Below are 144,179 nucleotides of genomic sequence, written 5' to 3'. Positions count from 1 at the left end.
CTGGGCAGTCTGAGATTTTTGGAAGTGGAACCCGGTGACGAGTGTACACATTCACAAGTTCCCACTCGCAGTTGTACCCAATATAAACAACCCAATCTCCATTTGCGCCTGCCCAAACCTTAACCTCAAGCGATGGCATCTTAACTTCACACGTATCATTATCAAGCGACATCAACTTGCACAAGGCGAGGCTTCCGTCATCCGCGCGCCAGTCGTCAGCGGGGTCATGGCAAAGAAGATAGGGGAGATCAAACCGCTCCTAGAACCTTGGGTTCCTTGTAATGATGTTATTAGTTGAGTCGAGAATGGTCTTGAACGAACCTGCCATGCTAGCCGAGGTGATGACGTTGCACCGATCAATGAGTTCCTCCACCACATCATCTTTCAGATCGGGGCAAGAATAACGGGGTATGTTTCCGGCCTGTTCCCTCCATGGAGAAGACGATCGAACAATGGCAGAAGGAGGGTGAAGGCAAATGGAGGAGGGAGGAAGAGCGTGCGACAACAGTTCCAAATCTAGAGGAAAGGCGAAGAGGCGGTGGACGGTGCCACGGTACACGAAGGGGCGCCCCGGTCTACATAGACGTCTGTTCTGAAATTGTACAAAAGTACTTGCCATCGTCTCACTAACATGTTGGAACGGGACCACATGTTAATGAAACATGGTGTCTAATTTCTCATGCAAAATGCGATCTGGCCGCGTTGGCCTGAGGTGCCGCATTAGTTCTCGACTTTATTTTTATAATGGTGTGCCGTTCAGTTTTGAAGCACGACTAACTGGTACTGTATGCAGAGAAAATATAAACTACTCTACCACTACTCCACCTCTAGTACTAGTATCAAAAAAGATATATAGGCTGGAGCTTCAGCGCTTTCTTGCTAAGGGTTGCCCACTTGCTTCTCACATTATCACCCTCTCTCCATATCTAAAAAAGACGGCCTCTCTCTCCGTCCTCACCGGTGGTCTCAGATCTGCCGGGGAAGAAAAGGATGTCCAGCGTTGACACAATCGTCATCGGCGAGTGAGGTCATGCACTGACGACAAGGCCGTCCTCCCAGACCTAGCGCCCGCGCGGGATGGCCTCCGTCCCCAAGCTCGATGATGTAGTGTGTGTGTGGAGGACGATGACCACGAGCGAAGCCACTTCCCACCGACCCTCAGGTATGCTACCTCTTTTCAAACCGTACCCTTGTTCTATTGCCCCATCTGGCACGTCGATGCATGTGGATCTTTTTCCACTCCACCATCTTCCCAATTTGCTATCCTCTGCTCTGCTGGTCACGCAGACAAAAACCTTAATTTGCACTATTAAAGGAAACCCTACTTCATGCAGACTAATCCATGTTTGGGTTGAATAAGGTAAGGAAGGAAGAAAGTATTATCCAAGAGACTAGGCATCGAACTCACATCTAGGTTGAAAAGGGGAAAATCAGTAGCTAAGGAACGAGTCTCGTGTCTCTTGGTTGAAAAAGGGTGAAAATGGGTATGAAGGCATGACAATGCAATAGAGAATGACCAGGTCGATCGGTGTTGGGGAAAATATACAAAGGTATACATTTTCCCCTAAGTCGTGCACAGACAAGACAAGAGCAAGGCAGAGATTGAAGAGCCAAGTGACTTGAAGAACCAACATGCAGCTCAGAGAGATCAAGATCAAGCCAAAGGAACGAGATATCGGCAGGAGAAGGGCCTCCCTCACCGGGAAGGCGAGCCCGGCAAGGGGCCAGGCCACCACCAGAAGCAAGCAGCCAAGACTCCCCGGCAGTGCCCACCGGGGCTTGCGGGGCCTAAACCACCCTGCCAACCATGCAAGTACGACCCATGTTGTCAATCAGTGCGTTGCAAGCCGCAAGGTGATTAAGTGGCAGCATCTTCCACATGGCAACCATCTCCTACAAAAGAAACCAACAGGTGACACCCGTCCAGCGATGTGTCAAGAGAAGAGATGCGGAGCTGGCAAGATAAGCCCGGCAGGCCTTGCCGGGCAGCTAATGATGTGACACTGAACAGTGCATTTAATGCACCTTATCAGCCTGTAGAGTTGGGTATGATAGCACTATTTGCTATCATATTAGTGGGTAATGACTGTTTTGCCACTGTGGTGACCCCTTAATCTATAAAAGAAGGCCATGGCATTCGTAGGAGGGGGTTACAGGGTTGGAAACTTGACAAACCTAAGCCACCATACACTTGTGGTCACCGTAGCCCTGAGGCAGGCCTTGCCAGGCAAGTGTACCATGGACCACCATGTTCATTTCCACCATCAATCCACCAAGGCAAGAGTATGGTCTTACGCCTCGCGGCGGCCCGAACCTAGGTAAATTGCTTGTGTGCTCTCTGCCGTGCTGCCGCGCGCTGGTCTGATCTTTGTGCAACGCGACGTCCCCCGTCAAACTAGCAAGGGGCCGCCCGGTCCCATAGGTGGCCGCGGATATCCTGCGACATCTTTGGCTCACAAGGTAGGGGCTCGCTTGTGCGAACCTGAAAGCGTGCGCAGCGCATCATCTTCGTCGCCATCTCCATTTTGACGGCGCCATCAACCGTAGTGCCCGCGGCGATGCGGAAGCTAAACGGGGGGAAGGTCCACTCTAGCACCGCGTTGTTGCTCTCCAGGGTTCGCTATGGCGACGGTTTTGACCAAGGCCACCATCGATGGTGACAGATTAACTCCGGTGGCTCGCATAGCATTATCACCATCCGAGCATCATCCGGAGGAAAGTGGCACAAGGCATGCGGGAACGAGCTCCCACCCTCATATCCCTCCACCTCGTCAGCAGTCGAACTGCTTTAGCCTCGGCATCATCGACGTCGACGATTACCATGCAACGCTCGGTCCAGTATTTCCCCTGTCGTGGGTAATCCTGAGCAAGATGCTGGTATGAGTCCATCGATTGATTCCCCGGCAAGCACACTTCGGCGAGGCTGCCTACATTGGCACAATCCATGCGATGGCAGCCGTCATACTAACTCAAGGGGAGGGAAGCAAAAGAGAAGAGGATGAGGGAAGCTCACCAAAGTGCCCCTATGACCGCCAGTCACAAGGAATGCTTGTCGGCCCTTGCCGGGAGCGAGGAAGCCACCAGATTGCCCTCTACTCCTCCGAGCGTCGCATACGTGTCGAACGCATGCGACCCGGCAGGTGGAAAAGGAGCTCAAAACAAAAGCTAAGTCCATGCTATTGTTTCTTATTGATGCATTTGAGATTTTTATTGTTGTTTATCCCTTGACTCTAGCAAGTGTTTGTATTGTGAAAACCCTCATGTGATGGAACCTCGGTTAGTTTCTTTGGTCGCTCCATCGTCCTGTCCAGAGCCATGCTCGCAGGACGAGAGGCTGCGCCGAGAGCTACCTAAGAAAAACCTGTCGAGATGCAACCACGCCAAAGTGAGTGTTAAGGGCCGGACCCTTACGACAACCGCGGCAATATGATATTGGCATGCATTTGGAACATACATAGGAATTGATCGTACGAACACAAGCACATAGGGTTTAAAGGGATAAACACTCACTTAAAGATCCAGTTAGAAGTATCCACCTTGCACAAACACTAGAGATAAGGCGACTAAACACAAATGTGCATCATGTTCTATTATAGGACCAGAAGGGATAACTTACATGGAGAACCATGTCGGCAACGGGAGCAGCCTTCTCCTCGGCAGCGGCAACGTCGGCACCCGCTGGCGGCTTCTTGAAGCCATCACCAAGGTTGAGCTCTGGGTGGCGATAGGCGATGTTGCTCAGAACCATGAAGAGGGCGTCGCGAGCGAGCCTCCGCGACTCGGTCACAAAATGCGTGGCCCTCCCCTCTTCATGCAACTTCAACTTGTCAGCCAACTCGTCGAAGAAGATCCCCAGTTTTACACTCGGGACCTTATATTCGCTGGCTGAGTAGACTGGGCCATCCATGCCCATCGCCGCAGCTTGGGCCCCAAGGCGTTCGGCAACATCAATCAGGCTCTTAATCCAGAGGTTGCTCATGTCGATCCGATTCTTCAGCTTGTCCTCCGCATCTTGCTGGAGGCGCTTGGCATTTTCCATGTCCTTGGACAGTAGCTGTTGTTGGGCTTCGAGGGATCCATCGACTGCTCCAGCGTGCCGATCCTTGCCCTCATATCAGAGATATTGCTGTTAGCGGCTTCGAGGCTCTGAGTCTTGGAAGAGAGCTGCAACTGCACCTCAGCCAGATGGAGCTCTGCTTGTCACGCCTCTTCTTTGAGTATCTCCACCTCCTTGACGCTCCTTGCAAGGTCTTCGTTCAATTTGGCCACCTGTCAGTCGAGCTTGGCCTTAGCAGAGGATGCAGCATCCAGATCTTTAACAAGCTTCTTCAGCTGGGTGGCGTGGTCAGTAGCAAGGGTGTCCAGGGTAGCTCCATGCTCGTCCTTCAGCTCTTTGGTACATTGTTGCACCAAAGCCTCCAAACTTTCATGCTTGGCATGGAGGGTAGCCTCGAGATTCTCCTCTCGAAGGGAGATTTCTCGCTCCCTGGCATCCAAAGATGCTTTGTGGTCCACCAGGCGCCCCTCCCGAGCAAAGACATCTTCCCTCATCATCTGAAGGATCTCTTGCTGCTTCATGAGCGCCTTGAACTGCTTGTCGTGCCATTCACGCAACGCCAGGGACTTGTCCTTCAGCTTCTGATCCACCTTGTCGGTGGACTCGCGCCGCTCCTTGAGCTCCTGCCACTTTTGGTTGTGTCGGTCCTACATCTCCTTCAAGCTCGCCGTCACGGATTTGATGAAGGACAAATCCATGGCGATAGCGGCGGTATCATCGCCCTCCCCACCTTGCAGATGCAGTGGTGCCAAAAGACGCTGAAAGCTCTTCATCAAGCTCTGCGTTTGTCAAAGACGGGCCGGGGCTCTGATATCAGGCAACAACGACACCATGGCTAGTGTGCTCGAGGAAGATGGCGGGGCGTCCACAACGCCCCCGGTAGAGGGGAGTGGACCCATGGTTTGAAGAGGAATCTTCACCTCGGCGACCACTTCCTCCATCGGGGTGCTCTTGAGAGAGTGCTCTGTCACTGCCCAGGAACCATGCGTTCCCCCGGCAACAAGATCCTGCCCTTCAGCGGCCGCGACCTTTGCGGCCCCACCTGCGGCTGACCTCCCTATGTCCGCCACCACTTCCAACAAGTCTGGTTCCTCGGCCTAGGGGGCTGCGGGTGGAAGGAGCTGGAAAACAAACATAAGAATGGGAGGTTCAAAGCAAATAAAGGAGCCAGTGGAAGCAGCTAGAGTATGGAAGAGAAGAAAGGGGTAATCTAGATACCTGGAGAAGTCTGTCGGGTAGGGGTTTCTATTTCCTTGACAACAGTCGTTGCCGGGTCACGGGCCTTGCCCTCTACCGCAGAGTTGGGTATGATAGCACTGTTTGCTATCATATCAATGGGTAATGACTATTTTGCCACTGTCGTGACCCCTTAATCTATAAAAGGAGGCCCATGGCATTAATAGGAGGGGTTAGAGGGTTGGAAACTTGACAAACCCAAGCCACCATATGCTTGTGGTCACCGTAGCCCTGAGGCAGGCCTTGCTGGGCAAGTGTACCACGGACCACCACGTTCATTCCACATAAATGCACCAAAGCAGGAGTAGGGTCTTACGCCTCGCGGCAGCCCGAACCTGGGTAAATTGCTTGTGTGCTCTCTATCGTGCTGCCGTGCGCTGGCCTGCTCTTTGTGCAACGCGACATCCCCCGCCGAACCAGCAAGGGGCCTCCCGGTCCCATAGGTGGCCACGGATATCCCTCGACAATCGGTTTGTTATCCTCACATAGGAAAAAGGTGGCTAAAGAGAACAAAAATGGGACATAATCCACATATGTTGCCTGGATATTTGTTGCTCTGGGCAACCATCCTCCCTCACCACTCTATGCGTCCGTGGAGGTACATCATACTGGTGCGCCCACTGTCCGAATGGGCCTCCCATGCTATTATTACCACTTTTTTGCTGTTAGTATAACGCCAATGGTAAAGTCAAACAATGATATTGCTAAAGTGATGCCACATTTAACTAATGCCGCACTCAGTCTAATGCCACTGATAAATTTAAGCAATGCCATTTAATTTCACTGGATTATTTCAGGGTTAGCTGTTGATTGTGGATGTATTAAAGATTTTTCAGCTAAGTCATTCTAATGATGTTGCACAGCCAGTATACTACCTTCATATTTTTGTCCTGTTAATGCTTATAGATTACATACCTCACTTTCATGAGATAAGTCAATTTATTTTGTACAGTGTTACCAAAATGCCAAGGCGCTGATGTCACTTTATTTTGGTTAAACCACACAAAAAATTATGAAGAGAAGAGGAAAGGTCAAGAGTGGGCACTTCCTCCTCCGGTTGTTCTCTTGATCCGTTCGATCAATTTTTTATGTTTAATCAATTATCAATATTGGGATAGAAATTTTTAAGTCCACTCGAGTTAGAAATGATATTTACCTTGAAGGTACATGGTTTGCAATTTTTTATACTGTCATTAGTTAATAATGGTAGTTACCTTCAGACTTTTGTATTTGGTTTAATGATCTTGCACAGCTAGTATACCAATGTTGAAACTTGTTACCTTTACATTTTGTATTGTTAATGCTTATAGAAATCTTCCAGTGCTAGCTTATGGTAATAAGTTCAGTAAAACCATTGTATTGTACCCTGTAATAAAACATTACTCTACTGTTGCACTAGCCACTGTATTAGTGTATATTTGTACTATTCGAATGGTGTTGCATTAGCGTATGGACATATATAAAGTGTGGCAAGCTTTCCCAGTTATGTGCCCAAGAAAACTACTACCTGTTTTTCTAAATACTAGAGGTTTGGGTACTTTAAATTGAACTGCGAAAACATCTTATATTAAGTAACAGAGGGTGTAGAGTTCACTCAAATTATCCCAGTAAAGCTAGTCACACCTTTGTTAAAACTAATGTTCATTATGTTATCGGAAGAGGTCTCTATGTTTGTTCTAATGCCTATCGATTACATACCTGACATCATGATGTGATGTTAACTCATTTCTTTCTGTACAATGTCACTGAATTGTCAAGGCAGTGATGGCATTTTATTTTAGTTGAACTACACAAAATATGCTTAAAAGAAGAGGAAAGGTCAGGAATGGTTCAGTTTTTAAGAAAATACTATGTATGCCTTCCTGACATCATCCATTGTTGCCTTATTTATTCCTTCAAACAGGTGGTTCGAAATAGTCTTGCTACATTTTCCCATTAAGAAATTGGAATGCTTATATTTGTGAGTCTATGCTTCAACTAGTGCCACTTTTATAGTAATCACACTTTCAATATCTATGCAAACAGGGATGCTCGATTTTAGTGGAACTGCACAAAAAGTCCAAATGGTTCAACATTAGGAGCATGTTTTCTTCCAAACCTTTATATCCAATTGGTGGCACTATGAGCTGTTCATTACGAAGGTACATGGTTTGCTACTACCTTGCTACTCTTTTTGTCCTGTCATTAGATAGTAATATTAGTGTTTGCATGTGAATTTATTGGCAGGGTGGACCTACATTGGAGGTGCAGGACATGATTCAATGATTGGATGTTCAATTTTGGTCGTATCAATTTCACATCTTCCATCACTGCGAACATGGATATCCTTGGTCTGGTGAAGAATAGGCACTATATTTCTACTCTGAACCAGCAAATCAATTCAGTATGAAATTGCCCAGGGCAAAACATGACAGTATGAAACTATCCAATGCAAAACATGACAGATGCTAAGCGGAAGAGACGTGTTTAAACCGAAAATACAAGGTGGGGTATATGTTTACTAGCTGGTTGATATTTGTGCAGACAGATGTCTGCCCATTGCTATTTGGCAAACAAACAAAGTGACCGCAATTTTGGTTGAATTGCACAAGAGAATAGTATAGTCACTGCATGTAATGCCATTTGAAAATAGACACAGAAAGATTGGATAGTCACTTCATGGACTGCACAAAAGTAGTATTGTACTCACTACAAAAAAATACACTTCTGTGATGATACGGTTTGTCATAGTAGGTCACGTTTTCTGTCATGCATGTACATCCATGACGATTTTACGACAAAATCAAGATAGTCATACCTGTGCTATCGTAGAAGTGTTCCATGACATTACCAAAATTATCATCACGGAAATGTCCACTTCCATGATGATAAATCGCGCGTCATAGAAGTGCTTTCGTCAAGGGTGAACGACACGTGGCATTAAGCTATCGGGTCCGGTTTTGGATCCGATAACCCATTAACAGCCCGGACCAATGGGGATTTTCCACGTGTAAAATTCTCATTGGCCAGAGGAAACATGTGTTGGCTCACCGTTGGGACAGATGTAATCCACTCATTGGACAAGAGGCGCCTATGATACATCGACATGTGGCACGGCCCAACAGAGGCCCATTTAGGTGAAAAGGCCGGCCCGTTTGACTTGGTCAAAAGGTAACGGGCCGGCCCACGGAAAGCCTGTTAACGGCCTACTCGTATATCGCCCAGTTACAGCCCGCTAACTCCCCCCTCCCCCCCGTTACGGCCTATCAGAATTAAGCCCAGTAGCTTCATTTGGGTCGTCCAATATGATTCCAGCCCGTTGTAACTTCCGTCCCATGTATGTCCCATGATGTATTTCGGCCCATATGAGGCCCTTCGTAATTCTTGGCCCATTAATGGCTCGAGATGAAACTTGCCCATAATGAACATTGTATCGCTTTATACCCATTAACGGCCCATTATTCCTTCGGTCATTTCCAACCCGTGTTAACCTTCGGCCTTCTAAGGGCCCATTTATTCTTGGGATCATTTCTAGAATTCGGTTAGTTACGGTCCGTTACTGGTCTGTTCTGTTTGTGGGCCAAATTTAGCCCGTGGTTACATTCAGCCCGTTTGTGGCCTGTTAACCCGTTGGGTTGTTTTCATAGCGTTCTCAAATACGGCCTATTAGCGGCCCTTTATGGTCCATGAATAGTATGGCCCTTGTTTGGCAAAATGATGATACGCCCCATAGAAGGCCCATGGATCCCACAGCCCATAGGAGGCCCATGGATCATACAACCCGTAGAAAGTCCATGGATCCTACGGCCCGTAGAAGGCCCATGGATCCTACGGCCTGTGGAAGGCCCATGGATCCTACGGCCTGTGGAAGGCCCATGGATCCTACGACCCGTAGAAGGCCCATGGTTACAACAGTCCATGAGTTTCCATGATTATTGTGGCCTAGTTACAAAAATAGGTTATTGTGGCCACTAGAAAAACGCGGAAAAAGAACTGCAGTGACTACAAGCAAACAACTAAACAATACAATAAGAAAAATAAATAAGCAAGCAACTAACGCTATCCTATTACAACTATTACACATATTACATCCACTGGGCATCAATGTTTGCCACCAGTGCAAATATAGGGAACAAAGCAGCATATTACATACACTGTCCGTCAAAATTGGCCACCACTGCAAATAAACGTGGCAGCAAAACAAGAGCATAACTCAAACAACTTCAGAAGAGCTTAAGAAATGTTATCTTGGGTATCCACCATGCTGGCAATAAGCTTAGCAAGATTATTAGCTTTGTCCTGTTTGGTGCTAAAATTCTCCAACGCTTGTTGTTGCACCAGAAAGTATGCATCTGAATGCTCATGGGACTTCCGCAGTCCTTCCGCTTCTTCTCATAGCACAGCTGATCGATGTATTTCATCTTGTAGTTGAGACTCAAGAAACTAAAATGATTCAGACAGTAAGTTTGAATAGCTTGTGCAAGCGATAGTGGTCAGTAAATCGAACACTAAACCAAGACAGGACTTTGGGGTTGTCTCACTGTCTTCAAGATAGTATTCCTTAGCTGTTTTATCAGCTTTGTTGGAGACCAACAAGGATGTCTCGCTATCCTGAACCTTATCTGCATTATTTCCTTTACCATTGCTTAATAAGGCACTCTTCCCCACTGTCAGCATTCTAAAAGAAGAAACAAACAGACACATAACATGTTTAGCATGTACTAGTATATGAAACTCATTTCGGTGAACCAGTTCATTAGTAAGGTGGACAGGATTAAACTACCAAGTCTTCTGTTGCCAAGTACTAGTACATAATAAAAGCATCAAACAAACATATATCTATGTCCTATGGTCACTGCATTATCTTGCCAAATCAAAATAGAGACATGGTTCAAATCATATCAGTTCAAGACAAAGCAGCAGTGAAAGAATACAAAGTGTGGGAAACTACATGGCACAACAAGATTTCAGATGGGTACCACGGGTCTACATGTACAAAAACACTATTGGATCTGTTGTGATTCTAGTAATGTGCATGATATGAGAAGGCAACTGTATACACAATTGAAATTGAAATCAACAGAGCTATTGATAAGAGCAAACCTGTTAAAGAAACATGCATGAACATACCTGCTGTCCCATTGGATTTTTGATTGAATCCTTCAATTTAAAAATAAGTTTGTATGAGTAAATACAGTGATACAAGAGCAAAGCAGTATGCATGATAGCAATGGAATCTTAAATTAGAACAGTTGTTCTTCAGGTTTAAGCACTTGTTCTACATGAACAGAGTACAGTAAGACACAAGAATATAGTACTTAAAAATAGAAAATGAGCTCATAGACCTTACCACATTCTTGGTTCGGGACCAGTACAGAACAAGGCGTTCCCAGTCATCGTCCAGTAAATGTGTCTCGGGAGAACGTAAGGGAATTTGATGAGTTTCTTTGCCAGTGAAGTACGTTTTCTTCAGGTAATTCCGATACTACCACCAAGCATTCTGGAAGATAGCAGAGGTATTAGCACAGGTTACCTCATCCTGAATTTCCAAATCGGTCCTTCTCTATAGAGAAAAATGGGAAATTTTGCTATATTATAACCATCATGGAGGTATAATGTATGGGACAAAGCAAAGTAATTGCCAAGAATAACATTACTTACGCATAACTCCTGGACAAACACCTGCAACTTGCATTTTCCTTCATCTTCAATATAATATTTCCAAGATGGGAAGGTACGCACATAGGATTTAACAACATCAAATGTGATAGATGCTAAACTATGACTGGCTGGTTGTGCTTCCTCCACAGGAATAGGTGTACTAACTGGTGGAGTTGGGGTTCGCCGTGGTAGTACTGGCCCTTTGGGCACTGAAGCTGCCTTACTAACTGCTCTTGTTTGGGAGCTCTATGGTGGAGATGGTGTTGTGTCAACAGGAACTGGGTTACTATCTGCTGGGGTTGGGGTTAGATTGGGTGAAGCTGGTTCTCTGTCCATCGCAGTAGGGGTACAATCTGCGAGAGTCTGGGTTATGTGTGGTAGGGCTGGTTCTCGTGCATGTACAACCGGGGTGCTATCTCCACCAAGAGGTAGCACTGTTTTATTTAAAGACCGTGTTTTTACTCCGCTAGATACTGGCATCACCCGCTCCAATTCAAATCGCTGATAAACAGGAAACATAGTTGAATGTACAGACATTGTATGAGAGACAGATGCAACAGATAGTGTGGAAAAAAGAGGGCATGAAATAGTTGACATGTATATTGTTTAACTAAAACGGATAGCATGACATAATTTCACATATATGATGTCTATCTAAACTGGATAGCATAGCATAACATAATTCAAAGATATGATGAATAACTAAATAGGATCGCATGACATAATTCACATACATGTTATGTAAGTAATCAGGATCACATGATTTAATTCACATATGTGATTTATATGCTAAATAGAAGGCATTCGATATGATGTCTGAACTAAGAACATGGTGTTGAATATTGTGTATATGATGTCTAAACTATGCAATGCAAGACACCATATGCATGATATGAGCAGTATAACCGTGCCAAGTTAGAGCATACACCTCGGTGGGGGAATAGGACTGGTCATCTGTCTCTAAATCCATCTCTAATGAGCTATCGGGACCCAACAAGAGATCTGCTTTGACAGGTAGCACTGTCTGCTCTGAAGGCCTTGTTTTCACTCCAGATTTTTCCATCTCCCACCCAAATGGCTGATTCACAGGAAGAGTAGTTTAATGTACAAACATTGTCGACAAATGGAAATGTAATGAAGAAAAGGATGGGAAAGATATCATTCAAATATATGATGCTTGGTTAAACAGGATGGCATTGCACATTTCACATATATTATGGCTGGCTAAAAGACATGAGGCTGCATAATTGCCATATATGATATAGAAACTAAACAGGTGGCATTACAGAACATGTCTAAACTAAGCAGATGACATATATGATGTCAAAAGTAGACACTGCAAGGCAACATATGCATGATATGACTAACATCATCATGCCAAGGTAGAGCAAACACCTTGGGGGGTAAATAAGAGTGGTCAGCTGCGTCCGAATTTGCCTCAGAATAGATATCTTCCTCTGGATTACAATCTAGGGAGAGGAGGAGGGTTTGCCGTTGAACCCACCATGGAGTGATGTCTGCATGACATTGTATTGCCGCGCAGACCTCTTCTCTTTTTCTCTACATGCTCAGCATGACTGTGTACAATATCTGACATGCATACAAAAAATACGATGAGATTATTTAAGGAGATCATGCAAATATAGAGTGATGGTAACAACCAGTGGATGGATCCGAAAATAATGATAGCAAGCTGATGATTGCTTTAATTTAATAAAAAGATAGATGATGATCGCTTTACTATTTTTTTCCCACCCAAGATGAACAACATAGGCATACCCTAGGTGAACTAGATATTAGACAGAGATACTATTCATTGCTGCCTCGATATGTGCCCCACAACTAATTTAGAACTCAAGTTTGAACATTAATTTGGACCTGACATGGAGTCTAAGAGGTGAACAAGACGATAAAGTAGTAGTTAATTTTAAGCAATGCATAACATAAGCAGAAACAAAAGAGTGCGACCTCTCTTGTGGACCCGTGTACTCCTCAGGTTCATCTGCTGAGTCGATGATGGTGATGCCGTTGCGGTGGGTGCCGACGGCAGGGAAGGAGATCGGAGGCGGCGAAAGACGGTCAGGAGTTGTGATGTCTGGTTTGGTGGATGCTTCTATCGATGGAGCAGCTCAGGTGAGGTGGACGACGTCACGACAGGAGCATGACAAACCACACAAAGTTTCCTTCTACACCTACATGTAACTGAAGTAATTCTGTAAGGGTTCATTTGGCTTGCATGATTCTAAAAACGCAGTGATAGGAAAAAGCACCGGAATAGGATAGGAATGCACATGGTAAACAGAGCATTTGTAAAAACAGGATCTCTATCAACTTGGGTGTTTGGTTCACAGGAATTGGAAGATCAGAGGAATGCAAAGAAACATGGTTAAAATAAAGTGAAACCATATGAAAGCATGTACAGTTAGGATATTATTCTGCCACTAATGCACTTGGTCTTGTTTTCATGCATAGGATTTTGAAAATTAGGTCTAGGTGGATGTTTTGCTCCATTCCTTTCAACAAAATGCATGAATAATTGAATAGTAGAGTGCCATAGTAAAATTTCATATTGCTATGTTTTTCCGTTGAACCAAAATAGCCCTAATGGATCGACATGAATGTAGAGTAATAAGTGATGCAACAAGTGTACAACCTCTTTGTCGTAGCCGTGTTGACCTCAACATCATTGGGTTGGTCGCTAAAGAAGTTGAGGCGAGGTGGCTGTCGGAGGTGTGGAGGAAGATCTGAGGAATCTATAGACGGCATCCAGGGCACTGCTCTATTGTGATGGATCGTTTTGTCGTTGGAGCAGCTCCAGTGAGCCATAAGACGTCAAGGCTGAAGCATCACAAGACAGACATCGTTAATCTCAAGTGGGATTCTAATAGCATCTCCAATAGATGATGTAAAATAGATGTAAAATTTACATCACCAAAAACCACCTGACCGCAACATATGAGGTAAAAACTGTTGACTATGAACTTAACTGTTGAAACTGAAATTTACTATGGAATCTGAATGTTACTGTCAAAACTGAACGCAATGGTAGCAGAGAGGCACTTGACATGTAGTTTAGGGAGGGCCCGCAGTTCATCTTCAACCTGCACCCCCCTGAGCCACCACCGGCCGAATCGCCAGCCCCCGTGACGCCTCGCTGCCTCACCGCCCCGAAAAAACTCCCCACCACCAGTCCGCCGCCCCGAAACAACTCCCCACCGCCGCCTCGGCTAGCCCTCTACCCCCCCCCCCCCACGCGCACGCCGAGCTTTTTGTCCGGCGATCCCCACGCCACCACCGCGCCCCCCACCACCGACGACCACCTCCCCCCACCCTGAACCCTAAGATAGATAATGGGGTACCTCTCCGGCGAGCCCCCCTCCCTGCTGCGGGTGGTTCTTCCTTAACGCCGGTGAGCCCCCCTCCCTGAAAATCGACTGACCCAAAAGTCGATTCAGTTGACTGAAGTGTAGCTAAATCGGAGCAGAGCAACAGCATGAGCGCGTGGCAGAGCAGCAGCACCTGCACGAGTAGGAGCCGGAGCAGCAGCAGCAGGGCGAGCGAGTGAGCAAGAGCCGGAGCAATAGCAGCAGCGCGAGCGAACGAGCGAGAGTCGGGCAGCTGTGTGAGTGAGCGAGCGAGAGCCGGAGCAACAGCAGCAGCAGCGTGAGTGAGCGAGCGAGCGAGAGCCAGAGTAGCAGCAGCAGCAGATCCGGCTGGTATGGACACCGCCGCCGAAGGGGCCTCGCGCTGGGGGAGAGCCGCCGTGGAGATGTCACCGTGGTGCCGGCTTTGAGGTAGCCGCTCCATGGGGATGCTCAATGGAGCACCGTCGACGCTGGGAGGTCGAGTTAAGGAAAAGGTGTGATGCGATGAGTGTACAACCTCTTTGGTGGCGCCGAGTAGGCCTCGGCTTCATTCGAGGAGTCGGTGAGGATGCTGCAGTTCTAGTGGAGCAGGTTCAGGCGGCGCTGTGGGGATGGAGCAGCCGCGATAGACGAGGCGATCGTTGGAGCAGCTCCTTGGAGGTGGAGGACGAGGCGGCTGAACCAGCAGGACGACGAGATGGACGATGGATCCTCATCCAGGGAGGTGGATGAGGGACGTCGAGCTGTTGCGGTGGACGACGTCGTCGGGGAAGAGGCTCCAACTGGGCAGCAGTGAGGTGGTGGACGGAGGAGGGTGGGGTTTCCCAGCTGGAGCAGAGAGGTTATGGCGACCTGGGATTTTGGCAAAAATGAGGCGATGGGAGGGGGGAACCATGACTTAGGGACGCGCTTGTCCAAAATGTAGGGTGTGTTACAAAAGTACCCCCGCCGATTTGAACTAGCGGACCTTTCAGCTCAGGGTTAGAAGGGGGATTTCACGTGTTGAGATTTGGCAGCTGGAGGGAGTTTTCCCGCGCGTTGCAATTTCGGGATAGCAAGGCGCGGGTTGCGAAGGCGCTAGTTTTGGGAGCACAATATCTGAATTTTCGGGATTAACAAGGCGCGGGTTGAATTTTAAGGACAATCCTAACGTGTAATATTGTACTTGTACGTACCAAATCAATTAGCACTTCCCTCAACAAAAAAATAAAACTATTCACACCACACAAAGAGAGAGTCTTGTCCCGTTTTACTATACAAATGCTATTCAAAGCTACTCATACCAACATGTTATCTATATTAATTTTTTTTCTTTGGCTATATAATGCATGTAACCTATTCATACCAACATTTTAGTGCATTCCAAATGTCTATACTATGCTGCAATTCGAACTAAATTTGAATCCGTTTCTCTATTTCAATAAGAATCTCCAATCATGATTGTTGCCAACTTCAACCATCATTTGTGTATCTATTTATATATAAAAGGTACTTTACGGGCTAAGCAGAAAAAGAAAATTAGTATAGAACTTGCCACAAAAATTAAAAACATCTAACTATTAATTTAATCGTCAAAAAATATATGGCCATCAGATTATATTTAACTTTAAAATTACCCACCATTGCCATTATATTGTAATGGGAAAAAACTTCCCTCACGTGTACCTTCTTTTCCTTTAAAATATCTTTAACCTATTGAGGCGACCTTACGAACAGGAAGAAGCGATCTAACAAAATCAGAAGAAACCCACGCTGAGGAACCCTAGCTTGCCTTGGCGCAATACCACACAACGATCTAGGCATATGTCCTTCCTCCTCTCAGATCCAGGCTTCCAAGCATACATGCTCCTCCGCTCAGGTCAGCAATCCAGACTTCCAGCCCTATGTCCTTCCTCCTCTTTGAGGTCTTTTTTTTACTCAGGCAAATAGGGCTAGAAGGCACATGCGCTCCTCCAACATGGATCGCACAACAATATGCAACATGAGCAGCAGCACAAGCCATGATAGGTATGTTGATAACTTCTTCCAAACAACCCTGCACTAATCATTTGCATGTATTCTCTTTTATTTTGTTCCTAATACCATATATACTAATCTCACAATCAGTCTTACAGTCCATCACATATTCTTTACACCAATCTCACAATCAATCTCATGATCCCATAAAAAAAACTCATGATAGGTTAGACTTGTACCCATCATAGGCAACCCTTCAAGGTTTTCACTTGTAGTTTTCACAGGTGATGTAGCTATCACTCCAAATTAATATACACCACCCTGATGGCTTTCCCTCAAAGAAGAAAGATAACTCTCAAAAGCAAGTGCCCCAATATCCTTGATTGTGCCATCGGTACATCAAGTGAGCCTCCAGTAAGTACCATATGAATAAATCGTATAGAAATGCCATTTAGTTTAATTTTTTCTCAAAAGCAAGAACAGAAACAACAGTACAACTTACGACTGCAATTCAAAGTATGACAACACAATCAAATAAGCTTTTTATTCATGTCCTAAGTTCCCCTTGTGATTTTTCAGTGGTCATTGTACATCAACTTGGCATCCTTGATTGCAATCTAATCTTATTCTTAGAGTTCAATCTTTTCTCAACAGAACAACAACACAATCCACGTCTTCAATTCAAGGTGCAACAGAACAATCAAATAGCTTTAAGTTCGGATCAAGCTCTAAGTTCCCTGTGCAATTTTTCAGTCGTTTTTATGGACTTGCATGTGATACATCTCCAACGTATCTACTTTTCCAAACACTTTTGCCCTTGTTTTGGACTCTAACTTGCATGGTTTGAATGAAACTAACCCGGACTGACGCTGTTTTCAGCAGAACTGCCATGGTGTTGTTTATTATGCAGAAACAGAAGTTCTGGGAATGACCTGAAAATCCACGGAGATAACTTTTGGAAAATATAAAAAATAATGGCGAAAGAATCAAGGCCAGGGGGCCCACACCTTGTCCACAAGGGTGGGGGGTGCGCCCCCTCCCCTTGGCGCGCGCCCCTGTCTCGTGGGCCCCCTGATGCTCCACCGACCTCAACTCCAACTTTATATATTCCGTTTCACGGAGAAAAAAATCAGAGAGAAAGTCTCATCGCGTTTTATGATATGGAGTCGCCGCCAAGCCCTAATCTCTCTCGGGAGGGCTGATCTAGAGTCCATTCGGGGCTCCGGAGAGGGGGATTCGTCATCGTTGTCATCATCAACCATCCTCCATCACCAATTTCATGATGCTCACTGCCGTGCGTGAGTAATTCTGTCGTAGGCTTGCTGGACGGTGATGGATTGGATGAGATTTACCATGTAATCAAGTTAGTTTTGCTAGGGTTTGATCCCTAGTATCCACTATGTTCTGAGGTTGATGTTGCTATGACTTTGCTATGCTTAGTGCTTGTCACTAGGGCCCGAGTGCCATGATTTCAGATCTGAACCTATTATGTTTTCATGAATATATGCGAGTTCTTGATCCTATCTTGCAAGTCTATAGTCAGCTATTATGTGTTATGATCTGACAACCCTGAAGTGACAATAATCGAGATACTTCTCGGTGATGACCGTAGTTTGAGGAGTTCATGTATTCACTAAGTGCTAATGTTTTGGTTTGGTACTCTATTAAAAGGAGGCCTTAATATCCCCTAGTTTCCATTAAGACCCCGCTGCCATGGGAGGGTAGGACAAACGATGTCATGCAAGTTCTTTTCCATAAGCACGTATGACTATATTCGGAATACATGCCTACATCACATTCATGAACTGGAGCTAGTTCTGTGTTACCCTATGTTATAACTATTACATGAGGAATCGCATCCGACATAATTATCCATCACTGATCCAATGTCTACGAGCTTTTCACAATTGTGCTTTGCTTATTTACTTTTCTGTTGCTACTATTACAATTACTACAAAACTGCTATCGTTACTTTTGCCACTGTTACCATTACTATCATACTACTTTGCTACTAAATACTTTGCTGCAGATACTAAGTTATGCATGTGTGATTGAATTGACAACTCAACTGCTAATACTTGAGAATATTCTTTGGCTCCCCTTGCGTCGAATCAATAAATTTGGGTTGAATACTCTACCCTCGAAAACTATTGCGATCCCCTATACTTGTGGGTTATCAAGACTATTTTCTGGCACCGTTGCCGGGGAGCATAGCTCTATTCTTTGAGTCACTTGGGATGTATATCTACTGATCACTATGAAGAACTTGAAAGACGAAAGAACTAAGATTTTTTCCTCAACTATGAGGGGAGGTAAGGAACTGCCATCTAGCTCTGCACTAGATTCTCCTTTTGTTTTGAGTAAGCTTGCGACACCTAAACCTACTACTGCTATGAATTCTGATATGTCGCATGTTATTGATGATTCCAGCTCTGCTATGCATGATACTTATGATGAAACTACTTCTATGCTTGATACTACTGTGCCATTAGGTGAATATCTTGATGAATAACTTGCTAGGGTTAGAGAGAATGAAATTATAGAAGATGAAATTATTGATGATAGTGATGATGAAGGTTCTCCCCCTAAGTATGAATTGCCTGTTATTCCTGAGGCTTATGTTATGGATGAAGAAACTGCTAGAGATCTTTTTGCTTGCAATGATAGATCTGATCTTAAGAAGTTACTAGCTAAACTTAAACAGAAAACTCTGAATGCTAGAATGAAATATGACCCTGGTTTTGCTACTTCACCAATCTTTGTTATTGATAAGGATTATGAATTCTCTGTTGATCCTGAAATAATTACTTTGGTTGAATCTGATCCTTTTTATGGCAATGAATCTGAAACTGTTGTGGCACATCTTACCAAGTTTAATGATATAGCCACCCTATTTACTAATGATGAGAAGTCTCGCTATTATTATATCCTTAAGATATTTCCATTCTCATTAAAGGGTGATGCTAAAACTTGGTTTAATTCTCTTGATCCAGGTTGTGTGCGTAGTCCCCAGGATATGATTTATTACTTCTCTTCTAAATATATCCCTGCTCATAAGAAACAAGCTGCCTTGCAGGAGATATATAATTTTGTGCAAATTGAAGAAGAGAGTCTCCCACAAGCTTGGGGGAGGCTTCTCTGATTACTTAATGCTTTTCCTGATCATCCTATTAAGAAAAATGAAATACTTGATATCTTTTATAGTGGACTAACCGATGCTTCCAAGGACTACTTGGATATAGTTGTGCTGGTTGTGTTTTCAGGGAAAGAACAGTCGACCAAGATGAATTGTTATTGAATAATATGTTGACTAATGAAAATAATTGGACTCTTCCTGAGCCAATTCCTGAGCCAGTTGATCCAACTCCTGAGCCTATTCCCAAACCCACTCCGAAGAAGAGGGGAGTTCTATTTCTCAGTCCTGAAGATATGCAAGAGGCAAAGAAATCAATGAAAGAAAAAGGAATTAAAGCTGAAGATGTCAAGAATTTACCTCCTATTGAAGAAATACATGGTCTTAATATACCGCCTGTTGAAGGAACACATTGTCTTGATAACCCGACACAGGTAGTAATGATAAATTCTCTCTATAGATATGGTAAAGTTGAAATCCCTTCTACTAAATTTCATAGCCCATGTTTAGATGAATTTTATGACTTTATGGCTAGACAAGAAAGTTTTAATGCTTATGTTGGTAGAGAATTAAGGAATAATGCTTTCATGATTGGACGCTTGAGTGATTATATGGCTAGAGTTAAAGGTGAACTTAAACTCATTAGCAAATATGCTTCTATGGTTACCACTCAAGCTGAGCAAGTACTTGAAGCTCAAAGTGATTTGCTCGATGAATTAAATAATAAACATGATTTTGCTGTTAGAGTGGCTACTAGAATGGGTAAAATGACTCAGGAACCTCTGTATCCTGAAGGCCACCCTAAGAGAATCGAGCAGGATTCTCAGAGAAATAATGTAGATGCACCTAGTCCTTCTAAAAAGAGGAAAAAGAAAAACGATAGGACTTTGCATGCTTCTAGTGAACCTGTTGTAGACACACCTGAGAATCCTAATGATATCTCTATTTCTTATGCTGAAACACAATCAGGTGATGAACATGAACCTAGTGATAATGTTAATGATAATGTTCATGTTGATGCTCAACCTAGCAATAATAATGATGTAGAGATTGAACCTGCTGTTGATCTTGATAACCCACAATCAGAGAATCAACGTTATGATAAGAGAGACTTTGTTGCTAGGAATCATGGTAGAGAAAGAGAACCATGGGTTCAGAAACCCATGCCCTTTCCTCCTAAACCATCCAAGACAAAGGATGATGAGGATTTTGAGCGTTTTGCTGAAATGATTAGACCTATCTTCTTACGTATGCGCTTGACTGGTATGCTTAAAGTAAACCCTTATGCTAAATATGTGAAGGATATCATTACAAATAGAAGAAAGATACTGGAAGCTGAAATTTCCACCATGCTTTCTAATTACACATTTAAGGGTGGAATACCAAAGAAACTTGGAGATCCAGGAGTACCAACTATACCATGCTCCATTAAAAGAAACTATGTTAAAACTACTTTATGTGATCTTGGAGCCGGTGTTAGTCTTATGCCTCTCTCTTTATATCGTAGACTTGAATTGAATAAGTTGACACCTACAGAAATATCTTTGCAAATGGCTGATAAATCAACTGCTATACCTGTCGGTATTTGTGAGGGTGTGCCCGTTGTGGTTGCAAATGTCACTATCTTAACGGACTTTGTTATTCTTGATATTCCCGAGGATGATAGTATGTCGATTATCCTTGGTAGACCCTTTTTGAATACTGCAGGGCTGTTATTGATTGCAACAAAGGCAATGTCACTTTTCATGTTAATGGTAATGAGCATATGGTACACTTTCCGAGGAAACAACCTCAAGTTCACAACATCAATTCTATTGGAAAAATTCCAACTATCATTATTGGAGGTTTTGAATTTCCTCTTCCTACTGTCAAGAAAAAATATGATATTCTTATTATTGGGGATGTTCATATCCCAGTTGAGGTAACGTAGTGTTATTCGAAACTTCTCCGGTTCCATGTTATTCGGAATGAGTTTGTTAACAAGACTTGATCAACCTTGTTAGTGGATTCATTTTGATGATCATGAGATGGATGAAACTAGAAGGCACAACCTTCTGTACCCTCTTTTTACTTTCTGTTATTTAGAATAAATAAAGCAAAAATAGTATTATCTGTCTGTTTTCTAAATTATCCGTGCAATAAAAAATATCCCGAAAATAAAAGTGCTCCAAATGCATTGCAAATTTAGTATGATTTTTATAGAATATTTGAGGATTTTAGGCACTGAGAACACAGCAGGGGGGGCAAGCACCTGGCCACGAGGGTCCAAGGCGCGCCCCCTCCCCTTAGGCATGCCCCCTGCCTCGTGGGCCCATGGTGGCCCCCCTCCACTTATTCCTGCACCCACACACTCCATCTTCCTCCCAAAAAAAATCCCCATCCAACTCAAGCACGAGTTCTAGCTCATTTTGCTGTGATTTTTGATCTCCTTGCTTAAAGCTCCATTCACAAGACTGCTTTGGGAGATTGTTGCTTGGTATGTGACTCCTCCATTGGCCAAATTAGTTTTTTGTTCTAGTGCTTTATTCATTGCAAATTTTTGCTGCCTAGGTGACCCTGTTCTTGAGCTTGCATGTCAGATTTATGAGGTCCCAAGTAATTCTAATGCATGATATAGGCTCTAGGCACTTGTGGGAGTAGTTGCTATCAATCTTGTTTAGTTTGATTCACTTTTATTTTGAAGTTACTAAAAATTTTAGAAATTTTTTAGAGGAAGAAATATGTCCAGGAAAATGTACCAAGGTGGTTCCTCAACAAAGAGAGGACCCAGGCGTGCTATGCGTGAGCAAGACGATGAACCACCAAGGGAAGCTGAGGTGCGGTCTTGTGAATGGCCGTCAGAAGAGTTTATGGTTAATGCAGGCATCAAGGATGAATTTGACGCATATGTGCGTAATGCCGATCTTGAGGACTTCATGCAAGATAAGTGTCCTCAATACTACCAATTGACTGATTCATTTGTGAGAAGATTTAAATATACATCTTCGCGTAATTCTCAGAATGTCCTGTTTGATATTTATGATCAATCCTATACCATGGACTTAGAAGATTTTACAACTGCTTGCAAACTCCCACACTGGGGCAACGTTAATGAACCCCACAAATCTGAATATAAAGACTTTCTTGCTAGTATCACTGTGGGAGAATCTAGGGATATAGCACAAGGTACCATAGGGAGCATTCATTTTCCTGCTATACATTATTTGCTCTCTTCATTGGTAGATGCATTAATGGTAAAGATGAAGCATGCCACATGTGTGTCCCTGATCTTTGTGTCGTCAAGAGTGCTGTATTAGGTAATAAAGATTACAACTTGGGGGCAAGAGTTGCATGTAGGTTGCATAATAATGGTATATCTGGAGATTTATTTGGGGGAATTTATGCAACCCGTGTTGCTAATTATCTTGGCATATCTCCACATGAGGGTGAAATTGAGTTGCCTTCCGCTTATTTAGATTTTGATGCTATGGTCAGGCACCGTTTTCTTTTGAGGAATGAACAATTCCTCCAGTATCGACTAATCTTTGACAGACATCGCGCTGTCCATATTACTCGCCCTGCTCCTTCCCTTTTTGATTACCAGGCAAAAATAAGATATGTTGTAACCAGGGAAGAGGCAGCCGAACATGAGAGGAGAGCGGGGGCAGCTCGCCAACATGCTGCGGCTCAGGAGGCATTGGCTGCTGCATCTCAGTACGACCCCAGTTATAACTTCAGATATCAGCCAGGCTATCCTTGGCATTAGACCAACTTAGGCCAAAAGCCTAAGCTTGGGGGAGTACGTATTTCTCACAGACATTACATTCATGTTCACACACTTATTCTAGTTGTCGGTGCTCATACTCTTTCATTGTACTATCCATGCTAGTTTAATTTTCTTCTTGTGTGTTTGATAAACCTTAAGAAAAAACCAAAAAAATTGGTTAGTTTAATTTCCATGCTTGTAGTAGTAATTCAAATGAAAAACCCAAAAGATTTCTCGTTCTTCTTTTGCTTGTTGGGAGCTTTCCCGTGTAAATAGTTTTATTTTTTTCTTTCCTTTGGGGGTCAAGAGGAGAAGACCATAATGAAAATGTTTACTGGCTCTCATATGCATGATTGTTGATTTAACTTAGAGCCCATATTACTTTGTCTTCTCTCTTGAATTGAATGCTTGCAGATTCTAGCTTAGTCCGATGCACGTGCACTATTATTATTATACACACCGTTCGGTCGTGTGAGTGAAAGGCAATAATGACGATATATGATGGACTAGTTGAGATGAGAGAAGCTGGTATGAACTCGACCTCTCTTGTTTTTGTAAATATGATCAGTTCATCATTCCTGATTCAGCCTATTATGAATAAACATGTTTGCAATGACAATTAAAGATTATAGTTTCTTATGCCATGCTTAATTAGCTAGGAGCTTATAATGGTTTACCTTGCGTTCCAACATGCTATTAAAATGGTTGTGATGTGGTATGATAAGTTGGTATCCTCCTTTGAATGATTCGAGTGACTCGACTTGGCACATGTTCACGCATGTAGTTGAAACAAATCAACATAGCCTTCACGATATTTATATTCATGGTGGATTATATCCTACTCATGCTTGCACTCAGTGTTGATTAATTTTAATGCATGTTCATGACTGTTGTCGCTCTCTCAGTTGGTCGCTTCCCAGTCTTTTGCTAGCCTTCACCTGTACTAAGCGGGAATACTGCTTGTGCATCCAAACTCCATAAACCCCAAAGTTATTCTATATGAGTCTACCATACCTTCCTATATGCGGTATTTCCCTGCCGTTCCAAGTAAATTTGTATGTGCCAAACTCCAAACCTTCAAATGAAATTATGTTTTGTATGCTCGAGCAGCTCCTGTTTCAACTAGGGCTGTCTGTATCTTCCATGCTAGGTGAGTTATTCTCAAGAGGAGTGGACTCCGCTCCTCATTCACGAGAAAATGGCTGGTAACTGGGATGCCTAGTCCCATGATCAAAAAGATCAAAGCAAATCGAAATAATTAAACAAAACTCCCCCATGGTTGTTGCTTAGTTGGAGGCACTCGTTGTTTCGAGCAAGCCATGGACTGATGCTTGTTGGTGGTGGGGGAGTATAAACTTTACCATTCTGTTTGGGAACCGCCTATAATGTACGTAGCATGGAAGATATCGAGATCTCATAGTTGTTGCATTGACAGTGAAAGTATACCGCTCAAAATGTTATTCATCTCTATTTTAAAATCAAGCTCTAGCACCTCTACAAATCCCTGCTTCCCTCTACGAAGGTCCTATCTATTTACTTTTATGTTGAGTCATCACCCTCTTATTAAGAAGCACCCGCTAGAGAGCACGCTGTCATTTCCATGCATTACTATTAGTTTATATTGAGTATGACTTGACTGGATCTCTTTTACCATGAATTACAATGTTTAGTCAGTCCTTGGTCTTTAAAGGTGCTCTGCATTTATGTTTTGCGGTCTCAGAAAGGGCTAGCGAGATACCATCTTGTTATATCATATTGTGATTGTCTTGAGAAAGTGTTGTCATCCGAGATTTATTATTATTGCTCGAGTTGATTATGCCATTGATATGAGTAAACATGAGACCTAAGTGTTATTGTGAATATGGTTAGTTCATAATCTTTCTAAAAACTTGAATGTTGGCTTTACATATTTACAACAACAAGAGCAAACAGAGTTTGTAAAAGTTTTTCTTTATCACTTTCAGTTCATCAACTGAATTGCTTGAGGACAAGCAAAGGTTTAAGCTTGGGGGAGTTGATACGTCTCCAACGTATCTACTTCTTCAAACACTTTTGCCCTTGTTTTGGACTCTAACTTGCATGATTTGAATGAAACTAACCCGGACTGCCGCTATTTTCAGCAGAACTGCCATAGTGTTGTTTATTCTGCAGAAAACAAAAGTTCTTGGAATGACCTGAAAATCCACAGAGATAACTTTTGGAAAATATAAAAAATACTGGTGAAAGAATCAAGGCCAGGGGGCCCACACCCTGTCCACGGGGGTTGGAGGGGCACCTCCTCCCCCTGGGCGCGCCCCCTGTCTCGTGAGCCCCCTGATGCTCCACCGACCTCAACTCCAACTATATATATTCCGTTTCACGAAGAAAAAATCAGAGAGAAAGTTTCATCGCGTTTTACGATACAGAGCCGTCGCCAAGCCCTAATCTCTCTCGGGAGGGCTGATCTGGAGTCCGTTCGGGGCTCCAGAGAGGGGGATTCGTCGCCGTCGTCATCATCAACCATCCTCCATCACCAATTTCATGATGCTCACCGCCGTGCGTGAGTAACTTCATCGTAGGCTTGCTGGACGGTGATGGGTTGGATGAGGTTTACCATGTAATCAAGTTAGTTTTGTTAGGGTTTGGTCCCTAGTATCCACTATGTTCTGAGGTTGATGTTGCTATGACTTTGCTATGCTTAATGCTTGTCACTAGGGCCCGAGTACCTTGATTTCAGATCTGAACCTATTATGTTTTCATGAATATATGTGAGTTCTTGATCCTATGTTGCAAGTCTATAGTCACCTATTATGTGTTATGATCCGACAACCCCGAAGTGACAATAATCAGGATACTTCTCGGTGATGACCGTAGTTTGAGGAGTTCATGTATTCACTAAGTGCTAATGCTTTGGCCCGGTACTCTATTAAAAGGAGGCATTAATATCCCTTAGTTTCCATTAGGACCCCGCTGCCACGGAAGGGTAGGACAAAAGATGTCATGCAAGTTCTTTTCCATAAGCACGTATGACTATATTCGAAATACATGCCTACATTACATTGATGAACTGGAGCTAGTTCTGTGTCACCCTATGTTATAACTATTACATGAGGAATCGCATCCGACATAATTATCCATCACTGGTCCAATGCCTACGAGCTTTTTACATATTGTGCTTTGCTTATGTGACGCCCCCGATTCAATCGTACACTAATCATGCACGCAAACGTGTACGATCAAGATCAGGGACTCACAGGAAGATATCACAACACAACTCTAAAATTAAAACAAGTCATATAAGCATCATATTACAAGCGAGGGGCCTCGAGGGCTCGAATACAAGTGCTCGACATAAACAAATCAGCGGAAGCAACAATATCTGAGTACAGACATAAGTTAAACAAGTTCCATAAGATGGCTAGCAAAAACTGGGATACAGATCGAAAGAGGCGCAGGCCTCCTGCCCGGGATCCCCCTAAACTACTCCTGGTCGTCGTCAGCGGCCTGCACGTAGTAGTAGGCATCTCCAGTGTAGTAGGAGTCATTGTCGATGCTGGCGTCTGGATCCTGGGCTCCAGCATCTGGTTGCGACAACCAGGAAGAAAGGAAAGGGGGAAAATGGGGGAAAAGCAACCGTGAGTACTCATCCAAAGTACTCGCAAGCAAGGATCTACACTACATATGCATGGGTATATGTGTAAAGAGGCAATATCGGTGGACTGAACTGCAGAATGCCAGAATAAGAGGGGGATAGCTAGTCCTATCGAAGACTACGCTTCTGGCAGCCTCCATCTTGCAACATGTAGAAGAGAGTAGACTGAAGTCCTCCAAGTAGCATAGCATAGTATAATCCTACCCGACGATCCTCCCCTCGTCGCCCTGTGGAAAAGCAATCACTGGGTTGTCTGTGGAACTTGTCTGGGTGTGTTTTATTAAGTATCCGGTTCTAGTTGTCATAAGGTCAAGGTACGACTCCGGGTCGACCTTTTACCGAGGGACACGGCTATTCGAATAGATAAACTTCCCTGCAGGGGTGCACCACATAACCCAGCACACTCGAACCCCTTTGGACGGACACACTTTCCTGGGTCATGCCCAGCCTCGGAAGATCAACAGGTGGTAGCCCCACCTAGGCACAACAGAGAGGTCAGCACGCCGGTCTAACTCCTATGCGCGAAGGGGTCTGGGCCCATCGCCCATTGCACACATGCACGTTGCGTACGCGGCCGGAAGCAGACCTAGCCCCCTTAATATAAGAGCAAGCTTACGGTCCAATCCGGCGCACGTCGCTCAGTCGCTGACGTCACGAAGGCTTCGGCTGATACCACGACGTCGAGTGCCCATATCTTTCCCGCGTAGTTGGTTAGTGCGTATAGGCCAGTGGCCAGACTCAGATCAAATTCCAAGATCTTGTTAAGTGTCTTATTTTGAAGTAATCGCGGACGCCGACAAGGGCCAGGCCCACCTCTCGCCTAGGTGGTCTCAACCTGCCCTGTCGCTCCGCCACAAAGTAACAGTCGGGGGCCGTCGGGAACCCAAGCCCACCTCTATCGGGATGGAGCCACCTGTCCTTCCAGAAACCACATCGGAATCACTTGCGGGTACTCACCGAGTCGACCCAACTTTAGTCACCGCCTGAATAGTATGTATGTATAGTATATACCCATGATCACCTCCCGAGTGATCACGGCCCAATAGTATAACATGGTAGACTGACAAGAATGTAGGACCCCTAATGGTAAACTAGCATCCTATACTAAACATTTAGGATTGCAGGTAAGGTATCAACAGATGTAGCAACAATGACAGGCTATGCAACAGAATAGGATTAATCGAAACAGTAACATGCTACACTACTCTAATGCAAGCAGTAGAGGGTAGAATAGGGGATATCTGGTGATCAAGGGGGGGGCTTGCCTGGAAGCTTTGTTGTACAGGAAGAAGGGTCGTCGGTGACGCAGTCGTACTCGGTGGCATCAGCGCCGGTCTTGAGGTCTACCGGGGACGGAGAGGGGGAAGAAACAGTAAATACGGAGAAAACAAAGCATCACACAACATAAGGAGGCAAAACGCGGTGCTAGGTGTGCCCTAACGCGGTAGGAAGTGATACCGACGAAGGGGGAAAACATCCGGGAAAGTATCCCCGGTGTTTCACGTTTTCGGACATATGAACCGGAGGGGAAAAGTTGCGTGTTCTCTATGCTAGGGATGTGTGGCGAACGAACAGGCTACGCATCCGGATTCGTCTAATCGTTCTTAGCAACTTACATGTACAAAGTTTTTTCATCCGAGCTACGGTTTATTTTCTATTAATTTTTAAAGTTTTAAATCATTTTCTAAATTATTATCTATTTAATTCTAAAATTATCCAAAATAGTGTAAGCTGACGTCATGCTGTCAACAGGGCGTTGACTGGGTCAGTCTGACGTGTGGGACCCACCTGTCATACTCTATTTAGTTTAATTAGGATTTAACTAATCTAATTACTGTTTAATTAAGCTAACTAGTTAATTAGATTAACTAAACAAGGTTAATTAGCTTAACTAGTTCACTAATTAATTAATTAATTAATTTTATTAATTCATTTTTATTTTATTTTATTTTTCTTTTTATTATAAAAACGTTCTGGGGCGGGGCCCGTTTGCCATAGGCCCATAGGGCCTTAGCAGGCACTGGGCGTTGCGGGCGCAGGGGCACGGCCACGAGCGCCCGATAGGCAACCCGGGCTGGCCTCCGGCGAGACCAACGGCGCGGTCACTGGCGCCCACGACGCCGTCCAGGGAAGGCGACGAAAGTGCGTGACTAAGGCGAGGGGAGCAGGGCGCGAGGGTCGGATCTCCTGAGTTGGCCGTGGGCATGGCGGCGGCGCCGTTTCAAGGGGGTGCAGGAGCGGGGCGATGCCAGTGGCCAGGGCGGCAGCGATGGCCGGCCGGCGTGGGGGGAGGCGGAGTGAGGAGCCGGTGAAGAGCGGGCCCAGGCGGTAGAGGAGCAGCAGCAGGGGAGCCGGGGCGCGATAGCGCACCAGCGCCAGGGGGCGGATGCGAGCGGCGCGGCAGGGGCTCACGCGCGGCCATGCGTCGCAACGACAGAGCGGGGCGTCAGGCAAGCGGTGACGGCGACAGACGCGCAGAGGGGAGGAGAGGGACGAGGGAGGTGGCGGCTCACAGGGGAGTAGGAGGGGCATGGCAGCGGGCTCGGGGGCGACCCGTGGGGAGGAGGACGGCGACGAGGTCGGTGACGAAGAGGATGGCGAGGCGGCGATCCGGCGGGGTGGCTCCGGCGATGGCGTCGAGCTGCGGGGGCGGAACCGGGCCGAGGCGATGTGCGGCAGCGGCGCCGGGTCGCGAGGGCGATGGGGTCGCTGCCACCCGATCCAGACCGGGGGAAGAGGAGTGGAACGTGGGAGTGAGTGGGGGAGGGTGGTTAGGGTTCGGGGGAGCGGGGATAGGATAAGGGAGTGGGGGGCGCAGACGGTTGGGCCGGCAAGGCGGCCTGGTGGGCCGAAGCCAAGTGGAGGGGGGGTTCCCTTTCCTTTTTGTTTGTTTGTTTTCTTTTCTTTGACGTTTTCTTATTTTTCTTTTCTGTTTTCTTTTAGTTCCTAATTATTTTGGTTTTAATAAAATACCAAAGTGACACCTAAATTGATGTTACAAATTATGTCACAACCACAAAAGGTTTCATCTCAAAATAATATAGTTCAGTATTTTACAAAATATAAAAGGCATTTAATTAATGGTTTTAGCTACTGATTTAATTAGTTTAGTGCATTTAAAGATTTTATAAAGACTTTGTTTCTCCACCAATATATCTTATGAATTATTTGTCACAATAAGAACATTTAGTTTTTGACTTTTGAAAACTTTAATTGTTTGACTTGTTTTTGAATTTGGATTTTTAATCGGCTTTGAACTAACACGAGATTAGCAACAATAACAGAGGTGACGCGACATCATTAGCTGAGGTTCACTGTAGCTTAATTAACCGGGCGTCACAGCTTATTTACTTTTCCGTTGCTACTGTTACAATTACTACAAAACTGCTACCGTTACTTTTGCCACTGTTACCATTACTATCATGCTACTTTGCTACTAAATACTTTGCTGCAGATATTAAGTTATCCAGGTGTGGTTGAATTGATAACTCAACTGCTAATACTTGAGAATATTCTTTGGCTTTCCTTGTCTCGAATCAATAAATTTGGGTTGAATACTCTACCCTCGAAAACTGTTGCAATCCCCTATACTTGTGGGTTATCAGCATGTAACTACAACAATAGGATAAAAGATACTCATAGTATGTATTTTTTCACATGAAGACTGAAATTTAATATCCACTGGTATTGGAAGTTGATCTCCTTTATTTCTACAGTAAAGAAGAAAATTTGTAAGCTAAAAAAATAATCAAATCATAAATTTTCAAAACCTTAAGGAGTACTCCGTGATGATTTTATAATATATCTAATCCTCTTCAATAAAATATGCATTCTATATTATGTAGGAAGAAACAAAGAAAGTTAAAGGTCGGGCACATAGCAAAAATGTGAGAAACCTGCCAAGGTGGTTAAAAGCATCAAATGTACAACCCAACAAGCTTATCCGTTACTAACCGTGAATCTTCAAAAGGTGGTATAGTAACAATCTCACAACTAAAATATATAATGCAACAATTCAAGTTAAGCACATGTGGGTTTGTGATTAAGATTGGACAAAAAAATATTTCAAATTCAAATTATTATCTTACTCATGTGAATCCATTCAATAAACAATGGAAAGAGGTGGGAAAACTACATGCAATATATTGTACAAGTCCATGTTCGCTTTCATATCAACAGGAGGAAAGATAGACACAGAAATAAACAATTTTTGTGGACCTTATGTATTTGTGAATGAACGGCGAAAAAGACCACATAATAGGAACTCTACTACCTGAAGGTAAAGACAAACTACACACAGCGCAGTTATGCACCTATGACCCTACAAATGAGGAAAAAACTGGATTAACACGTCAGCATCGGAAGATACAAGGGAGTCAACAGATCATCACATTGTTGAGGGCCTTAAGAATATGTTGGATAGAGATAATAGACTAGCAAAACAATCAGAATGGCAACCAAAGTTGCAGGCTTCATTGTGAATGATACGATAGGGAATAGAAAAGGATGGAATATCATTGTACAGTACAAAGGCATTACACCAAGAAGAATATCAAAGAACCATTCATAATTCATGCTATGCAGTATCCATTATTATTCCCCTACAGAGAAGAACATATGAAATATGCATTACATATTAAAAGGTGCAAAATGCAAGAGAAAGCATGTAACAATGTTCGAATACTGTGAGAGTCATATATAGCACCATACTAACCAATCGAAACACTTCCTGGTGTGTGAAAATCTTAAATTGCATTTCAATGTGGATGCCCTTGCATGCATTTTGCAGTACAAACTGGACTGGATCGAAAGACACCAAGGAAACCTAAGAACGGAATTATATGCTGGCTTGCAAGAGCCAATAGAAAGAGGAGATACAAGGGATGAGCAAGTATGAATGAGAATACTACTTCCATGTGCCATCCAGCTTCATAGACAGCCCAAGATACAAAGCAAAAAACTACCAAGATGCTATGCCAATATGTCAGTGGCCTGGATACGCAGACCTATTTGTGACATTCATGTTCAACGCAGCTTGGCTGGAGATACACTCTATGCTACAGGAAGTAGGCCAAGCAGCATCAGAAAGACCTGATATTGTTGACCGAGTGTTCCACATAAAGCTCAAGGAGTTCATGAGAGACATAAGAGAAAGGAGGTACTCAAAACACGTGCAAGTTATACCATGCTGACTTGATCACACCTGTTATTTTCTTTTCTATAGCAAATGAACTAACAACGAGGATGATGTGGTCAAGAACATAGTCAACACAAAAATATTCTAAAGTTGGGAACTAAAAAGACACTTACATATGCTACTAGCCTTTTCTAGATAATCATAAGTAGATGGAAAATTAGTACACTACAAACTATCCTCAAAATAAAATTGAATTTTCTATGCTAACATGATATGGCAGAACGGATATGATCAGTACTCCCAAAAGTATTGCAAACATGCATGACCATTTGATGGAAATAGCTCAAAAATACCAATTGTCGACACTATATATTAACTAATAGTTCAAGCTTATTCTATTGTACAAGAGAATGGTGACAACATCCATGGATCGTTACAGTTAATATGTAAAATGCAATAGCACATATTTTCATGTTCACTTATTAAAATTAATTCTATCTTTGGAAAATAGAAAAAGTATAGTTACTTACAAATGAACAAATTAATTTCTTAATTTGTTTGAATATGAATGGCGGAAGTGGGCCTAACACTTCAGATGCCAGTCCCAAGTACGAAAAAAGTGTATGGAGGCATAAATAGATTTACATATTTCACTAACAAGTCGTACCTTAACGTACATTATATTGCTTTAGCCATACACATGCAGGGAAAGGATAAGGAACAAGAAAAAAAATAAGAGTATGAGATAGGCAGGAAAGGAAGAAGGGGGGACCTGCAGGTGAAGAATGAGCCGACAAAGTGAGGCTTCCACTGCCGAGGATGAAGATGACCTGTCGGGGCATGTCGCTCCAGGACGCCGCCACGATGTGATGGAAAACAAGCCGCCAGCATCCTCACAATCAAGGTGGATTCAAGCTGGATGTGGGAGATGAGATCCACGCCCACGTCGCCTCCAAGGACGCAGACAACAGCGGCACTGTCAAAATCGACAAACTCGCCTCCTCCATTGCGCAGCTTCTCATCGAGCCCTGCTAACCCTCCACCGCCGTTGACCGGCCTGGCAGAACGAGGAGGCGTACGGGGAGCCAAATCAGGTGCACGAGATGGCCACCTCGTGGCCGCGATAGTCAGTCGAGCTGCAGAGGTGCGTGTAGGTGTGTACCGGCAAGGTCACGTCAAGGAATCAAGAAAGGAAACTGAGTTGGTGTTCATGGTGGAACGAATTTTGTACAGATGGGATAGAAGGAGATGAAAAGGGGATCAGGCAAGAGAGTCGTGTGCGACTATGAGGGTTCCACCAGAAAAAATGTGTGCACGCTGTCCAGAGTCTACAATTGCAAGATCCTCTTGGGCTTCCACCATAAAGAAAAACGTTTTCTATACAAAAAACACAAATTTCCTATTAATCAATGATTGCGTACAGTATTGTATACATCCCTAAAAATAGGTGGAGTTCACATATGTGTGCTGAGACTACTAAATTATAGTCTAATTTTCTATGCTGCAAAATGTTCAGAACAAATCAAAATATACAATACATGACATAAATAAAACATATTGAACCCATAACAATCATTGATATTTGAAGTATGCATATGGAAGTACTATTTCATGTCAAGTCGGTACAAACTATCAACACCATCCAACGGCCACACCCGGCAAACCCATGGGTTAGGGAGGTGTTTACAAAGAATTCGATGACAAAGTCTTCGCCCAATATTTCCCACAAATGAAAGAGGAATATTCTCATCTAATCATGAAAAATACTAAACATATGCCTCCAGGTAAAATCATGTTTACAACTACCAAGTGACGAACAAATGATAAAAATGACAATTTTTTATAAATGTCATCACACTTGGTTCCACTTTGCTAGTTACCTTAACAACACACCACATGATTACTATAGAGATAGATATGAACTATGTGTACTATATCAACTCGAATTCTATTTTTTGAATACAGTTGATGTTGATTCCAGATAATAGTACATTTGATGTACTAACTATATATTCATAATCTAAATCATGTTCCATACGTACACCGTGTTTATCACACAAAGTATAGTGCCCCGCCCCCTACATTATGATAAGTATTTAGCCCTGAGCTACAAAAGCCACACATTAGCCCAAATTATAATCAATGTTCTACATTATGATATCTTCTTCAAATATCCGTATCCACTTTTTTGCAATGAATTATGATCTTTGTTCGTCTTTTACACCTTCACGATCCTCTTCTGTTTGTAGCTAGCTAGCACTAACTTTCTATCGTGCATGCACACGTCCGTGCCCCTCTCACCCTCCCTCAGCATCCCCTCCATCACGCACGTTCCTTATTTCTCTTTAGGTCGTTCACACGCGGTGTGTGTAGGCCCCCTGGCTCCTTCTTTCCAAGTGTGCCTACCACAAACACATACTTCCCCTCTTCTCTTCTCACCGTCCATGCCCCCCTGTGTCCAATACGGTTCCGCGTAGGTGCACACTCCCGCCCCTTTTTTCATCGATCTCATACTCTCACACTCCTCCCCCTCGACATGGTAGGCCTCTCGCACCACCTCCTAGCCGCACCCCTCTCCCCATGTCTGTCTCTCCAGACCTTATTTGCTTCTAACACATGCATGCATATATACATACTGATCTCCCTACATATAGCCAGGTCGACTATAATTCGTTTTCCCCACGCACCGATAGACTTACCTCACTAGTTATGTCTCTCCCTTTCTCGGATACACGATGGTTGATCTTCCTATGCAGTTATGTATGCTTACCACAACCATATCGTCTCCCCTCATCATCCTTGCATACCTCCTGACCCGTCTGTCACACGCACGGTCATAGACAAATAGACATCCCCCACCCTCTCTTATCGATATTGCACTCATACCCTCCGTTTGTCTAGCAGGCCTCTCCCACCATTTGTGAGACACCACTCCACCACCAACCCTCCGACACTCTACCTTTGCCTTTCTCCCAACCTTATTCCTCTACTACACATATCCATGGATGCCGACCGATCTCCCTCAATACATAGCTAGGTCCCTCTCCTTCCCCACACATATACTAGTCAATCAGTCTCTGTTCCCTCCCCCCCCCCCTCCCACACTCACCGATAGTCGAATGTTGTAGGTAGGTATCCATGCCACAGAGAAAAACTGCACCTTTGCCCTCTAAAATTCCAGTAGACCAGCCGCCCTATATCTTTGACATGGGAAAACACAAATTCCATGGCACTCTTTATCGATCGCGCAGCCACACACTTCATCCCTGTTTTTGATTCTATCAATATCTCACGTCCATGACTTTGTTTCACACACATTGTATATGTTAAGTTTTTTTGTTTGAGATATCATCGACACATTGCCTCTGTTTCACACAAACCATCACTCTCACACCCACCCACGTACGTATATGCACCTAAAGAAGAGGTGCACACAGGACGCACGTACTCACATCTCGTTTCCGGCCACACCGGCGCGGGTACACGGTGGAGTTTGTTTCTGTACAAAAAGGCAGCCACGTGATAATTTGATGCATGTAGCGGTTGTTTACTCGAAGGAGGGTCGGGTACCACGCCTAGACGGAACAAAGTTCGACTTGACGCATTAGTATTAAATAAAGTTATATATTCCTCAATGGCACGTACAGAATATAAAACGATTGCCGTGGGGTAAATGGAAAAATCCGCTCCACTATATAGAACGAAGCCTGCTTGCCGGGGTTTGTCTCTCGTCACACCATCTCACACAAGGCAGCGGTGGCCTCTCTCTCTCACCGTTGGTCAGTAATCCGGCCACATCCCGTCCGTCGGTGGAAAGGGAGGATGTGCATCGTTTCTTCGTTCGACGGTGTTGAGGCAGCACGTCCCGATCTGCGGTACCCGCCGTTCTCTCTGACCAAGCTCCAGCGCTGTAGGGCCTTTGCCACTTGCTCGCTGCCGTAGTATGGGCAGATCTAGGCCACCGGCGCCCTCCTAGTAACATCCCGACGACCCTCAGGTACAGCTTCCTCCGGCCTTGCTCCACTACCCATGTTCCCAAGTTGCTGCATGTGGATCTTCTTTAGTTGTTTGGTTAAAACATATCTCGGCTGGCGTACTTTCCATCTTGCAATCTCGTCCTCAAACCATTTTTGATAAACCACCACGCTGCTATCTTTCCCTTATTACATGGAATATGCTTCTTTTTTGTTGGCGTATGTGTCTTCAACTCGTGTTATTGGGCAGTAATTGTTTCCTTTATACCGCCTTTTGCAAACAGGGCTATCCATTTTCACCTCGTTGCTATTGCGACCTTTTGGTGAACTGCACAAATCACTTTTTTCTTAAGAGTGTTTTGTGCAGTTCCGCCAAAATGTTACACGGGCAACGTTTTTACATTTATGTGTGAAAGTGCAACTATCCCTAGGTGGTTTTGGTAATTCATAACAACATAGAGCTCATTGAGCTAATGCTATTCCAAGACTATTATTTCATGAAAGCTCAATGAATGGCATGGCATGGATGATGAAAATGGATCCCTCAAAATACTAAGGACAAAGGATTGGCTCAAGCTCAAAAGCTCAAGACTCTTCATTTTACATTTTAGTGATCCAAGATCACATTTAGTCTATAGGAAAAGCCAATACTATCAAGGAGGGATGAGGTGTTGCTTAATGAGCCTCTTGCTTCATGTGCTTAGTGATATGATCCAAAACCCTCAACTACTTACTCACATCCACAAATGACCTAAACCCAAAGCCAAAATTGGTCACACCGATTCTTCCTATCCGGCGCCACCGATTCCAAAAGTCATAGCCACTGCCACAAACCCTAAGCAAATTGGTAGGGATCTCGGTCTCACCGAGATGGGATTGTAATCTCTTTGTTTCCCTTCGTAACGTTTCGGTCTAACCGAAGTGAGCGATCGGTCCCACTGAGATTGCAATGTAAACTCTCTATTTCCCTTCTATAACATTTCGGTCTCACCGAAAAGAGCAAATCGGTCCCATCGAGTTTACCTGACCAACTCACTAGAAAGCTTATTACCAAATCGGTCTCACCGAGTTTGTGTAATCGGTCTTACCGAGATTACATTATGCCCTAACCCGAACCGAATCGGTCTCACCGAGATGCATGTCAGTCCCACCGAAAATCACTAATGGTCACTAGGTTTACTAAATCGGTCCGACCAAGTCTGTTGAATCGGTCCCACCGAGTTTGGTAAATTGTGTGTAACGGTTAGATTTTGTGTGGATGCTATATATACCCCTCCACCTCCTCTTCATTCGTGGAGAGAGCCATCAGAACAAACCTACACTTCCAACTTACCATTTCTGAGAGAGAACCACCTACTCATGTGTTGAGGCCAAGATATTCCATTCCTACCATATGAATCTTGATCTCTAGCCTTCCCCAACTTGCTTTCCACTCAAATCTTCTTTCCACCAGATCCAAAACCTATGAGAGAGAGTTGAGTGTTGGGGAGACTATCATTTGAAGCACAAGAGCAAGGAGTTCATCATCAACGCACCATTTGTTACTTCTTGGAGAGTGGTGTCTCCTAGATTGGCTAGGTGTCACTTGGGAGTCTCCGACAAGATTGTGGAGTTGAACCAAGGAGTTTGTAAGGGCAAGGAGATCGCTTACTTCATGAAGATCTACCGCTAGTGAGGCAAGTCCTTCGTGGGCGACAGCCATGGTGGGATAGACAAGGATGCTTCTTCATGGACCCTTCGTGGGTGGAGCCCTCCGTGGACTCGCGCAACCGTTACCCTTCATGGGTTGAAGTCTCCATCAACATGGATGTACGATAGCACCACCTATCGGAACCACGCCAAAAACATCTGTGTCTCCAATTGCGTTTGAATCCTCCAAACCCTTCCCTTTACTTTCTTGCAAGTTGCATGCTTTAATTTCCGCTGCCTATATACTCTTTGCATGCTTGCTTGAATAGTGTGATGATTGCTTGACTTGTCCTAAAGTAGCTAAAATCTGCCAAACTCTAAAATTGGGAAAAGGTTAAGTTTTTAATTGGTCAAGTAGTCTAATCACCCCCCCTCTAGACATACTTCAAGGTCCTACAAGTGGTATCATATCTTTGGTCTCCATTTGCTTTTGTTTCCATAGCTTTTGGTGGTCATAGCCTTGGTTTCACAATCTAGGAGAGTATGGCATCTAGCGAGGGAAATTATCACCGTAGAGATCCTTACTTTGATGGTACTAATTTTGCTAGTTGGAAGCATAAGATGAAAATGCATATTCTTGGACATAACCCCGCCGTTTGGGCAATTATTTGTATTGGCTTGCAAGGTGAATTCTTTGATGGGAGAGAACCAAACCGTGAAGCTAATGTGGAAGAATTAAAGATGCTGCAATACAACGCTCAAGCTTGTGATATCATCTTCAACGGATTGTGCCCCGAAGAATTCAACAAAATCAGATGTCTTGAGAACGCAAAGGAAATTTGGGATACTTTGATTGATATGCATGAAGGTACCGAATCCGTCAAGGAATCCAAGTTGGATGTGCTCCAAAGTTAGCTTGACAAGTTCAAAATGAAGGATGATAAAGGTGTCACTGAAATGTACTCTAGGCTTGCTCTTATCACAAATGAGATTGCCAGCTTTGGGAGTGAAGAGATGACCGACAAATTCATCATCAAGAAAATCCTAAGAGCATTGGATGGAAAGTATGATACCGTGTGCACATTGATCCAAATGATGCCAAACTACAAAGATCTCAAGCCAACGGAAGTCATTGGAAGAATTGTTGCTCAGGAGATGTCACTCAAGGATAAGGAGGAACTTCACAACAAGTCAAGTGGTGCTTACAAAGCCTCAAGTGAAGCCCCCACATCATCAAGTGAGAAACAAACCTTCAATGAAGAATTGAGCTTAATGGTGAAGAACTTCAACAAATTCTACAAGAGTAGAAGCAAAGAAAGAAGCTCCAAGTCAAGGTCTTACAATGACAAAAGATCTTCTAGTCGAGAGCACAATTGCTACAATTGTGGGAGACCCGGACACTACTCCAATGAGTGTACGGCACCCTACAAAAGAAGAGAAGATTCTCCAAGAAGAAGAAGCAAAAGAGAAGAATCACCACCAAGAGAGAGGAGGAGTAGAGATGATCGTTATGAACAAACACCCTCACGGAGAAGCAAGGATTCGGAAAGGAAAGACAAGTCATCAAGGAGCTACACAAAACGAAGACATCAAGCTCATGTTGGTGAATGGGTATCCGGCTCCGACTCCGACAATCACTCCGAGAGAAGCTATCACTCCAACTCCGAATATACTCAAGATGAAGGTGTTGCCGGTCTAGCACTTGTGTCAACCAACTCCTACGACATATTTGATTCACCAAATGAAGGAATTGGAAGATGATTCATGGCCAAAGGTCCAAAGGTAACACATCCTGAGTATGTTGATTTCAATAGTGATGAAGATGACTTGCTTGTGGATGATGATTTACTTGTTGACAACTCTAGTGATGAATACTATGATGAAACGTCAATTAATCATGCTAATCAAGATAAAATGAATGACAATGATAAGGAGAAGATTGAGCTTCTAACTAAAGAACTAAACACTCTTAAGTTAGCTCATGAAACTATCTTCGAAGATCATCGAGAACTTTTAAGGGCTCATGAGAAGTTACGCTTTGAAAAGCTCAATCTTGAGCAAGAGCATGAGTTCTTAAAGGCAATCAATGATGATCTCCGTAAGAAAAGTTCTTCTTACATTGCCAAGCGTTTACTCTTATCTACTTATATGCCTCAAGTCAAGTCTAGTAACAAGTACAAGAAAGATACTTCCTCTAGTAGTAACAATAATAATGTCAAATCCAATATTGTTGCTTCTAGTAGTTCTCTTGATTCCACTAATGATTCTCTTAGCCAAGTTACACTTGAGCAAGAAAATAGCTTATTGAAGGGAATTATAGAGTAAGCAATTCGAGGAAATTGTACGCAAGCAAGGAAGGCACCGGAAGAATCAAGGTGTTGGTTTTGAATCAAGTTCAATGTTAATGGAGTTGAGTGGGAAGAAGATCAATACCCCAAGATGAAGTTTGTTCCTCAACAAGAGAAGTATGATCCTACTTCCTTCAAGGGAACACAAGCTCAAGATGATCTTCCACCACAAGACCACAAGAACAAAGGCAAGGACAAGCTTCAAGAGGAGATTGATGCATTTGAAGAAGCACCTAAAGCCTCATTCAAGTGGGTTCCCAAGACTACGTCAAGTTCTACTTCATCAAGTACAACTACAACTCCAAGGATTCCCATCAATGTGGATCCCGAAGAAGAAGAACTAGAGAGTTCTTGAGGGTGACTCCTCCAACATTCTTCACTCATATCATTATGGCAAGAACAAGTGCAATCAACTTCCACATCTTGCACTAGTTCAAGGAGTCACAAACCCTCATGTTGGTAAGGCAAGGGACAAGGTAACCTAATGATTTCATGGACATCATCTTGTGTGTGCATCACTCTATGTCTATGGATATTCTTGTTTGTTCCTTGTGGGACTAACCCATGTAGGTAAGTTGAAAGTGCAACTAACTCCAAAGGATTGCTCCAAATGATCTACATCAACATTGAGCATCCACATCTTCAACACCTACATGAAGTCATCATCGACAAAACCCAAGGTTAGTTCATCCCTCTAAGGGGGGATCTCAGATCTAGGGGGAGCTTAACTCTAAGAATTGAGTCAAAGCAACTCTAATGGTGTGAACACATCAATGCATTATGTAAAAGTGGTAACCCCACTTGAGCTTAAACGATGAGTATGACCTATGATCAAATGTTCTCATTTGACTCCTAAGTCAATATACTCATATATAGATGACCTAGTCATCGCCAATTGTTTGATAGATGCTAGAATTGGTTGTGCATGCTTTGCCACATATTTCATTTGCCATCTTATTGTGTGAGCATGTTGGTACATATTTTACTCATTCAAGGACATCCACTTGTTGTTTTGATTGTTTGGCTTCTTTTCTTTTTGCCAAGTGGATGGACAAGAATGCCTAAGAACCTTCTCTAGCTATCTATGCTTTCCTCATCTCAAACTCTATTCATGCTACATCACAAAATTTGATCAAGTCAGATTCGAACCACTCTATGTGAGGAGCACTCGGAGTCCCCGATTCGTCATAGACTTAAACTTCCAAAACCTCTTTGTGATTCTCGGTCTGACCGATTCCTCCATTTCAGTCCTACCGAGATCATTAAGTTGATTTGAGTTTTCAATCTCGGTGCAACTGATTTGAACTTTTCGGTCACACCGATTTGCTGTAACTGTACACAGTTATGCATCTCGGTGCCACCGAGTTGTTCCACTCGGTCACACCGACAGGGTCGGGTTATATATAGTCACGGGCAAAATTTTGGAAATTTCTCCAAACCCCTTCGCGTGCGCAATAGCTCGCTCTACCATCGAAGATCTCCGGATCGTCTCCTCGTCCCTAGCCACCTCCAGTACCTGGTCTCCGCCGCCGTCAACGGATTTCGCCCCCGCCGTTGTCGCCGTAGCGAGTTCATCGCCAAGCTAGGGTATGGACTTGATTATTGTGCTATCCTCGTCTGATTCCTAGCACATTGTGTTCTTATTGAATCTTGCCACGATTGAAACAATCCTATCCACTCAATGTAGTCCGTAGATTAGATGAGATTCAAAATTTTAGGGTTAGGTTTCCGCCGAAACCATCTCGGACCCACCGAGTTGAAAAACTCGGTCCCACCGATTTGGCTTATGCCATTGCACTAGTGACTCTCGGTCTGACCAAGAATTACTAATCGGTGCGACAGATTTTAGGATTCTGTGAAACCCTAGCAGTCTCGGTGCCACCGAACTATGACTCGGTCCAACTGAGTTCATCAGTTTAGGTTCCAAAACTGCTTCGGTATCACCGAGTTTGAAAATTGGTTGATCCGAAATGCTTTCTGTGGAAAACTAAAACTGAATTTTTGAATCATTCTTTTGCAAAAAACTCTGCATTTTGTGATGCTCATCCACTCCATCTCATCTATAACTCTTCACAGGGTTAGAAGTTAGCTTTTGCACATGTCAGATCAGAGTGACAGCCAGAACAGGTCAGAAGAGCAGATTGACATGAGCAAGGGCACTAGTCCCTCAAGTTCTACAGATGAAGGGAGCAGAAGCACTCCTAGCAACCTGCCCAAGGCTGCTACCAGGCAAAGGAGGAAGAGAACTTCAGACTCAAAGGATGAGGACTATAAAGCTAAAGAAGATGAGGCTACTTCCAATAAAGTAGTGCTCGAGAAGGAATATGGCTCAGCAAAGAATACAAAGCCAGGCCTCAACAAGAAAGTTCCTGCCAAGAGGACACCAATGCCCAAAGCCAGAAGGTCCACTCAAGTGCCAGAAAAGACTGAACCCAAAGAGGCACCTGAAAAGAAAGTCACTTCTTCCAAACCCAAGAAAGTTCCCACTGGAGAGACTATGAAGTTCACCATAGAATCAGAGGATGAAGGTGCTCAGGACAAGAAAAAGAAGCGAGCAAGAACCACAACTGCCCAGGTTCTTGGAAAGCCCTCTATGAGAAGAGATTCTGAAGAGGAAGAAGAGGTTGCTGCACCAGCACCCAAGGCACCCAAGCTTATGGGTGATGCTATAAAATCAGGGGCTGCAACATCTAAGCCCAAGGAAGCAACCAAAGCTCCCTCCAAGGCCAAGCTTATACCAAAGAGGAATACTAGGAGTATTCCAGCTGCTGAGAAGAACAAGGCCCCAGTGCCAAATGTTGCTGAAGAAGAAGATGAAGAAGGACAGGTCCTAAGGAAGCTCAAGCCCAAGATACCAGACCACAATGATGTCCATCATGTGGCTAAGGACATGAGGATCAGGAAGGACTCAGGGTTGAGGCTATGGAGGATGGAAGATCCATATTCCTCAAGGAGAAGAACTGTTGTTGACTACAGGTTCCATACAAAGGAATAACATGACTTCTACGAGACAATTCTATTGGATAAGAAGCCCATAGTTTGTGACATGAGGTGGGTCGACTGGACCTACATCAAGGACAATGAAGAGCACTATCCTGGAGTGCAAGACAGCTTTGTTGCTTGTGGAGTTGCTGATTTTGTTGGGCAAAAGCTCACCCACTGGAATGATGAGCTTATCATGCAATTCTACTCCACAGCACACTTTTATCCAGATGGAAGAATTGTTTGGATGTCAGAAGGCACTAGATACCAGTCAACTGTTGAAGAATGGGCAAGTCTGATAAATGCCCCAAAGGAAAATGAGGATGACCTGGGTATCTATGCAAAGAAGAAGATGGATCACAATTCCATGGCACACATGTACAAGGAGATCCCAGACAAGGCAGTTGAGACACATAAGTTTGGATCAGTCCACTTTCTGTTGTCAGGGCTACCAACTATCAATTGGATTCTGAGGCACACTCTGTTGCCTAAGTCTGGTGACCATAACATGATCAGAGGGCATGCCATCAACATGTCGCATGTGTTTGATGTGCCACAAAAGTTTAAAGTCATGAGCCTTATGATTGAAACCATTAAGAGGACTGCAGCAGATTAGAAGAGGAGCTGTGGATATGCACCTCAGATTCAGGAGTTGATAAACTCAAAGATGGGCACAGGGAAATATCAATTGGATAAGGAACATTTTCCACTTTATCCAGACTTTGAGGACAATGAGGTTGTTATGAATGAGAATGATCCATCATCAGTTCAAGCTCAAGAGAAGAAGGAGAAGGCAAAGAAGGAGAAGGCTGCCAGGATGCCAACTCAAGAGGAGGCATCTGAGTATTTCTTGAAGAACAAGCAGGAGCAGCTTGGTTACTTAATAGCATCAACACTGAGGATTGAGAAGGGACTAGCCACCCTCACTCAGAATCAGGAGAGCCTGGAGAGAATCATGGAACTCAAATTCCATGACCTTGATGTCAAAGTAACTGAGATTCAGTCAGTGGTAGAGCAGCTGCAGGATGACATGCAGGAGAGGCAGGGCAAGAATACAACTAATGTGTTTGCCAGAGTGCCCAGAGCCCAGAGGTCAGTTGCAGTACCTGTGACAGACACCAGAGCAACATCTTTAGCACCAGCTACTGCCCCTTCAGCTCTAGTGCAACCAGCTCTAGCATCAACTCTAGCACCCTCTACTTCAACTGAAGCCTTCGTCCTTGGAGTTATCCGGACACCACCACCTGAAGATCAAGCCTGAGAGTCAATCTAGCACTATGCATTTTCTATGAACTTTTTGGTAACTTGTTCCCAAAGGGGGAGAAAAATGTATAGATCATAGGCTTCGAGAGAGAGTGTGTTGCTTTTGTTCTCTCTTGCTTTATTTGGTGGTTAAACTTGTTTGCTTTTGATTGCTTGAGATACTATGCTTGTGAGACATTGATGATCATGTGTTTGATCATAAGCTACACTTATGCATGTTTGATGATGTTATCTTATCTATCCTATGTGATCATTCACTTTGCTTGGTGATGAGTGCATGTATTCAATGTTTATTATTTTGAGCGCTCCACCAAGATGTATGTGACATGGAAGAGTAACCCATGAGCCTAATTCATTGTGCATTTGCAGTCCAAAGCAAATCTTAAACTATGCACAAATTTAGGGGGAGCTCTTGCTTATCACATACTTCTCAAAGCGACGATGTTGTTAAATCTTATTATCATTTGTCGAAGCTTTGATCTATATGTTGTCATCAATTACCAAAAAGGGGGAGATTGAAAGTGCAACTATCCCTAGGTGGTTTTGGTAATTCATAACAACATATAGCTCATTGAGCTAATGCTATTCCAAGACTATTATTTCAGGAAAGCTCAATGAATGGCATGGCATGGATGATGAAAGTGGATCCCTCAAAATACTAAGGACAAAGGATTGGCTCAAGCTCAAAAGCTCAAGACTCTTCATTTTACATTTTAGTGATCCAAGATCACATTGAGTCTATAGGAAAAGCCAATACTATCAAGGAGGGATGAGGTGTTGCTTAATGAGCCTCTTGCTTCATGTGCTTAGTGATATGCTCCAAAACCCTCAACTACTTACTCACATCCACAAATGACCTAAACCCAAAGCCAAAATCGGTCACACCGATTCTTCCTATCCGGCGCCACCGATTCCAAAAGTCATAGCCACTGCCACAAACCCTAAGCAAATCGGTCTTACCGATAGGGATCTCGGTCTCACCGAGATGGGATTGTAATCTCTCTGTTTCCCTTCGTAACGTTTCGGTCTAACCGAAGTGAGCGATCGGTCCCACCGAGATTGCAATGTAAACTCTCTGTTTCCCTTTTGTAACATTTCGGTCTCACCGAAAAGAGCAAATCGGTCCCACCGAGTTTACCTGACCAACTCTCTGGAAAGCTTATTACCAAATCGGTCTCACCGAGTTTGTGTAATCGGTCTTACCGAGATTACGTTATGCCCTAACCCTAACCGAATCGGTCTCACCGAGATGCATGTCAGTCCCACCGAAAATCCTAACGGTCACTAGGTTTACTAAATCGGTCCGACCGAGTCTGTTGAATCGGTCCCAGCGAGTTTGGTAAATTGTGTGTAACGGTTAGATTTTGTGTGGAGGCTATATATACCCCTCCACCTCCTCTTCATTCGTGGAGAGAGCCATCAGAACAAACCTACACTTCCAACTTACCATTTCTGAGAGAGAACCACCTACTCATGTGTTGAGGCCAAGATATTCCATTCCTACCATATGAATCTTGATCTCTAGCCTTTCCCAAGTTGCTTTCCACTCAAATCTTCTTTCCACCAGATCCAAAACCTATGAGAGAGAGTTGAGTGTTGGGGAGACTATCATTTGAAGCACAAGAGCAAGGAGTTCATCATCAACGCACCATTTGTTACTTCTTGGAGAGTGGTGTCTCCTAGATTGGCTAGGTGTCACTTGGGAGCCTCCGACAAGATTGTGGAGTTGAACCAAGGAGTTTGTAAGGGCAAGGAGATCGCCTACTTCGTGAAGATCTACCGCTAGTGAGGCAAGTCCTTCGTGGGCGATGGCCATGGTGGGATAGACAAGGTTGCTTCTTCGTGGACCCTTCGTGCGTGGAGCCCTCCGTGGACTCGCGCACCCATTACCCTTCGTGGGTTGAAGTCTCCATCAACGTGGATGTACGATAGCACCACCTATCGGAACCACGCCAAAAACATCCATGTCTCCAATTGTGTTTGAATCCTCCAAACCCTTCCCTTTACTTTCTTGTAAGTTGCATGCTTTAATTTCCGCTGCCTATATACTCTTTGCATGCTTGCTTGAATAGTGTGATGATTGCTTGACTTGTCCTAAAGTAGCTAAAATCTGCCAAACTCTAAAATTGGGAAAAGGTTAAGTTTTTAATTGGTCAAGTAGTCTAATCACCCCCCCTCTAGACATACTTCAAGGTCCTACTATGTGGGACTGCAGAAAGGGAGATTGGTTTTGCTATCCTCCTCATCCAACTCCGTGCCTAATCTTCTCCAACAAGTAGTTAGTCCTAAAGAGAGATCGCAGAGGTGATTGGCTTCTATTTGTGTGTGTTATGTTTCATCTTCCAGTTCCACTATTATTGTAATCACACTGACTGGATATCTTTGCAAACAGGGATGGTCCGCTCGATTTTAGTGGAGCTGCACAAAATGATCGGATTGTGGTGTCCTCCATACACCTCTTTTTTGGCTACAGAGCTGGGTGAAACTAGCTGCCCAGCAATGAACACTGTGCCCAGGAAATGGAGCCATGCCTACGAACAGCATCGATCAATTATATATTTTTCTTTATTTGTACACCTTCTCACAACTTTGTCTTCAGTTGTGATGTGAATATTGGCGCTGATCTGCGAACCATTGAGATGCATTAGCAGCCATGGTAGTTTCATTTGTATTTGATGGAATGTTGTAACGAGATAATCTTGAGGCAAGAGGACACATGAATGCTAGTGGAAACCTTTTTTTCCTGCGGGAACCAAAGTTGAAACCTTCATAGCATCACAGTACAATTTCATTAAAATTATGCATACATATAAACAAATCATGAAGGATTGATAGCAATGCCAGAAACAATTCAACTTCCTTTCGCCGACATGTGGGACATCCTTCATCCGGCTCCACCTGAAATGTGGCAATATTGAGTGCACAACTACAGTGAAAGATTCACCCTGGTCGTTGCACCGCAGTAGTAATGACTAGTAAGCAGTCAAATCACAGAGCCCCACCTTCGCCACAGTAAGTTACTCGGCGAAGCAACCATCATTTCTCTGTTCCTTGAATCCGCTGGTACTCCCATATTCCCAGAGTAATAAGTTGCTCGGGCGAAGCAACCATCACTTCACCTTTCCCACGGTAAGTACTAGTACCTCCCTTTTTTACTCTAGAAACAACCACACACAAATATTGCCAGTAGCAGCACAACAACTGAATCAAAAATCGAAACCAACCAATGAACTACTACTAATGGTGAGCATTTGCTAGTATCATCTACTCCGTCTATCCATGTATACAGGGCTTAATGCGTTTTCCAAGACTAACTTTGGCCCCGTTTGGATCCATGGGTTAGAGTTAGTTTGAGCTAGTTGGGGCTCAAATAGCCTAAAGTATCAAAGCATGAGGGTTAAGGGCTCCTTTGATTCACAGGGTTTAGGAAGCGCGGGAATAGGAAACATACAGGAATAGGATGTACCGTCCGCTGAAATCCTACGTTGGGTAGCAAAACAGAGGATTTTTTTTCAAGAAGTCCAACTCATGATTGTTTTCCTGTAAGAATGAACTAATAAGTTCCTATAGGATTGGTTCCTGAGGAATGCAATCCTAAGAATCAAACAACATGTAAAGGGAAAATTCCAGAGGGTGTCAATCCTGTAAATACCTATCCAAACCCTGTAAATCAAAAGAGGCCTAAATCGGAGCAACTTGCACTGAACCCACCAAAACAATATCCCACCCAAGAGGTGCTAATTGGAGATAGTTCTCATTGGGACCACTGAAAAATCACTTTTCTCTCTCCATCAAGTGCATTTATTGTCAATCTAACCCTATCACCCAAACACATCTTTGGCTACAGTTAGTTCAGGGTTAGTCATGAGTTAGTCTAACCTCTAGCTAAGTTAGAGTATCCAAACAGGAGCAGTATAGGACATGCAAGTTTCTCAAAGCATACAGTCAAATTCGTACGAGAAAGGATCTTTTTTTAACAGAACGTGAGAGGATCTTCGAATGATATAATTTTTAAATTATATAAAATCTTATCAATAGTCAAAGGCATCCTTGAAGAATGCATTAGGCCCTATATAAAATATTATCAATAGTCAAAACCAAGTGTTCTAAACGAGTTCAAAACGAGAAACTGGACCAACTCATGGCACGGCACGCCTGTCTCGTTTGGTTCATCGGTCAAAGCGCTTCCTCTTCTTGGCATAACAATAGAGTACATTATTTTTCTGGAATGCTCTTGGCATGTCGCTAACATGTTATGAGTTAACCGACCTCAATAGACGGCAAAAATGCCAGCCCGCCGCACTTTGAGAGAGACGAGGAGCGAGAAGCGATATGGGCTGCTGGATTAGGTATCGCATGGAGGCCAAGAAATATGGTGATAGTGTGGGTTAGCCATCTAGTATGATGTAACTACACTGGGCTTCCGTGTTTCGTACTCTTCCAGTCCACTGTGGAGATGATTGGTTGATTTTATATCACTGAAATGATATAAAATATTATGAGTGCAGATGCTCCACCATGAGGTTCCTTGCTCCTTCTCGGTCGTCGGGAATCTATGTTCTTCCACTCTTTTTTTTGCATGAGCTATGTTCATCCTTTTGCCAACACGCGGCAACTCGCAGAACGACGAGAAGCTTGCTTACTACGCCTTCTCCCTCGCCAACGTGTGCACGGTGGCTCACAGAACGAGGAGAAACTTTTCCTTACAAGCGGTGGACGTGCAGCAGTTCATAGTGGGAGTGATAACCCACAAGTATAGGGGATCACAATAGTTTTCGAGGGTAGAGTATTCAACCCAAATTTATAGATTTGACACAAGGGGAACCAAAGAATATTTGAAGGTATTAGAAGTTGAGTTGTCAATTTAAGCACACCTGGAGATTAATTATCTGCAGCAAAGTGATCAGTAGCAAAGTAGTTTGATAGTTTTGATAGTAGTGACAGCAGCAACAGTAACAATAACAGTGATAGTAGTAATTTGTAGCAAGTGTAATAGTGATGATAACAGTAGTAACTTAGCAGAAACAATATAGGATAAATTCGTAGGCATTGGATCCGTGACTTGTTGGATGATATTCATCATGTGACAGTTATAACCTAGGGCGATACGGCACTAGCTCCAGTTCATCGATATAATGTATGCATGTATTCCGTAAATAGTCATACGTGCTTTATTAAAAGAACTTGCATGACATATTTTGTCCTACCCTCCCGTGGAAGTGGGGTCCATATTGGAAACTAAGGGATATTAAGGCCTCCTTTTAATAGAGAACCGGAACAAAGCATTAACACATAGTGAATACATGAACTCCTCAAACTATGGTCATCACCGAGAGTGGGCCCGGTTGTTGTCACTCCGGGGTTGTCGGATCATAACCGTAGTAGGTGACTATAACTTGCAAGATCGGATCTAAAACATGGATATAATGATGAATTCATAAACAGTTCAGATCTGAGTCCATGGCACCCGGGCCCCAAGTGACAAGCATTAAGCATAGCAAAGTCATAGAAACATCAATCTAAGAACATAGTGGATACTAGGGATCGAGCCCTAACAAAACTAACTCAATTACATGATGAATCTCATCCAGCTCCTCACCGACCAGCAAGCCTACGGAGGAATTACTCACTCCCGGTGGGGAGCATCATGGAATTAGCGATGGAGAAGGGTTGGTGATGATGAAGAACGAAGATCCCCCTCTCCGGAGCCCCAAACAGACTCCAGATCTGCCCTCCTGAGGAAGAACAGGGCTTCGCGGCGGCTCCATCTCGTGGATCATGATAATTCTTTCTCCTTCATTTTTTCTGGAAATATGTGATTTTATAGTATTAGGGGGGTTGTCAGCGGGGCCACCAGGTGGGTACAACCCACCTGGGCGTGCTAGGAGAGCGGGCGTGCCCTGGTGGGTTGTGCCCACCCAGAGGCCCCTCTCTGGTGGGTCTTGGCTCCAGAAATTCTTATTATTGATATAAAAAATCCTCACAAAGTTTCGTTCCATTACGAGGACTTTTATTTCCGCACAAAATCAACACCATGGTAGTTGTGCTGAAAACAACATCAGTCCGGGGTTAGTTTCATCCAAATCATGCAAATTAGTGTCCAAAACAAGAGGAAAAGCGTGAGAAAAAGTAGATAAGTTGGAGACGTATCAACTCCCCCAAGCTTAAACCTTTGCTCGTCCTCAAGCAATTCTGTTGATAAACTGAAAGTGAGAAAGAAAAACTTTTACAAACTCTTTAGCTCTTTTTTGCATAAACAAGCTTAAACAACACCCAGATTTTCATCCAACATTATAACTAATCATGTCGACAATAACTCTTAAAGATTATAATGACTCATATCAATAACATAATCAGCTAGCGAGCAATAATAAGATATTTCGAATAGCAACACGTTGTCAAAACAATCATGATATAATATGACAATAGTGGTATCTCGCTAACCCTTTCTGAGACCGCAAAACATAAATGCAGAGCACCTCCAAAGTTCAAGCAACGACTAAACATTGTAATTCATGGTAGAAAAGATCCAGTCATGATGCACCCAACATTAGCTACACATAATGCATAAATCATGATAGTTATGCTCTACTCAGTTTCTGGTGCTTGTTTTTAGAAGGTGATGACACAACATAAATGTAAATAGAAAGTCCCCTCACAGAGGGAAGAAGTGATTTGCAGAGGTGCCGGAGCTCAATTTTTAAAACAGAGATAAATGATATTTTGAGACATGCACCCTTCTCATTCACTTCACCACCATCAGTTATCAACATCTTCCATGCTAAGCATGGTACTAGCGGTTCCCAAGCAATAAAAGTAAAGGTTTTGACTCCGTTGGGAGTTTTTGTTTGATTATTTCAGAGATGAACTCTTTTCATGTTTGTAGTTTGGGACGGGGCATCCCTATTACCGCCCATTTCCTTGTGCGATGGTGACGGAATAAACACTCGACCTGAGGATAACCCGTTTAGCACGGAAGATATCGACCACTTCCTATCATTCCATGAACGATCCAGGCACACAAAACGGATAATTTTTTTAGAAGTTTTTAGAGGTGGCACATGCAAATTTACTTAGGACGGTGGGGTAATACCGCATATAGGTAGGTATGGTGGACTCATCTGGAATAACTTTGGTTTGAAGGTTTTTTATGTACAAGCAGAATTCCCACTTAGTACAGGCGAAGGCTAGCAATTTTAGATTGATAAGCGGCCAGCTAGAGAGCAACAACAATCATAACCATGCATTATGCATAAGTAACATTGGACACTAGCATGAGTCGGATATGAGCACCATGAACATAAATATTATAGAGGCTATGTTGGTTTTATTCAGCTACATGCATGAACATGTACCAAGTCAAGCCACCCGAACGTTCAGAGGAGGATACCATATCATCATACTACATCACAATCATTTTAAGGCTATGTTGATATCCAAGATAAATCATTATCAACTCCCAGCTATATTTTCATGGCATGAGAAACTATAATCTCTAATTGTCATTGCAAACATGTTTAATCATAATGGGATGAAGCCTGGATACTTGGTTAAACATATTTACACAAACAGAACAAGTCGAGTTCATACCAGTTTCTCTCTGTCACGGCCAGTTCATCGAATGTCGTCATTATTGCCTTTCACTTGCACGACGGAACGATATGAAAATAAGAATAGTGCAAGAGTGCCGAGGACTAAGATGGAATCTGCAAAACATTTTATTCAACAGGAGAAGATAAGGTAAAATGGGCTCTTTATTAGTTCAACAGTTATTCATATGGGAGCCACTCAACATTTTCATCGTGGTCTTGTCCTTGGTGCAACTCGAATAAAAAGAAAAGAAATTCAGAGAAACACGCTGAAATATTTTTGGAGTTTTTGGTTTTCTAGAACAGACAAATAAAAGGGAGAAGCAAAAACGAGAAAAACTATTTACACGGGAAAGCTCCCAACAAACAAAATAAGAACAAGGAAATCTTTTGGGGTTTTCTTTTTAATACTACTAAGCATGCATAGAAAGTAAATTACTACAACTATTTTTTTTTTGTTTTTCTAAAGTTTTTCAACCACACAAGAAGCAAGAAAATAAATCTAAGCATGGATGATATAATTAAAAAGTGTGAGCACCAACAAATGGAATAAGTGGACATGAATGTAAAGTCGTTGGAAACACGTACTCCCCCAAGCTTAGGCTTTTGGCCTAACTTGGTAATCGATCAGTAGCCTGGAGGGTAGTAGTCGGCGTGGTAGCTTGCGGAGGCTCTCGGTGCGGATGCCTCGGCCTGCCGGGCTGCCACCACTGCTGCGTTGTGAGCTCGGGCCTCGCTCTCAAGAACAAAATATCTCCCCTTGCTGTGACAATCAAAGAGAGCAGGCGTAGGCAAATATGTGTCCACAACATGTGATTGGTTAAACAAAAAACTATAAGTGAAGTTATCAGCCCTTCCCTTGAGAATATTATGTTCCTTTAAGGCATCAAAATCTAAATATCAAGTGGGTAGGATAGGATCAAAGGGAAAAGGTGAAACACCCATTCCTCGTACTAGATGTGTGGCATAAATTCCACCACAGAACTAGCCACTTTTGGCGTTATGCTAAAGTCTACGTGCAACAATCGCTCCATGGTTAAAATTCCTTTCACCAGCGAGAGTGTTGTGAATGAGGCTCAAGTCTGGTGAACAAAGTATGCTACAGTCTTGCTTGCCTACTATGCATTTCCCGTTAAATAATACAAAGTACTGAATTGCGCGAAAGTGAATGCTCTTTATTCTTCCTTGTCTCACTCCTCTATTTTCACCGCAATAAAGGCTAGTCAAGAAAGACTCATACTCAGCCTTTGGTGGCTCATCAAGCGAACCCCAAAATGGAAGTTTGCAATGGTAAGCAAAATTCTCCAGTGGGATAGTAAATGGTTCATCATAAAGCATAAAAGACACCCTAGATTCACGTGGAAAATATTTAAATCCTTTGACAAATGATTCAGTGAGGAGTTGGTGTTGTTCACACTTATCTGAAAGGTAGGGATCGAGACCGGCATTGTGAACATATTGCTCAAATTCCTCCTTGATGCCCACACGCACCATATAGTCATCGCAAGGCCATAAGCATGTTTTGGTGGCGGCATCTCGTGTTGAACTTTCACTTGGTTCAACATAAGACCGGCGAGCAGAACTGTCACTAGAAGATGCCCCCGAGGATCGTCTCCTCGAAGAACTCCTTCCAAATAGATTCATCATGTCCACGTACAATTTTCTGAAAATAAATTTTTTTGGGGTGGCAAAAATTTGTCAACAAAACTTCACAAAATTGATAGCAACTACTCATAGGGATACATAGAGGCCATAGCAAGCATTCAAACTACTTAGAACACTAAGAATTCAACATGCGAGCACATCTACAATAGCACCAAGAGTAACTAATTATTCAAAGTATAAACAACTAAAACAAAAACTAATTGGACAAATGGTGGAGTCACATACCAAGCAACAATCCCCCGAAACAGTTTCGGAAATGGAGCTTCAAGCAAAGAGATCGAAATCCGTCGGTTTGAGCTCAAAAACACGGGAGAGAGAGCCATGGTTTTTTTCTAGAGGTAAGTGATGATGTGGGCTAAAGAGATAAGTGAGGGGGCCCACGTGGGGACCACAACCCACCAGGGTGCGCCTGGGGGTCCTGGCGCGCCTAGGTGGGTTGTGCCCACCTGGTGCACCTCCCTGTGGTATTATTTGCACAAAAAATTCATAAATATTCAGAAAAAGAATAATATAAAATTTTCAGGGCATTCTGAGAACTTTTATTTTTGGGTCATTTTTTTATTGCACGGAAAATTCAGTAAACAGACAAAACATGCCATTTTATTTTATTTAAGTAATAAAAACAGAAAACAAAAAGTAGGGACAGAAGAGGTAGTGCTTACTAAATTCATCAACTTCATACCGTTCAAAAATGATTCATTAATAAGGTTGATCAGGTCTTATTAACAACCACTTTTGATTAGCATGAAACCGAAGAACTTTCGTAAGTCACTAAGTTACCTCAATGGGGATATGCATTTCCCCAACAATAAGCATTTCATATTTATTTTTGACAGTAGGTAGAGGTATTTGAAAACTTCCAATAGTGATTGTCGGAGATTTTTCAATAACATTAATACCATTCACTTGGAATTGTTTCTTCGGAAAGTGTATCATATGCTCATTACCATTGATATGAAAAGTGACCTTGCTTTTATTGCAATCAATAACAGCCCCTGCAGTATTCAAGAAGGGTCTACCAAGGATAATCGACATGTTGTCGTCCTCAGGCATCTCAAGTATAACAAAGTCAGTCAAAATAGTAACATTAGCAACAACAACGGGCACATCCTCACAAATGCCGATAGGTATGGCAGTTGATTTGTTAGCCATTTGCAAAGATATTTTAGTAGGTGTGAGTTTATTCAAGTCAAGTCTTTATATAAAGAGAAAGGCATAATACTAACACCATCTCCTAAATCACACAAAGTAGTTTTCACATAATTCTTTTTGATAGAGCAAGGTATAGTTGGTATTACCGGATCTACAAGTTTTTTAGGTACTCCATCTTTGAAAGTGTAATTAGCAAGTGGAGATTTCAGCTTCCGGTATTTTTATCTTATTTGTGATGATGTTTTTCATATACTTTGCATAAGGAGGCATTTTCAAGATCTCAGTCAAGCGAGTACGCAAAAAGACTGGCCTCGGCATCTCAGCAAAACGTTCAAATTCTTCATCATCTTTCTTTTTAGTTGACTTGGGTGGAAAAGGCATAGGTTTTTGAACCCACGGTTCTCTTTCTTTACCGTGTTTCCTAGCCACAAAGTCTCTTTTATCATATCTTTTATTCTTAGGTTGTGGGTTATCAAGATCAACAGGTGGTTCTATCTCAACATCATTATCTGGTTCTTTTTCATTTGTTTGAGTGTCTTCATGAACCTCATCATTATCTTTTTCATTATCACTAGGTGAGTGTTCATTGCCAGATTGAGTTTCAGCATCAGAGATAGAAGTTTCATTATCATTATCAGGAGGTTTTTCTATTTCAGGTTCACTAGAAGTGTGCAAAGTCCTATCATTTTTCTTTTTTCTTTTTCTTTTTAGAAGGACTAGGTGCACTAGTGTTAGCTCTTTGTGAATCTTTCCCAATTCTTTTTGGTGTCCCTCAGGATAAAGTGGTTCCTGAGTCATTTTACCTCCTCTAGTTGCAACTCTAACACCAAAGTCATGCATATTATGATTCATTTCATCAAGTAATTCTCTTTGTGATTTGGCAACTTGTTCCAATTGAGTTTGAACCATAGAATCATGTTCTCCAACACCTCTAACATCATTTGATATTCTAATAACAAGCCACTCAAGCGAGCAATCATATCAGAATTATATTTCAATTGTTTCGTAACATTTACATTGAAATGATCTTGTTTTCTAATATAGTTTTCAAACTCATAAAGGCATTGACTAGGATGCATATTGTGAGGATTGTCATTATCATTGAACTTCATTAGAGAATTTACCTCTACCACCTTAGGCAGTGGTGGTGTATTAAGCCCATGTATTTCTTCAATAGGAGGTAAATTTTTAACATCCTCAGCTTTAATACCTTTTTCCTTCATAGATTTATTTGCCTCTTGCATATCTTCAGGATTGAGATATAATATTCCCCTCTTCTTTGGAGTGGGTTTAGCCAGTGGTTCGGGAAGAGTCCATTCATCATATTTTTTCAATATGTTATTCAATAATTCTTCAGCTTGTCTAGCAGTTCGTTCCCTGAAACACAACCAGCACAACTATCTAGGAAGTCCCTAGAAGCATCGGTTAGTCCATTATAGAAGATATCAAGTATTTTATTTTTCTTAAGAGGATGATCATGCAAAGCATTAAGTAACTGGCAAAGCCTCCCCCAAGCTTGTGGGAGACTCTCTTCTTTTGTTCGCACAAAGTTAAATATTTCCTGTAAGGCAGCTTGTTTCTTATGAGTAGGAAAATATTTTTTTAGAGAAGTAATAAATCATATCCTGGCGACTACGCACACAACTAGGAGCAAGAGCATTGTACCAAGCTTTAGCATCACTCTTTAATGAGAAAGGAAATAATTTGAGAATAAAGTAATAGCGAGTTTTCTCATCATGAGTAAAAAGGGTGGCTATATCATTCAACTTAGTAAGATGTGCCACAACAGTTTCAGTTTCATAACCATGGAAAGGATCAGATTCAACCAAAGTAATTAACTCTGGGTCGACAGAGAATTCATAATCCTTATCATCAATAAAGATAGGTGAAGTAGCAAACTTAGGATCACATTTCATTCTAGCATTCAGAGATTTTTCTTTATACTTGCATAGTAATTTCTCTAGATCATCTCTATCATTGCAAGCAAGAATATCTCTAGTTGCTTCTTCACTCATAACATAACCTTCTGGTACCTTAGGCAATTCATATCTAGGAAGGCTAGTTCTAGCAGGTGTTTCAGGAGTTTCAATTTCAAGCTTGTCATCAGATTCAACAACATCATGTTGTATAACTCTAGCAATTTGTTCATCAAGAAAACCACCAAGTGGCACATCATCATTATCAAGCAAGGTACTAGCATCATCATAAGCATCATTCATAGTAGAAGTAGCATAATCAATGACTTGAGACATATTAGAATTCATAGCATGTGGTGGTGTTGCAAGTTTACTCATAACAAAAGGTGAATCTAAAGCAGAACTGGATGGCAGTGTAGCGACCAGACCTCAAACAGTCTAGTCTCTATGCATCAGTGTCATCCCTGGATCGGTAATGCTGACACGCATAGTACTTGAGGATTTATAACAGAGTTTCAATCACACACTTATTACATCAAATGTCTCAAAAGAGAACTTATTACAATAATATGGCTTAAGGTCATCTAAATAAGATAAAGCGGAAGGCTTGGAAGATAAAGTGAGTCCATCAACTCCAACGGCATAGCTGAGTGAACGATAACGACCTATGGCACCTTACTCGTCGCTGAAAAGTCTGCAACATGATATGTTGCAGCCCGAAACGGGTCAGCACATGGAATATGCTGGCAATGTAACACAGAGTAATGAACAGGTAAATGCTATCACTACATGCATATATGGCTGGTGGAAAGCTCTATGGTTACAGTTTTGCATAAAGCCAAATTTTCCCTACAACAAAGGAATAAATTTTATTTAACTATCATGGTGGTTGTTAAACATTGAGAAGGTTCCTCCAACTCAATCCCAATTAAGCAACATCAATTAACCCAATCAAATTAATTTTAGGGTGATGAGATCAACATGATAATCCAAGAACCAGATACTCAAGATGTCCATAACCGGGGATACGGCTAACCATGATTAGTTTGTACACTTTGCAGAGGTTTGCACACTTTTCCCCACAAGACTCGATCTCCTCGTTGAATTTCTCGCAGTGCATGATGTTTGAGAAACGGATGACCGAGACACAATCTTTCAGAAGCATTAACTCTTTACTCTGGGCAGATAGTACCACCTACATCCCCTACATCTGCTAGTCTACAACTGAAAGAGGTCACACAACTTATTCAACTATGCCAGAGCCCATATTGGCTTGTGGCTGCACATAGAAGTTTCGAGCATGAATAATCTTATGATCCCTTTGAGCTTGGGTGGTGAACCGTAGGATGATCACACGGGTCCTCCGGGATATCCTAGGACGACACTGGATTCTCGAGGTGCCCCGACAACCACTGGGTACTCCAGGGTGCCTCAGCCAATCCACCCAGATGTGTATTTAAGTAGCCACCTTAAGTTAACCAATAATTAACAATACTCACATCTGTAATGGATACACTCACCCAAACCACGTCTACGAGCATAGCATAGCAATCCTGAGCATAACGTAGAAGTAACTCCCAAAGTTTTGATAATAAAAGGACAATAGGTTCTACCTCATCATCTACTTCCCAAACCCACATGTTAAATCAGATCCTAACCATGCAATATTTGAGGGTTGTATCTAATGCATAAAACTGGGTAATAAAGGGATATGATCAAAGTGTTACTTGCCTTGCTGATGATCTGCAAAACCTAGAGACTCGTAGTAGCACGCTTCACACTCCGGGAATTCTATTGCAAACAAACAAGAACATACATAAGCACTCAACTAGAAGCACGGGTAAAACTCAAATAAGAATATCTAACCACAAAGTTCAACTGAAGAACTCCAGTTTAAAAAAAGAATCAAATCAAACGGAGCAACGAAACTCAAACAACAAAAGAAACAAGATTCGTATACTATTCTGGATTAAAGTCAAATTTTACAGTAACAAAATCTTGTTCAAGTTGGTTAAACAGAAAGAGGGTATCGAGACAAAGATTTAGGCGCTTGTTTTATCTTATTTGGATAAATGAGCGAATAGATAAACTAGATCAAAGACCAGGGCAGAAATCGCGATTGAAAATAATCACAGAAAAACCCTGGAAAATAAACGAGACGAATAGGCTAACAAACGAACGTTTTCTGTCTGCGAGTAACTGACAAACAACGTTCGTTAAAACGAATGTACGGACGAACATCCGCTAAATAATTAAACCGAAAAAATCGAACCGATCTATAAAAAACTAGATCTAGGTTTCTAAAAAACTGATCGGTTTTCTGAGAAAACCCGAGACGGCGGCGGCGGTGGTTTCTACCTCGGCGAGGTCGGCGGCCAGATCGGGTGGTGGCGGCGGCGGCTCTGGTGGGGTCGGGTGGCGGGGCGGCGGCGGTGCGGTGCGGCGGCACGGGGCGGCGGCATTGGCGCGAGGCGGCGGCGGGATCGGGTGGCGGCTTGGGCTGGTGGCGGGGTCGGGCCTCGCCCTTTAAAGGCCGGCCGGGCAGTGTCCGGGTCGGGCACGGCCCGTTAGGTCGGTGCATTTTTTAAAAAAACTGACGTGGAAAACAAATAAAAGAAATACTAAACGAAGTCCAAAAATCCCGAAATAAATTTTCAGAGTCCTCTAATAATATTGCGGACAAAGTGAACATTTATTTGGGCCACTAATACAATTTTGAAAAAACGCATTTTTTTCCTAATTCAAATAAAATAGCAATAAAACTCCAAATAAAATTCTTATTTGATTTTGACATTTTTTCCTCCAATATTTCTTTTATTTTGGAGAAGTCATTTTATCTTCTCTCTTTTATTTTAATATTGAAAATATTCGAAGACAAAAATGATTAAAACCAGAATGATCCCCTTTTCAGTATTTGATAAAATTCAAATATGAAAATAAACGAAATCTCCAACTCTCTCCGTGGGTCCTTGAGTTTCTTAGAATTTCTAGGATCAACCAAAATGCAATAAAATATGATACGCATATGATGACCTAGGTATAACATTCCAAATTGGAAATTTGGGATGTTACAAACCTACCCCCCTTAAGATGAATCTCGCCCTCGAGATTCGGGTTGGCTAGAAAATAGGTGCGGGTGGTCCTTCCGTAGGTCTTCCTCTCATTCCCAGGTGGCTTCATCCTCGGTATGGTGGCTCCACTGAACTTTGCAAAACTTGATAACCTTGCTGCGTGTGACTGGGCTGGCAAACTCGAGAATCTTCACTGGTTTCTCCTCGTAAGTCAAATCGCTATCCAGTTGAATCGCTTCCAGTGGCAATGTATCTCTCAAAGGAATATCGGCCATCTCTGCGTGGCCCTTCTTCAACTGGGAAATGTGAAACACATCATGAACTCCTGACAATCCTTCTGGCAGTTCCAGCTTGTAAGCAACCTCTCCCATACATTCCAAAACTTTGTATGGTCCCACAAAACGTGGAGCTAACTTTCCTTTAACTCCAAAATGCTTAACTCCTCGAAGTGGGGACACATGAAGGTATACTCTATCTCCGACTTCGTAAACTGTCTCCTTGCATTTAGAATCCGCATAACTCTTCTGTATGGACTGGGCTACCTTGAGTCTGTCGTGAATCAGTTTAACTTTGTCTTTAGACTCCTTAATCAAATCTGGTCCAATCAACTGACGCTCTCCAACTTCATCCCATAGCAACGGTGTCCTGAACCTCCTTCCATACAAAGCTTCAAAAGAGGCCATCTTCAAACTGGCTTGATAACTGTTGTTTAAGAGAACTCTACATACGGCAAATTGTCATGTCAACTAGATCCATAGTCTAGCGCACAAGCTCTCAACATGTCCTCCAGAATCTGATTGACTCTCTCGGTCTGTCCATCTGTTTGTGGATGAAAGGCTGTACTGAACTCTAGCCTAGTACCCAAAGTCATGTATATCTTTGCCAACTTTGCACTTGTATAAGTGGTCTTCATTGGGATGAAATGATCTACTTTCGTCAACCAATCGACTACAACCCATATCGAGTCATAGCCTGAGCGGGTCCTGGGCAATCCCGTGATGAAATCCATGCCTAGCTTGTCCCACTTCCATTCGGGTATCGGCAATGGCTATAGCAATGCGGCTGGCTTCTGATGCTCTGCCTTAACTCTTTGACATACATCACATACGACTACATACTCAGTAATATCCTTCTTCATTCCGGTCCACCAGAAACTTTCCTTCAAATCCAGATACATCTTGGTGTTTCCTCGGTGAATCAAATATGGCAAATCGTGGGCCTCCTGCGGAATCAACTTCCTGATCTCGGGGTCATTAGGCACATATACGCGATCCTCAAACCATAAGGTATCATGCTCATCCTCACGAAATCCTTTAGCCTTTCCTTTGCTCATACTTTCCTTTATCTCGGCAATCTCCTTGTCAATCTTCTGTGCTTCTCTGATCTTATCCATCAAAGTAGACTAAATTTCCAATGCTGCTACATAACCTCTCGGAACTATTTCCAAACATAGCTCACGAAGATCCTCTGCTAACTCCTTGGGTAATCCTCCGGTCATGAGCGTATTGACATAACTCTTGCGACTCAATGCATCGTCTACTACATTAGCCTTTCCGGGGTGATAGTGGAACTTCATATCATAATACTTAATGAGCACCAACCATCCCCTCTGCTTGAGGTTCAACTCCTTCTGCGTGAAGATATACTTCAAACTCTTGTGATCCGTGTATACCTCACAATGGTTTTCAATGAGAAAATGTCTCCAAGTCTTCAACGCATGCACTACTGCTACTAACTCCAAGTCATGTGTAGCATAATTTTTCTCATGAGGTTTAAGCTGTCATGAGGCATATGAAACAACTATTCCCTCCTGCATAAGCATTGCTCCATGTCCTCGACGAGAAGCGTCGCAATAAACTTGATAATCCTTACGTTGATCTGGAAGAATCAGCACTGGGGCTGTAACCACATGTTTCTTCAACTGCTGAAAACTGGCCTCACACTCCTCAGTCCATTTGAATTTGGTGTCCTTCTTCAACAACTTTGTCATCCACTTTGCAATCCTGGAGAAATTCTCAATGAACCTCCGGTAATATCCTGCGAGTCCAAGAAAACTCCTGATCTCTCCAACTAACGTGGGTGCTACCCATTTAGTCACAGAAACAACCTTGGTGGGGTCTACTGCTATTCCTTCTCCGGATATAACATGTCCGAGAAATCCAACTTCCTTCAACCAAAACTCAAATTTGCTAAACTTGGCATATAATTGGTGTTCCCTGAGCTTCTTGAGAACCAAACGCAAATGCTCCTTATGCTCCTATTCATTCTTTGAGTAGACCAATATATCATCAATGCACACTACGATGAACTTATCCAAAAACTTCATAAACACTTTGTTCATCATGTTCATGAAATAGGCAGGCGCGTTAGTCAGACCAAATGACATAACGGTATACTCATATAGCACGTACCTTGTGGTAAAAGTTGTCTTATGTATATCCTGCTATCCAATCTTCAGCTGGTGGTATCCTGATCGCAGATTGATCTTGGAAAATACTTTAGCTCCTTGCAACTGGTCAAACAAATCATTGATCATCCGCAGTGGGTACTTGTTCTTGATCGTCACTTCATTCAACGCACGATAATCAACAACCATCCTTAATGATCCATCCTTCTTCTCCACTAGAAGTACTGGGGCTCCCCAAGGTGATGAACTTGGTCGAATGTAACCTTTATCCAGTAACTCCTTAATCTGCTTCTTAATTTCCTCCAAATCCTATGTGGGCATCCGATACGGTATCTTTGATATTGGCCCGGTGCCTGGCAAAAGTTCAATCAAAAACTCAATGTCTCTATCTGGTGGCATGCCTGGCAAATCCTCTGGAAATACATCAGGGAAATCCTTCACCACTGGTACTTCCTCCTGTACAACTCCTGATAAGGAATTCACTTGAGTCCTCTTCAGCACATGTCGGGATACATACTTAATCCTTCTTCCTTCTGGGGTGGTGAGCATAATTGACTTACTGGCGCAGTCAATGTTCCCTCCATACTTTGATAACCAATCCATGCCTAATATTACATCCAGTCCTCGCGACTCCAATATTATTAGGTCTGAGGGGAACACATAGTTACCAACCCTTAATGGTAACTGATCACACCATAGGCTGGTGAGGGAGTCCCGGACTAGGGGGTGTCCGGATAGCCGAACTATCATCTTTGGCCGGACTCCAAGACTATGAAGATACAAGATTGAAGACTCCGTCCCGTGTCCGGATGGGATTTTCCTTGGCGTGGAAGGCAAGCTTGGCGATACGGATATGTAGATCTCCTACCATTGTAACCGACTCTGTGTAACCCTAGCCCTCTCCGGTGTCTATATAAACCGGAGGGTTTTAGTCCGTAGGACGAACAACAATCATACCATAGGCCACCTTCTAGGGTTTAGCCTCTTTGATCTCGTGGTAGATCCACTCTTGTACTACCCATATCATCAATATCAATGAAGCAGGAGTAGGGTTTTACCTCCACCGAGAGGTCCCAAACCTGGGTAAAAACATCGTGTCCCTTGTCTCCTGTTACCATCCGCCTAGACGCACAGTTTGGGACCCCCTACCCGAGATCCGCCAGTTTTGACACCGACATTGGTGCTTTCTTTGAGAGTTCCTCTGTGTCGTCGCCATCAGGAAGGATGCCTCATCCCGTCTTTAAAGACGGCACCATTGCTAAAGGAGTTTTGGCCATCGGCCAAACTATCCGGCTAGGCGGTTTTCTTATGACCGCCTGTTCGGCCGCCGCGCCGACGATGACTTCTCGGGTCATCAAAAGCAATCTTCACGTCAACTCGGAACTCGCCGATCAGCTAGATCCGATGGAGCTCTCCTCCTTAAACGAGCTCTTGGATCGCATCGCCGCCCTGGGAGTCGCTACAGACTACGATCAGATTGGGCCTAAAACCGATCTAAGAGAGATCAAATCTCCCCAGGCTACCCACCACGTTGCTGTGGTGGAGGAACAGCACGGCGACTCTTCTTCTATATTAAGGACTAGCTATGTCCGGATTCCCGATCCCTCCATGCCGGATTCCCGCGGAGGGACGGACGTCGATCAAGTCCTGAACCTAAAGTCAGGCAGCGGGTTGGATTCATTGGACAATATCCAAAAACCCAAGCTTCCAAGTTCGGAAACTTTTTGGCCCTTGAGTCTTAGAGTGGACGGGGTTACAAATTTAATTCCACCCGCCCACCCAAACATAAGCGATCTGTCCTGAATCCAGCAAGAGCTCGCTGAAACAGTACACCATTACTGGGCCAGATTCCTCCTGGTTATGGACAGGATAAAGAACTGCTGCAAGGAAGACGCAATCTCACTTTTTTGCAATAATTGCACGGACATGGGAATCCTAAACGCCATAAGTTGTCGTGAAATTACACGCTTTGCCGACTTGGCGTCCATAGTACGAAAGTACTGTGCGATGGAGAGCGCTTGGAAAACCGAAACCAAATTTTGGGATAATCCGGCTCCAAATACAACCCTAGTCCAAAATAAAAGGGTGCATCATCACCAGACACCTGGATTAAATACCAAAAAGCAAAAAAACCCTAAAGGGCACGGAATCGTACTGGAGGGATGGCTCAATGGACCCTGCAAAATTCATAGTATAGAGGGTGCCACTCCGACTCATAGCCTTCGAGCATGTTGGATACTACGGCAGGTGGCCAAAAGTGGTGAAGAGCTTCTAGCTCCAGAGAACCAGCCCAGCAATACCAGTACGGTATTAATAGTCTTTGAGACTTTCACATCAAATAATATGCGGAAGCGAACACCCCGCAGCCTTGCCGAAGTCTACCAAGTAGCAACAATAAATCCATGGAGTGACATAGCTATTACCTTTAACGCCAGTGACGAACCTAAATTCCGAACAGCCCGAGCACCAGCCGCGTTGGTCCTCAGTCCAATAGTGGACGGCTTTCGCCTTACCAAGGTACTCATGGATGGCGGCAGCGGATTAAACCTCATTTACGAGGAAACCCTTCGAAAAATGGAAATAGACTGGAGCCGCATTGAGCGAAGCAGCACAACCTTTAGAGGAATAATCCCTAGTCGGGAAGCACGCTGCACAGGAAAAATTACACTTGATGTGGTGTTCGGCTCGCCAGACAATTACAGGTCCGAGGAGGTCACGTTCCAAGTGGCCCCGTTCAGCAGCGGATATCACGCTTTATTAGGGCGAGAGGCATTGACAATTTTTCAAGCTATACCCCATTACGGGTATATGAAGCTAAAAATGCCCGGGCCCAACGGAATCATCACTCTTGTCAGTGATCCGGACATAGCACTCCGTGCCGAAAATAAGACAGTCGCACTAGCCCTCGAGGCACTATCTGAAGCCCTAGCGGCCGAGGAACTCACTGCGCTGTGCTCCACGGTGAACAGGGACGATGTGATACTCTATAAGAGATCCAAGTACACCTCTTTTAAGCCAGCAGACGAAATAGTCAAATTCCAAGTCCATCCAACGGACCCTAGAAAGACGGCATCCATTGGGGCACAGTTAAACCCTGACGTAGTCGCCGCACTATGAGAATTCCTACGCGAAAATTGGGACATCTTTGCCTGGCACCCCTCAGACATGCCAGGAATCCCACGCCGGCTGGCCGAGCACAGCCTAAATATCCTAAAAGGATTCAAGCCAGTCAAACAGGCTCTTCGGCGTTTTTCCGAACCCAAGAGACAGGCAATGGGAGAGGAGCTAGCCAAACTTTTGGAAGCCGGATTCATCAGAGATATAAAACATCCGGACTGGCTAGCAAACCTGGTGATGGTACCAAAGAAGGATAAATCCTGGCGCCTATGTGTCGACTTCAAGGACCTTAACAAGGCTTGCCCAAAGGATCCATTCCCCCTCCCCCGCATCGATCAAATCATCGACGCTACCGCAGGGCACGATTCATTGTGCTTCCTCGACGCATACTCCGGCTACCACCAAATCAAGATGGCGGAGCCAGACCAAGCCGCAACGGCATTCATCACTCCATACGGACCATTCTGCTTCAACACAATGCCCTTCGGGCTCAAAAATGCCGGCGCAACATATCAGCGCATGATTCAGACATGTCTGGCAAACCAGATCGGCAAAACAGTGGAGGCATACATAGACGATGTGGTCGTCAAATCCAAGCATGTCGAAACTCTAGTAGACGACTTGAGGCTCACATTCAACAATCTCCGAGCATATGACATTAAGCTCAACCCGGAAAAATGCGTTTTCGGCGTACCAGCCAGAAAGCTCTTGGGATTCATTGTATCCGGTAGAGGAATTGAAGCAAACCCAGCCAAGATCCGAGCTCTGTCACAATTGGATATCCCAAAAGACCTCAAGCAAATACAAAAATTGACTGGATGTGTGGCGGCTCTAAGCCGCTTTATCTCCCGCTTAGGAGAAAAGGCATTACCCCTTTATCGCCTCCTCCGGCGCATCGAACACTTCGAGTGGACGGATGCCGCCACGGCCGGACTCGAAGAAATCAAAGCCATATTGGCAACAAATCCGGTCCTGGCCGCGCCCAACTTGGGCGAACCAATGTTATTATATATCGCGGCAACACATCAAGTTGTAAGCGCGGTGCTCGTCGTCGAACGAGAAACGGACGGACACAAGTTCCCTCTTCAAAAACCAGTTTACTACGTGTCCACTGTCCTAACTCCATGCAAGTCCCGGTATCCACATTATCAAAAGATAGCGTACGCGGTGTTCATGGCATCCCGGAAGCTGCGGCACTACTTCCAAGAGCGTTCGATAACAGTAGCCTCCGAAGTACCTCTTAATGACATTATAAACAACCGCGACGCAACGGGCCGGATTGCCAAATGGGCCATCGAGCTCCTCCCATTCGACATAACCTATAAACCACGGCGAGCTATCAAGTCGCAAGTTTTGGCTGACTTCGTCGCCGAATGGACCGAAGCCGAGCTCCCTAAAGAGTACGTCGCATACTCCAATTGGATTATGCACTTCGACGGCTCCAAAATGTTGACCGGCCTGGGGGCTGGCGTCGTCCTGACATCCCCAACCGGAGACACAGTCCAATACGTACTCCAGATAATGTACACGGACTCCAACAACGCAGCCAAATACGAGGCCCTTCAACATGGCCTCCAGATGGCGGTCTCCATGGGCATTAAACACCTAGAGGTGCGCGGGCATTCGAACCTCATGGTATCCCAAATAAATGGAGACTTTGACGCCAAGGATCCGAAAATGGCAGCTTACCGTAACGCCGTCCTAAAAATGTCAGCTCGGTTTGAAGGGATCGAATTTCACCATATAGCCCGGGATAATAATCAAGCGGCGGACGTATTGGCACGCATCAGCGCAAAGCGCGATGCCGTCCCTCCCAACATATTCTTGGAACGGCTTTTCAAGCCATCCATACTATGGGAAGGGGAGTCCGAAAACAACAATCTGGACCCTACCGCACCGCCTGACACCGAACATTCTGACACAATCGATGGTTCTGCCAATGAAATAACACCTTCAACCCACGAAATAATGGCAGTCATTACCCCGTGGACCGAGCCATTCCTAGCCTACTTAACTAGGCAGGAACTTCTCGAGGACCAAAACGAGGCCCGCTGCATAGTTCGGCGATCTAAAGCCTATAAGGTCCATGAGGGAGAGCTTTATAAGAAAAGCACAACCGGAGTCCTTCAAAGGTGTATCTCCGAAGAGGAAGGGCGAAATCTTTTGGCTGAAATTCACGCTGGACCCGGTGGGCACCACGCCGCAGCTCGGGCCCTTGTAGGCAAGGCCTTCCATACATGATTTTATTGGCCGACGGCCCAGGCAGATGCTCACGACTTAGTCCAACGATGCGTCGGTTGCCAGCTCTTTGCTAATCAAAGCCACATGCCAACCACCGCCCTCAAAACTATACCCATCACCTGGCCGTTCGTGGTCTGGGGGCTTGACATGGTTGGACCGCTTAAAGGAGGAACCCACAAGCAAAAATACCTATTGGTCATGGTGGATAAATTCACCAAATGGATAGAGGCCAAGCCAGTTAAGACGGCCGAATCTGGACCCGTGATAGACTTCATATCAGGGGCAGTACACCGTTACGGCGTCCCCCATAGCATCATCACTGATAACGGCACGAACTTCACGGCCGACGAGGTTAAACTCTGGTGCAAAAACATGGGCATCAAGCTCGACTATGCTTCAGTCTATCACCCTCAAACTAACGTTCAAGTCAAGCGAGCAAATGGTCTAATCATGAGCGGCATCAAAGCCAGACTAGTGCGGTCCCTTAAGGAATCTAACACGCACTGGGTAGAGGAGCTCGACTCCGTACTCTGGGGGATGCGGACCACGCCGAATCGCACTACTGGATTCACACCATTTTTATGGTATACGGCGCAGAGGCAGTTTTTCCCTGCGACATAATTCATGACCCACCTCGCGTGCGCATGTACGAAGAAAGAGAAGCCGAGCTGGATCGGCAGGACAGTTTGGATGCCTTAGAGGAGGAGCGCGACGTGGCAAAAGCTCGTTCTGTATTCTATCAACAGTAGGCTCGAAGATATCAAAGCAAAGAAGTACAGGCCAAAACTTACAATGTTGGCGAACTAGTTCTACGCCTGCCGGACAAGAAAAAGGACAAACTCAAGACCAAATGGGAAGGTCCCTTCATCATCGACCAATTCCTGACCGGTGGAGCATACTGTCTGCGAAATGCATCGGATAACCGACTCGAGCTGAACCCATGGAACGCAGCCCATCTCCGAAGATTCTACACCTAGCGCTGGACTATGAGTTCGTCCCCTTCCTCCGTCCACATTTTATACTTTAGCTGTCTTTTATTTCTCTCCTTCTCCCTCCCTTTTTCTCAAAGCCTTTGGAGGCTCGCCTGCGCATTGTTCGCACACACTTGACGTGCTACTCGCACTCATTATACCTGGGGGCTTCTTTAACAGAAGCTTATTTATACGGGCTTTATGCCCAACACATGTGTCACACTTCTGCATGTACCTTTTATTCACCATTATATGCATCAATATGACTTAAGTTTTGGCCAAGATGGGTTGCCTGGCTCCTGTGCTTACCCCTACGTTCCCGATTGTTCGGCTAGGAGGTAAAGGGAGCACCTCTACGATTGTTACTGCCGGGTCAGCCGGATGTGTACCTCAGACCGAGTGAAGCCGAAAGCTAGCATTCTTTAGGGAATATTCGGTCGGTGAATTAAAAGATGATTTCTTACCTATTTATTTATCTGCCCCAGATGCTTTCCTGCTTTTTTTGCAGTCCGGACATGCACTTTAGGGCATGCCTCCCAGGGAAAGGAACCCCTAACAGAACTATTCTCCTTGGAAGATGTTTCTTACTAGCCATGTAATATAACATAACTAGTTGGGCACTTGTCTGATAAAGCACTAATGACCCCTACGCCTGGTCTCCACGCATGCCCCGGTTTTTATATAACCGCGAGGGTATTCGGACACACTCCGGACTGTCGGGTCCCGAGGTTGAAGCGAAAAGGTCCGCTACGACAAACGATCTACAATCCGGCTAGAAGGCATTTTACATGTCATTTTAAATTACATAGTCAAATTGACTGATTGTATTCCTCTTCAATACCATCTAATAGGCTGTCTAGTTTACAGTCCCGCTGGGAATACTTTGCAGCCAACTCTACTTGGCCGTACACTAAGCTCACAGGGATCTCCTTCCCATCGGGCCCCACGAGTCCGACCTCGGCCATGTGGTTTGGGTCAGCCTTCGCGTACCGCGTCTTCACCATGGCCCAGGCCTCCCTGGCGCCTTGACGGCAGGCCGATATCTTCCATAGCTGGAAGCGCCGCCGTGCTCCCTGAAGCTTCTCCGCAAGCTCTACAAGACCTTCGGGTAGGGACATGGATGGCCACAAGGCCTGGGCGACTCCGCTCATCACCTGCCGAACTCGTTCGTGTAGTTGCAGCAGCTCGGGAAGTAGGTCACCCATTGAACCGGGAATTTCCTCTGCAGGACGACCTGTGAGCATACCTACAGACATATTTATGTTAATCGACTTCCTCGCTGAACTCTTCTTTTCAAAAGTTCGCTCAAGCACTTACTATAAATGCCGCGACGAAGCCGCCGATTCTCCTTAACGGAGTCAGACAGCTGGACACGAACATCTTTTAGTTCCTCGCCCAGCTGGGTGTTGGCATCTTGGAGGTTATTTTTCTCTTGCCTCACCCTTGTAAGCACCTTCTCGCCGGCCTTTAGCTAGCATAGTAGTTGTTGCCTGTCCGGATCTAGTCCGGCTCCATCTGCAATATTATTGTCAGACTTATACACACGCCGTATTTAGCAAATTACTTCTCTTTTGAAGCATATATTACCAGCGGGAGTCTCTGTGGCTTCCCCTGTTGCGGCTAGTGCGGCCTCAAGTTGGGCCTTGCACTCTTGAAGCTCCTGGGATAGTTGGGTATTCTTTTCTGTAAGACCCTGCATAACAAATGATCCTTAAATCAGTTATTCTAACCATTTTAAGTCTCGGGGGCTACTGGCATATATAACTGTCAAAATTCCTCACCCGTATGTCTTTCACATACTGCTTCGTGGCTCTGGCTAGACCATCTTGAGCGGCACGGAGGTGCGCATCTCCCGAGTTAAAGGCATTCAATGCCTCTTGGGAGAAACATGTGTCACGAAGAACTGTCCGGCGGCGCCTGTGATTCATGGCACTCTCCACCTCAGATCTGGTGGCGGACAACCTGTCGGCATCCTCCGTTGGAGGAGCATCCGACGCACGCCTTGTGTTTGCCTCCCCCTCCGGACCTGGCGTTGGAGCCTGGCTGGCGGAGGCGCGATTGGCAACCTCTCTGGACACAGTCCGACGAGCGCTCTTTTTCTTGAAAAGATCACGAGCGTTAGTACGCCTTCCATGGACCTTTCCTTGAAACACGGTGGCATGCCATACCGTTGCGGCGACTTCTTTTCCGCCTGCTAGGCCGAGCTGCCCCTTGTTGGCCAGCCGCCGCGGGCTCGGCTTCCCGCCTCAAAGGCACCTCCTGCGGAACACCATTGGTATGCGGTGATCAGAAATAAGCATGGATGGGTCACGGTATCAGGACTTCTGTCATAGTTACCTGGGAAGCCGGCAAAATCCCGGGGTAGTCGGCCGTAATGGCGACCAAAGCATTGTCGATGCTAAGTTGGTGGAACACCCCATCGATCAGCTCCACCTTTATATCCGGATCCTCTTCGGAGCCCGGATCAAGGGACCGTTCTAGATCCTCGGGTTGTGGAGCTGGGCTGTGTATATCCTCTACGCCCCGGCACAGTTCCTGCATCAAAATCACAAAATGAGATACTTAAACCATGGGAAGGGGGATCGGATAGGCAAAAAGAAATGACCGCTTACCCAGCTTCGAGGATTGTTCATAGAAAATCTGTTCGGTGGACTAACACGGAGAAAATCCTCCTTTTCCCCTTTGTACAGGCCGGACAAGATCTTCACCAGATCAGCGACCGGTCCCGGCCCCTTACGGCCATGACGGGTGGCATCATCCTCCCCGTTGAAATCCCACATGGGGTGGCCCCTATACTGGAGCGGCTTCGCCCCCCGCATAATGCATGTGGACATGACCCCAATCATGGTCAATCTGGAATGAGCCAATAATCTTATTCGGCCCATTAGGTACAGGACGTCCCTGTCATTCTCCCGTTGAGGGCTCCGTGGACGCCAACTTAGGGGTTTCTTCATGGGAGCATTACTGAACTCCGGGAGGCCGGTCCGAATGAGATCCGGTAGCGGGGCGTCTTCTACATAAAACCATTCCGAAGGCCAGTCTTCAGACGCCTTCTTCGGGGTTCCGGATAGATATCCGGTCCCAGCGATGCGCCATAGTTCGGCTCCGCCCACTTGATATATTGACCCCTCATGAGAACGGGGTACGAGGCAGAATAATCTCTTCCATAGCGCAAAATGAGCCTCGATGCCCAAGAATAGCTCGCAAAGGGCCACGAAGCCCGCGATGTGCAGAATGGAGGCAGGCGTAAGGTGGTGCAGCTGGAGGCCATAGAACTCCAGGAGCCCCCGGAGAAACGGATGTATTGGAAATCCAAGTCCTCTTATTAGATAAGAGAAAAAGCATACCCGCTCTCCTTTGGAGGGGTTGGGGACGCTCTCCGCCTGCTTTCCTCCCTTGTAGGTGCCGAGTCCGGCTCGAACCGGAACCATAAAGGCTGGGGGAAGAAATGCCTTAGCTTGGAGCATCACTAACTCACTGTGCGGGACTGAGCATCTCTCCCAATCTCCAGGCTGAGGGATGGGAGCGCGAGAGGAGGAGCCGCATCGACTGTCCATGATGGAATGGATTTTTGTCAGAGGCGCTCCGATGAATACTCGCGGAAGGAGGATGGTGTGATTCGGATCTAGATCCTCGTCTCTTTTTATAGGCAGCTCATTTGTGTAGCTAGGGGGGAAAGTGTAAAAATACCTTGGCTTTTCGCATTCGTTCGACACGTGGAAGACGGCCATTATTGGGCGTGGAAGCCAAGGAGGGTAGCATTTATAAGAAGCCGGACACTATTCGACAAGTATATGGAATTTGGAGAAGAACCCGCCTTGCAATGCCGAAGACAATCAACACGCCGGATTCATCATCATTGAAGCCTGGTTCGGGGGCTACTGAGGGAGTCCCGGACTAGGGGGTGTCCGGATAGCCAAACTATCATCTTTGGCCGGACTCCAAGACTATGAAGATACAAGATTGAAGACTCCGTCCCGTGTCCGGATGGGACTTTCCTTGGCGTGGAAGGCAAGCTTGGCGATACAGATATGTAGATCTCCTACCATTGTAACCGACTCTGTGTAACCCTAGCCCTCTCCGGTGTCTATATAAACCGGAGGGTTTTAGTCCGTAGGACGAACAACAATCATACCATAGGCCAGCTTCTAGGGTTTAGCCTCTCTGATCTCGTGGTAGATCCACTCTTGTACTACCCATATCATCAATATCAATCAAGCAGGAGTAGGGTTTTACCTCCACCGAGAGGGCCCGAACCTGGGTAAAAACATCGTGTCCCTTGTCTCCTGTTACCATCTGCCTAGACGCACAGTTCGGGACCCCCTACCCGAGATCCGCCGGTTTTGACACCGACAGCTGGCCATGTACTATGCTCCTGGCAAGGTTACTAACATGGGTGACCTAAGGGCTTGGGTTGGCAGGTTATACTTATCCACAAATTCCCTTGATATGTATGAATGTGATGCACCAGTATCAAAAAGAATGATTGTAGTAAATGACTTGACCAAAAACTTACCTATAACTGCATTTGGTTGTGCTTCAACCTTCTCCATGCTAACGTGGTTCACTTGTCCCCTGTTGAAAGGGTTGGGCTTCTTCCCAGAGCTTCCATTGCCATTTCCATTCTTTACTTCAAAACACTCGGTGGTGTAGTGTCCATTCTTCCCGCACTTGAAACAAGTATTTTGACTTAGATCCTTCTTGGCGGGCGTTGCAGGGTTGGAACAGTTCTAGCCGTTGCTTCCTCCATTCCCATTCCCATTCTTGGGGCCACTATGGTTATGCAAACTTCCTCCATTGCAATTATGGCCTCCATGGTTATGGTGAATGTGTCCTCCCGAGTTTGGGGTAAAACGAGGTCTCTATTGAGCTCCTGAATTGTACTTCCCTTGTCTGTACTTCCTCTTGCGGCTATCTATCTGCTGCTGCTTCCCTTCAATCATAAGAGCTCTATCTACCAACTCATGGTAGTTGTTGCAGGTTGCCACCATCAACTACATGCTTAGCTCATCATTTAGTCCTTCCAGAAACTTCTCCTACTTAGCGGCATCCGTAGTTACGTTATCAGGGGCATAACATGCTAACTTACTAAAGTCATCCACATACTGGCCCACTATGCGTCCTCCTTGGTGCAGGTTGCGAAACTCACACTTCTTCATGTTCATAGCTCCTGCTGAAACATGGACAATGCGAAAAGCCTGCTAAAACTGGTCCCATGTAATAGTGTCAATGGGGTAAGTGGCTGTGAAATTCTCCCACCATGATGCTCCATCAAGTTGATGTGCAGCAAAAAGCACTCTCTCCGCATCTGTGCATCCTGCAGTGGTCAGCTCCCTTCCAATCTTGCGGAGCCAATCATCTGCAACAATCGGCTCGGTGCTACTAGAGAACACCGGCGGATTCAGTCTTAGAAAACGGGCTAAGTGATCAACAGGTGGTGGTGGTGGGTTGTTGTTGTTGTTCACTTGGTTCTGATTCTGGACTAGTAGCTGCATCAAGGTATTCTACTGCTGGATCAACTGAGTGAGCTCCGGTGGGAAAGCAAATCCGTTGTCATGTCCTGGAGGCATCTGATGGGTTTAGAAAAGGTGAGAAAACATAATAGAATGAGGACTAAAGGGAAAACACTACCCATATGCACATGAGACAAACACAAACATATCACTTCAATCAATTCACACGATGGCTGACAATCGGTCTAACTATCGTTACAAAAGTGCTCGGACTATACTATATACATGGGGGAATACTACTATTGATATGGTGGTCGACTAGAAGTTTTAATCGGTAGAAGACTCCATGATATCCGCTCCAGCTTCATCAACATAGTCATCATCGCTATCATCGGGGCCTGAATCGGTGTCGTCGATGATGATGTAGTCCTCTGAACGAATGTCCTTGGAATCGTCGTCATCTCCTCCTGGTGCGGGGTCTCCCATGAATACTCCTAGCTACCTCGTCAGGTCGTCATTCTTCTCCACTAGTATCGTCATTTCCTCCTCATATCCATCGCGTGTAGACTTGAGTTCCTCTTCTAGCTCCGTAATCCCGGTCATTGCCTTCTTCAGATCTATCATGCCTACACACATCTGGTTCTCTTGGCGACGAATGTGTTGGTTTAACTCCTGGATGAAAGCTGCAATGGACCTGTCCCTCCTAGTGTTGATCATCTCCCATTGCTCATCTCGGCGCCCACATATATATCTGGTAGGTAGTGTCCTTGAGATCCTTGTGGTAAACTTCTCCAATGCGTCCATAGCGATGTGGGCTGCCATGCTCTTTCCTAGACTCCAGGCTGGTGCATCAAAGGAAAACTCTATGGGCTCAGTGACTGGCATGAACGTCCTTCCTGGAGCTTGAACTTGACTCATCCAACGCTCCTCTTCTGGTAACGTGGCAATGTAGGTCCCGGTGAAACTTGGTATTCCAATGTTCAGGTACCTAGTAACTTCCTTCAAGTGTCATCCAAAAGGTGTATCTTCATCCGGTTGCGTAAACTTGCTCCTTGATCTTGCCATCCTATAGAGTAGAAAAGGGAGAGGAGTCAGAAATGAGTAGAGAAGAGTGACCTATGTTTTATCTTAGTAGTCGTGTCCTAAAGTCAGCGTGTGCTCTGATACCATCTAGTAGCGACCAGACCTAAAACAGTCTAGTCTCTGTGCATCAGTGTTATCCCTGGATCGGTAATGCTGACACGCACAGTACTTGAGGATTTATAACAGAGTTTCAATCACACACTTATTACATCGAATGTCTCAAAAGAGAACTTATTACAATAATATGGCTTAAGGCCATCTAAATAAGATAACAGCGGAAGGCTTGGAAGATAAAGTGAGTCCATCAACACCAACGGCATAGCTGAGTGAACGACAATGACCTATGGCACCTTACCCATAGTCTGAAAGTCCGCAACATGATATGTTGCAGTCTGAAACGGGTCAGCACATGGAATATGCTGGCAATGTAACACATAGAGTAATGAATAGGTAAATGCTATCACTACATGCATATATGGCTGGTGGAAAGCTCTATGGTTACAGTTTTGCATAAATCCGAATTTTCCGTACAACAAAGGGATAAATTTTATTTAACTATCATGGTGGTTGTTAAACATTGAGAAGGTTCCTCCAACTCAATACCAATTAAGCAATATCAATTAACCCAATCAAATTAATTTTAGGGTGATGAGATCAACATGATAATCCAAGAACCAAATACTCAAGATGTCCATAACCGAGGACACGGCTAACCATGATTAGTTTGTACACTCTGCAGAGGTTTGCGCACTTTTCCCCACAAGACTGGATCTCCTCCGTTGAATTTCTCGCACTACATGATGTTTGAGAAACGGATGACCGAGACATAGTGTTTTAGAAGCATTAACTCTTTACTCTGGGTAGACAGTACCACCTACATCCCCTACATCTGCTAGTCTACCACTGAAAGAGGTCACACAACTTATTCAACTATGCCAGAGCCCATATTGGCTTGTGGCTGCACACAGAAGTTTCTAGCATGAATAATCTTATGATCCCTTTGAGCCTGGGTGGCGAACCGTAGGATGATCACACTGGTACTCCGGGATATCCTGGGACGACACTGGATTCTCCAGGTGCCCTGACAACCAGGTGCCCTGACAACCAATGGGTATTCCACGGTGCCTCAACCAATCCACCTAGATGTGTATTTAAGTAGCCACCTTAAGTTAACCATTAATTAACAATACTAACATCGTTCATGGATACGCTCACTCAAACCACATCTACGAGCATAGCATGGCAATCCTGAGCATAACCTAGAAGTAACTCCCAAATCTTTGATAATAAAAGGGCAGTAGGTTCTAACACATCATCTACTTCCCAAACCCACATGTTAAATCAGATCCTAACCATGCAATGTTTGAGGGTTGTATCTAATGCATAAAAACTGGATAATAAAGGGATATGATCAAAGTGTTACTTGCCTTGCTGATGATAGGCAAAACCTAGAGACTCGTAGTAGCACGCTTCGCATCCGGGAATTCTATCGCAAACAAGCAATAACATACATAAGCACTCAACTAGAAGCATGGTAAAACTCAAATAAGAAGATCTAACCAGAAAGTTCAACTGAAGAACTCCGGTTTGCAAAAAGAATCAAATCAAACGGAGCAACGAAACTCAAACTACGAAAGAAACAAGATTCATTTACTATTCTGGACTAAAGTCAAATTCTACAGTACCAAAATCTTGTTCAAATTGGTTAAACAGAAAGAGGGATTCGAGACAAAGATTTAGGCGCTTGTTTCATCTGATTTGGATAAATGAGCGAAAAGATAAACTAGATCGAAAATCATGGGAGAAATCGCGATAAAAATAATCGCAGAAAAACCCTGGAAAATAAAACAAGACGAACAGGCTAACGAACGAACATTTGCTGTCTGCGACTAACTGACGAACAACGTTCATTAAACCGAACGTACGAATGAACGTCTGCTAAATAACTAAACAAAAAAAACCAAACAGATCTAAAAAACTAGATCTAGGTTTCTAAAAAATCGATCGGTTTTCTGAGAAAAAACGAGACGGCGGCGGCGGCGGTTTCTACCTCGGCGAGGTCGGCGGCGGCGGTGGCGGGATCTGGTGGCGGCTTCGGCGGCTCCAACGGGGTCGGGTGTCGGGGCGGCGGCTGCGGCGGGGCGGCGGCGTTGGCGCGAGGTGGTGGCGCAGGGTTGCGGCGGGATCAAGTGGCAGCTTGGGCTGGCGGCGGGGTCGGGCCTCGCCCTTTAAAGGCCAGTCGGGCGGTGTCCGGGTCGGGCACGGCCCGTTAGTTCGGTGCACTTTTTTACAAAAACAGTGACGCGGAAAAACAAATAAAAGAAATACTAAACGGAGTCCAAAAATCCTAAAAGAAATTTTCATTGTCCTCTAATAATGTTGCGGATAAAGTGGACATTTATTTGGGCCACTAATGCAATCTTGAGAAAATGCATTTTTTTTCCTAATTCAAATAAAATAGCCATAAAAGTCCAAATAAAATTCTTATTTGATTTTAACATTTTTCCTCCAATATTTCTTTTATTTTCGAGAAGTATCCCCTCTCTTTTATTTTAATATTGGAAATATTCGGAGACAAAAATGATTAAAATCAAAATGGTCCCCTTTTCAATATTTGATAAAATTCAAATATGAAAATAAATGAAATCCCCAACTCTCTCTGTGGGTCCTTGAGTTGATTAGAATTTCTAGGATCAACCAAAGTCCAATAAAATATGATATGCATATGATGACCTATGTGTAACATTCCAAATTGGAAATTTGGGATGTTACACGCAGTTTCTTACCTCCCCTCGTACTTGAGGGAAATTTCTTAGTCTTTGGATCCTTCAGATTCTTCATAGTGATAATATGATAATAATCCCAAGTGACTCAACAAATATAGCTATGCTCCCCAGCAACGGCGCCAGAAAAAGGTCTTGATAACCCACAAGTACAGGGGATCACAACTGTTTTTGAGGGTAGAGTATTCAACCCAAATTTATAGATTCGACACAAGGGGAGCCAAAGAATATTTGAAGGTATTAGTAGCCGAGTTCTCAATTCAACCACACCTGAAGATTAATTATCTGCAGCAAAGTGATCAGTAGCAAAGTAGTTTGATAGTAGTGACAACAGCAACGGTAACAGTAGCAGTGATAGCAGTAATTTGTAGCAAGTGTAACAGTGATGATAACAGTAGTAACTTAGCAGAAACAATATAGGACCAATTTATAGGCATTGGATCGGTGACTTGTTGGATGATATTCATCATGTGACAGTTACAACCTAGGGCGATACGACACTAGCTCCAGTTCATCGATATAATGTAGACATGTATTCCGTAAATAGTCATACGTGCTTTATTAAAAGAACTTGCATGACATCTTTTGTCCTACCCTCCCGTGGCAGCGGGATCCATACTGGAAACTAAGGGATATTAAGGCCTCTTTTTAATAGAGAACCGGAACAAAGCATTAACACATAGTGAATACATGAACTCCTCAAACTACGGTCATCACCGAGAGTGGGCTCGGTTGTTGTCACTCCGGGGTTGTCGGATCATAACCGTAGTAGGTGACTATAACTTGCAAGATCGGATCTAAAACATGGATATAATGATGAATTCATAAATGGTTCAGATCTGAGTTCATGGCACCCAGGCCCAAAGTGACAAGCATTAAGCATAGCAAAGTCATAGCAACATCAATCTAAGAACATAGTGGATACAAGGGATCGGCCCTAACAAAACTAACTCGATTACATGATGAATCTCATCCAACTCCGCACCGACCAGTGAGCCTACGAAGGAATTACTCACTCCCGGTGGGGAGCATCATGGAATTAGCGATGGAGAAGGGTTGGTGATGACAAAGAACGAAGATCCCCCTCTCCGGAGCCCAAACGGACTCCAGATCTGCCCTCCCAAGGAAGAACAGGGCTTGGCAGCGGCTCCGTCTCGTGGATCGTGATAATTCTCTCTCCCTCATTTTTTCTGGAAATATGTGACTTTATAGTATCAGGGGGGTCATCGGCGGGGCCACCAGGTGGGTACAACCCACCTGGGCGTGCCAGGAGAGGGGGGAGCGCCCTGGTGGGTTGTGCCAACCTAGTGGCCCCTCTCTGGTGGGTCTTGGCTCCAGAAATTCTTATTATTGATATAATAAATCCTTGCAAAGTTCCGTTCCATTCTGAGAACTTTTATTTCTACAAAAAAAACAACACCATGGTAGTTCTGCTGAATACAGTGTCAGTCCGGGGTTAGTTTCATCCAAATCATGCAAAATAGAGTCCAAAACAAGAGGAAAAGCGTGAGAAAAAGTAGATACATTGGAGACGTATCAGGGAGTAACATTGGTAAGTAACATAGTGCAGTCCAAGACAAGTTTGTTTATGTCGCATGTATTTAATGAGGAGAGATGTGCTTAGAGTAACATAATATGTTACTGTAACATAGCGCTTTCCAAGAGAGGATGAGTCTACAAGGTAATAAATGAAGCCAACTAGTATGACACTACTACTATGTTACTTTGCATTATGGAGGTAGTAACTTAGACTAGTGTCATATGCATGACACTAGTCTAAGTTACTCTACACTATGACCAGCCTAAGAGCATGGTTAATAGCATACCCAGTTGATGGCTATAAGAAACTGCCATGTCATGTATAGCCATCATTTATAGTCACTCATATAGTAGTGTGGGCTACAAGGTTGGCTATAACATTACTACTAGTACTTTTTTCAACCTTCTCTCTTTCTCTATCTTCACATTTATTCTAATTTGTCTAGGAATCTGCATATAGCTAGGCTCTTGCATGAGAGCCCATTCCCCATAATTTTCCTCATCATCATCTGAGTCCTAGAAGATCTCACCCACATCATCATTAGTTATGCAGCCGCCTTGATAGGCAACGTGCGCAGAAGGAGTAGAGGCGACTGGGGATGCACCACGTCGTGGGAACTCTGTACGTGCTAGTGTGCGTGCAGCGTGCGTGCTTTTCCATCGGTGCTAGCCCTAAGGCCGAGGCTGCGGTCGTCTTCGTCTCCGACTAGTCATTGAGCAACGACGGCAAAGAGGTGCTGCAAGAGATGCGTAGGCGCCGTTGTGTGCGAGCTTCGCCATAGCACGATGAACCAGACGTCGCCGCAGATGGCGCACGCCTCCATGCAGCTGAGTGTGTGCGCATGCTTGTGTTATTCACGTGCATTCTGTGGCCGAGTGTGTGCACATGCATGTGTTGTGTACGTGCGTTGTGTGCTCCATGCTGTGCGTGTATGTGCATGAGTTGGATCGACATGAGTTAGTGCGTTGGTGTGTGTACATGCATGGCTTGTTGCATGGTTATCAATATAAACTATAAAACATCTTTAACTTAGCATCCTGATGTATCGTCTCTAGTGGTTAGCAAAGAGTCCATGTTCTTTTATTTGTTTATAGGTTGGCAGGCAGCAAAAACAGGGGAAAACGTGCAAAGTTCCTTGCAGACGCTCCACCGCGAGGTTCCTTGCTCCTTCTCGATCATCGGGAATCTATGTTCTTCAACTCTCTTTTTTTATGTGAGCTTTGTTCATCCTTTTGCCAACACGCGAGACATCTAGCATCAAGGTGCACGTGTCATGCAAGAAAATGGAGGTAATCAGATAAGCAGTGCGTAAGTGAGTCGTGCACTTCGATGGCACCTACTACGCAATATTTTTTCTCCTCGATGGCACGTGAATAGTGCACGTACACAACGTCGGAGCACGGGATGGGGGGCGGGGGTAGCCATGACATGGTCAACCCTTTTTTGGAGAGAGTACGTACTAAATAACTTTGATGTGTCCCGTCAACTCGCAGAACGACGAGAAGCTTTCTTACTACGCCTTCTCCCTCGCCAGTGCGTGCATGATGGCTCGCGGCACGAGGAGAAACTTTTGCTTACAAGCGGTGGACGTGCAGTAGTTCATTTGGTGTCAGATTGCCAGAAGTATTACTGTAGTACCATCATTATTGTTCGACTTCTGGAAGAGGCAAAGAGCCAAGCGCAAGGTCACCTACTAACCTTAGGTTAGGCATACTGTGAGTAACATAAGTAGGGGTACCTCTTTTTTTTATTCTAGAAACAACCACGTGCGAATATTGGACGGTAGAAGCACAACAACTGAATCAAAAATCAACACCAACCTATGAACTACTACTACTAGTGAGCGTTTGCTAGTATCATGTACTTCGTATGTCCATGTATATAGGGCTTAACGCGTTTTCCGAGACTAACTTTGGCCCTGTTTGGATCCATGGGTTAGAGTTTGTTTGAGCTAGTTGGGGGTCAAATAGCCCTAAAGTATCCAAACATGAGGGTTAAATTGGAGCAAGTTGCCCCAAACCCACCAAAAAAACTATCCCACCCAAGAGTAACATGTGATGAGTTAACCGACCTCAATAGACGGCAAAAACGCCAGCCCGCCGCACTTTGAGAGAGACGAGGAGCGAGAAGCGATACGGGCTGCTGGATTACTAGGGCTAGGTGTAGCATGGAGGCCAAGAAATATGGTAATAGCGTAGGTTAGCCATGTAGTACTACACTGGGCTGTCGTGTTTCATACTCTTCCGGTCTACTGTGGAGATGATTGGTTGATTTTATATCACTGAATAATATAAAATATTCTGAGTGCAAACGCTCCACCACGAGGTTCCTTGCTCCTGGTCATCGGGAATCTATGTTCTTCCACTCTTTTTTCTTACGTGAGCTTTGTTCATCCTTTTGCCAACACGCGGGACATCTAGCATCAAGGTGCACGTGTCTTGCAAGAAAATGGAGATAAGCAGTGCGTAAGTGAGTCATGCACTACGATGGAACCTAGTGCTATGCAATATTTTTCCTCCTCGATGGCACCTGAATAGTGCACGTACTCAATGACCGAGCATGGGATGGTAGCCATGGACATGGTCAGTCCTTTTTGGAGAGAGTACTAAATACTACGTATTAACTTTGATGTGTCCCATCAACTTGCAGAACGACGAGAAGCACACACTAAGACTACCCACAGTGGGAGTAACTGTCACATCCCTAGTTTTGATAATGCCAAGTGCTAGTATCTGGTGTTGCATCATGTTTAAATTCAAGGAATTTGAACTGAGGAAATTAGAAAGCCTCAAAACTTTTTAAAAGAAGGGCAAGAACCCTTTAAATTGCATTTAGTGATTCCAAAATTCCCTAAAAATCATTCTGGTAATTTTGGCAAGAGATATATACCAAACCAAAATTCTAGAACATTTTTATGGAATATTTTGGAACATTGAATTTAAATCATATTGTATTTGGATTTGAAGTTATATTCATAATATATAATGATTATAGTTTCAAAAAGCCTGTGATATTATATGTATATGTGGAGAAGTCCATTATGTGACATAAAAATATCCAAGGGAATTTTGGCACTGTTTTCAAGTTGTTTAAATTTGAATTCAGTGGCAAAAGAAATATTAAAAAAGAAAACAAAACAAAAAAATATAAAACAGAGCAGAAGAACTTACCTGGCGCCACCAACTGGCCCAGCTCCTGTGCGGCCCGTTACTGTGCAGCCCAGCTGCCAGTCATCTTCCTCCCCCTCGCCCCGAAGCAGCTGCATGCTGGACGCACGTGCGTCGACGCCGGCCACCTCCTGCTTCGCGCTGGAGTCCTCCCCTTCAAGCATGTCCGCGCGTGGCGACGCCACGCCACCCCGCAGAACCCCCCCCCCCCTCGACCCCTCACTCTCTGGTCCTCTCTCCCCCTCGCCTCCCTCTCGCCCTCTCCACCATGGCCGAGACGCCGCTAGCTCGCTGCCGCCATAGCCGTGGCCATCGTCCATCCCGTGCCTCCCCGATGGGTCCAGAAGAACCACCATGGCCTTCTGCGTCATCTACACCAACCCATTCGACCGCGGGAGCCCTACATCGCCGCCTCGAGTCGTCTTCCCCGAGCACGGCTGCCGGACTCCATCGACGGATTCGTCGCCTTCCGGCCGTCCCCGAGCCAGCTGAGCCTGTCATCGACCTCCCAGTGAGCTCCACTGCATTTACCCTCTGTTTCCCGCATCTTTACCGTCCTCTAGCCGTCGCGTTCATCGAGACCGAGAACCACCGCCGCCCGAGCTTGTCGCCGGCATCGCTCCGGCGACCATTTGGTCATCCCGTGCTAACAAACATGCCCGCCGCATCGCGTAGTGCCTCGCTAGTGCCTCAGCTTCTGCGTTTGCACGCCGCAGCCCCAACCACGCACATGGCCGAACTCCGGCCGCCGCCTTGGAGCTCGCCATCATTGGCTCCGGCCATGATAGACCCGGCCTCCACCACCACTAGATGCGCGCCTGCTAGAGCTCTCCAACAAGCCCAAGAACGGCCTCGCCCGTGCCCTATAGCGCGTTTCCGATGGCCGCCACCGTCTCGGGCCTCGCCGGCGTCGAGTTGCCGGCAGGTTTGACCCCCTGACCCCGTTTGACCACGGGTGGGCCAGTTTGACCCCCTGGGTCAATGACAGGTGGGGCCCGCCCTACTAACTAACCCAGGATTAGCGCTAACTAAATTTAGTTAGTTTAACTAACTACTGACAGACGGGACCCACTGGTCAGTTTGACCCGGACCGTGCCACGTTGACCTGCTGACGTCATGATGATGTCAGGCTGACGCAGTAATGTTTTTCTGGATTTATTTTTATTCAGAAAATTACAGGAAATATCCAAAACTTCTAAAATTCATATAAAATCAACCATAACTCCAAATGAAATAATTTATATATGAAAAATGATCAGAAAAATCCAATCTATCCATCTGTACCATTTTCATGCATGTTAGAACAACTTATAGCTGCTGTTTAGCACAAATCATATAAATGACATCTGAATTTCTCATATGGAGTTTGGTTTTGAACTTAGGGTTCAAACCAACTTCATTTAACTTTGTTTCTAGCTGCATTAGCTCAAAACACCAGCATGTTGCCATGTCATGATCATGCATCATAATGTTGCATTGCATTGATTGTGTTTCCTCTCTGTTGCCGGTAATTGTCCCCTCCCGGTAGACGATGTTCCGACGTTGTGATCGTTGACACTGATGAAGACTCAATGCTATCTTCAGAAGTGCCAGGCAAGCAAAACCCCCTTGTTCATTCCGATAAAATCCCACTCTCTCACTCCTGCTCTCTTTTACTGCATTAGGACAACAACGATTCATTTGTTACTTGCTGCGATAGCTGAACCCCTTTATCCTCTGCATGACATGTCATTGCCACAATAAATAGATGAAACCCACTAGCATGAGTAGGAGTTATTTGAGCCATGATGTGCCTACTCATTCATGCTTGTTTGTCATGCCTGCTATTGCTTAGAGTTGTGTCAGGTCTGATTCATTGGGGATGAATTGGAATGTGGTGAACATGTCCTACTGTTGAGAGCTAAGTGTGTGAACACGATTTGGTAAAGGTAGCGGTGAGAGGCCATGTAGGAGTACATGGTGGGTTGTCTCATTGCACCCGTCCTCAGGAACTGAGTTCTGTGTTTGTGATCCATGAACAGCTACTACCACACATTGGGATCCTTAATTGACTCTCTCGACTTATTAATCAACATGATCTCTGTCCAGGAGTTGCAACTAGTTTTTGGTGTTTGTAGGTAGTGTTAGTAGTCTACCAAGTGGCACCCGGTACAGGTGGGCTTGGGACAGACTAGGCACAGTGGCCCGGTGTACCAAGTAGCACCCGGATGGTGGGCTTGGGAACCCGGCACACATCGTTTGGGGCCGTGAGCGACACCCCGGTGGATCTCCTTGCGGATGGAACCCGAATAGGTGATAAACCTGGACGAAAGACTTGTGTGGTTAGTCAGGTCGTGGCCGACACCCTCGCTGGGCTTCCGCTTGAAGGTTGCCGAGTACATGTCGTGTAAACGGCGGTAAGTGGTGAGAGCGTGTGTGAAGAAGTACACCCCTGCAGGGTTAATATGATCTATTCGAATAGCCGTGTCCGCGGTAAAGGACTTCTGGGTTGCCTGTACAGTTCATAGACAAGTAAAAGTGGATACTCTAAAATACGCAAGATAAGCGTGAGTGCTATGGATGGCGTTCTCGTAGGGAGACGGGAGCGGATCCATAGTGGTGTATTGATATGGTGAATATGTGGACTCGTGTGCGCCACCTCAAAAGAGTTACTTGCAGTCGTAGTTCAGGTTAGCCACTGAGTCAAAGCTGGCTTGCTGCAGTTAAACCCCACCATCCCCTTATTGATAATGATGCATATGTAGTTAGATCTGATGTAAGTCTTGCTGGGTACATTTGTACTCACGTTGCTTAATTTATGTTTTTGCAGAGAGACTTCAGTCTCGCTAGTAGTTCCACGTGGACTTCGATGTTTAGCTTGTTACCTCAGCTACGATCTTGTGCCCTCGGCAGGATCTGGTAGATAGTCAGGCTTTTCAGCCTTTTTCATTTATAGTTGTCTGTACTCAGACAAGTTAAGCTTCCGCTTGTGCTTTGACTTGTATGCTCTGAGTGTTGGGTCATGAGACCCATGTTTGTAATATCTCGCTCCTCGGAGCCTATGGAATAAAATACTTGGGTTGTAGAGTCATGTTGTGATGCCATGTTGTATTTGCACATATCGAGCATATTGTGTGTATGTTATTGAAATGCTTGGTATGTGTGGGATCTGACTATCTAGTTGTTTATCCTTAGTAGCCTCTCTTACCGGGAAATGTCTCCTAGTGTTTCCACTGAGCCATGGTAGCTTGCTACTGCTCCGAAACACTTAGGCTGGCCGGCATGTGTCCTTCTTCGTTCCTGTGTCTGTCCCCTCGGGGAAATGTCACGCGATGAATTCCGGAGTCCTGCTAGCCCAGTGCTACAGCCTGGATTCACTCGTTGATGACCGACACGTTCGTTGTTGGGTCATGGATGCCTGTCCCTGTAAGTTAGTGCCACTTTGGGTTCACGACTAGCCATGTTAGCTCGGGTTCTTTGTCATATGGATGCTAGCGGCACTATCATATACGTGAGCCAAAAGGCGCAAACGGTCCCGGGCCAGGTAAGGTGACACCCGTAGGAATACCGTGCATGAGGCCGCAAAGTCATATGATGTGTTACATGCTAGATCGGTGTGACTTAGGATCGGGGTCCTGACAGCTTTGGTATCAGAGCTTGACTGCCTGTAGGATTACCAAGCCAAACTGGTCGAAGTTGAGTCTAGAAATTCTTTAGTTATATAAGGGAATTGATTATGGGATGGAATGTAAGGCTCTTTTTACTCCTTTACCTTATGCCCTTCTGATCTGAGTCATCTTATCTTTCCTACGGGGTTAAGGAACTAGGCTTTCTCTTCTTTCTATCAGGATCACGTGTTACTAATTCGTAGACCTATAGGATTGATGGTTCTAAGCTTGAGTTCAGTTCGTACTATCTTCCGTATGTTAACTGTTGATCTCAAAACCTTGATATTGTGCTTCTGAGTGGCGATGCCACCATTTTGTAGCATGTCTAAATCCTTTGGAGCATTTACAGCCGTTATGTTGTCCGAGTCATCCCAGGTTTCTAAATAATCTGATGCAACTACAGAATCCCTCCCTCTGTTTCGATGTCCTTTCTGGCCGGGTTAACCACACTAAACGCTGAGTTGAGGTATTCTATTACCTCGACATATATGTTGGAGTTATTATTATGACCCTAGGTGTCTTAGGGGATCATCTAGTAATCTAGCCATGTTCGTGTTTCCAGTGTGATGATTCTGGCCATCATTCTCGAAAGCATCATGTGATGCCAACTAGTTAGTAGGTATTCTACTTCTGGGTTTTGACCAAGATTCACTCTACTTACCTCGTGTTGTTAGTGTTTGCTAGTTCCTTTAGGATATTAGTAACCTTTGCGTTAGTCCTCGAGGTCCGTGGTATTTCCTTCTTCCAAATACTATGAACCACTTATGGCAGTAGTTTGTTGGATCAAAAGATCACAACAAAAGTGCTCTCGATAAGTTCTTGATTCTATGTTGTGACTCTGCCAGTTCTACCTTTTCTGCATGGGTTATCCGGAAGAAACCTGTTGAACTTGATTCGACATACTAACCTATGCATCCACAACTCACAAAGATATATGTTCCTTTGAGCTGCCCTCTTTAGTTGTCTTCTGATCTTCGTCTATCAATTGATAGTCAAGAGTATGCGTGAATACGCTCATCGATGTCTATTACTCTTGTGGTCCGTCAAGCCATTCTATTCCGGAATGACTAGGAGAAACAAACTCTAGTACCTCATCCACATCCAGGATTGGGTCAAAGTAGTTGTACTCCACAGATCAAAATGCTAATCCAGCTTTTGTACTGGTCTACCCTGAAGTATTACCATCTTTATATTAAGAATATCATGGGAATTGCACACCATCCTATGAACTCTTGATACAGCGATACTTCTTGCCATCATTATTCATTCCTCGGTTCCGTGTTATTGTAACCGGAACACCGGCAAGTGAATCGTGATGTGTGAAATCTATACCCCTAGCAACCGTGTTGCTTGGTAGTTCAAGGGCAATAATTTCATTCTTAGCATGTTGGTTATTGAATCATCATTCTAAGATTGATCGTGCTACCTAGTCCATTCTCCTGGTTCACCCCTCGATCGATGAGTTAGGATTATTTCGAATCCTCGCTCTTTTTATCATATCATCTTGCCCTGAAAAGCAAGACTGCTCTCGAGCTTAATAGCATATCGGTGGTTCGTGATTTTCTGAATATCTTCTCGGAAGTATCACCAGGTTGTCACCTGACCGCTGTGTTGAGTTGTGAGCTAGTTGGTTTTCTGTAACCACCCCTTCTCCAAGAATCTGTGTTGGATACCCTGAGCTAGTTGGTTAAGCTAAACAACAACTTGGAGAGTTGGAAGATAAAGCTTTCCCGACTTAGTTCATTCCAAAGGGATATCCTTGTGCGTCTGTGTTGAAGAAAGATGATATCTTTATTGGTTGATCCTCATGATCAATTGTTGGATCTATTATCTTACCCAAACCTTTGATTTGAGTATGGGCTATCGTCAAATCAAATCAGAACCAACGATATTCATAATGTTGTCTTACTCGTGGTTGTTCCTCGAGCATACACCATTATATCTTTTGGGTCTGACCAATGCTATCACCTTGTTCACATAATTATGGAATTCAATTTATATGGTCATCCCGATGACTTGTTGTTGAGCCCATCAGCAGCATTTTATCTTCTCCATGATCATGTTGAACATCCATCTAGTGTTGGAAACTTCTGTAAACATTACCTTCGTGTTCCATTCATGAGGTATATGTTCGGATGAAAGAAGTGACTTTCTCTAATTCACGTACACTTGGTGTAAGTTGCCGCCGTGGATCTGAGAAAGATTGTTTTTGCTTCCTTTGGAATCATCCCAAGTCAGTCATGCATGTGCGAAGTATACATTTGATTGTGAGATTAGCTACCTCCATTCTATATGTGTCCCTAGCACGCCAAGTCACTGATTGACTTGTTCAAGGAAAAGGAGTTGTTGTGCTAATCCTAGGTCATGCACAAGACTTCGTTACCCTAGAAGATGGATCCTAACCTGAACTCGGTAGTGTTTTATCATAAGACTACTATGTGGTCATGCTTGTCCGGGACAACGTGTTCACATGTTGTAGCAGAACCAGCTCATGTTTTGGAGCTTGCTATCGTAGTTCATTCCCCGAGAATCTCGCAACGTCATCTTGTCGATTGTGTTACAAACTTTCGTTTTTCTTCCTAGACTCGATGAGTCTGGAATATCCTGACACCAACCAGATCTGAATCTCATGTAGATATGATGGTTGGAACATTTCCCAAGAACTATAATATTGGTTCCTCGATAACCGGTAAAGTGGATGTCATGGCCAACACACCCAGCCGGAAGACCTATTATTGTAGTATCTTGTTTGAGGAAGTTGGACACCTCCCCATAAGGATTTTGTAGGATCTACTCCCTAGTTGTTTCTTATGGATTTTTGTGTTCCCGAAGTCCGACCTTTTACTTGATGTTCTAGATATCAAACCATAATTATCTATGGATTACGCTAGCACATCAGGGAGAACATTAGAAGCGGAGTGCTAAATGTCTCTCGGTCGATCATCCAGATTTTATTCCCTTGGCCTCGCTAAGGTGAAATCTGAGAAGGTGTCATCTTCCTTTGCATCTGCATCTTCCACCGGTGTTCATCATGGTAGTACGTTGTGTTGCCAGGATCCTTGACACGGATGTTGGTAAGACCCTGATGAATATGGAAATGCTCAAGTTCTTGAGAGCATGCTCAGTCACTAGGTTATATCCCTGGTATCCATTGGATTGTGCCTTCCATTTGCCGAGTTGTCTTATAACTCTAGTTTCCTTTCCAAACTGAGTATGCCACTCTTTCGAACTCTTCCAAAGGATCATTTGTGATTGCCTTAAGTCGGTATAAAGAGTTTAATGATCTCTGAATCAAAGGTAATTCTTTTTGCCACTTAAGGGGATATATCTACGAGTCACCATCCCTAAGGTGTCTCGATATGGTATTATGGCAACTCAACTCCTCGCTATGTTGACAACCGTTCACCACCTTCTTAAGCGCGAAATTGTTGCCTACCTAGTGAACCCTTGTCATCTGTTCCACTCCATCCTTATAGATGTATGCCTCGTGTCTCAGCTCGGGGGATGCTGCTATGTCTCATCCCATGAGTTGATCCTGAGTTGTTCGGTCTTCGAGAAGATCAATTCTTCTAGAGTTTTCCTTTCCTCTTCTTGTCTTGATAGTTGCAGTTCTCAGAGGAAGACGTCGAGACAATGATGGCGATCGAATCAATGTTCTTATGAAGTGCACCCTGGATTGTGAAGATTATACTAGTTCGCGTTCCCCCTTCATCTTACCCTACGCTTGAATCTCGGGACGAGATTTTTGTTTAGTGGGGGTGAGTTGTCACATCCCTAGTTTTGATAATGCCAAGTGCTAGTATCTGGTGTTGCATCATGTTTAAATTCAAGGAATTTGAACTGAGGAAATTAGAAAGCCTCAAAACTTTTTAAAAGAAGGGCAAGAACCCTTTAAATTGCATTCAGTGATTCCAAAATTCCCTAAAAATTATTCTGGTAATTTTGGCAAGATATATATACCAAACCAAAATTCTGGAACATTTTTATGGAATATTTTGGAACATTGAATTTAAATCATATTGTACTTGGATTTGAAGTTATATTCATAATATATAATGATTATAGTTTCAAAAAGCATGTGATATTTTATGTATATGTGGAGAAGTCCATTATGTGACATAAAAATATCCAAGGGAATTTTGGCACTGTTTTCAAGTTGTTTAAATTTGAATTCAGTGGCAAAAGAAATATTAAAAAAGAAAATAAAACAAAAAATATAAAACAGAGCAGAAGAACTTACCTGGCGCCACCAACCGGCCCAGCTCCTGCGCGGCCCCTTACTGTGCAGCCCAGCTGCCAGTCATCTTCCTCCCCCTCGCCCCGAAGCAGCTGCGTGCTGGACGCACGCGCGTCGACGCCGGCCACCTCCTGCTTCGCGCTGGAGGCCTCCCCTTCGAGCCTATCCGCGCGTGGCGACGCCATGCCACCCCGTAGAACCCCCCCTCGACCCCCTCACTCTCTGGTCCTCTCTCCCCCTCGCCTCCCTCTCGCCCTCTCCACCATGGCCGAGACGCCGCGAGCTCGCTGCCGCCATAGCCGCGGCCACCGTCCATCTCGTGCCTCCCCGATGGGTCCAGAAGAACCACCATGGCCTTCTGCGTCATCTACACCAACCCATTCGACCGCGGGAGCCCTACATCACCGCCTCGAGTCGTCTTCCCCGAGCATGGCCGCCGGACTCCATCGACGGATTCGTCGCCTTCCGGCCGTCCCCGAGCCAGCTGAGCCTGTCGTCGACCTCCCAGTGAGCTCCGCTGCATTTCCCCTCTGTTTGCCGCATCTTTCCCGTCCTCTAGCCGTCGCGTTCATTGAGACCGAGAACCACCGCCGCCCGAGCTTGTCGCCGGCGTCGCTCCAGCGACCATTTGGTCATCCCGTGCTAACCAACATGCCCGCCGCATCGCGTAGTGCCTCGCTAGCGCCTCAGCTTCTGCGTTTGCACGCCACAGCCCCAACCCCGCACATGGCCGAACTCCGGCCGCCGCCTTGGAGCTCGCCGTCGTTGGCTCCGGCCACGATAGACCCGGCCTCCACCACCACTAGATGCGCGCCTGCTAGAGCTCTCCAACAAGCCCAAGAACGGCCTCGCCCGTGCCCTGTAGCGCGTTTCCGACGGACGCAACCGTCTCGGGCCTCGCCGGCATTGAGTCGCCGGCGGGTTTGACCCCGCTGACCCCGTTTGACCACGGGTGGGCCAGTTTGACCCCCTGGGTCAATGACAGGTGGGGCCCACCCTACTAACTAACCCAGGATTAGCGCTAACTAAATTTAGTTAGTTTAACTAACTACTGACAGACGGGACCCACTGGTCAGTTTGACCCGGACTGTGCCACGTTGACCTGCTGACGTCATGATGATGTCAGGCTGACGCAGTAATGTTTTTCTGGATTTATTTTTATTCAGAAAATTCCAGGAAATATCCAAAACTTCTAAAATTCATATAAAATCAACCGTAACTCCAAATGAAATAATTTATATATGAAAAATGATCAGAAAAATCCAATCTATCCATCTGTACCATTTTCATGCATGTTAGAACAACTTATAGCTGCTATTTAGCACAAATCATATAAATGACATCTGAATTTCACATATGGAGTTTGGTTTTGAACTTAGGGTTCAAACCAACTTCATTTAACTTTGTTTCTAGCTGCATTAGCTCAAAACACCAGCATGTTGCCATGTCATGATCATGCATCATAATGTCGCATTGCATTGATTGTGTTTCCTCTCTGTTGCCGGTAATTGTCCCCTCTCGGTAGACGATGTTCCGACATTGTGATCGTTGACACTGATGAAGACTCAATGCTATCTTCAAAAGTGCCAGGCAAGCAAAACCCCCTTATTCATTCCGATAAAATCCCACTCTCTCGCTCCTGCTCTCTTTTACTGCATTAGGACAACAACGATTCATCTGTTACTTGCTGTGGTAGCTGAACCCCTTTATCCTCTGCATGACCTGTCATTGCCACAGTAAATAGATGAAACCCACTAGCATGAGTAGGAGTTGTTTGAGCCCTGATGTGCCTACTCATTCATGCTTGTTTGTCATGCCTGCTATTGCGTAGAGTTGTGTCAGGTCTGATTCATCGGGGATGAATTGGAATGTGGTGAACATGTCCTACTGTTGAGAGCTAAGTGTGTGAACACGATTTGGTAAAGGTAGCGGTGAGAGGCCATGTAGGAGTACATGGTGGGTTGTCTCATTGCACCCGTCCTCAGGAACTGAGTTCTGTGTTTGTGATCCATGAACAGCTACTACCACACATTGGGATCCTTAATTGACTCTCTCGACTTATTAATCAACATGATCTCTGTCCAGGGGTTGCAACTAGTTTCTGGTGTTTGTAGGTAGTGTTAGTAGTCTACCAAGTGGCACCCGGTACAGGTGGGCTTGGGACAGACTAGGCACAGTGGCCCGGTGTACCAAGTAGCACCCGGATGGTGGGCTTGGGAACCCTGCACACATCGTTTGGGGCCGTGAGCGACACCCCGGCCGGATCTCCTTGCGGATGGAACCCGAATAGGCGATAAACCTGGACGAGAGACTTGTGTGGTTAGTCAGGTCGTGGCCGACACCCTCGCTGGGCTTCCGCTTGAAGGTTGCCGAGTACATGTCGTGTAAACGGCGGTAAGTGGTGAGAGCGTGTGTGAAGAAGTACACCCCTGCAGGGTTAATATGATCTATTCGAATAGCCGTGTCCGCGGTAAAGGACTTCTGGGTTGCCTGTACAGTTCATAGACAAGTGAAAGTGGATACTCTAAAATACGCAAGATAAGCGTGAGTGCTATGGATGGCGTTCTCGTAGGGAGACGGGAGCGGATCCATAGTGGTGTATTGATATGGTGAATATGTGGACTCGTGTGCGCCACCTCAAAAGAGTTACTTGCAGTCGTAGTTCAGGTTAGCCACTGAGTCAAAGCTGGCTTGCTGCAGTTAAACCCCACCATCCCCTTATTGATAATGATGCATATGTAGTTAGATCTGATGTAAGTCTTGCTGGGTACATTTGTACTCACGTTGCTTAATTTATGTTTTTGCAGAGAGACTTCAGTCTCGCTAGTAGTTCCACGTGGACTTCGACGTTTAGCTTGTTACCTCAGCTACGATCTTGTGCCCTCGGCAGGATCTGGTAGATAGTCAGGCTTTTCAGCCTTTTTCATTTATAGTTGTCTGTACTCAGACAAGTTAAGCTTCCGCTTGTGCTTTGACTTGTATGCTTTGAGTGTTGGGTCATGAGACCCATGTTTGTAATATCTCGCTCCTCGGAGCCTATGGAATAAAATACTTGAGTTGTAGAGTCATGTTGTGATGCCATGTTGTATTTGCACATATCGAGCATATTGTGTGTATGTTATTGAAATGCTTGGTATGTGTGGGATCTGACTATCTAGTTGTTTATCCTTAGTAGCCTCTCTTACCGGGAAATGTCTCCTAGTGTTTCCACTGAGCAATGGTAGCTTGCTACTGCTCCGGAACACTTAGGCTGGCCGGGATGTGTCCTTCTTCGTTCCTGTGTCTGTCCCCTCGCGGAAATGTCACGCGATGAATTCTGGAGTCCTGCTAGCCCAGTGCTACAGCCAGGATTCACTCGTTGATGACCGACACGTTCGTTGTTGGGTCATGGATGCCTGTCCCTGTAAGTTAGTGCCACTTTGGGTTCACGACTAGCCATGTCAGCCCGGGTTCTTTGTCATATGGATGCTAGCAGCACTATCATATACGTGAGCCAAAAGGCGCAAACGGTCCCGGGCCAGGTAAGGTGGCACCCATAGGAATACCGTGCGTGAGGCCGCAAAGTGATATGATGTGTTACATGCTAGATCGGTGTGACTTAGGATCGGGGTCCTGACAGTAACATAGATAGTAACATCACGCATGTCTATATAAAGTAGATGATGTGGCAAGCAATAAATGAAGAAAGAGAGGAAAGTAGTAACATCACACATATCAAGGCAAGATGTGTCTATATCCTAATAAATGAAGTGTTGCATGTTACCACACATATGTTACTATAGAGGTAGTAACATAGACTAGTAACATGAGCATGTTACTAGTCTATGTTACTACCCATTGTGGCTAGTCTGACGGGGGTGTCTCCAACAGTGTTCCTCAGCTCGCACCTCTTGCATCACGGTGGTCGAGCTTGGAGTCATTCATCGGGTACACGTGGAATCTCAGATCTGGACACAAGGTGACATACACCATCAAGGTCCACGGTCAAGGGGGTCACGGCGGACGCGACCTCTCACTGTGTCTGCCATTTGAAGCGGCGCGCCGGCCCTGGGAGCCGCCCACTGCACTCCCAGCTGTATCTACCTCCTCGCCGCATTCAAAAACCTACATTTAAAACCGCGTGGAATGCGAGAAACCAAGTCCAGCCACACACGTCCATTCAGGAGCAGGCCGCCAATCAAGCTCCTCCTTCCACCATTTTGTCCACTCTTTCAGCAGTTCTCTGGCATAAAAGCCGTCTGGGTGGCCCGCCGAGCCTGGTAGTTAAGAGCGAGGCAGCTCGCTTCTCCACCTACCTCACCTAGCCCATCGGAGGCAGTTGCCGCACTAAACCAGTGTGTGGTTCCACAACTGGCCTATCCAAATACAACTCGAGGAAGAGTGCCGACTTGCTCCACGCTGGCTTGTCGGGGAGCACGGCGGCATGGGCATCATCACTGCCCTCGACGCCGCCGCGTCGTACATCACCTCCAATGTCTGCGACTGTGCCATCCGCCATCGACGCGCTCGTAGCCGCAACATGCAGGCAGAGAAAGAAGCTATCGTGGATGTCAACAAGGTGATGCGGCCACGCGGATGTCGACGAGGTGATGGGCAGCACGTCCTCGCCTGCCGCCTTCATCGAGGAGAAGTAGAACATGGGAGGCCGCCGCCGATTGTATCCTATGAAGGCCACCGCTGAGGCGACGCCGGCGAATACAGCCGGTGTCTTGCATGATTCTTCTTCTGCCGGATGCTAGAGGAGGACAAAGAGATCGGGCAGCAACCTTTTAGATTAGGTATTTTAATTCTACCGGGCTGGTTGTAATGGGAGTATTATAAGTAGTATCATGCATACCAACTAGTAGTAGGCAAATTTGATGAGGTGGCGTAGAATTAAATGAAGAAAGAGAGAGTTGTTCGTCATCGAGCAATTCTATGACTACAAGATGACTAATGAGCGCTCTGTTGTTCAGTAGACTCATGAGATACAATCACTCGCTAAGGAACTTGAGTACTTTAAGTGTGTGTTGCCAGAGAAATTTATTGCTGGGGCCATCACTGCCAAGCTTCCACCTTCGCGAAACGGTTTTGCTACTTCTCTGAAAAATGAGACATGAGTTTTCCGTTTCGGATATCATTAGCACTCTTCATTTTGAATAGAAGGCGAGAGCAAAAGACACACGTGCTCGGGTCGCTGAGGCAGCTTCTAGTGCCCAGATGGTACACGAGAAGAACTTCCAGCGCAACTAGCCCCAAAATAACAAGAACAAATCTCAGGGGAAAGGAAAGTTTGATGCAAAGAACAAGCCGTCACATTCTAGCAACTTCAAGAAGAATTCTCACAATGGGAAGGGATACAAACCTCAATTTTGGTAGCACCGCACAAAATTTATATGGCTGCATCTACCTGCTGTCAGCTAACCTCATGGTGCTCCAGGTATTCCTACATTCGCAACTAGGTACAATGACCACGACAAGATGAAATAAGCTTATTCGTAAGTTGACTTGCTGATTGCAGTGTGGAACGATCCTGTCATGTGTGGAGGAGCAAACAAGCAGTGCAGCCGAAGGTGGAAATCAACCAAGGACTTATGAAATTATATATAATCTTCCTCACGCAGGTCAGTATCCCCTTCGTCCAGATGATCGTGTTTTGTCATGTCGAGCTATTGATATATGCTACTGTTTTCCAACACCGTTCAAGTATAGCTATTGTTTTCCTATCTTTTCAGATTCAGGACAATGAAGATGATTTCAGGGGAACTGCACAATATGGACTCATGTTGAGCAATCTCTATTGCCTCACGTGTTTGCTGCAAATGTGTCAGCATCAATTGGAAGATGAGGCAGCTAGCTAGCTGTGGAGTTACCAACATATGCTCAAACTGCCCGCAACATTGAGAAGAAACAAGCATGCCTAGGAAATTAATGTGTGCGCAGGGAGGCCCTTTGCTCAGAGAAGCATCGACCGATTTTCTTTATTTCCACACCTTCTCACAACTTTGTATTTGTTATAGTATGGTGAATCATTGAGATGCATAAACATGCTAAACTTTTGTTCTTCTGAATGTTAGTATGCATACCGTATCTTCTGAAGCTTAGTTTAATGTTAATGTTGACTAGCCTGTGAACCTTCACAATCTAGTAAGTATATTGTAGGCATGTTATTTGACACCTCACTTTGCCGCACTACGCGGCCAGTGTGAGTGTCTGCATCCAGTACCGCATCCTCTAATTTTGTGGATGCCAAGTTGAAAAAGGTTACCGATGAGTAGCCATAAGCTGGAGACGTCTCTTTTTTTTCTTTCGAATGGGCAATAAGCTGGAGAGTGTCTCGGGCTACCTCTAGCACAAGGACCTCCAGTACAAAACATGGGCAGTCGACTGGCCGATACAAAAGCCTATCCATCTTAAAGCCCATTTGTTTTTGTTTTTTGCAAGGAGAATCCCATATTTCTTGAAGAGGGGGTGATCCCAGAAAAACCCTCCTTCCTCCTTGCTTCCACTTATACTGCAGTCCCGCTTTCGTCTCCCCCCAATTCCCCTCAATCCCCATCTTCCTCACTCATCCAGAAAACCCCCGCTCACCTTCTTCCTCACTCGTACAGGAAACACCTCCTCCTCTTCTTCCACTCCTACAGAAAACCCCAGCCCTCCTTCTTCCCCACTTGCACTGCCACTAGGCTCGTCTCTGGCTACTCTCCTCAAACTCATGAGCTCGGCGCGACGCCAACAAGGAAAATGGAGTCGGCTGGCCCCAGCGCCAAGAAGATGAGGCTCCATCCAGCAGCGACGCCGGTTGTAGATCCCGCACCCAACAGCACAGGGAGAAGCGGCGAGCCCCCCCCCCACCAGGATCTGAGGAACCGATAGAATCTCCGGTGGACCGCATTAGCGATCTCCCGGACGTCATCCTTGAGGAGATCATCTCGCTTCTCCCCACCAGGGATTGCTGCCGCACACAAGTCCTCTCAACTCGATGGCGCCCTCTATGGCGCACCGCGCCCCTCAATCTCGACTGTTGTCAGATATCTACCCTTCCTAAATTTGATCTCCTCAGAGCCATCATCTCCTCTCACCAGTAGGGCCCCGTTCAACGCCTCTGCATCCCGACACGCTATCTGCTGTCCATACCCGGCATGGTGGATGCTTGGCTGACATACCCTGAGTTCGGAAAACTCTAGCAGTTTGAGTTCTACCATTACCATGAAAGTTTCATACCACAAACACACCAAGTATTCGTTCACACACTACCATTGTCCATATCGCAGTTTTCCTCCTCTCTCCACACCGCCACCTTCGCCTGGTGCCATCTACCAGACGATCTGGTACAAATGATTCGACACCCACTGCTAAAAAAACTTTCACTTGTGGTGGTTTATATGTCGGAGGCCTCACTGCACAGCATCATCCACCCTAGTTGCCCTGCCCTGGAGCGCTTGCTGATTGTTTTGGGAATAGAAATCCCTATCCATGAGGCTTAAGTTTTACCGCAAGAGATTTCTCATGGAAGGACATGTTGAACAGAAAAAAAGGAGTTTCAGGTGGACAAATGGGCTTCTAAACGTGTTCGGCTTCCATTTACAACAAGTTGTAGTCATCCTAAAATAATTTTTTTGCACAGGATGTTGATTTTATGGATCAGACTGATCCATTTGTTTGTGGCAGTGAAAAAGAGTGGTTGGGTTAGATGTTACTGCCATGTTCAATCTGGGTTTTCTCTAAAAATTTGATGAACAATTAATCCTTGGGCTTTTTGTACCATTTGTAAGCTTGAGTTGCATGTTGTTGCTCTCGTACTCCCCTCCACCTGCCACTACACTGCCGCATCTTCCACGGCTGCTGCTCATTGTGTCTGCTGCCGTCTGGCGTTGTCAACATGGTTAATAACAAAGAGGAATCAGGAGATGACTGTACATGGAGGGGCTGACAGTAGGGACCCACCAAGGTCATTGCATTACGCAAGCTGGTGCCTCGTTATTACAAGCCAAAAAAATACTTCCTCGTTATTACGCAAGCTGGACCCACGCCATTGTCAATGTAGTCAATAAATGAGAAAATTACACAAGGAGCGGATAACACCAGGGACCCAACGGCTCGCCCAGTTGTTTTTTAGTTTCAGAGAAGGAGCTCAACTACGTGTTGTGCAAGGGTCGTGGCCCGTCTAGCCCACGCTTACACTTTTATTTAAGCACATGACGAGCCCAGTTGATATCTTTTTTCTTTCTGAAAATGGATAGCCAAGTTCTTTTTTTGGAGAATACCAAAACCGAGGCCTACTTTCTTTTCTCAGCCCTGCTGGGCTGCAAATCTTTCAAGACGAGGAGGGATGTAAGTAGTAAGAAATGGGCTTCTCCAGAAAATGGGCTATAAGTTGTAAGAAATGGGCTGTAAATTTTTAAACCAAAGCCAACCGTCAATTATATTAAAATATCATTTTTTTTCCTGGATTTCTCTACTCTCCACTCTTATAAAAACCAAAGGCAACTGGCAATTACATTAAAATATTGTCTTTTCTCCCACAAGATAAACTACTCATACAAATGCATTTTCATGTTCCGTGCAACGCACGGGCATCTTGCTAGTTAAGATTTTAAATTTCATTCATTTTTTTTGCGGAGAATTGTTTTTTGAATTTTTCCATATAATTTTTTAAAAATTATTTTTAACGTGACTCGGAATTTCATGATTAAAAGAGTTCGGACCCCATGGAAATATGCAAAATTTCGTTGAATTTTTTAGTAGTGCCCAGAATATATGGTGTGTAATGCTCATAAAAAGAATATGGGCTTCAAATATCCTTAAGAATTAGCAAATGGGCTGTAAATTATTGAAAATAATGGCAAACGGGCTGTGTGCCGTTTTCCACAAATTTGGAGGCTGACTTCTGGGCCTACTAGGTTGACGATGATGCTGTCCTAATTTTTTTTGACGCGTACGCAAGGCTTTGTCAACTTAGTCAACACAGAGCAGTGACTGTTGGATGTCCATCCAATGGCCGCCGTGCTTCTTCAATCTCTGATCTTCCTGCTATAGCTGCCCAAACCAGCACCGGTGGGACTGCCTGCTCCCTCTTCCCGTGGCTGGCTGTGCTGCCGCCAGGTCATCCCTCTACCCACCTGTGCATCCTGTTATTTTCCGGCGATGTCAGCCTCACCCTGTAGCCGACCAATCAACGCTCGTACTCCCCTTAGCATGGGCATCCGTTGTTGTGGCTTCGCCGACTCCGGGTCATTCCCTTCCTGGGCCTCGCCCTCGTCCATCATGTTTGTGCTCTCGGCGCGGCGAGATCAACATGGTCAACATTCAACAACCATTGAAAGAGGCTGACAGTAGGGCACCACAAAAGGAAATGCCTCCTTATTACACACGAAATAATGATTTTTCCACCTGGCAGCTGGGACCCACCGGAAGGGCCTCTGTATTTTGCAAAAAAACGTTCCTACCGCTGACAGGTCAGACCCACTAGCTATATCTTCGCATGCAAGGAAGTGCCTCCTTATTACGCACAACAAAATGAATACTCCCCCTGCTAGCTGGGACCCACCATAGTTGGAGGCTGACTTGTGGGCCTACTGACGCGGATGGAGGGCTTTGTCAACTTAGTCAATATGAATGATTCTAGCTCTAGTGACCGTACGATGTCCATCCAACGGCCATAGTGCTTCTTCAACCTCTGGTCTTCTTGCTCCAGCCGCACAAACCAGCGCCGGTCATGTCGCCTGCTCCTGCCTCCCATGGCTGGCTATACTGCCGTGGAGGCCTCACCGGCCCCTACTACTCCCACGCTGGCCAGGCCATCTCTCTACTCACCCACACCCCCTGTTATTCTGCGGCGACGGCAGCCTCACACCGCAGTCGAACCAGTCAACCCTTGTACTCCTCTCCGCGTGGGCATCCACTGTCGTGTCTTCCCTGGCTCCGCATCGTCCCCTTTGTAGGCCTCGCCGTCGTCCACCGCCTTGGTGCTCTTGGCATGCCGTGGTCAAGGAACGACTTCCATCGGAAGAGTACTGTACATGGAGAGGCTGGCAGCTGGGTCCACGGCCAGAGCAACGAAGTGCAACCTTATTACGTGTAAAATAATTATTCCTCCACCTGACAGCATGGACCTACCGGATGGGCCATAGTATTTCGCAAAAAAACCTTTCCTCCCTGACTGCTGATACCCACCAGCTACATCTTCACATGAAAGGAAGTGTGTCCATATTACAGGAAAAAAATGATTGTCCCCCTGACAGCTGGGACCCACCAGCTACATCTTCGCATGCAAGGAAGTGTGTCCTTATCCTCCCTGATAGTCGGGACCCACCTAGTTGAAGCGTATGTAGCGTTGTCATTCTGGTCGAGAACGTGTACGTACATACTGGTCAATCTGTTTGTCTGCAGGTTGCAGCGATGAACCTTGGCCGAGTAAGGAAGGGCACGTGTCATAGTAGAGGCGCGTATGTAGCATGTACACGTATGTACAACCAGGGTGCAAGAAAGTAAAAACAGCCACGTACGTACATACGGACAGGGTCTCGAACACCTACTCGCGCATACGTACGGCAAGGGCTCGTGTACATGGAGAGGCAGCGACGCGTCCTGTTCATCGGCAGCCAACCGGTTGGGTCGGAATGGAGGAAACAACATCGTGTTCACCGGGAGCCAAGTGACTGGGTCGGAACGCGTCCTGTTCATTGGGAGGTAACAGACTAGGTCGGAATGGATTGTGTTTAATGGGATCCTACTGGCTTGCATGGAATAGCCGGAACGGGGTTTGGCGTACCGCAAAACGGAGGAAAACGGCCTTGTGTTCGACTGCGTATGGTCGAAACGGGGTCCTATTCATCAGGAAGGGTCTGGCATACCGTAAAACGGAGGAAACGAACTTGCATTCGAGCTCGTACAATCTAAATGGGGTGCTGTTGGTTGGGAGGGGTGTGGCATACTGCAAAATGGAGGAAACGGACTAGTGTGGGAGCACCTACGGTCGAAACGGGGGTCTTGTTCATCGAGAGGGGTGTGGCGTACCGCAAAACAGGACTCCATGGGCTACTGTTCATCCACGGTCTACTGCCTCGCTCCAACCTCCATGGGCTACTGTTCATCCACCGTCGACCTCCTCCAGCCTCTACCTGCGACCGTTCATCCACGACATCTCCCTCCTTCCTCCACCATCTATTGTTCATCCATGGCCTCCTGTTCATCCAACCTCCACTGCTCCTCCACCGGCTACTGTTCAACCATCCCTCTCCACGGGGTCCTGTTCAACCACCCCTCCATGGGCTACTGTTCTTCCAGCCCTCCACCAGCTAATGTTCAACCAGCCCTCCACCGGTGGTTGTTCATCCAGCCCTTCACGGGGTCCTATTCATCCACCCCCAACCGGCTCGATCGATCGGGGTCATGTTCATCCAGCGGCAACAGCCTCTACTACCACGGGGTCATGTTCATCCAACACCCCAACAACGCTCACTGTTCATCAAGAGGCAGCAGGTTTGATCGGCTTCAGTTAGCAGCATTAGCAAAGGAATCGCTTGATCGGGTTCAGTTAACAGCCAAATCAATCGATCGCTCGGGTTAAGTAATGCGTAGCCTGTAGTGCAATCGCTCGGGTTCGGTAGGCGAACGCCTCGCTCGGGTTCAGTTAGAGCCCAACTCCACGCACCCACGCGTGTACGTGTACGAGAGAAACACGCATCGCTTGGCCCCGACCACCCACCGTAACCGGGAACTCCCCGATATTTTCCTCGCCCTCGCTTCTACCACAGCTTTTTCCGTCAGGGACGGCCCAAAGAATGTCATGCATGTGCGTCTTCGGCCCGCCCAGGACAAAAAGCCCATTTTCTGTAATGATTTTTTGTCATAGAAGTAGGAGCCCACCACATCTATGATGATACCGGGTTTTGTCACAATTATCGTCATAGAAGTGTCATAAGCATGACAGAAAAAAATTCGTTCGGCCCAAAATGTCACAGATGTGTCTTTTTTTTGTAGTGTGTACACAGGCACAAGGGAAAAACTGCGGCAGCAACAAGCATTGAGGACAAGACCAAGCCGGAGAGATAGCTCTTCGAGGAATCAAAGGGCGGATCAAGAAGACCAAGACAAGCCAAGGGAACAAGACTTCGCCAAGGAAAAACCTATCTCGCCGGGCAGGCAAGCCCGGTCGGGTCAAGGCCCCTCCAAAAGCGAGTCACATGATTTCCCCGGCAGGCCTACCAGGGTCCCCAGGGGCGGACCCTGCCAAGACTCCACCGCACAGCAATACGAGTCACTTATCAGTGTGGTGTCGAGCCCCCAAGTGATTAAGTGGCTATCATTTGGCACGTGGCAGCCATTTGGAAAGAGGATTCACCCTGCATGACACCCATCCAGAGGTGTGTCATGCAGGCAGAAAAGAGGGTGTTGAGTGGCGCGACAGGCTTGCCGGGCTACATCCTAAATGTAACACCTAGTAGTGCATTTAATGCACTCTGTCCTAACTGCCAGAGTTGGGTACGATAGCACTGTTGGATATCTAATCAGTGGATAATGACTCATTTGCCACTTTGGTAACCCCTTAGCCTATAGAAGGAGGGTCATGGCAACCTAAAAGAGGATTCGGACCCCTGTATGTTCTTACGTGCGTAGCTGCTCTCCCCGTGGGAACCTTGCCGGGCTTGAGGGTTGCGTGTTCATGACGGTCCTCCATCCAATCCACCAAAGCAGCAGTATGGTTTTACGCTTCACAGCGGCGCGAACCTGGGTAAAAGCTCCTCGCCTCACCACTGTCGTGCTGTTCCGCGGCCTCCGCTCTTCGTGCAATGCGCCCTTCCCCCTTGCCGAACCACAAGGGGCCGATGGCCCCATAGGTGATCGTGTTCTTCCATGACATCTTTGGCACTCCAGGTAGGGGAAGCGCTTGCATGAACCCAAGACGTATACAGCGCGTCGATCTCACCATCATCTTCTTCATCAATGGCTTCATCTTCCATGGCGCCCAAGAAAAAGTCTGGCGCAACAGATCGCCCTTCCACCTTGAAGGCCCCCTCGCATGCAGCCACCGATACCATGGGGGCTGCTATGGCGTCGAGGAACGCAGACGCCGTAGAGGACACGACCGGCGCAGGCGGCGTTGTCATGTTTCCCCTTGCAGCCGAAGTAGGAGCGGGAGACGCCGGAGGAGGGCGACATCGGCATCACCACGGCGGCCATGTTCCACAAGGAACGTGTGGTGGGAATATCCAGTCTCCGCCTCTCCACCTCACTGGAGGGCGGGGCCGCAGCGATGGCGCCCGCTCAAGCACGAGTCGCGATCCTCTAGTTGTCCCTGCTACGGGCACAACTATAGGGCACGTGCCTTCCCCAGGACAGGGTAATCAAGATGAAGCATCGAATGGGGTCATCAACCCCCAGGTGCACCCTTCTTGTCGTCACGCTGCCCTGGCGACTGGCTCGCGGTGACGAGAGCACGGCACCGCCACTACCAGTACCATCGGAACTCGGGTGACGTTGTGGTTTCTGTCGTCGTCCATGCCAAGCACTACTTTGGAAGCCATGGCGAGAGCCCAGGTGAAAGTGCAATCATGCCCTTAATCATATTTTGATGTTGATGACAACATGCATGTTGGGACTAATCATGTTTATCAAGTATATCTCAGGATTATGTCTCAACTGCTGTGTGTGGATCATGACTACGGACAAATATATATATATATATATATATATATATATATATATATATATATATATATATATATATATATATAGGGTGGGTCTATTATGATAACACCCCTTAAGTCTTATTCTGCACATCAAACACGCTTATTCTGCTAACACTGCGTCGAGACAAACAAAATCAAAATCCAACACCTCCCCGCACCCACTCCGCCTTCTTCCCCCATGCCCCCACCTTCCCTGCCAGATCCCCACGCCGCCTCACCTCCACCTTCTTCCCCACTCCCCTCCGCCGCCCCCACGTCCCTCTCGGCCCAGGCCAACTTCGCGCCTTGTCGGCTACCTCCCCACGCCGCCCCACCCCGCAGGCCCGCTCCAGCGGCTAGCCATGGCCTCCGTGCCTCCTCTCCATGCCGGTCGGTGCACCTCCCTTCCCCCAACCCATAGCGCCGCCACTTCCCCAGCCAAGCCAGACGGTCGTCGTGCGCCGCCGTCCTCGGCGCCCTTGGCTCCCGATGCGGACCTCCCCAGCGTCCCTCCCCCAGCGTGCTCACCTCCCGCCTCGGGGACCACCGGATCCCGATGGGATCCAAGCGAGCACTACTCGCTACGGGCGGCGGCGGCACCACAGGGGGCCTTCCGAGCATCACTGTCGACGGGCGCCTCTCCCCTGTCGTCGACGGGAGCTGTGCACCTACCTCGCCTCCACATCTCCACCACCGTCCGACGACCTGGGCGCACTACCCCGGCCGCCTTCCCACCGTTCGACGACCTGACCCGTCCAGTCACGGCGGCCCCTGACCGACGAGCTCGCCGACGCCTCCTGTCCTCCCTCCGAGGCGACCTGGCCGCGGACAAGATCTCGCTGGGTCCTCCCCTCCCACGGCTTCCAGTGGTAGTGCTCCTCGCCGACGCTACATCATCTACACTGCATCGTCACACAAGCCATACTGCATCGCCACGCAAGACGTACTGCATCACCGCCGTGGATCCCGCATCTCCCCACCACTGGATCCGGACAGCTGCTCGACTCTGACCCCGAGTTGCTCCTCGCATCTGGGTGTGTGGCTCACCGTTTTGCTGTTCTCACGAATCACCTCCCGCCGCCGGATCTTCCCAATCTTACCAGTGCGGAACATGTACTCGCGAGGTTCATCTCGTGGGTGTGTGCAGCCCTGTGGAAATAGTTTATGTGTGATGCAGTTTAGTTACTCGGTCGCGGCCACAGTGGTGCAGTTTGCTACTGGGATACGGCCATCAACGAGCCTCCAAAAGCAATTCAAAAGCATTTTTGCGGTTTCAGAATTTAGGATGTACATTGTGGGTGCAGTACCATTCTAGTTTGGGGTGCCTCCAGCTCATGAAGATGTGCAGTGCGGGCGAGCATGGTGTGCAGTGCGGGCGAGTACAACATGCAGTGCTGGCGAGCGGCATGAATAAATTTGTTTGAAGAGAGACAAAAAGATGTAGTTCCCTCCATTTTGTGTAGCTCATTTATTTAGATGCAGTTTATTAGTCATGTCTAATGCAGCCCACTAGCCTTGACTATGGAGTACACGCGTGTTTCTACAAAACAAAAATAGAGAAAGACAACAGGAGAAGTATGTACTTCACTTTAACTTAGTGTTGCACTTCAATTTTTCGTGTAGTGAGCTGCACTCATTCCACCCTGTGTTTCATCCTGTTGCTGCATTAGACATCCAGAACCGGTAAGTGAAGTTCATTTGCACTCGTCTCTGCGGTCCATTCTCGTTCATAAAAAAATGTTTTAGAAAAGAAAACAAAAACTCGTTCGAGAAAATTTACATCCAACAAAAACACATCACGAAGTTCGCTTGACTTTCTGATGCAGTGCGGATTTCCGTCTGAAGCAGTGCGTTATTCTGTTGTTCATAAAAAATAACGACAAAAACTCACAAAAGCTCATCTGAGAAAAATTATGCCCGACAAGAAAATCATGAAGTTCACTTGACTCTCTGATGTAGTGCGGTTTTCCGTCTAAAAGCAGTGCAGTTTTCTTCCTTGTCTTAAAAAATTTACGTCCCACAAAAAGGAAACTATGCAGTTCTCTTACCCGTGTGATGCGGTGCGGATTTTCCTCCGTTGCAGTGCGGTTTTCATTCGGATGAAGTACCCACGTCCATTTGGGTGTCGTGAAAAATAGAGTGTCCGCTTTTCGGTAAAACCGAAACCGCTCTTAAACCGTAAGGGATTAGAGAGAGTGTTCTACATGAAAAAGTTGCTTCTCGTCGATATCTTTCCAACGGCGTATAATTTGAATTATTCCGACCAGCCATTCGTAAAAATTTCGTGAAAAAACAGCCGCTGCCTCTCGAAGTCAGCCGCACGATTTTCAAAATTAACTAAAAACCGTAAGGAATCTCAAAACCATTTCAACAAATGAAAGTTGTGCCTTGTCTGTAGCTCTCCAACGGTGTATCACACGCCTCGTTTCAACAAACGGTTCAAAAACTGGAGGGAAAACAGTACCAAAAAATTTTCAAAAAATTTGAAAAATAGAGTTCCGCGATTTAGTAAATTTGAAACTGCTCTTAAACCGTAATGAATTAGAGAAAGATTTATATATGAAAAAGATGTGCCTCGACGATATATATCCAACGGCATATCGTTTGCTTCATTCCGACAAGCGGTTTAGAAAAAAACGCGAAAAACGCTCGCTGCCACTCGTAATCCACCGCAGTATTTTCAAAACTGCTCTTAAACCGTGTGGAATCTCGAAAAGTGTTCAACATGTCGAAGTTGCGCCTAATCCATAGATTTTCAATGGTATATTAGACGCCTCATTCCGATAAACGGTTAAAAAATTAGAGCGAAAACAGTACTGAAAAAATAACGCGTGCAATTTTTTCCGACGAGAAGTTCACTAGTCTCTATTGCAGTGCTCGTCGTCAAAATGCTGCAGTGCGCTTCTGTTGAGCGTGCAGTGCCGAAGTGGTGTACAAAATAGTTATTCTGCTAATATTAGCAGAATAGACCGTCTGTATATATATATGTGTATATATATATATATATATATATATATATATATATATATATATATATATATATATATATATATATATATATATATCACTCGAGAGTAGAGATACAAGACAAAGACAGAAAGCTTCAGCTTCTTTTCGGTTTGTTCTTGAGTATAGGGATCCCGCACTATTAAGAGGAGATCGTTAGATTTCGTGAAAGAACTTGCTCAAACCCATAAAATTCCCTCACATATCTTCTCTAGATTCTTCCTCTAGCTTATGCAAAAATATTGGTATGTTTCTAAGAGGTTCAGCTATCACGGGACATCCGAGAGTATCCGGACGTCCGGCCTCTCTCAACCGACCGGGCTTCCGGCTCTCCCCGGTTGTCCGGTGCATCTCCACAGAATAGATATTAGCGGAAGACCGATCTCACTGGACGTCCGCTCACCTCCGGATATCCGGTGCACTTCAACATAATGTTTATTTGTGGATTTCCGACTACATCGGACGTCCGACCTCCGGTCGACCGACGCCTTCTGGGCGTCCGCTGATTGTGAGTCCCATACCTCGTCTGTGCCCCTGGTAGATGTTCCAGCGACCGGACAACCGGCGGCCCGGGCGAGCGTCCGGTCTAATCTGTGGCTCCGGTCGTCCGGTACCCACCGGACTTCCGTCAGCCCCTATGCACTAAGTGGCTCAACGGTCTGTTTTACACTCACACTATATATAGCATTCTCCCTCTCACCGGAGAAGGTTGACCATTCACTTTGAGCTTTCTAAGAACACATCTCACTCCCTCTCTTGACACCCTACACCAAATCCTAGATCCCCAAGGGATTTGGGAACATTTGAGAGAAGTTCTCCAATCAAGTGATAGATCCACTCCTTCTTCTACCCACCCGAGGAATTCGTGATTTGAGCAAGTTCTTGAGCATTCCCCAAGGTTCTTGTTACTCTTGGAGGTTGGAGATTCCTAGGCGGTAGGAGTCTTTCGGAGAGGAATCGACCATTGTGATTACCCTCGGAAAAGTTTGTGAGGGTTTGGAGACCACCACAAGGTCTACCACTAGTGGTTGAGAAACGCCTTCGTGGTGTTATCTCAAAGAGAGAATAGGGTGAGCCTTCATGACGTTGGTGTGCCTTCGTGGTAACATTCGCCTCTCTAAATGGTGATGTAGCTTCCCTCCAAGGAAGTGAACATCGGCATACATCCTTGTCTCTCGGAGTTGTGGTTATCCCTAACCCTAACTCCCTACTTGTGGTTACTTGTCTCTTAGTCTTACTTATATCATAGTGCACGTGCTTACTCTCCTACTTGTGTTACTTGTTTACCTTGCTTAACTCATAGCATCATACTTGCAATTGTTAGGCTAAACTTTATATTCCGCATTATTGCCTAAAATTGCTAAGTAACAATTAAAATTTGTAATTGTACCTATTCACCCCTCTCTAGGTCCATCTCGATCCTTTCAATTGGTATCAGAGACTCGTGCTCTATTCTTGTGGCTTAACCGCCCTAGAGCGAGATGAACCCCGATGGGACTCCCCTTGTTGCAGATCCGAAGAACACGGGCGCGGCTTCCACAGAAACCAAGTCCTTCACTTCAGAGGATCTGGAACGAGCTCTTGCTAAGCAAAAGGAGGAGCATGATGCCTCTCTTGAGGCCTTGGTCCAAATGAGGTTAGCCACACTAAACACGATGCTTGCACCACTTTCTGGTGGTGCGGCCTCGAGGCCAGCTGCGCCTACTCCTTCACTTGGACAACAACCTCCTAGCAATGAACACTCCAGTGTTCCTTGGCTTTATGCAAGACCTCAGATAGAGAAACCTAAGTATAACCCTCAAGGAAAACCTCCTTTACTTGATGAAACTACCAATTTTGCCTTGTGGAGAGTTGCTATGCAGGATCATCTTTGATATGGAAATGATGAGATGTTGGAGATCTTGGAGTATGGCTATCAAGCTGTTGACCCAAAGAATCTTACTCCAAGAGAGGTATATGACAAAAGAATCTCAATGACACAGCAACCACGTGCATAAGAAGAGGTATGACCGACAAGCAAAGGAGACCATACATACATATCACAAGTTCCAAGTAATTATGGGATACCATTGTGAGAACCAAGACCGGTACCTCCACTCTTCGGCTTGCTCAATATGAAATTGCCAAGGGAAAATTGCAAAACTTTTGTATGGAAAAAGGTGAATCTCCCAAGCAACTTCTTGAGCATCTCATGACTCTCACTGCCGACATTGAGTCATGTGAATGTGACAAGACACAAGATGGATTCAACTTGACTAAGCGATTTATCGTGGATAAGTTGCTTCACGCTCTTGCTCCGTATCATCACCAAATGGTGTGGGAGATAAGACACCACCATGGATTTAAGGAAATGACTCCGGATGACATCATATCCACCTTCCAACTCTTTGAAGAGTCAAAGGAAAATGCTACTGAACATCTTGCCATGCATGGTACCTCAACATCAAAGATCAATCTTGCATTGAAGGCCAAGCATGTATGTGAAGAAGAGCAAAGTGAAGAAGATGATGATGATGATGAGGATGGTGATGAGATTGATTCAGATGAGAGCCCGTCATATGAAGACATTGCTCTCTTTGTCAAGAAGTTTAGTGCAGGAAAAATTCAAGGGAAGGTTCCAGAAGAAGAAAGTGAGGAAATGCTATAACTGTGAAGAAACCAACCACTTCTCCAACGAGTGCCCTTATGAGAAGAGAGAAGATAAACCATGGTTTCCCAAGACCTTTCCCAATAATAAGTTGCCAAATCCTTTGAACTCCAAGCTCAAGAAGAGAGATGGGAAAGCAATGGTTGCTCATGAAGAATCCGATCCGGATGATGTTAGTGGTGTTGCCGGAGTTGCTCAAGACTCTCAAAACACTTTGCGGCTAGTGAACAACAGTGGTGATGTTGTCACCTACAACTACATGAAAGACTACAAGGGCAACGCTCACAAGTGCCTAATGGAAAAGGCCGTGGTAGAAGATGGAGAGGACCGAAGCTCTCCTGACAAGGTCAAGGTAACCCCAGGATCAAATCCTCCTCTCTTCGCTCCTTCTACTCCTAGTGATGAGTATCTTGATGCGGAGGATAGTTATGAGGATGATGATCTAGATGATCCTATGCTTGCTAAACTTAATAAGTTCATGTGCTCCCTCAAAGGAAAGAAGCTCACTATGTTTCGTATGCTTATGGAGATGGTGAGTAAGCACACCATCACCATTAAGGAACTTGAAACCCTCATCATCGAGGAAAAGGAAAAATGTGAAATCCTTGAGCGGAAAGTCCAATATGAGGAAGCACGAAATGATGAACTATGCTTAAAAATTGGTGCAAACATTGATGTTCATACTAAAGATCTTGCCTCCTTGAAAAAGGCTATTGACTCTTGCGAAGAGTTGATGAATGATAAAAGTAAGCTTGTGAAGTCTCATGCTTCTCTCTCTAAGGATTGTGAGCTCCTATCTGTGTCCCTCATGACTAAGGAAGAAGAGCTCACCCTTCTTACAAAGAGTTTTGAGACGCTCAAGCTTACTTATCTTGAAACTCTAGCCAAGGCTTACTCTTCTTCTATTATCAATGTTGATGCTTGTACTACTAACTCTAGTAGTGATCTAGCATCTATTCTTGAGGAGAATCGCTTTCTCAAGGCTCAAATCGAGAAAGTTCTCATGACATGTGCTCAAGGGCAAAAGAACCTTAATGAGGTATTGAGCCAACACAATGAGGTGTTTGCCAAAGAGGGACTCGGGTTTGACCCAAGCACAAGCAAGAAGAAGACGTCCTCTCAAAAGTGCACCACCCCTCTAAAAGAAACTTTTGTACCAGAAGGGCACAAGGAGAAAGGTAAGGTTGCTAGTGGGAAGGCCACAAGGGGCATGCCCACTCTCAACAAGCCAAAAGAGTTCATGCCTCCATCCTATGTACTTTGTAAGACTAAGGATGGAGAAGTTTATGCAAAATTTGTTGGTCCTCGAAATGCATTCCGATTCTATGCTATTTGGGTCCCGAAGACCCTTGTGACTAACTTGAGAGGTCCCATTGAAAAATGGGTGCCTCTAACTGATACGTCTCCAATGTATCTATAATTTTTTATTGTTCCATGCTATTATATTACCCATTTTGGATGTTTATGGGCTTTACTCTACACTTTTATATCATTTTTGGGACTCACCTACTAACCGGAGGCCCAACCCGAATTGCTATTTTTTTTGTCTATTTTAGTGTTTCGAAGAAAAGGAATATCAAACGGAGTCCAACCGGAATGAAACCTTCGGGAGCGATCTTTTTGGAACAAACGCAATCCAGGAGACTTGGAGTGCATGTCAAGAAGCAGCAGAGGCGGCCACGAGGCAGGAGGGCGCACCCTAGGGGGGTGGGCGCGCCACCCACCCTCATGGGCCCCTCGTGGCTCCCCTGACCTACGTCCTTCACCTATATATACCTCCATACCCTGAAAACATCCAGGAGCACCACGAAAAACTATTTCCACCGCCGCAACCTTCTGTATCTGCGACATCCCATCTTGGAGCCTTTGTTGGTGCTCCGCCGGAGGGGGAATCGACCACGGAGGGCCTCTACATCATCTCCAAGGACTCTCCGATGAGTTGTGAGTAGTTTATCACAGACCTTCGGGTCCATAGTTATTATCTAGATGGCTTCTTCTCTCTCTTTGAATCTCAATACAAAGTTCTCCTCGATCTTCTTGGAGATCTAGTCGATGTAACTCTTTTTGCGGTGTGTTTGTCGAGATCTGATGAATTGTGGGTTTATGATCAAGTTTATCTATGAGAAATATTAGAATCTCCTCTGAATTCTTTTATGTATGATTGGTTATCTTTGCAAGTCTCTTCGAATTATCAGTTTGGTTTGGCCTACTAGATTGATCTTTCTTGCAATGGGAGAAGTGCTTAGCTTTGGGTTCAATCTTGCGGTGTCCTTTCCCAGTGACAGCAGGGGCAGCAAGGCACGTATTGTATTGTTGCCATCGAGGATAAAAAGATGGGGTTTATATAATATTGCTTGATTTTATCCCTCTACACCATGTCGTCTTTCTTAATGTGTTACTCTGTTCTTATGAACTTAATACTCTAGATGCAGGCAGGAGTCGGTCGATGTGTGGAGTAATAGTAGTAGATGCAGAATCGTTTCGATCTACTTGTTGCAGATGTGATGCCTATATACATGATCATGCCTAGATATTCTCATAACTATGCACTTTTCTATCAATTGTTCGACAGTAATTTGTTCACCCACTAATACTTATGCTATCTTGAGAGAAGCCACTAGTGAAACCTATGGCCCCCGGGTCTATCTTTTATCATATAAGTTTCCGATCTACTTTTAGTTTGCATCTTTAATTTTTAATCTATATCATAAAAATACCAAAAATATTTATCTTATCATATTATCTCTATCAGATCTCACTTTTGCAAGTTACCGTGAAGGGATTGACAACCCCTTTATCGCGTTGGTTGCGAGGATCTTGTTTGTTTGTGTAGGTACGAGGGACTTCTGTGGAGCCTCCTACTGGATTGATACCTTGGTTCTCAAAACTAAGGGAAATACTTACGCTACTTTGCTGCATCACCCTTTCCTCTTCAAGGGAAAACCAACGCAGTGCACAAGAGGTAGCAAGAACGATTTTTGGTGACGTTGCCGGGGAGGTCTTCGCTCAAGTCAAGACATACCAAGTACCCATCACAAACTCATCTCCCTCGCATTACATTATTTGCCATTTGCCTCTCATTTTCCTCTCCCCCACTTCATCCTTGCCATTTTATTCACCCTCTCTTTTCCGTTCGCCTCTCTCTTTCGCTTGCCTTTTTGTGTGCTTGTGTGTTGGATTGCTTGTCACAATGGCTCGAGATAATACTAAATTGTGTGATTTTTCCAATACCAACAATAATGATTTCCTTAGCACTCCAATTGCTCCTCTTAATGATCCTAAATCTTGCGAAATCAATGCTGCTTTGTTGAATCTTGTTATGAAAGATCAATTCTCCGGCCTTCCTAGTGAAGATGCCGCTACTCATCTAAACAACTTTGTTGATTTGTGTGATATGCAAAAGAAGAAAGACATGGATAATGAAATTGTTAAATTGAAGTTATTTCCGTTTTCACTTAGAGATCGTGCTAAAACTTGGTTTTCGTCTTTGCCTAAAAATAGTATTGATTCATGGAATAGGTGCAAAGATGCTTTTATCTCTAAGTATTTTCCTCCCGCTAAGATCATCTCTCTTAGAAACGATATTATGAATTTTAAGCAACTAGATCATGAGCATGTTGCCCAATCTTGGGAGAGAATGAAATTAATGATTTGCAATTGCCATACACATGGTTTGAATTTATGGATCATACACAAATTTTATGCCGGATTAAATTTTGCTTCTAGAAATCTTTTAGATTCGGCCCCGGGAGGCACTTTTTAGGAAATCCCTTTAGGAGAAGATACTAAACTCCTAGATAATATTATGGTTAATTATTCTCAATGGCACACTGAAAGATCTACTAGTAAAAAAGTTCATGCGATAGAAGAAATTAATGTTTTGAGTGGAAAGATGGATGAACTTATGAAATTGTTTGCTAATTGTTGGGGATATAACTATTTGTGTAAGCTGCCCAGGAGGGGCCGGGTTACGCAAAGAAGACTCACCAAAGAAGCCCAAGACCAAGCATGAAGATGGTGGTTCAGTAAAGGGCTTAAGGCCCACAGGCGACTTAAGGTCCGTTGTAGTAAACCGCCGTAATGGCATGACTTGTATCATAAGGTAGATTTAACTAGTCACCGAGCTGGACACTGTTATAAGCCGGCCGGGACTCTGTAAGCCACAGGGCGTCAACCCGTGTATATAAGGGGACGACCTGCTAGCGGCTTAGGGCAAGAAACAACTCATCGAGAACCAGGCATAGCGTATCTCGCTCCTTGGTCATCGAAACATCAATACCAACCCAACTAGACGTAGGCCTCTAAGGGGCCGAACTAGTATAAAACCTCTCGTGTCCTTTGTCCCGATTTAACCCCTTCAAGCTTCCTAGTTGCGATGGCTCCACAACTAAGTCCTTTCACGAGGACATCTGACGTGACAATTCCACGACAGTTGGGGCCCACCGTGGGGCCAGCGCATGGTGGATTTGAGTTCTTGAAGGGCAACTTCGAAGGGCTCAAGGGATACGTAGTGGGCCGGATGACCAAGAGTCGTTGCGGCAAGATCTACATCGACGATGAAGGCTCAATTGAGTACGGATACCGGGTCCCCTTCGGCGGAATCCACCTCTTCATCGGCCGAATTGGTGAGCCGGGCCCTGAGCCGAACAACTGCACTGACCTCGTCGAGACGGCCCAGCGTGCGAGGAAGACCCGGACTCAACCTGTTATGAAGCGTGCCTTCGTGGGCTGCATCCACGGAGAGGAACTTTCTGAAGGATCTGGAGATAGGGGTGAGACGGCCGTCCTCTCAGACGTTGATTGTCCGCCGACTCAACAGATTCGTTGTACCAAGTGCAAGACGGCATGCTCAGGGGCTGTTCCGATGGCATCAGCATTCCGGACCCCTGTGAGCCGCCAAGATGGGCCGGAGTCTTTATGGCTGGGACTCAGCCCGGCTCAAACTCTACAGCTGCCGCAGCAGTAACGTCCGGGTTAGGAGCAGCCGGGGCAGGAGGCCCCGTGCATCCACCGGCTCAGGTGCTGATAGACCTCATGGACAAGCTTACGACCCTGTTAACCGCAACGGTTATTCCCATAGATAAAGATGAGCATGACGCGGAGGTGGCACAGGTGCATGAGGATATAGCTCAGGCGTAGGAGGCCTTGGCAGCTGAGGACACTAGATTAGCCACAGAGCGGGCGGCTCTAGATGCCCGGGCACAGCGGCTGCAATCAGAAGCTTACCAGCTCACAATGAGCTTAAACGCATCCAATGAGGGGATGAGGAGGAGACATCAGAAAACCCAGTCCCGTTTACCTCCGAATTATGACCCTTGGGTTCTTTTTGCTACACCCAGAGCCAGCCCAAGTAACCCGCCAGAGGCCAATCAGCTTATGACAGCCGGAACAGGAGGGCCGGCTCAGCCTTGGGAGATGGCACCACCTCACGTGAACATGGCACCGCCGCGTTATGTGTCGATACCACCAGGTCACTTTTCCAACCCCATGGAAAACTTAATCTCAGCTTCAACACGTATGGCGGCTCTTCCCATGGATGGTGATGACCCGACGGTAGTGGAGACCCGAAGGGTCAGAGAACTCCTCCAAACGACCTTAGCTCAGCAAGAGACCTAGTCTTACAGCCGGGACAGAATTCATTCAACTCCCCGCCATAGTTAGCGCCGCCTTGCCAGAACCGGAGCCCGAGTTACAGCAGGCACATGGAGTCTGAAGCTTTGTCAAGTAACGCCCAACGCCATAACCAGCCCGGTGGTTATAATCCGGTGCAAGACCGAGTACGTTAGGAGAACGAGCGGGCGGCTCAGCTGGCGGCTCAGCTAGCGGCTCAACAGACGGCACATCAAGATTTTCGAGAGTATCCAACGACTTCCATTGAGGCGGGAGTAGCCACTAGAACCGATGGTGTTCCTTGCCTGGTACCGGCTTTGCGTAATGTGCGGTTGCCCAAGGACTTCAAGGGACCACGAAAGGTGCCGAATTACACGGCCGACTTACAGCCCGGAGCTTGGATCGAAAGTTATGAGATGGCTATGGAGTTATCGGAAGTAAGCGATGCGGCGATGGTGAAGTACTTCACCATGATGTTAGATGGAACAGCCCGGTCCTGGTTGAAGGGTTTACCGCCCAATTCCATTGGTTCATGGGCAGAACTAAAAGCCCGTTTCATCCAGAATTTCAAACACACTTGTAAGTAGTCTATGTCAATTGTGGACTTAACAAATTGTAAGCAGGAGGAAGGTGAATCTACGACTCATTGGGTACGCCGGGTCAAGGAGATAATACATTCATCTGATAAGATGGATGCCGGCTCTGCAGTCCTCATGTTGGAGAAGAATTGGCGTTTTGAGCCACTAAGGCAGAAACTGGGGCGCCTTAAGCATGACTGCAATGATATGGGTACGCTGATGGCGGCTTTGGTCAAATATGCCAATTCTGATAGTACCAAGGATCCTGTGTCTGATGAGGAAAATACCAGGAAGGGAAAGAAGAACGGCAATGGAAAAGGTCAGTAGCATAACCCGATGAATCAAGGAGGCAATAAGCGTAAGGCGGACGGTAACCCGGAGTTTGTGGCCAACGCCAATGCGCAAGGTAACAATCAGAGACGTAAGGGTAAGCTGCCTCGATCCGGCGGGTTAGGACCATCTCTTGAACAACTACTCAATGAGCCCTGCCCGAGACACGACACCAGGGAGCGGCCCACCACACACCTGTGGAAAGATTGCGCGATCATGAAGGCGTTTAAGAATTCCAACACGTATGATGGCAATAATGGGTCAGGTGGCGGTTCAGGGGCTGGCGGTTTTCATGGCCCGGGTGGCGGCTCAGGTTCCGGCTTTCAGGGACATCAAGCCGGCTATAATCAACAACAATCTGGTCAAGGAGAGCAGCAGCAGCAGTAGTCGGGTTATCAAAGCAACCCGAAGCAGTTGAATGGTGGGCAGTACCACGTGTTTACCACTAGCTTATGCAAACGTGACCAGAAGGTTCATAAGAGGGCCGTGAATTCTGTTGAGCCGGCAGTTCCTCGTTACTTGAGGTGGTCAGAACAGCCCATTGTGTAGACCAGAGAGGATCACCCTTCATGGGTCGATAATCCGGGCCAGTTGGCCTTGGTGGTAGCACATCAAGTTGGTGGATATAAATTCACTAAGGTACTCATGGACGGAGGTAGTAGCATCAAAATCCTCTATTATGAGACCTTTCGACGCATGGGGTTAACTGATAAGAATCTGAGGACATCCAATACTATTTTCCATGGAGTGGTTCCTGGTAAGTCGGCTTACCCAGTTGGCAAGATTGAGCTGGAGGTGGCTTTCGGAGATGAATATGACTCCAGGGCTGAGAAGTTGACGTTTGAGGTGGTCAAAATCAGGAGCCCGTATCATGCTCTGTTTGGGTGGCCGGCTTATGCTAAGTTCATGGCACGGCCATGTTATGTTTATTTGCAGCTCAAAATGCCGGGTCACAAGGGCACCATCATTGTGCATGGAAGTCGGAAGGTGGCGTTGGAATGTGAAGAAGGCGACGCGGCATATGCCGAGTCTGCCTGTGCAGCGGAAGAGATCAAATTTTATCAAGATAATGTTGACCCAGCGGACGTGACTTCCCTGAAGGAACCAACTACAGAGCATGACCCGGCGTTGAAGTTTAAATCGGCCGCCGAGACGAAGCTTGTTGACTTTATCCCAGGCGACTCTTCTAAGCAATTCAGCATCAACAGCAATTTGGATCCCAAATAGGAAAGCGCGCTCATCGAGTTCATCCGTGAGAACCGGGACATCTTTGCATGGAAACCTTCTGACATGCCGGGTGTACCGAGGGAACTCGCTGAGCACACTCTCAATATTGATCCGAAGTATAAGCTGGTCAGGCAGTTTCTTCGGTGTTTTAACGAACAGAGACGGAAAGCTATTTGAGAAGAAGTCGCCCGGCTCTTAGCGGCCGGGTTTATTATTGAAGTTTTTCACTCGGAAAGGTTGGCTAACCCGGTGCTTGTCCTCAAGAAGAACGGCACTTGGCGGATGTGTGTGGACTACACGGACTTAAACAAGGCTTGTCCGGCTGATCCCTTTGCTCTCCCCCGTATTGATCAAATCATTGATGCTACGACAGGTTGTGAACGTTTGAGCTTTTTGGATGCTTACTCTGGTTATCATCAGATCAAAATGGCAGTTAAGGACCAGGAGAAGACGGCTTTCATCACTCCGTTTGGGGCCTTCTGTTACGTATCTATGCCATTTGGACTTAAGAGTGCTCAGGCGACTTATCAGTGATGTGTGCATAACTTTCTACATGATCAAATCGGGCGTAATGTTCATGCTTATGTAGATGACATCGTGGTGAAGTCCAGAGAAAAGGAAACCTTAATATCCGATTTGAAAGAGACCTTTGATAATCTCCGGGTTTATAAAATGATGCTTAACCCGGCCAAGTGTGTATTTGGTGTACCTGCAGGCAAGCTTTTGGGTTTTCTGGTATCAAATAGAGGCATTGAAGCTAATCCGGAGAAGATTAAGGCAATTACCTCTCTAGCTAAACCGGCGTGCATCAATGATGTTCAACGTTTGGCGGGTCGTGTTGCCGCTTTAAGCCGGTTCATAGGTGAAGAAAACAGACACTTTTGTCTGGAGTGATGCTGCTGATGCTGCCTTTGAAGACTTGAAGAGACAGTTGTCTGAACCGCCGGTTCTTGCGGCTCCCATTGATAAAGAGCCGTTGCTGTTATACGTGGCTGCCAATTCACGAGCCGTCAGTGTTGCCATCGTGGTGGAGCGTAAAGAAGCTGGCAAGGGGCATCCGGTTCAACAGCCGGTTTATTACATCAGTGAGGTGCTCATTGAGTCTAAACAAAGGTATCCACATTGGCAGAAACTCGTTTACGGAGTGTTTATGGCCAACCGGAAATTGAAGCAATACTTTCAAAGTCATCCTATAACTGTGGTAAGTTCTTCCCCTTTGGGAGATATCATCCAGAATAGGGAGGCCACAGGGCGAGTCGCCAAGTGGGCCATCGAGCTTGGGCCTCATGATTTGAATTATATGCCATGTACTGCTATTAAGTCTCAGGCCTTGGTGGACTTTATCAATGATTGGACAGAATTACAGGCACCTCAGGAGAAGCCAGATAACACATATTGGACGATTCACTTTGACAGGTCCAGGCAGTTAGAAGGCTCGGGGGCTGGAGTTGTTTTAACTTCCCCTCGAGGTGACAAGTTTTGTTATGTACTCCGGCTTATGTTTCCGTGTACTAACAATGCAGCTGAGTACGAGGCCTTACTCCATGGTCTCCGGATGGCTAAGGAGATTAACTTAAGCCGGGTAAGATGCTTGGGCGACTCAGATCTCATGGCTCAATGGGTGTCAGGCAAGTGGGATTCCAAGGATCCCCTTATGGTGGCTTATCATCGTGAAGTAGATGCTGTGGCTGGTCACTTCAAGGGTTATCAAGTGGAGCACATTGATCGAAGGAAGAATGAGGCGGCTGATGCTTTAAGCCGGTTGGGATCCCAACGTAAGCCGGTGCCACCTAACACCTTTCTCGATATTAAGGTGCCTACCGAGGAAGAACTAGCGGTGCCAGACCCGGAGGCACAGCTGGTGGCGGCTCTTCACGTTATCCCGGATTGGACAGTGCCCAATTTGGCTTATATGACCCGGGGTGAGATACCTGAGGATGAGACCTTGGCAAGACAAATCGTCAGGCGCTCCAAATCTATGACGATTGTTAACGGCGAGTTACATCACCTGAGTGTCACTGGGGCATTTCAACGTTGTGTGTCCCCTGAAGAAGGCCAAGAAATACTTCATGAGATCCATGAAGGGGATTGTTGTCAGTACCCCGACTCAATGCCACATCGATCTAGCATGTAACACCTCATATCACTTTGCGGCCTCACGCACGGTATTCCCACGGGTGTCGCCTTACCTTAGCCCGGGACCGTTTGCGCCTTTTGGCACACGTATATGACAGTGTCGCTAGCATCCATATGATAAGAAGCCCGGGCTGACATGGCTAGTCGTAAACCCAAAGTGGCACAGACTTACAGGGACAGGCATCCATGACCCAGCATCGAACGTGTCGGTCATCAGCAAATGGATCCAGGCTGTAGCACTGGGCTAGCAGGACTCCGGTGAACCGGGCTGTAGCGGGCTAACAGGACTCCGGTATTCATCGCGTGACATTTCCCCGAAGGGACAGACACAGGAACGAAGAAGGACACATGCCGGCCAGCCTAAGTGTTCCGGAGCAGTAGCAAGCTACCATGGCTCGTTGGAAACACTAGGAGACATTTCCCGGTAAGAGAGGCTACTAAAGATAAACAACTAGATAGTCAGATCCCACACATACCAAGCATTTCAATAACATACACACAATATGCTCGATATGTGCAATACAACATGGCATCACAAAATGACTCTACGACTCAAGTAATTTATTCAATAGGCTCCGAGGAGCGAGACATTACAAACATGGGTCTCATGACCCAACAATCAGAGCATACAAGTCAAAGCACAAGCGGAAGCTATCATGTCTGAGTACAGACATCTATAAATGAAAACAGGCTGAGAAGCCTAACTATCTATCAGATCCTGCCGAGGGCACAAGATCGTAGCTGAGGTATCAAGCTAAACGTCGAAGTCCAAGCGGAACTACTAGTGAGATTGAAGTCTCTCTGCAAAAACATAAAATAGGCAAACGTGAGTACAAATGTACCCAGCAAGACTTACATCAGAACTAACTACATATGCATCATTATCAACAAAGGGGTGGTGGGGTTTAACTGCAGCAAGCCAGCTTTGACTCGGTGGCTATCCTAAACTACGACTGCAAGCGACTCTTTTGAGGTGGCGCACACGAGTCCACATATTCACCATATCAATACACTACTATGGATCCGCTCCCGTCTCCCTACGAGAACGCCATCCATAGCACTCACGCTTATCTTGCGTATTTTAGAGTATCCACTTTCACTTGTATATGAACTATGCAAGGGGTCCACGTTTCCATATCCGAGGAATCCGGCTATTCGAATAGATGATGTTAACCCTGCAGGGGTGTACTTCTTCACACACGCTTTCGCCACTTACCGCCCTGTACACGTCATGTACCTCGGCAACCTTCAAGCGGAAGCCGGGCGAGGGAGTCGGCCACGACCTGACTAACCGAACAAGTCTCTAGTCCAGGTTTATCGCCTATTCAGGTTCCATCCGCAAGGAGATCCGGCCGGGGTGTCGCTTACGGCCCCAAACGATGTGTGCAGGGTTCCCAAGCCCACCAACCGGGTGCCACTTGGTACACCGTGCCACGGTGCCTAGTCTGTCCCAAGCCCACCTGTACCGGGTGCCACTTGGTAGACTACTAACACTACCTACAAACACCAGAAACTAGTTGCAACTCCTGGACAGAGATCAAGTTGATTAATAAGTCGAGAGAGCTTGGAGCGCCCGGAGCCCAATGTGTGGTAGTAACTGATCATGGATCACAAACACAGGAACTCAGTTCCTGAGGACGGCTGCAATGAGACAACCCACCATGTACTCCTACATGGCCTCTCACCGCTACCTTTACCAAATCGTGTTCACACACTTAGCTCACACACAGTAGGACAGGTTCACACGCCTCTGATTCATCCCCGATGAATCAGACCTGACTCAACTCTAAGCAATAGCAGGCATGACAAACAAACATGAATGAGTAGGCACATCAGGGCTCAAACAACTCCTACTCATGCTAGTGGGTTTCATCTATTTACTGTGGCAATGACAGGTCATGCAAAGGACAAAGGGGTTCAGCTACCGCAGCAAGTAACAGATGAATCGGTGTTGTCCTAATGCAGTAAAAGAGAGCAGGAGCGAGAGAGTAGGATTGTATCGGAATGAACAAGGGGGTTTTGCTTGCCTGGCACTTCTGAAGATAACATTGAGTCTTCATCAGTGTCAACGATCACAACGTCGGAACATCCTCTACTGGGAGGGAACAGATACCGGCAACAAAGAAGAAATACAATCAATGCAATGCACAATATGATGCATGCTCATGACATGGCAATATGAATGTGTTTTGGGCTAATGCAACTAGCAACAGATTAAATGAAGTTGGTTTGAATACAAGATTCAAATTCAAACTCCATATATGGTTATTTAAATGCCCTTTATTTGATTTGTGCTAAACAGCAGCTATAAGTTGTTCTAGCATGCATGAAAATGGTACAGATGGATTCCTTGAATTTTTCTGATAATTTTTCATATATAAATTATTTAATTTGGAGTTACGGTTGAATTTCTATGATTTTTAGAAGTTTTTACAATTTTCTGGAATTTCCTGAATATTTAGAATTAAAAATAATTCCAGAAAATGAATTATGGCGTCAGCATGACCTCATGCTGACCTCAGCAGGTCAACGGGCGGTCCAGGTCAAACCTGACGTGTGGGGTCCACACGTCAGTGACTCAGAGGCTAATCCCGCGTTGACCCGGGCTTTGACCCGCTACGGGGCCCACTGTCAGTGTCACGGGGTTAGTTTAACAAGGTCATTAGTGCTAATTAGGCGTGCCACGTCGGCAGTCGCCGGAGTGTCGCCGGCGACGACCACGGCCGACAGCGGAGGTGCACCGTGCGCTCGCTACGGAGCACCATTTGACGTGCGGTTTGCTCCTACGGGTTCCTGGGAGAAAGGCGCATCTAAAGAGGCAAGTGACAGCAGCTGGGGTGGCCGGAGCTGCCGGCGGCGAGCCCCTTTGCGGCTGCCGGAGTTCGGGCAATCTCGGGGTCGGGGTTAGGGAGCACGGCAGGAGGAGCTGGGGCGTGCTACGGACTCCTGAGATCACGGTGAGCACGTCAGTGGGCTCGGATACGAGCTGGGGTGGCTGTGGCCACGGCCACGCCATGGCCGGCGGCGAGAGATTCTCGGGCAAAGTGGTGGGGCTAGCTAGAGAGGGAGGTGGGGCACGGGGAGAGGGGGAATCGGGTCGAGGGCTCACCGCGGTTCTTCTGGTGCTGCTGGCGAGGCAGGGGAGGCACGGGGTCCGGCGAATCGACGGAGGGGAGCTTCGGTGGCCGGCGACGGAACGGCGATGGTGACGGCGTTGCAGGGCTTCCGGAGGGCCGTGGGTCGGTGGGGGGGGAGGAGGGGGTCGAGGCGGAGCGCCCTGGGGCGTCGGTGGGGCTAGGGGTGCACGGTGGCTGCGGCAATCGGCGTCGGTGGCGGCGGCTCCGTTCGGGCCCGAGGTGCGGAGCGAGAGGGAGAGCAGGAGAAGGGGATGAGTGAGGGGGTCCAGGGGTTCGAGGCGGCGCCGAAGAGAAGGCCCGAGGCGTCGCGGTGGCGAGGGACGCAGGCAGGCAGGGAGGTGGCGTGGCGCCACGGCGCGCGCGTGCGCTGTCTCCCTCCTCTGCCTACTGGCAGAGGTAGAGGACGACTGGCACCAGGCCAGTGGGCTGGGCTGTCCACTGGGCCAGCCAGGTAAGGGCCCAGGTAAGACTCTCTCTCCCTTTTCTAAATATTTCAGTTTTCTATTTTGCAGGTTTGTTTTGAATTTGGTTTTGAAACCAATTCAATTTATTTTGCTTCTGACAATATTTTTAGGAGCTAAAAGAATTAAAACAATGCTCCACAAAAATATTTCAGAATTATTGGACCTATATTTATTTAACAGTAGATATAAGTCCAATTCAAATAGCTATGATTTAAATTCAAAGTCCCAAAAATAAATCCTTAAAAATGTTCAATATTTTGGTTGGGACCAGAACCCTTACCAAAATTATCAAACATTTAAGAAGAGCCTTTTGGAGCAATGAATAAGATTTCTAGGGTTTTTGCCCCTCTTTTATTTAGGGTTTTGAGGCTTCCAATATTCCTCAATTCAAGTTTCAAAAATATAGACATGATGCACACATGAAGCTAACCTAGAGCAATGCCTGAAGCTAGGGATGTGACAACTCACCCCCACTAAACAAGAATCTCGTCTCGAGATTCAAGCGTAGGGTAGGATGAAGGGGAAACGCAAACTAGTACAATCTTCACGATCCAGGGTGCACTTCAGTTGAACGTTGATTCATTCACCATCATTGTCTTGATGTCTTGTTTTGAGAAATCCTGCCAACATGACATGGAGGGAAGAAGGAGACTCTAGAAGGGTCGATCTTCTTGAAGATCGAACAACTCACGGAATGAGACATAGGACCATCTCTCGGGTTGAGACACGAGATACACATCAAGAGAGGTGGAAAGAAACGGATGACGAAGGTTCACTAGGTGGACAACAATTCCACACCTAAGAAGGTGGCAAACGATTGTCAACGTAGCGAGGAGTTGAGTTGCCATGATACCATAACGATACACCTTAGGGAAGGTGACTCGTAGAGATATCCCCTTAAGTGGCAAAAAGAATTACTTTTGATTCAAAGATCATTGAAACTCTTTAAACCAGCCTAAGGCAATTCTCGAGCGATCGTTTGGAGGGGGTCAGTAGAATGGCATACTCGGACTTGGATGATGTGGATTACCTTGTTGAAGACAACGCAATGGATGAATTTACTTATCACCGGAAATGGAAGGGACATTGGTGGTGCAAGCTGGGAACAAAATGCAAATGCTGGGAACGATTCTGGTAACTGGGGAAGAACCCAACAATAGAGAGTGAATTCACTGTTGGAGTGGTTATAGCATAACCGAGGAAATCTGGGGCAATCCCAGCTAGTGCCGATGATAAGACGTAGCGCTTGTGCGTGCTCTCAAGAACTTGAGCATTTCCATATTCATCAAGGTGTTACCAACATCCGTGTCAAGGGTCCGGTAACACAACTTACTACCATGATGAATGGTGATGGAGGATGCAGATGCAAAGGAAGATAACACCTTCTCAGATTTCACCTTAGCGAGGCCAAGGAAACAAAATCTGGATGATCGACCGAGAGACATTTAGCACTCCGCTTCTAATGTTCTCCTTGATGTGCTAGTGTATCCCATTCATAGATACGGTTTGATAACTAGAACATCAAGTAAAGGTCGGACTTCGGGAACACAACAAATCATAAGGCACAACTAGAGAGTAAATCCTACGAAGTCCTTATGGGAAGGTGGCCAACTTCATCAATCAAGATATTATAATAACAGGTCTTCCGGCTGGGTGTGTTGGCCATGACATCCACTTTCCCGGTTATCGCAAGACCAATATTATAGTTCTTGGGAAATGTTCCAACCATCACATCTGCCTGAGATTCAGATCTGGTTGGTGTCAGAATATTCCAGACCCATCGAGTCTAGGAAGGAAAAATGAAAGTTTGCAACACAAATCGACGAGATGACGTTGCGGGATTCTCGGGAGATGAACTACGATAGCAAGCTCCAAAACATGAGCTGGTTCTGCTACAAACATGTGAACACGTTGTCCAAGACAAGCATGACCACAAAGTAGTCTTATAATAAAACACTACCGAGTTCAGGTTGGGAACCATCAGCGAGGATATCGAAGTTCTTTCATAAGTCCGGATTAGCTCTTATGAAGGAATTCCTTCTCCTTGAACAAATCAATCAGTGGCTTGGTGTGCTAGGGATACATATAGATTGAAGGTTGCAAGTCTTCAAACCACAGCATTCTTCGCACGTGTGCATGACTGATTTGGAATGACTCCAAAGAAAGCAACATTGACTTTCTCGAATCCACGGCGGCAACTTGCATCAGATGCACATGAATTAAAGGAAGTCACTACCTTCATCCAAACATATGCTTCATGAGCTAGCATGAACAAATGCTTTCAAAAGTTTCCAACACTAGCTTAATGTTCAGCAAAATTATGGAGAAGACAAGGATGTTGTCAATGGGCACAACAACAATTCATCTGGGTTTCCTTTTAAAAGGAATTCCTTAGTTAAGTGAACAAGTGATAGCATTGGTCAGACCCAAAAGATATAATGGTGTATGCTCGAGGGATCAACCACGAGTAAGACAACATTACGAATATCGTTGGTTCTGGTCTGATTGGATGATAGCCCACACTCAAATCAAAGGATTGATAAGACAATAGATCCAGCAACTGATCACAGGGACCAATCGATGAAGATATCCTCTTTCTTCAACACACACTACACAAGAATATCCCTTTGGAACGAACTAAGTCAGACAAGCTTTTATCTTCCAACTCTCCAAGTTGTTGTCTAGCTTAACCAACTAGCTCAGGGATATCTAACACCGATTCTTGGAGAGAAGGTGGTTCACAAGAAACCAACTTGATCACGAACTCAACATAGCGGTCAGGTGACAACCCGGTAATACTTCCGAGAAGATCTTCGGAAATCACGAACCACCGATATGTTACTAAGCTCGAGAACAATCTTGCTTTTCAGGGCAAGATGATATGATCAAATGAGCGAGGACTTGACAAAATCCTAACTCATCAATCAAAGAGTGCACCAGGAAATAAGGACTAGGTAGCACGATCAATCTTAGAATGGTGATTCAATAACCAACATACTAAGAATAAGATTATTGTCCATTAACTACCAAGCAATGGGGTTGCTAGGAGTATTGAGTTCACACATCATGATTCACTTGTCGGCACTCCGGCTGCAACAACACGGAACCGAGGAATGAACAATGATGGCAAGAAGTATCACTGTACCAAGAGTTCATAGGATGGTGTGCAATTCCTATAACAATCCCGATATAAAGATGGTAATACTTCAGGGTAGAACAGGATCAAAGGCTGGATTAGCAATTTGATCTGCGGAGCACAACTTCTTTGACCCAATCCTGGATATGGAAGAGGTACTGGAGTTTGTTTCTCCTAGTCATTCTGCGATAGAATGGCTTGACGGACCACAAGAGTATTAGGCATCGATAAACGAACGCACGCATACTCTTGACTATCAATTGATAGACGAGGGTCAGAATGCAACTAAAGAGATCAACTCAAAGGATCATATAATTTTCTGAGTTGTGGACGCATAGATTAGTATGTCGAACCAAGTTCAACATGTTTCTTCCGGATAACCCATGCAGAAAGGTAGAACTGGCAGAGTCACGATTTATGAATGGAGAACTCCTCAAGAGTACTCTAATTGTGATCTTTTGATCCAATAAACATCTGCCATAAGCGGTTCATAGTATTTGGAAGAAGGAAATACCACGGACCTCGAGGACTATCGCAAAGTTACTAATATCCTGAAGGAACTAGCAAACACTATCAACATGAAGTAAGTAGAGTGAATCTCGGGTTCAAAGCTCAAGGAGTAGAATACCTACTACTAAGTAGCATCACGGGATGCTTTCGAGACTGATGGCCAGAATCATCACACTGGGAACACAATCATGGCTAAATTACTAGATGATCCCCTAAGACACCCAGGGTCATAATAATATCTCCAACATATACGCCGAGGTAACAAAGTACCTCAACTCACCGATTAGTGTGGTTAATCTGGCCCAAAGGAACATCGGAACGGAAGGAAGGGATTTTGCAAATGCTTCAGACTATTTAGAAACCTGGGATGACTCGGACAGCATAACGGCTGTAAATGCTCAGAAAAGACTTGAGACATTCACAAAAATGGTGGCATAACCACTCAGAAGCACAATATCAAGGTTTCGAGATCAATAATTAACATACAGAGATAGAAACTGAACTGAGGCTTAAATCCAACAAACTTATAAGTCTACTGATTAGTAACACGTGATCCTAATAGAAAGAAGAGATAGCCTAGTTCTTAATCCCCGTAGAAAAGATAAGATGACTCAGATCAGAAGGCATAAGGTATAAGGAGTAAAAAGAGCCTTATGTTCCATCCCACAATCAATTCCCTTATATAACTAAGAATTTCTAGACTCAACTTCGACCAGTTTGGCTTGGTAAACCTACAGGCAGTCAAGCTCTGATACCAACGCTGTCAGTACCCCGACTCAATGCCACATCGATCTAGCATGTAACACCTCATATCACTTTGCGGCCTCACGCACGGTATTCCCACGGGTGTCGCCTTACCTTAGCCCGGGACCGTTTGCGCCTTTTGGCACACGTATATGACAGTGTCGCTAGCATCCATATGATAAGAAGCCCGGGCTGACATGGCTAGTCGTAAACCCAAAGTGGCACAGACTTACAGGGACAAGCATCCATGACCCAACATCGAACGTGTCGGTCATCAGCAAATGGATCGAGGCTGTAGCACTGGGCTAGCAGGACTCCGGTGAACCGGGCTGTAGCGGGCTAGCAGGACTCCGGTATTCATCGCGTGACATTTCCCCGAAGGGACAGACACAGGAACGAAGAAGGACACATGCCGGCCAGCCTAAGTGTTCCGGAGCAGTAGCAAGCTACCATGGCTCGTGGAAACACTAGGAGACATTTCCCGGTAAGAGAGGCTACTAAAGATAAACAACTAGATAGTCAGATCCCACACATACCAAGCATTTCAATAACATACACACAATATGCTCGATATGTGCAATACAACATGGCATCACAAAATGACTCTACGACTCAAGTAATTTATTCAATAGGCTCCGAGGAGCGAGACATTACAAACATGGGTCTCATGACCCAACAATCAGAGCATACAAGTCAAAGCACAAGCGGAAGCTATCATGTCTGAGTACAGACATCTATAAATGAAAAAGGCTGAGAAGCCTGACTATCTATCAGATCCTGCCGAGGGCACAAGATCGTAGCTGAGGTATCAAGCTAAACGTCGAAGTCCAAGCGGAACTACTAGTGAGACTGAAGTCTCTCTGCAAAAACATAAAATAGGCAAACGTGAGTACAAATGTACCCAGCAAGACTTACATCAGAACTAACTACATATGCATCATTATCAACAAAGGGGTGGTGGGGTTTAACTGCAGCAAGCCAGCTTTGACTCGGTGGCTATCCTGAACTACGACTGCAAGCAACTCTTTTGAGGTGGCGCACACGAGTCCACATATTCACCATATCAATACACCACTATGGATCCGCTCCCGTCTCCCTACGAGAACGCCATCCATAGCACTCACGCTTATCTTGCGTATTTTAGAGTATCCACTTTCACTTGTCTATGAACTATGCAAGGGGTCCACGTTTCCATATCCGAGGAATCCGGCTATTCGAATAGATGATGTTAACCCTGCAGGGGTGTACTTCTTCACACACGCTTTCGCCACTTACCGCCCTGTACACGTCATGTACCTCGGCAACCTTCAAGCGGAAGCCGGGCGAGGGAGTCGGCCACGACCTGACTAACCGAACAAGTCTCTAGTCCAGGTTTATCGCCTATTCAGGTTCCATCCGCAAGGAGATCCGGCCGGGGTGTCGCTTACGGCCCCAAACGATGTGTGCAGGGTTCCCAAGCCCACCAACCGGGTGCCACTTGGTACACCGTGCCACGGTGCCTAGTCTGTCCCAAGCCCACCTGTACCGGGTGCCACTTGGTAGACTACTAACACTACCTACAAACACCAGAAACTAGTTGCAACTCCTAGACAGAGATCAAGTTGATTAATAAGTCGAGAGAGCTTGGAGCGCCCGGAGCCCAATGTGTGGTAGTAACTGATCATGGATCACAAACACAGGACTCAGTTCCTGAGGACGGCTGCAATGAGACAACCCACCATGTACTCCTACATGGCCTCTCACCGCTACCTTTACCAAATCGTGTTCACACACTTAGCTCACACACAGTAGGACAGGTTCACACGCCTCTGATTCATCCCCGATGAATCAGACCTGACTCAACTCTAAGCAATAGCAGGCATGACAAACAAACATGAATGAGTAGGCACATCAGGGCTCAAACAACTCCTACTCATGCTAGTGGGTTTCATCTATTTACTGTGGCAATGACAGGTCATGCAAAGGACAAAGGGGTTCAGCTACCGCAGCAAGTAACAGATGAATCGGTGTTGTCCTAATGCAGTAAAAGAGAGCAGGAGCGAGAGAGTAGGATTGTATCGGAATGAACAAGGGGGTTTTGCTTGCCTGGCACTTCTGAAGATAACATTGAGTCTTCATCAGTGTCAACGATCACAACGTCGGAACATCCTCTACTGGGAGGGAACAAATACCGGCAACAAAGAAGAAATACAATCAATGCAATGCACAATATGATGCATGCTCATGACAAGGCAATATGAATGTGTTTTGGGCTAATGCAACTAGCAACAGATTAAATGAAGTTGGTTTGAATACAAGATTCAAATTCAAACTCCATATATGGTTATTTAAATGCCCTTTATTTGATTTGTGCTAAACAGCAGCTATAAGTTGTTCTAGCATGCATGAAAATGGTACAGATGGATTCCTTGAATTTTTCTGATAATTTTTCATATATAAATTATTTAATTTGGAGTTACGGTTGAATTTCTATGATTTTTAGAAGTTTTTACAATTTTCTGGAATTTCCTGAATATTTAGAATTAAAAATAATTCCAGAAAATGAATTATGGCGTCAGCATGACCTCATGCTGACCTCAGCAGGTCAACGGGCGGTCCAGGTCAAACCTGACGTGTGGGGTCCACACGTCAGTGACTCAGAGGCTAATCCCGCGTTGACCCGGGCTTTGACCCGCTACGGGGCCCACTGTCAGTGTCACGGGGTTAGTTAAACAAGGTCATTAGTGCTGATTAGGCGTGCCACGTCGGCAGTCGCCGGAGTGTCGCCGGCGACGACCACGGCCGACAGCGGAGGTGTACCGTGCGCTCGCTACGGAGCACCATTTGACGTGCGGTTTGCTCCTACGGGTTCCTGGGAGAAAGGCGCATCTAAAGAGGCAAGTGACAGCAGCTGGGGTGGCCGGAGCTGCCGGCGGCGAGCCCCTTTGCGGCTGCCGGAGTTCGGGCAATCTCGGGGTCGGGGTTAGGGAGCACGGCAGGAGGAGCTGGGGCGTGCTACGGACTCCTGAGATCACGGTGAGCACGTCAGTGGGCTCGGATACGAGCTGGGGTGGCTGTGGCCACGGCCACGCCATGGCCGGCGGCGAGAGATTCTCGGGCAAAGTGGTGGGGCTAGCTAGAGAGGGAGGTGGGGCACGGGGAGAGGGGGAATCGGGTCGAGGGCTCACCGTGGTTCTTCTGGTGCTGCTGGCGAGGCAGGGGAGGCACGGGGTCCGGCGAATCGACGGAGGGGAGCTTCGGTGGCCGGCGACGGAACGGCGATGGTGACGGCGTTGCAGGGCTTCCGGAGGGCCGTGGGTCGGTGGGGAGGAAGGAGGGGGTCGAGGCGGAGCTCCTGGGTGCATCGGCGAGGCTAGGGGTGCACGGTGGCTGCGGCAATCGGCGTCGGTGGCGGCGGCTCCGTTCGGGCCCGAGGTGCGGAGCGAGAGGGAGAGCAGGAGAAGGGGATGAGTGAGGGGGTCCAGGGGTTCGAGGCGGCGTCGAAGAGGAGGCCCGAGGCGTCGCGGTGGCGAGGGACGCAGGCAGGCAGGGAGGTGGCGTGGGGCCACGGCGCGCGCGTGCGCTGTCTCCCTCCTCTACCTACTGGCAGAGGTAGAGGACGACTGGCACCAGGCCAGTGGGCTGGGCTGTCCACTGGGCCAGCCAGGTAAGGGCCCAGGTAAGACTCTCTCTCCCTTTTCTAAATATTTCAGTTTTCTATTTTGCAGGTTTGTTTTGAATTTGGTTTTGAAACCAATTCAATTTATTTTGCTTCTGACAATATTTTTAGGAGCTAAAAGAATTAAAACAATGCTCCACAAAAATATTTCAGAATTATTGGACCTATATTTATTTAACAGTAGATATAAGTCCAATTCAAATAGCTATGATTTAAATTCAAAGTCCCAAAAATAAATGCTTAAAAATGTTCAATATTTTGGTTGGGACCAGAACCCTTACCAAAATTATCAAACATTTAAGAAGAGCCTTTTGGAGCAATGAATAAGATTTCTAGGGTTTTTGCCCCTCTTTTATTTAGGGTTTTGAGGCTTCCAATATTCCTCAATTCAAGTTTCAAAAATATAGACATGATGCACACATGAAGCTAACCTAGAGCAATGCCTGAAGCTAGGGATGTGACAATTGTGGCCATCATGCCGGGTCAAAATCTCTGGTAGCAAAAGCTTTCCGTCATGGTTTCTACTGGCTAACGGCTCATGTTGATGCGGAGGATCTGGTCAGCAAATGTGAAGGTTGTCAAAAGTTCTCACGACGAGCTCATGTGCCAGCTCAAGAATTGAGGATGATCCCAATCACTTGGCCATTTGCAGTCTGGGGGCTTGACATGGTTGGGCCTTTCAAGAGGTCTAAGGATAAAAAGACACATCTCCTGGTGGCAGTGGATAAGTTTACAAAGTGGGTTGAGGCAGAGCCGGTCAGTAAGTGTGATGCAGCCACAGTAGTTCAATTCATGAAAAAGGTGATCTTTCGTTTTGGTTTCCAACACAGCATCATAACTGATAATGGCACTAATATCTCCAAGGGTGCCATGGAAGAGTTCTGTCAACGAGAGCATATCCGGCTTGATGTTTCGGCTGTTGCTCATCCTCAATCCAATGGTCAAGCAAAAAGAGCTAATCAAGAGATCCTAAAGGGTATCAAGCCCCGGCTCTTGGTCCCTTTACAGCGGACTCCGGGTTGTTGGGTGGAGGAGTTACCTTCTGTGATTTGGAGCATCAACACTACGCCTAACAGATCTACAGGCTACACGCCTTTCTTTATGGTGTATGGTGCAGAGGCGGTCCTACCAAGTGACATCCGGCACGATTCACCCTGCGTGGCGGCTTACATTTAGGCTAACAAAGAAGAAGCTCGTCAAGATGCACTTGACTTGTTGGATGAGGAGCGAGACTTGGCAATAGCCCGCTCGGCGATTTATCAACAAGACCTACGCCGCTATCACAGCCGCCAGGTTAGGAGCAGAACCTTTCAGGAAGGCGACTTGGTGCTTCGACTCATCCAGGATCAGTCTGATATGCACAAGCTATCCCCGCCTTGGGAAGGGACCTTTGTGGTCAGCAACAATCTGCACAACGGGTCATACTACCTCATCGATGTTCGAGAGCACAAAGACTCACATAAGTCGGAGGAGGAGACTCGCCGGCCGTGGAATATTGCTCATCTCCGGCCTTATTATACTTAAGCCACCGGCTTTCAAGATGTATATATTTTTTGACAATGTATATATTATATAAATAAATAAAGCAGGACCTCTGTCCTTTTTACCCTCAAAAATCTATGTGTCTTCTTCATCAGGTAGTAGAGACAACCAATAGGGAGCGGATCACATCCGAATCCGGCTTTCCCTTTGGACTGGCTTATGATCATATCTGAATCTAGCCATGGTCACTTGGGGGCTTCCTGTTCAAACATAGGTCGTATTCGAACCAAAGAGAACATAGCTGTCGATACCCACTTGATCGGCATACTGCCAAACCCACTTGGGGGCTTCTTGATCATATTTTAATCATAGCTTAACCCCTTTGGGTCTGACGTGGATCGTATTCGAATCAGCGTCATTAAACAACTCTTATGTTCACTTGGGGGCTTCCTGTTCAAACATAGGTCGTATTCAAACCAAAGAGAACATAGCTGTCGATACCCACTTGATTGGCATCGCCAAAGCCACTGGGGGCTATATGATCGTATCCGAATATTAGCTTAACCCCTTTGGGACGGTTTTCTGATCGTATTCGAATCAGGATCCTGTGAACATTGCTTATTATCCGTTATAAGTATAATTACTTTGGCTGTCTTGAAACCTTCTTGCAAGCATTATGAGATGGTTCTTGATTCTTCCGGCTTAATATTGATTACCCCAGGTTCTTAAGTTCCAGGTAAAGCATCATATGAGCCTGGAAGATTATCAAAGAGATCGCAGGTATGCTATTGTGATTATATTTAATAAATAATCATAAACCGGCTTGTATATGATGTCTTTGGGTCATGTTCCGGGTTATCAATACTCTATATAAACCCCTGGCGCGATAAACCGCCAAGGAAATTTTGCTTGTTTTATGTGCAGGATAAGGTAAAGCAAGTTAAAAACATCAAGGAAATAAACGGTCAACGTAAGACAAAAAATATAGTGATGGCGGCTTACGAAAGTAGTAAGCACCATAAACATGCGCGAAGGCATGACAAACATTGAGAGGTTTTTTCTATCCTATTACTAGACTCCCCGAGTCTGAATAAGTGAAGCATTGTTTTTGCAAAGTTATAAAACGCCTAGCGGTTCATTCCTTCGGCGGGCTTGAAGACTCCGGGTTATCCTTCTCCGCCTCTCCATTGGTTGCTTTGTCCTGGAAGGTGGACGAGGCCCAGTCAATGCCACTCAAGGCTTCAAACTCAGCCTCATCATCTATTAAATCGGCCAGGTCCACTTCAGGGGCAAAGGTATGCTTACGCGTTGGAGGGATCAGGCTGACTTGGTCATATGGAATGTTTGGAATTCTCTGGTTCTCGCTATCATAGCCCGGCGAATACTTAGTAAGATCAGTATTATTCCCAATAAGGGTAGCCAAGGGACATACGACTTTGACACAGGCGGTGAAATCTTGATCATTAAATGCAGTACCGTCCTCCTTCAGGCTTGGATATCCAAGAGAGAGGTCAGCCAAGTCAAGCTCTGGCATCCATGCCTTTGCCCGGCTTAATGCGGCCACGGCTCCGGCTCTTGAAGATGCCCGCCTTAAATCCTGAATTCATTGAGGAAGCACTGCGAGATGCTTCAACACATCTTGTAGGAGGTGGGGAGTGGTATTTGATAAGGCCACAACGGCCAAGGCACGTTGTGACTCGGAGTACAGCTATTCCACTAAGGTGTAAACCGCCTTAAGATTGATCAGCATGTTTTGCTTGAGGTTGGTACTCCTGGGGCCTGTATGTTCACAAGCATAACAATGAGCCGGAGGTAACTATTACAATAGTCATTGGAAGATTACAATGCTTGAGGTTTTGCACAGTAACTTACCGAAGATGGTTGAGACCATTTGGGATATCTGTCGTTTCAAGTCAGATAACTCAGTTGTTGCCTCTGCAAGAGCTGTTTCTACCGTCTCGGCCCGAGTCACCAGTGAAGTCTTCTCATCAGCCCAGATTTTCTTCTCTGACTCAAAATTTTGCTTCAACTTCTCTTGTTCAGAGACGCTGAATTCAAACTTGGAGTTGGCTTTCTGAGTTTCAAGCTCTTGAGTTTTCAGCTGGCTCTTCAGGTCAGCAAGCTCTGACTCAAATTTACTTATGGTGGCCTGTATTGATACCAGGTTATGGTAAGAATCATGGTAAGGTAACATTCAAGTCCCAAACATTTTACAAGTAAAGATATTTGGCACTTGGGGGCTAATGTATGCTTAAAGAATTTTTAACCTACCCTGCCGAGTCATACATATTAAGTCTCAAGCACTTTACAAGTAAAGATACTTGACACTTGGGGGCTAATGTGTAACACAAGTTCAAAGCATCATTCTATCACCGGGTTAAATATATTCTCTTTAAACCGGACAAACAAATAGTGAGCAGATTTCTAAGTCTACAGCATATGTATTCATAAGCAATAGACTTGGGGGCTGGTACAGTAAGTAAGATTCAGGAAAATAGCATAAGTTATACCTCAGATTTGTGTTGTATTTGTTTCACCATGTCAATTTCCAGGTCACGACTATTATGCACTTGATTCAGATAGCCCGAGACTATATCACCAATGCTTAAGTGAGTATAGTCAGTGATGTCCTGCTTGGCTTTTCGACGTTTGGCAAATTCTTCCTTGGCAGTGCATTGGGCAAGAACAGTAGGCCGCCCCGGTTCAAGAAATTGACTTGTCAGAAATTCAACTTCCAGGTCAGTCGTCTTGGCCGGGCTAGGAGCTTCCAGGTTATCAGAGTTGTGGATAACATCTTCGGCAGGCGGATCAGAGGTTGGCACCGGAATATCAGAAGCCGGTTCAAGCGGTGGTTGATGGGTGGAGCTGTCAGGAGCGGACAAGTCAAGCGCCGGTTCAGTGACAACCGAGTCTTGGGACGGCTTATTTTTCCTTGCCCTCTTGCTGGGCTTCACTTGCAGGCTGTCAATAAAGGTAGAAGGATGAGTATTAAAGCATAAGTACGGTAAAACTTAAGGTAAGAAAGGTTACATTACCCGAGAGCCGTTTTGAAAGCCGGCATGTTTGATTGCATAGACTCATCGGAAGAAGGAGAGGTATCTTGATAATTGGAGTCAGATGAATTGAGAGGTTGGTGAATCAAACCCGCCAAAGGTAAAACATAACGTAAATTGGAGATAACCTCGGTCCGACGCTTCCTAGTTACATCGGGTAAGCCGGAGGAGAGTTCTGCATCTTGATTGGCCCGAGTCTGCCTCCGGTTCTCAAGCTATTGTTGCTTCAAAAGAAATTGAGGATCTTGATAAGCTAGAGGATGTGAAAATCTTACTTTCCGGGTCACCCTTCGGATTTTTTGTTTTGGAAAAGGCTCTGAGTCGGAGGAGATTATAGTTACCTCTTCTTCAACTGCTTGACTGTTCCATGTATCCTCCTGAAAGGATAGAATGTCAGTAAAATAACGACATGGGAGTTAAGAAAATTAAAGAATTACCTCTTCATCATCCAAAGAAGTATCATCCAATTTGAGCAAGTCGGAGGCGCTGGGTTTCTTCTTCTTTGAGGTTCCCGTCTTGGCGGCTTTCCTTTCGGTTTTCTTGGCTGCCCTGGCTTGTTTGGCAGCCTCGTGGTCATACTTGACCTTCCAGAAATTATCACCGGCCTGTGGAAAAAGACAAGGAATTATAAGTACACATAAGGTATAATAGGTTAAAGAGTATTTATTAAGATTGATAACTCACTGCAGGGGCCGGGTTCTTCTTGCAGAAGCGAAGTAAGCCGAAGGCATTGCTAGTTAGAGTGCCCTCCTTCAGCAGTGACTGGGTTGTAGCATCTACCACATCATCTGGTAAGTTGTCAGGACTATGACGCATTGGATCATCCTTCTCACCTGTGTAAGTACACATTAAGCCGGAGCGGCAGCTTAATGGAAGTATTCGCCAGGTGACCCAGACTCGGACCAGATCAATGCCGTTTAACCCATTTCCTAAAAGAGCTCTGATCTTCTTGATGGTGGGATTGAGAGGCAGACGCTCAACAGCGGTCAACTTATCCGCCAGCTGATGGTTGGACTCAAGGCGCAGGGTGCAGAAGCCGGGCAGAGGCCTCTCATCAGCCGGTGAAGTGTCCTGACAGTAGAACCACTTCTGGTTCCAATCTTTTGGATGGCTTGGCAGTTCAGCTTAAGGAAAAAGCCAGTCTCTGCACCACTGAATCGAGATGCCGCCAAGCTCAAGACCAGGCCCGTTGCCCCGTTCATTCTGCCGGTTCAAGTAAAAAATCTCTCTGAACAAAAGTAGACTTGGTTCTTCTCCCAGGTACACCTCGCAGAAGACTTGGAAATTGCAAATATTTGACACGGAATTGGGTCCAATGTCTTGAGGTCTAAGATCAACGAAATTCAAAACTTCCCTGTAGAATTTTGAGCCGGGAGGGGCAAATCCCCGGTTCATGTGATCCGTGAAAACTATCACCTCCCCTTCTTTGGGTTGAGGCCTTTCTTCAGACGGGTCAGGGACACGATAAGACATAACCTCCTTTTTTGGCAGATGTCCAGACTTTACAAACTCAGCCATTTTACTCTTAGTGACTATGGAGGGGACCCAATTGCAGGTCACAGGGGCCTTGGTTGCCTTGGGTGCCATAACAACGGTTGGCCTATGACAAAATAAGAAGTTCCGGTTTAATTTTAACCCGGAAGAAAATATTCTAATTATTCAATGAGGCGGCTTAAGAAGGGGCCTAATGATATAAGGATGACTATGCAGCAATATTTAAGCCGCTACATGTATCAAAAGTAGTTCAAAATTCGTAAGGTCATGAGAAGCAAGCAAGGTTCACAGATCAGTGTCATTTATTTAAGCCGGCTACCTGGACAGTTGTGTTTAAAGGCATTTGACAGAAGCAGTTTTCCGGGTGATAAAAACAGGTTTCATAATCTGCTACTGTTATTTGAGATCAAAGATCTGTTCTGATAAGAAAATTTTCTAGACCTAAAAGTTGACGCAGAGGTGTTCATAGGCTCGAATGAGGCTTTTATGCAGAGAAAGGGATCTGCTTTCTATCCAAAACAAGTGCGAAAACAACTACCGCGGCCATTTTATATCATTCTCAGATCAAAAGAGGCATCTAAGAGGAAAACTGTGACGCCCCCGATTCAATCATACACTAATCATACACACAAACGTGTACGATCAAGATCAGGGACTCACGGGAAGATATCACAACACAACTCTAAAAATAAAAAAAGTCATACAAGCATCAGAATACAAGCCAGGAGCCTCGAGGGCTCGAATACAAGTGCTCGATCATAGACGTGTCAGCGGAAGCAACAATATCTGAGTACAGACATAAGTTGAACAAGTTTGCCTTAAGAAGGCTAGCACAAACTGGGATACAGATCGAAAGAGGCGCAAGACTCCTGCCTGGGATCCTCCTAACTACTCCTGGTCGTCGTCAGCAGCCTGCACGTAGTAGTAGGCACCTCCAGTGTAGTAGTAGTCGTCGACGGTGGCGTCTAGCAACTGATCCAGCATCTGGTTGTGACAACCAGAAAGAAAGGAAAGGGGGGAAAGGGGGAAGAAAGCAACCGTGAGTACTCATCCAAAGTACTCGCAAGCAAGGATCTACACTACATATGCATGGGTATATGTGTAAAGGGCCATATCGGTGGACTGAACTGCAGAATGCCAGAATAAGAGGGGGATAGCTAATCCTATCGAAGACTACGCTTCTGGCAGCCTCCGTCTTGCAGCATGTAGAAGAGAGTAGACTGAAGTCCTCCAAGTAGCATCGCATAGCATAATCCTACCCGGCGATCCTCCCCTCGTAGCCCTGTGGAAAAGCGATCACCAGGTTGTCTGTGAAACTTGTCTGGGTGTGTTTTATTAAGTATCCGGTTCTAGTTGTCATAAGGTCAAGGTACAACTCCGGGTCGTCCTTTTACCGAGGGACACAGCTATTTGAATAGATAAACTTCCCTGCAGGGGTGCACCACATAACCCAACACGCTCGATCCCATTTGGCCGGACACACTTTCCTGGGTCATGCCCGGCCTCGGAAGATCAACACATCGCAGCCCCACCTAGGCACAACAGAGAGGTCAACACGCCGGTCTAAATCCTATGCGCGCAGGGGTCTGGGCCCATTGCCCATTGCACACCTGCACGTTGCGAGGGCGGCCGGAAGCAGACCTAGCAACCTCCATTACAAAGGAAGTCACGTTACGCGGTCCATTTCGGCGTGCGCCGCTCCGTCGCTGATGTCAAGAAGGCTTCGGCTGATACCACGACGTCGAGTGCCCATATCTTTCCCGCGTAGTTGGATAGTGCATATAGGCCAGTGGCCAGACTCAGATCAAATACCAAGATCTCATTAAGCATGTTATTATGAAGTAACCGCGGACGCCAACCAGGGCCAGGCCCACCTCTCGCCTAGGTGGTCTCAACCTGCCATGTCGCTCCGCCACATAGTAACAGTCGGGGCCGTCAGGAACCCAGGCCCACCTCTACCGGGATGGAGCCACCTGTCCTTCCAGCCCCCACATCGGAATCACTTGCGGGTACTCAACGAGCTGACCTGACTTTAGTCACCATCTGTATAGTATGTATGTATGTATATATGTATAGTATATACCCGTGATCACCTCCCGAGTGATCACGACCCAATAGTATAACAAGGCAGACTGACAAGAATGTAGGGCCAATGATGATAAACTAGCATCCTATACTAAGCATTTAGGACTGCGTGTAAGGTATCAATGACTGTAGCAACAATGACAGGCTATGCAACAAAATAGGAGTAACCGAACAGTAACATGCTACACTACTCTAATGCAAGCAGTATAGAGAAGAATAGGCGATATCTGGTGATCAAGGGGGAGGGCTTGTTTGGTTGTTCTGGCAAGAAGGAGGGGTCGTCAACAACATAGTCGATCGAGGCACCAGCAGCGGCGTCAGTCTCGTAGTCTACCTAAGAGAAGAGGGGGAAGAAACAGTAAATACAATGCAAACATAAGCATGATGATGCATGACATGACAATGAGCGGTGTTAGGTGTGCCCTAACGCGGTAGTAGGTGATACTGGCAAAAGGGGGAAACATCCGGGAAAGTATCCCCGGTGTTTCGCGTTTTCGGACAGATGAACCGGAGGGGGAAAGTTGCAGGTTCACTATGCTAGGTACGCATGGCGGACGAACGAGCTGCGTATTCGGATTCGTCTCGTCGTTATGAGCAACTTTCATGTACAAAGTTTTTTCATCTGAGCTACTGTTTATTTTATAATATTTTTTAAAGATTTAAGTCTTTTTTAGGATTAATAGAATTAATTTAATTCAAAATTCAGTTTATGACGTCAGCATGACGTCAGCGGTCAACAGTCAGTTGACTTGGTCAAACTGACGCGTGGGTCCTATATGTCATAGGCTTAGGTTAACTAAATTGGTTTAGTTAATTAAATAGGTGATTAGGTCAACTAATTATGCTTAAGTTAAATTAATTAATTAATTAATTAAATATTTTTAATTATGTATTTCCCCCTTTTTTTAACGTTCTGGAGGCGGGGCCCTCCTGTCATTGGCCCAGGGGCCTTAGTGGATCGGGCGAAACGGGCGCACGGGCGCTGGCGGGGGCGCCCGTTGGGGCGGACCCGGGCGCCGGCCTCGGCCACAGCGGGGCGCTGGCCCGGGCGTGGACCGGGCGGCCAGAGGGCGCCGGCAGAGCGAGGGGAAGTGGCCGAACGGAGCTGTGGTGAGGCGACGGCACGGGGGGCGCGGGTGAGCGTGCGGGACGGCGGTTGCAGCAGCGGGGAGGTGGCTGGCCGGAGCGGGGCGGGCACGGCCCGGGGCGAAGGCCTCAATAGCAGGCAGCAGCAGGGCGCGGTCCGGGCACGAACGCCGCGCGCGAAGGCATGGCCGGGGCGCACGGGGGCTGCAGGGTAGTAGCAGCGGTGGGGGGCAATAGCAGGCGAACGGCAGTAGCAGCAAACAGCGCAGTAGCAATAGAAGTAAGCAGCAGCAGCGCGAGAGCAGCCGAGAAGCTGCGGATAGAGAGCAGTGGCAGCAAGCACGCACGTACGCATGCGCGGGAGCTCGGACGAGCTCGGGGAAGGCGGCTACGGCAACGAATCGAGGGGGAAGCAGGGGGAATGGGGAAGGAGCTCACAGTGAGCCTGTAGGTGTGCATAGCGGGCTCGGGGGAGGCTCGGAGGCGACGAGTTCCGGCAATGGCGTCGGCGGTGCAGAGAAGGGGAACAACTCGATCTGATCGAAGCAGAGGCACTTGGCTCGCATTCTTCAGCATAGAGGAAGCAGCGGAGGCGGGAGGAGCTTCTGGCGCAGTCCTAGGCGACGGGGAGGGCACTGGCCACGGGATCGACGATGGCCATGGCGATGACGGTGTTGGGCACGTCCAGAATGGGACGAGGGAGCGAGGGGAGGGGCGAATGGAGGCTAGGGTTTACAGGGGGGTCAACGACATCGACTTTATTGGCGGGGGCAGGGGGCGGATGGCCGCGACGCACGGCCAACGCCGGCGGATGGCCGCCACGGCGCCTCTGCCTCCTGTAGCGAGAGGTGGGAGGCAAGTGGGGGGTTAGCCTGGGCCGTTTTGCTAGATGGGCCAAGGGCCCCAGTAGATTAAGTTTCTTTTCTTTCTACTAGTATTTTTCCATTTACTTTTCTGTTGATTTATTTAGCAACTGTTTTGCACTTTCATTTTGCATCAAAATACTTTTCTTTAAATTTAAAACCTTGCCATATAATTTCTATGGATTATTTTACACTACCAGAAAAAGTTTGGGTTCAAAATAATTTATTAAGTTTGAGTTTATATTTAAATGGGATAAAAAGGTGTTGTTGGTCCACTGTTTTAATATTGAGGGGCAATTTTATATTTTGAAAAATGTTAATTATTTCATGACAAATTGTTAGTGAATTTTGCGGTGGAGTAAGGGGGAAAAAGTGTTGGTAGCAAAAACCTAACGAGTCTTCTCGGTCTTGGATGCCCTTTCGAAGAGGTTGATCCCTTTTGTTGATGTCTTCATTTCACTGTTTCAGGTCATCATAACGAAGTCGGCATCCTTTCTTCGGGATCTCCATCGTCCTACGAACGCGACCAAGGGGAAAAACTCTGGAAGAATGCATCTCTACAAAGTTGGACATCTGACGATGAATTCAATGGGAAATACACAAGGTACCCCACGAGTTGTATTTTAGTGAATCCGTTGAGTGCAATATACGATGGTACCAAAGTTTCAAACGGGTAGGTAATCATTTGATGACTGAACAAAGTGCGATAGGGGTCCAAAGCAATGAGATTAAGTATTGCGTCTGTTACCAGAATAGATCACTAGGAAGGTGGCCCGTGAATCACATACTAAGTCAAGCGTGAGGAATAACTTTGACAACAGGGTGTACAGGAGAGTCAGGTTTTGATCATGTGGAACTGTGGGTTATGGGCCCACCATGTGGATTAAAAGTAGGAAGGGGATGACATCTTGCACGATCATGTAAGCAAGGCATGTCAGAGGATAGACTATCGATTATGTCGACAACAACCATTGGTACCAAGGGCGAGGGACGAAGAGAACCCCTTTCCTGCTCGTTGAACGAGGCGGACCAATATGCAAGTTCTCGTCCATTGGTGGTTACCGGAATGCTATCAACAAAAGTAATAGGGTCTTACTGACACAGTTGTACACCAAGGTGTTTACATAAGCAGAAGAACATTACTGCTTAGATCATATAGATCACAAGAAAGGATAAACAAAACAATGGAAAGGAAAAGGTGATCTTCATATTAAACAGAACAATGGAAAGGAAAGTGTGTTTAAACACAAATCTTAGGGGGTATATCCTTCCCAAGGACAAACAAAGCATGATATCCATGACATGATATAATGTAGAAAACTCTTTAGGTAATGGGGAGAATTTTCATGACATTACCCATACAATGGTGTTTGGATAATTAATAAATAAAATTTAGCAGTGTGCTTCTGATGCTCATGTTGAAAAATGGAGTACCACAGACATGCTTCGAGATAGTATTAACATGGTCTTTAAGCAAAGGTTGGACTTTGGATACTCAAAGGATTCATCAAGAATAACTTATATAATAAGTCTTACAATTTTCTCCAGGAAGAATGGTTATCCTTGCAAAAGAAATTATAATGATAGGTTCTCCAGCCAGGGGGTGCTAGGCATGACATCATATTACCGGGTCATCAAAGGACCAACATCATAACTCCTGGAAAGTTGTCCCAACCATCATATCTGACCGAGATTCAGATCCGATTGGTGTCATGATACCTCAGACTCAGGATGTCCGAGAAGAAAAGGTGCAACACAAATCAAGGAAATGGCATTGCAAGATTCTCGGGAAATGAACTATGGGAGCGGTTCCTGAAGCAATAGTTCATCATTAAACCAAGGAGGGAATGAGAAGGTGGCTGATGGGCTCAGCGACAATTCATCGAGAATTCCAAACGGATGGATTTCCACAATAATGTGAACAAGATGACACTTGTCAATTTAATGACATAATGTTGTATGCTCTAGGAAAACATACACCATCAATCATTAGTTGAAAGGTGTGCCCGAAATATGACCTTAGGCAGCAAGATTAACATTAGAGTGACGATTCAATAACCAATAGTCTAAGAACGAACTGTCGATCGTTAACTTCAAAGCAATAAGGTTGCTAGAAGTACAGAACTCAAACAACATCGTTAGCATATTGGTATCCTGGTTAAAAACAACACGGGGACCAAGGAAGAATGGTGATGGTGAGAAGTATCATCATACCGAGAATTTTCTAAGAGGCGGAGGAATCCCCACAACATTCTTAATAGAAAAGACAGTAATACTTCAAGGCAGAACACAACACTAGCTGGAGAGCAAGTTGTATTCATAAAGTGGACAAGTTCGTGATGAAAGTAAGTCAAGGGTGTTGTCGATGATAATAAAAATCATTGAGGGCAAGGAGGGTATTTCTCATCATGAACACAGTTGACATCTCGAAAGCAGTCAAAGTGTTGAAGATGATCCGACACATTTTCCGGGAGGTTTCGAGAGGATGCAATCAAACAACAACGACAACAAGCAAGGTAATGACGAAATGGCAAGTTATAGGATCAATATATAAGATGCAAGCTCGAACCAAAGTGCCTTTCAAGACAAGAAACATGATGTTGAAATCTCGACGTAAGTCGTCCTCACACACTGAAGAATTCGTGCACCAGAGAAGGAAGAGGTAGCACAGTTAAAGATAGCAAGACCAGGATGCAGCCGATAGTCAAGGAATGACCAGATTGAGTTCAGAATTTCCTAGTAAAAATACTAGGGGTATTTGATTTGTAGTGCGGAATAATTTCACTAGTCGGTGTCCTTGGTTGACAACAACCCAGAACCCATAGAGTGATTTCGACCAGGAAAGACATAACTTCAACAAGGTTAGTAAGATGTGGTGCAATGACAAGACATCTCCGAGGTACCAGGGGTAATACTCAAAGGTAGAACATGATAGAAGTAGAACCGGTTCATTGGCCTATGACAGTAGATACTTCAACATTGCCAAAAATAGACGAGGCACTAGAATGGATTCCCATCAGATATACCAGATCAGGACAACATGGTCGGAACCATAACTATAAGGAATCAATCTCAAGAATACCGAAAGAATCATACAGTTGGATAATCATTTTGCAAGAAGGTTCCGAGATGGTCTACATCATTTT

The sequence above is a fragment of the Triticum aestivum genome, chromosome 1B (genome assembly GCF_018294505.1).
Source record: "Triticum aestivum cultivar Chinese Spring chromosome 1B, IWGSC CS RefSeq v2.1, whole genome shotgun sequence".
NCBI lineage: Eukaryota > Viridiplantae > Streptophyta > Magnoliopsida > Poales > Poaceae > Triticum > Triticum aestivum.
The sequence above is the reverse complement of the archived record's forward strand: the minus strand, read 5'-3'. Positions refer to the sequence as shown.